Source organism: Pogoniulus pusillus, chromosome 5 (genome assembly GCF_015220805.1).
Source record: "Pogoniulus pusillus isolate bPogPus1 chromosome 5, bPogPus1.pri, whole genome shotgun sequence".
Lineage (NCBI taxonomy): Eukaryota > Metazoa > Chordata > Aves > Piciformes > Lybiidae > Pogoniulus > Pogoniulus pusillus.
The window spans coordinates 37,346,222-37,490,400 of NC_087268.1; the positions used below are offsets into that span (position 1 = coordinate 37,346,222).

At 40.9% G+C, this 144,179-nt stretch overlaps 2 protein-coding genes and 1 long non-coding RNA gene across 4 annotated transcripts; 1 reads left to right on the forward strand and 2 right to left on the reverse strand.

Annotated features, from left to right (window-relative positions):
- Positions 1 to 25,116: 25,116 nt before the first annotated feature.
- On the forward strand, positions 25,117 to 31,808 carry METTL21C (methyltransferase 21C, AARS1 lysine; the record flags this gene model as incomplete). Its single annotated transcript, XM_064143800.1, has 5 exons — positions 25,117 to 25,220; positions 28,836 to 28,999; positions 29,565 to 29,707; positions 31,036 to 31,153; positions 31,414 to 31,808. Coding segments are annotated over 5 exons (924 nt in total), but the record flags the coding sequence as incomplete, so codon positions are not given.
- TPP2 (tripeptidyl peptidase 2) lies at positions 30,904 to 84,160 on the reverse strand. 2 transcript variants are annotated; one of them, XM_064143797.1, is made up of 30 exons: positions 83,894 to 84,160; positions 78,293 to 78,421; positions 77,134 to 77,229; positions 76,625 to 76,729; positions 75,878 to 76,002; positions 74,019 to 74,182; positions 71,854 to 72,008; positions 70,774 to 70,850; positions 70,152 to 70,279; positions 69,650 to 69,749; positions 66,789 to 66,937; positions 66,548 to 66,663; positions 64,720 to 64,888; positions 63,455 to 63,612; positions 62,092 to 62,168; positions 61,040 to 61,146; positions 60,132 to 60,286; positions 59,001 to 59,117; positions 57,392 to 57,492; positions 55,455 to 55,551; positions 55,062 to 55,199; positions 53,109 to 53,353; positions 52,857 to 52,935; positions 50,995 to 51,033; positions 44,507 to 44,658; positions 44,316 to 44,412; positions 43,458 to 43,588; positions 41,972 to 42,179; positions 33,811 to 33,930; positions 30,904 to 33,076 (listed from the first exon to the last, which is right to left on the reverse strand). In XM_064143797.1, the coding sequence occupies exons 1-30, from the start codon at positions 84,143 to 84,145 to the stop codon at positions 32,987 to 32,989; spliced, it is 3,876 nt and encodes a 1,291-aa protein (XP_063999867.1). In that variant the 5' UTR covers positions 84,146 to 84,160; the 3' UTR covers positions 30,904 to 32,986. The 2 variants fall into 2 exon arrangements, with proteins under 2 accessions (XP_063999867.1, XP_063999868.1); XM_064143798.1 differs by lacking the exon at positions 50,995 to 51,033.
- Positions 84,161 to 111,984: 27,824 nt separating this feature from the next.
- On the reverse strand, positions 111,985 to 131,939 carry LOC135175714 (uncharacterized). Its single transcript, XR_010302451.1, has 2 exons — positions 131,840 to 131,939; positions 111,985 to 113,016 (listed from the first exon to the last, which is right to left on the reverse strand). It is a non-coding gene; the product is annotated as an uncharacterized LOC135175714 (long non-coding RNA).
- Positions 131,940 to 144,179: the final 12,240 nt, after the last annotated feature.

Here is a 144,179-nt window from a genome sequence, read left to right on the forward strand (position 1 = left end):
CAACTGTGGAGAGATAGTGTTCTCAGCCCCATCACTAGCTGAAAAGTTTTTGCCTAGCACTTTCCCCTGAGCCCTTGTATTCATACTCTTCCATCTGAGCAGAAGCTCCCTACTTTCTGTATACTTTATTTTTTCCATTTCAGGTGTCCTACATTCACCCTTCCTCCACAGTATCTCTCCCAAGGAAAGATCAGCCAGAAAAAATATTGTTTAGGAGCTTCCAATCCTGATCAGATGTACTGTCCCCTCAGTTCTGACAAGTGTGCTTCACGTCTTCTACAGCTACCTGTAAAACAAGGGTGAAGTATGGTGGCAGTGATAACTACCTCACCCATTTGTGTTCTGCAGTCTTGGTGGTAAAATTTATGAAAGACATACAAAAAAAAAAAATTGGAAAATTGTGATTAAATTAAGAACACCCTTTGAGGAACCAGCTCTGGCTGTATTGTTTCTTTCTTGTGCTGGGGTCAGTCAGCTGGAACCTGACCAAAATTAGTCAATCAAAGCCATCAAAAAGTGATATAGGAATGGCTCTTTGCAGCAATTGCAAAGACTTCGATGGGCTGGAAGAGAGTACTTGGGAATGATGCAGGCAGTAACATCCACATTGGACATGCAATTAATTTAAAATCCTTATTTTAAATAAAGCTGAGCCTCTTAAGAGCTCATCTTGTATACCACTAAATGTGTCCTGAGCTGCTACTTCTCTTAGCTTCTTGCTATGTGAAGTTAAGGCTGAAGTTATGGGTTACATGTCACAAAATCTGCCGTCCTTATACAAGGACTCCTTTATTGCTGAGTGGAAAATCATATGTAAGATGCTGCAAGGACAATCAATTATTGCAGTTCACATGACAGATTTTAGCCCTAGACGTGTTTGGCACTTATTTTCCTCAACACTTGTAAATCAATAGATTGTATGACATGAATAAGTTTAGAAGAAAGATGAAGCACAAGACTTCATCCATGGTGAGTACTTCAAAGATGCTATAGCATTACACAACTTTTATTTATGTGGGACTGGTCGTCTCAGTTTTAGCCTTTGAACTTTAGGACATAACAGCCTTGCCTGGATCACCTGGCTACTTCAATGAGCAAAGCTGAATCATTTACTTTGGAGACTGGATCTAAAATCACAGGTCTCTCACGTGTCTGTTCTGCAATTAATCCCATTAGTTGAAAAACAACCACACAAAAAAAACCTCGTTGCACTTTACCCTTCTGGGAAAACACTAAGGATAGTAACATTACACTTAAAAGTTGGAGGACTTCTTTCTGTAAGGAATTTGTAGGTCTTTGCCAATTGCAACAACTCAGGCTGAGGATATCTGAGCAATGACATCAGGCACACTGCCCCTGGAGTCAAGAGGCAAGTTGGTGATAAAGTCAGAAGGAGGCAGGCTCAACAAACTGCATCGTGCCTATGCCAGCTTCTGCTGGTGCATAGTGAAGTTTTGGCCTTGCACTTTATAGTGTGATAGATGAGGGCAGAGCTAATGAAAGGAGTGGTGAAAAGGGGACCTAGGGAAAGATCATCTGTGGGACTGAATTTATGGTGCTATTTGTTTTGTGGTTTAATTGCTGCTTTCAGTCCTTCCAATTCTGTGGTTTGCCTTTTGATATCGGTTTTATGGGTTGCTGCTTTGCTTTATTTTCTCCAAAGGAGGTTCTGGGCAGCGAGTTTAGAATTTTAACCCTTAAGAAAATGAATCACAGTATCACAGTATCATCAGGGTTGGAAGAGACCTCACAGATCATCAAGTCCAACCCTTTACCACAGAGCTCAAGGCTAGACCATAGCACCAAGTGCCACGTCCAATCCTGCCTTGAACAGCTCCAGGGACGGCGACTCCACTACCTCCCCGGGCAGCCCATTCCAGTGTCCAATGACTCTCTCAGTGAAGAACTTTCTCCTCACCTCCAGCCTAAATTTCCCCTGGCACAGCCTGAGGCTGTGTCCTCTTGTTCTGGTGCTGGCCACCTGAGAGAAGAGAGCAACCTCCTCCTGGCCACAACCACCCTTCAGGTAGTTGTAGACAGCAATAAGGTCTCCCCTGAGCCTCCTCTTCTCCAGGCTAACCAATCCCAGCTCCCTCAGCCTCTCCTCATAGGGCTGTGCTCAAGGCCTCTCCCCAGCCTCGTCGCCCTTCTCTGGACACGCTCAAGCATCTCAATGTCCCTCCTAAACTGGGGGGCCCAGAACTGAACACAGTACTCAAGGTGTTCCACATTAAGGGAGATATATCAGCCCTCAGTTTGGATCAAGATCATATTTAACCCATTGTTGTGCTGTGGCCAAATCAGACTTAGGACCCAGTGGTGGCAAGCTGCGTTTAAAAACTTGTAATTCTCTTGGATGCTCTGTTCGCTTCGAGCTCTTGACCTTGTCCAAATGCTGAGGTGAGATTACAGGCCTTTATATGGTCTACATCCTATCTAAACCAAAAGTCAGGTATGAATTTGCATCAGCAAAGAAAGAGGTCAAATCTGTTGACCAGTGAGATCAAGTTGATTTGTGAAAGAAGATTTGGAAGAAACAAATGTGTTTGCATAAATTTGGCATCAACAAATTGACCTATTAAAACTCTTAAAATGCTTCTTTCCATATATACTAGTAAGATCCCATGGAATCTAGTCCTGTCCCTGCCAGTGCAGTGTTGTGTGACAGTCACTGTGGTAGCTGTCAGGAACTTTTAAGAGCACATTATGGCAGCAGTCCTTGTGTTTGCAGTAACACAGCCCCAAATAGGGGAAGAGGCTGTGACAGTATGGAACCACGACATAATCTGTTTAGTCCCTTGAGCCTTATCACTCCCTGTAAGCTTATACTCACACCAAAGAACAGCATAAACATCAGATGTTTGTCCTTTGCCCCTCTGCCTAGGGAAGCTGTGCAACCAACCAGAAACAGATTGCTTGTTTTCTCCTTGCACACGCAGTGCAGGTCACTGCATGTTTATTTTAATGGTTTTCTTGTGTTGTACTGAATACTGTTTCATAATGTTTAATGCTGAACTGCACTTACAGTTTCATGTTATCTTTATTCAGCTTTCAAGAACATTTCTCCTTTCTTTTGGCAGGGGAGGCAAATTTTCTGCAGACTGGGCCGCCCAAATAGCTTGGCCTGAGCAGGTTGTGCTGATTTATGACCAGGCAGGAGTTTTGGGTAACCAGAGGTGAACCTACCAAGAAGAAACTGGAGGATGTGACATGCCATTTTGGAGCATTCTCTTTTCTAGACTGACCTATTTCTGTCCATTTTCCTGTCCTCTTTTTTATTTGGTTTGATGGAGAATTTGGTAAAGAAGAGTTTGGTTTCTGCAACCCTGACATTCTTTGACTCTTACAGACCCTCCTCCACATTTTGGGGTAACAGAGTGGTCATCAATGACACACTGTCATCTCTCAGGTATATCCAAACATTGTTTGTTACCAAAGTGGTGAAACTTCTGGTCAAACACCCTGCAGCCAAGTGTCTCTTCTGCCAGCCCATTTTACTGGATACACTCATAAGTGTGTGAAACCAAGTGGTGACTTGCTGAGAGGTCTCATCACCAGCCCACTGGCCAAACACCCAGAGACCCTGAGGAACCTGAAATGGAGACTTCACAGCAGATCCAGTACTTACATACATTTCATTACCTTTCCAAGGATGTTCTCCTCAAATTTCCTTCTTTCCTTTTCTCCATTCCTCTCAAGAAGCCTTAAATCCTTCAGTGGCAGTTGCTTTATTTTTTAATATCAGCTTGAGGAAGGTTTAGTTGTGTGTTGTTTGTGCTAACAGTTTCTCTCTCTACATACAGGCAGCTTGGCCTGTGCTGTACCTGCACATACCACAGGATGTTTGTTCAGCAGCAGGAGCACTGAAGCAACTGAAGTGGTAGCTGTGTGCTTAAAGCTAATACATACTGCAAGTTGACTGTTCATCTGTACGGCTGGCCTGTTGCTGGCTTTATGCACTGAAGTGCATGGTCCTGGAGCCTGATGAGGTCCTGGCTTAGCCAGGACTGCAGGAACGTAGTAAGTGTAGAATTCCTCCTTTTGTATCTTAAGAGATGGTGAGAAACTCTAGAGAAAAGCAAGGGGAAAAAAAATACAGGAATATTAATTGAAAAGTTGTTCTCTTCACCAGTTGTCACGGTTCAGACCCAGCTGGCAGCTGAGCCCCACACAGATGCTCACACAACTGCCCCACCGTGCCCACCACCTAGTGAGATGGGAAGTGGAATTGAGAAGAAGAAAGTCAAAGCTTTGAGGGTTGAGATAAGGAGAGTTTAATAGAACAGACCTGAGTCAGACACCTGCTCAAAGCACTGGCCCTTGCCCTGACAGCTCTTGCCTTATATAGTGGGCATGATGTCAGCGTGGTATTGGATACCCATTGGCTGATTCAGCTGGCCATCTTGGCTGTGGCATCTCTCAGCTTCTTGTGAAGGGAAAAAAACCCACAATACCCAAAATCCACAAACAAAAAACCCCAAAACCAACCAAACAAAAAAAAAAAAAAACAAAACAAACCAAGCCAACCAAAATACTTAACCCTATTGCAGCCAGTTTGCTTTTCCCAGTTCCAAAGCAGCTGTGAAAATAAGAGCACATCTTTGGAAGTCACATGTATGTTTACTATTTATGTGGCAGCAGGTCTTTTAACTAACCTGCAGGCAACTGTTTTTCCAAACCACAAGGACTGGTTAGAGGTTCTTGAGCCTCAGGGCACCTCAGGGATCACTGGTAATGCTTTCTATTCTGTGCAGTGTGGGTACAGATGGAGATATACAATATGGGCACACTGGTGGGCTTTGTTCACTGTCTTGGATATTCACACTTCATTTGCAGTGCTAATGTCATGCTTATTGTGGACAATAAAATAGAGCAGAAATTAAAACCAGCTCTTCTCTTATGCCACCTAAAGTGTAGCCAGAAACTTAATGGAGTCCATTTTCAAATACAAGTGCATAGAAATACCCACAAAAATATGCAGCTCTGCTTATACACATGTAAAGCAGCACTTTTTTCCCCCTACTTATACCACAGTTGCTTGTAAGTTCATGGGTATTAGTCTATCAGGATAAAATAAGCTTTCCTCTGGAAGGTCTAGCACAAACTCAGCATTTAAGCCTCATTAAAACCCTATTTTGAGAACTGAAATAGTATTAAATGTTGCCTCATGCCACGTTTCTGCAAGGGGAGCAATAGAGTTCATTCACTGTGAAGTAATGCTTGTGTTAATAGTGACTGGGAATCCATGCCTGGAAAACCTGTGATCTTGCTGATTTTGGTGCCCTCTCTGGCATCCTGTGAAAAGTCTCACATGACAGCTTTGAGGGCAGCTGGATCCCTGGCCGGTCAGCTGCTCCTTTCAGAAGTCTTCTCCAGATATTCACTGGATGGCAGAAATCCCCATCAAAACACCCATCAGAAGGGAAAGAGCAGTGGTGCTGTGTAAAGAGCTTGGGGTATGTCTGTAGTGCCCTCATATCAGGTAAGTACACCAAAACAGCATTAGGTCAGTAACACCACACCCATAAAAAAACATTGATTGCAGCATGGACCTCAGCTCGAGCCATTTTCTTCATTCATGTGGCAGGATATGAAGCTTGAAGGCACATCCATGGAGCACACCCAGGTAATGCATGTGTCCCTGACATCCTGGGGTGTTTTTGTCAATCTGTCAGCAATATATATAAGTTTCTTGTGCAAGGAGCACTATGATTCCAAGAGGCATCTGATGTGCAGCTTGGGCAAAATATGTGTGGCTAATGTCACAGAGGTGAGAGCAGCACCTCCTTGTCTGGGATGGCAATGCCTGGGTTTATCTTTGTTTCAGGCACTGGAGAAGGATGCTCTGCCTGCATATTTCTAGGGATCAGGAGCCATGAGCAGGGCTGAACTCCTGCTGCTGAAGCAAGTCTTTGAAGGTTCATCTTTCCTCCTTCACAAGTCATGAGAATGTGGTTCAGGTCCTGCAATGAGACAAGATGTCCAATTAAGAGGTGGACACGTGGGGTTGTACTCCCTTTAACTTTTCTCCTTCCTCTGTCAAGGTCTGCCCATCCCTCCTCCCACTTTCTCCTGTATTCTTTCAGCTTTGCAAGTCTCACTGCATTCCTCCTGAGGTGAGGGAAGGAATTGAAGCTTGCTAAGGCAGGGATACCGCAAAGATGTTTGAGAGAATGAAGAGGGCAGCTACGCCTCCGTGTATACATGGCACATTTTCTTTCATCGCTGCTTATTATGGAAGGTTGGGAAATTAACTGTCCCCAGAGTATTTTTGATCATGAAGGCCTTCTTTGCTCACCAGTAACCTAAACCCACAGAGGCAGGGAGATTTTAAATACTAATGTGCAGTGGGTGAAGTCTGATGCCACTTTTCCCATCAGCCTTTAACTCGCATAACAGATTGCCACAGGCTCAAAAAACTGTGAGGAAAAAACCCATGCCAGTGGATGTGTAAAATGAACAGAAGTGGAGAAAGGTAAATTATGTTTCTGAAAATTAGGAAGTTCTCAGATGTTGATCAAGATGACTTTAGTCTTTGGTAGTGTAGAGACTGTAATTTGCCCACTCTCATATATGAGCAAAATACTTCTGTGTACAAAGGCCCTTGTTCTCTACATGAGAAGAAGCTTTCATTTTCAATTTAATGGAAACATATATCATCAGCGAATTTATTTATTTCATAACTGATCAAAATACCTCTCTCCTAGGAACAAAAGTCTCCCAGCCTAAGGAAAGACAGCATCAAGTTTTCCCTCGGTTGCAGAGCTCATTTCTCCCTGTAACTGATGTTAACACCTCTGACACTATGACAGACATCAGAGACAACGCTCTGGCACCATCCCGGTGGACTGGTAGTTGAGGCAAGGGCAGAGCTCTAATGTATGCATCTGACTTCAGGTTTCAGTTTCCCAGGGCAGGACTATGCCAGGGTATTTCCTCTTTCCTTAGAGGTGTGGGGAGCAGAATCAGTAACAGTGCTGGCCTGATGGTTCCTGCCATGTCAGGTGTCCAGCTTCAGAGTATTTCTCTGTACCACAGAGTTCAAGATCCAGGTAAGTTTGGGGATACTTGAAAGGAGTTCACCTGAGTTCAGAATGCTTACTGCTCATTTTTAAACAGATGTGTGTCAAAGGTGTTGTGGGGGCTTTTTAAAAAGAAATGTGTATGTGTGTAGAGTTTGTGTGCATGCACATACCTGCTTCAGCTGAAGATTTCTCTTAGCTGTATATATGGTCAGGAGCATTGAATGGGATAATAAGGCTATTTCCAGGGAGGGTTATACATCTTAAGTGCAATAAGGTAAGAGAACAGATTATTCCTAATACTTTGAAGATCTTTCTATACAGTAATGTCAAAGGATTTTAGGAAGAAGTTGCTGAGGGAAGCTAGGAAGCTCCAGGATGCAAAAATGATTACTTGTGAAGAGTTGTACCCTCTGATACAAAGAAACACTCCCAGGCTCTTTTAAAAGAAGTAATCTTTAAAGTGACGACCCTTAAGCGCACCTGCAGCTTATTCAACAGATTATTTCCAAGCCATATTTAACCAAAGAAGGGATTGATTACAGCTGCATCACATCCATATCAGATCCAAGGGAGTACACTGCTGGGGGCCATGGTTGCACATCCATTATTTGAGCATGCTGTGAGTTACTTGATACTTAGAGCTGCACATGCCCAAGTGATAGGCTGCATCTGTGCTACTGTGAGCTTTCGTGCAATCACACCGAGTGATAGCTGAAGATCATCTAATCCAATCCCTCTGCCAGAGCAGGGCACTCTACTTCTGTCAAGTTAGAATTTTGGGTGCTGGCTTAGTGAAATAAAGTCATTGAATTAGGAAGCCTAGTTTGTGGAGTGAACAAAGTTTTTTTGACAGGACTCTGTTGCCATTCCCACAGAAATATGTCACAGAATCATAGAATCAGTCAGGGTTGGAAGGAACCACAAGGATCATCTAATTCCAAACCCCCTGCCATGGGCAGGGACGCCCTACCTTAGATCAGGCTGGTCAGAGTCTCATCCAGCCTGGCCTTAAACACCTCCAGCCATGGGGCCTCAACCACCTCCCTGGGCAACCCATTCCGGGCTCTCACCACTCTCATGCTGAACAACTTCCTCCTCACTTCCAGTCTGAATCGCCCAACCTCCAGCTTTGCTCTATTTCCCCGAGTCCTGTCACTCCCTGATATCCTAAAAAGTCCCTCCCCAGCTTTTTTGTAGGCCCCCTTCAGATACTGGAAGGCCACATTGAAGCCTGCCATTCAAAGGATTCATATTCTCCCTCTTCTCCTTCCCTGGGTCTGAAGAATGAGATGAAATGCTTGTCCAGAAGGGACATTTGCAATGGTTTGAGAGGAAAGGACACAGTGTGTCCATGGAAAGTTAGCTATACTGAGTGCCTTACAGGTGAATAGGCATGGTCCCCACCCTGAAAGGCTCAGCACTGCTTCACTCAGTAAGAGAAAGTATTGGACAGTAGAAGGATGAAAGCAGCATAGTTGCTTAAGTACTATGCAACAGGCTTGGAAGGACCAGAGTCTGGTCTGATGGTGCCATGTTACGTTTTAAGTAGTGCACCTGAGGACTCTTCAGGTGTGTTTAAGTTACATTTTTGACTAATATTGGTCATGGCTTTCCATCAGGGAACCACAGTTCCCTTTTCTAGGGAGTCAATAATCCTGATACATGGATTCCTAAGGCACCTGACAGAGGTGCTTGGCTAAGGTGGTGTGACTGCTTCTCTCCATGGTACATCAGCCCAGAAGAAAAAGGCAGTGTTAATCATTTCCCACTTGAACTAGGAATGCCATAATAGCCACAACATCTAATTAGGCACCTGGTCAGAGGTCTAAGTGCAGGTCTTTAAAGCATGGAGGGGACAATATTAGTGAAGTTCTTATTTCTGTGGAAGGAGTCTTTGCACATATAGAACAGTGTCAGTGGACTTTTTTTAGTCAAGAAGTGAAAAGAATGTCTTGGAAACACAGCAGGGTAAGGGGGGAAAATAGGTGAGGTAGGAGAATTCTCAACATCTCTATTGCTGTCCATGTACAGTGCAAATGTGCTGGATCTGGATATCCCTGAGTCTGGCTGGAGAAGAGACTGCAGCACTCCTGCAGAGGACAGGCCCTCTAAATGCAATCTTCATTCCTGTAATGCAAGTACCCTACTGAGCTGGTTTAACCAAGTCACGTGCAGGACTCTTGGCAGGGTGGGGACACAGGACAGTGAATGAACACGAGAATGTCACTTTTCTTCTCCTTCACTTCTGTTCCTGTTCCTACTGCTTCTTGCCACACAGTACAAGTGTGGCAAGTGCCATTGTCTCCTTGCAATCACTTGGGTGTTGATTGGTCATTCTGGCACACACAAACTTTCTCTGGCAGAAAATCCTCTTCCTGTTGTGAGAGGGTTACAAAGTTCAGTGGTTTCACAGCCACAGAGCACCAGGCCACCCTAAAGGCTGGGATACGGCTGCAGAGGTAGACACAGTGACAAGGAGCAAAACCTCTTGCTTGCAGTGATGGGGAGCCACTGGCTGGTTCCATTGAGAGTGTCCACTTCTTGATGTGGACAGGTGAGCAGGTGGATGCTACTCTGCCATACTCCCCAAGTAACGACTTGCTGGTGCTCCCCACTTCTGAAGAACCTGCTGGGAACCAGCATGGGTGCCCATGCAGACTGTCCTCTCCTGCCCTGTGGAGAGCTGAGTAGGTCAGAGCTAGAACTGAGTGATCAGCATTGTGATGCTTGACTCAGTAGGGTGTCATGGCTCATTTGAAACTAAGCCTGACCTAATTAGGCCTTGAAGACAGCAGGCCTGGCTCGGCATATATGGAAGGAGACCAGGACCAGGAACACTTTCCTCTGAGCTTGGACAGCTCCTCACCTGGCACATGATTTGAGGTATGTGTTAGATGGCTTGATCTTTATCCCAGGTATCCTCCTGCCCAACCCTGCCCTGTCTGCCGAGGGGTGATGGAGGAAGGATTTCATGAATGCATTTTCCTGATTTATTTTGCCTTTGTTCCTTTGTGTTTGGCTCCCATCATTGCTCCTTTGGATTAATAACCACAGCAGGTTTTCCCTGCACATGTTGAGCATCATTCAGGTTAACCTCACATGCTCAGCCAAAGCCAGCTCTGGTTGCTAGGGCAGAGCCTGCAGTCATAGCCTCATCCTTTGTATCACCAACAGAGACACAAAGCAAGACAAAACCTGGCTGCCGCTTCTTTTCTATTCCATCTTTCAGCAATGATGCAGAGCCCAGATTACATCAAAGGGACATTTCTGAAGACAGGACATACCAACCATTTAAATATTTCTGATAAATTGGTACAAATCAGTAGTCACAATGGAAAAAAACCGACACCACATGTGTATTTAGAGACTGGCCCAATGTGAACATGCACAGAAACTTCTTATTAAACAGTTGTTAGCCCAATGTTATCTATTAGTATTATATATAATATATAAAACATTATATATATATATATATATATGTGTGTGTATTTATATTATATTATATTATATTATATTATATTATATTATATTATATTATATTATATTATTTCCCTCTTACATTTAAGAGTTCCTGATTTTTCCTCCTCTGGATGAGTCAGGCTGTTGCTATCACGCTGTTGTTATGGTTTCCAACTTGGCTTCTGCAATGAAATAAAAAACCAGTCCTCACTTTGCAAACATGTGGTCATGCTTCTTAAATGAAAGGGTGTGATGCTCAGAGTACCAAGGCTGTAATTCAAGTTGGTGATCAGAAACTGCCAAAGTAGTTTTTCTTTCAGGATATTGCCTTGCACCCAACCTAGAGATTGACTTACAGTTTGTCAGACCATGCAGGAGGGTATCTGTTACAGTTAGGAAGAGTGATTAGCCAACAGTGGTAAGGCATTCCCCTAAATAATATGTCACTATTACTCACTGGTGAATTTACTCAAACAGACAAATATTACACACAATAAGCTGAGCTGTATGCACGGTTTTCCTCTGATGCTTATTACATGTTTCTTAGAAGCAGAGATATGAATTTGGATGCTTTGTGAGCTGGATGGATTTTAAACCAAATAAACCCAAGATCCTTATTAAAGGAGCTTTTGAGCATAGGAGCAGATCTCCTTTTCAGAACAGCACATCCAGATGTTGATTTAGAAGTGTGGAATAAGCCTTTGGAACGCTTGGCTTAAGTAGTATGTTTGCAGAAATTGTTGCCATCAACTGAGGCTCTATTTGTTTTGTCAAACATTTAAAAATACATATGAAAATGGTGGTTTTTTCCAAGGGATTTCATGGTTTTTTGGAGACTCTCAGTTGACTCTGGTGGCTTTGGCTATTGCTGCCCTAGCCTCAGATAGCAGCTGGCTGAAAGGAGCGGTGCTGCAATGCTTGAGCTAGTCAAGCCGGTGTCATGTTTTGAAGATGCATTTTATGACCAAGGACTAAGGCAATGGCTAGCTGGTCCCAAACTCTCCCATCAGTACTGCAGCAGAGAAGGTTCTCAGAGATTTACTTTGTAGTCCAGCAACACACAAGGCAGTGATGTAGCTTTCTACAGAGTGAGAGCGGCAGATACCAGAGAGAATGCTCTTACAAAAGTTGCCTTGCTGTTACGGGTGTACTACAGCACACAAGGCCTGTTAGATGGTAGCATTTAGAAAAGAGTGCTTAGCAGTTTGGTGTTGAAGGGGAGGTTTGAAATGATGGAATGGCTTGAGTGTGCATAGGGGAGTTGACAAGAGGGAGTGGAGGCAGCCTTACCCTCATTAGCAACATTGTAAACCACGGAAAGAGAATGTCCTTTCTCATGTTTCCTGCACAGATGCTGGAGATAATTCTGACTCGATAAAGCTTTGCTGGATATAGCTTCATTTGCAGGAGCTCATTTCAGGTTTGAAGTGTGAGTACATTCTTATGAAGTCTTCAGACTGATGCAGTTTGGATAAAAAAACACAAAACAACAAAACCCAACAAGCAACCATACCAAAGCAAAGTTTCCTTCCATGTGGTCCTCTGCCAGCAAATGTGTCTGCACCGGTGGGTGACATGGCAAATTCTTCTACAAGCAATTGCCACACAGTTTTGTGAGACTTTGATGAAATTATGCTGCACAAGGGTGTAGCAAGGGTGTAGCATGGGTTCTAGCTAGTGGGCAAAATGAAAATTATATTCAATGTACAATTTTTTATGTAGCACTTAAACCTTTCTAAGTTTACTTAGCTATCTTCCCCAAGAAAGGAAGATTGGAAGAAAGGGAATATTCACCTATTGGGAAGATAATCCTTTTCAGTGTACTGACTGACAGGATATATTTTCTGTCACAATGTACCTGTTATTTGTCCTGAGGGCTGACACAGACAGAGAAAAAAAAAAAGTCTAAATCACAAATGGCAGTTGTGAGCCTCACTGTGGCAGCTAAATCCAAATTGTATATCCTAAGAATCCCACTCGAGCTGCTGGTTGTCTCTTCTGAAATCTGTACTGTAGCACTGTTTCTGTGGTTAAAATCTCCATCTCAGCAGTTCCAGGCCATGGTTACAATTAGTCAAATCCATGTGCTGCAGTCCAAATGGGTTCCCCAAAAAGATGCCTTCCCAACTATTTTACATTGCAAAGGGAAGGATGAAGTTCAAGTTTACCCCTTGCCTCATGGCACACTTCACTGCTGACTGCCTGGTTGAATGCATGCAATTCAGGTAGTAAGGGATGCCCAAGGTGCTTCATACAGTTAGAGCAGGAGGCACTGTGAAAATTGACTGAAAAACGACCTGTTTTTCAGTAAGCTGTAACTGTAAGCTGAACTGATGCTTTGGGGGGTAAGAGAAAGGTGGTACAGAGATACCCACAAATCATCCAAATGCAGCTAAAAAGAGACTTTCATTGTCCCAAATATTGTGATTTTATCAGTAAGATAGCTTTATTTTGAGGAGTCAGGCTTATATCTTAACATTTAGTATGTTGGCTCCTGCTATTATCAGCAAAGATATATCTGATGCAAAAGGGAGCCTGGAGGGTGATTTGGATGACCTACCAACACAGATAGTCTTCTGTTCACTTAACATTGGCTCCTCTTGCCACTTGATACTCCAGGGCAGATGAGACATTGGCATGGGGCTGGCAGACATCATGGAAGATGAAGGAAGCCCACATTCTTTTTGGTGCAGCAATGGGATGCCAACTGGAATACTCCACAGCACCTAAAATAGCATTAGACACCTGCTTTTAGGCAACTGAATCCTGGGTTTAGAGACAGTAATTATTTCTAGATTCATTGATTATACAGAATATATCTCCATGGATTGGAGTGAACAAAACTCCCACACTGATGGCTAAATGTAGGTATTGTCACCTGGAATGGAATCTCCTCTCTCAGCAGGATTAAGTGGTGTATATAGGGGTCTCTAGTACAATCTCAAGTGCACCATCTGGACTCCAGCTGCTGCTTCAGGTGGGTGGGGGTGTGTCTCAGCATTGCCATGTATTCTCTTGTCAGGCACACATATTAACTCTGGACACATGGAGGTGCCTCAGAAGTCTTTGAGCATCTGTATTTAGGCCACTGCATTCTGCCCATAGCGCCTCGAAGATGGCTGGCAGAATGTTTTCATGATGGTCAGTACTAGGGGCACTCTGATTCCTCTGGGAAGGGGAGAGCTAAAGCCTGCTAAAAGTCCTATTCACAGGACTTTTGTCTCATCTACTGGCTGTGGTGGCTTCGCCACTAACTCACAGGGGCATCACTGATTCACCCTGTGCTGATTTTGCACTACATAATGCCAGCTGCACTCTCACACACTAACAGTGACCATCCTGAAGGTTCCAGTATTTTCTTTCTAATTAGAGCTCCACTGCTAGGACTTTGTATTTTCTCTGCAAACCCAGTCTCTTCAAGAGAGATCTGGTGATTTTTACTTTAATATTCAATTTTTAAATTGTAGAGTGGCACCATGTGAGCTGAGACTGAATAATTCAAGCAACATTTATCACTGGGGTATACAGGCTTTGCTGGCCTTTTCAGGCAGAAACAGATTCAACTCTGCTTTTGTGCACGGTGGTAAAGAGGTATGGACAGCAGACAAATCTTGACTTGCACTGGAGCCATAAGAGCTGGGGCTGAACCAAAGAAATCAACGGGGATCCCCAGCAAAGGAGAATAGTGTGGATGTCTCTCATACTTAAGTGTTTATGGAGTCTTCTCGGACTGTACAAAGAGATTGATTCACTTGGCAAATATACACAGTTGTCTTTGCATGTAAGTACTCTTAAGTACTCTTGTATGTGAGAATGTCTTTCCCTCACAAGACAGCAATTCACATAGTTCTGAGCTCTTATTTCATCTCAATAAGCAGGTGTAAAGATAATAAACTCCTTTCCAATAAGCACTTCTCACCACATTGCTTATTGCTTTCATGCCATGCAACGAGTTACGGGGATGAAAGGAAATCTTGGTTCCAAGGTGATGGAGTTAAACTCTGTTGGCAGCTGGTCACAAGTGGTGTTGCCCAGGGCTCAGTACTGAGGCTAGGCTTGTTTAGTACCTAAGCAACAATTTGGATGAGAGGACTGAGTGCTTCGTCCGTAAGTTTGCAGATGACACCCAACTGGACAAGACTTTTTATCTGCTCAAAGTTAAGAAGGCTCTGCAGAGGGATCTGACCAGGCTGGACTGATGGGCTGAGGTTAATTGTATGAGGTTCTACAAGGCCAAGGACTGGGTCCTGCACTTGGGTCACAACCGCATGGAACACTACAGGCTAGGGACAGAGTGGCTGGAAAATTGCTGAGCAGAGATGGACCTGGGGGTACTGGCTGATAGCCAGCTGAATGTGAGCCAACAGTGGTATCCTGGTCTGTACCAGGAACAATGCGGCCAGCAGGAGTAGGGAAGTGATCATGCTCCTCTACTTGGTACTGGTGAGGCTACACCTCAAATACTATGTTCAGGTTTGGGCCCCTCAGTACAAGAGAGACACTGAGTTGCTGGAGCATGTCCACAGAAGAGCAATGAAGCTGGTGAAGGGTCTGGAGGACAAGTGTTACGAGAAGAGGCTGAGAGAACTAGGATTGTTTAATCTGGAGGGAGGCTGAGGGGACACCTCATTCCTCTCTACACCTCCCTGACAGGAGGTTGTAGTGAGGTGGGGTTTGCCTCTTCTCCCTAGTAACAAACAATATGAGAGGAAATGGCTTGAAATTGTGCCCGGGGAGGTTTAGAGTGGATATTAGGAAATAATTGTTAAGTGAAAGAGTGCTCAAGCGTTGGAATTGGCTTCCCAGGAAAGTAGTGGAGTCACCATCCCTGGAAGGGTGCAAGAAGCATGTGGACATGGCACTGTGAGACATGGTTTAATGGCTAGGGTGGTGTTAGGTTGACAGGTGGATGCTATGATCTTAAAGATGTTTTTCAACAAAAACAATTTGATGATTCTATGATTCTGTTGCCAGCTCCAGACAAAACCAAATGAGCAATACAGGAGAGCAAAGATGACACCCAAACTCAGTAACAGGCTTTGGGTAAACCTGCTATTTGAGATCCCTGAACACCACCCCAGCTCTTTCAAGAGAGGAAGCTCTAAATTAGCAGTTTGCACAAGGACAGACAATAAATGTCTAGAGCATTTTTTAAATTGGTGGGTGAATGGTAACTTACCTTCTCACTAAAATAACAATTTAACTTAAGGGGATAAATTCTGCTGCCCCCTTAGCCAGCTTTTGCATCCAACTGTTTATAAGCCAAGGGATTCCCTGGCATCAAACTTCAGAAGCATCATTTTAAAAACACCTAACCCAAATGGTTCTAGCGCAGATCAAAATGCTAAAGGCACAGAGACACCTTGCACATCTGCAGATGTTCTGGGACAGCAGATTGTCCTTTCTTAGTACTTGATTTAATTGAAGCAATTCACAGGCTATTGCAGGTTTGGAGTGAAAAAAGTAGCCACTCCTTTAGGCAAAATAAAAGTAAATCCTTCATTTGGTTTTCAGAAGCCTCTATAGCTACAGTGAGATTCTTGTAAAGGGCTCTCTCTTCCCTTCAAGTTGTAGAGAGGAGATAAGGAACAGCAGAGTTTATACATGGACAGCATAGGTGCATGGAAGCCTCCGGAGCCCTAGGCAAAAGTTCAGATCATCCTCATTCCCTAGCACTCTCTACTGCTCTCCAACACTAAACTATCTGCCTTCATCACCTACTTGACTTCCAGTAGGATTAGTTTGCTCACAACATTGATATATTGAATTTCTTTGTTGATGGTGCTTAAATATAGGTTTAAGAAATGAGAGCATCATGTATTGCTCTGAGGCTAATCAGGGTAGTCCCTGAAGAGCATCCAGTTCCTCCTGTGTGTCTTAGAAACAAATGTCTAAAAAAAAAAAGACCCTGCCAGGACAGTGGGAGGAAAGCATCTCCTCTTGTGCTAGTCTGTGAACCTGACACAGTCAGCAAAGTGCAAATGTCATTGTGCTTTTCTGTCCTCCCCAGAATCTGCATGGTGCTCCAGGATCGGGTCAGCAAAAAAATGTCACAAGCACCTCTGTGACATAAGTCAGTGAGCACACCGCAGGAGGACCGAGAGCTAGGTGAGAATGATGTCCATCACCAACAAGCAGGCACATCCATTTTCTTGCTGCCTCCTGAAACTTGCAGACACAGGAGGAAGTCTCAGCTTTCAGCACAGGAAGTGCTTTACTGATGGAGACATGCAGGGTCCAGCATCCAAATGACAAATCAGTGATGCCTCAAACACCACCAGCAAACACCTCACTCAGCATGAGAACAGTAGGGAATTACAGTGGAAGAGAGTACAGCTGCCTTAACTCATGCAGAGACGAGGATACCCACTGTAATGACTACTGCAGCAACAACGGCACCACAGAGGAGTTATGCAAACTACAACTACACAATTTGAAAACAGTTGAGCCATATTAATTAGAACAAGCCCTGCTTATAGTAGATGATGCCTCATCTCTGCCTCTTAGTCATTTCATAGAATCAGAGAATGTCAGGGGCTGGAATGGACCTCACAAGATCATCTGGTCCAGTCCCTCTGCCAGAGCAGGATCACCTAGAGTAGATGACACTGGAAAACATCCAGATGGTTCTTGAATATCTCCAGAGAGGGAGACTCCACAGCCTCCCTGGGCAGCTGGTTCCAGTGTCCTCCTGGAGATAGGTGAATAATAACTTCCTTGCAGAAAGCTGCCACTCGGAGCAGTGACACTAGAGCAGGTCACCTCCATTCCCACAGGCATGAGCCTCGCTCTCTACCGCCGAAGCATGCAGGGACAGACAAGCAGTGTGCCTGCCAGGAACAACAAGCTTGCAGACAGGCAGACTGGAGCTCTGGGGCAGAGGAGAGGGTGATTAAGGGACACAAAACCCGGTTTGTTAAGTCCAGATATAATTGCCTAGGATTGCTACTGCTGCAGTGCTGGATTAGGCCCAGCTCTGTGGCAGGATACTGTTACTCGTGGCACACAGTTCACTTGATGAGACTTTTCCTATACACTACGTCATCCAACCTCTGAGCTTCCATCTGAGTTGAAATGCTGCAATCATGATCCTTAAACAACCTAAAAAAATAATTGTCTTTTTACCCCAGGTAGGCTTAAATGCTGAGACCCCAGCTCTCCACTTGGGACTGTCTGTATCCTTGGAGGGAAGCAGGCCAACAGACTATTTGCAGGTCCACCACTGGTTTACAATGCTAAAGCGACAACTCTTCTTTTTGATGGTGCTGGTAGGGAATACTTTCAACTTTTGCCTTAATAGTCAGCCCAAAATAGACTTAAAGCTGCCAGGCAAATGGTTCATAGCTTTAAGTATTACTGGTATTTTCCAGATCACGTAATTCTGCTTTCCCTGGGTCATTCCTAATGCATTACATGCATAATGCATGACTGCCCAGGCAGCAGGACAGCAAAAGGTTTGCCAAGGCTGACTTCTTCCCTTCAAGTTCCTGAGACCTCTCACCTGCACAACACACACCGATATGGCAAGTGAAGCTGAGGAAATGTGCCAAGACTGAATTGTGCCTCTAATAAAATGAAGCCAAAACTCTTCCATCAAACAGTCATAATTTGCTTTACATCCTCAAAAGGCAGTTAATTTGTGCTCCTGCAGTTCAATCCAGGAGCTATTTTCGATGTCCTAAAGAAATCATGAGGGGTACATTGCTAGCAGCCTCCTCTTGAATGAGCTAGGAAGGGCTTAATGGTGACTTTTGACTAGCAGAAGGTGTTTGTTAAATAGTCAGATTGCTCCACAGAAGCCTAAAAGGAGTGCAAAGTCAACAATCTAGTTCTAATTAAGAGACAGCCAGCACATATTTGCCTGTGAAGCAGGTGCACAGCAAGATATGCAGGTTAAGTCACTACTGAATTTGCAGCCCATTTCTGTCTGTGGACAGCAGTTACAAAGATGTGATGGAAAATGCAAGAGCTTAGATTTTTTTTAAACAAATACTACTGGTGACTCAGGATTCAGCTCTTGCTTAGACAAACCTGCTGAGTTTTCAAAACCATTGCATACAGCAGCACACAGGTGTTTATTAGATCCAAGTGAAATTGGAGGCTTCAAACTATTCCTTTCACACCCAAATTAATTCTGTAAATAAAAAAAAAAAAGAGAGAAAAATATGGAAAAGCACAACATGAAGTGCACAGGAGCCCTCTTCTTACAGCTAAACCCGATGAAAGGATGAAATAATGCATTCCTCACAGTCCAAGGTAAAATCCCACTGACTCCAACAAACCAGAATTTTACCCTGTGGTCACCAACTGACATTTTTAACTATGGTTTCAAATAACATCATTGACAGTCTGTGGACTAATTCAGACACAGAAGTGCTCTCATTTATTATTATACTTTGTTATTTGCATGCACAACAGTTAAGGAAGCAGACTTTGTTTTGCCCTTTGCATTTGTACAGTTAAGCTCAGTACAAGGCCAAGTTAAACTCACATGGTTTTAGTGGTGGACTTGGCAGTGTTAGGTTAACAGTTGGACTCTACGATATTTTCTGATCAAAATGATTCTAAAGTGGCTGCCATGTCAACAGACTCCTCCAACTAATGTTTTTCAGTAAGGTCCTGTTATTTATAGTAAGTCTGCATAGACTAATTTCTAAATCCTTCATTCCTGTTGCAAAACCAAGTGCTTAATAGCAATATTACTCGAGCTACTCATTAGCCACTCATTTGAAATGACTTTAAATCCACTTTTACTTTCCTTCTAGAGAAACACCTAATATTTCACTACGGAAAAGAAACAAGGAGACTCTTCAGTGGGATACCATGGATCAGATCTTGCATGCTTACTCCCCAAACATATAATTATTCCACACCATGACAAAACTCTCTCTGGCATCAGAAGCTTTACTTGAGTAAGACTTTGCAGAATTTAATCCTAGGCAAATAATATTGAAGCAGGGGACAACTAAGTATCTCCCAAAACCTCAAATCTACTAAGAAAGTCCTCTCAGTTTTATCTCTGTATGGTGGCAACTGTAGTCAACCAAAACCTATAGCACAGAGAGTGGTGTGTTCATCCCTAACACAGCCATCTTAGGTTGGTTCCTCATTCACCTCTGTACTGACCAGCCCCAAACAGATTGAGTGAAGGCAGCCCTGCTGTAAAACTTCCAGTTCAGTAAATTACGACCATCACATTCTGTGCTCTATAAAAAGCCCCATGGAATTAGTTTGAGATCTCTTTCCTTGCCATAAGGAAAAAATAGCAGATGGCATTGAGTCCTTCTCTGAACAACTAGCTAGAAATGGCAGAGGGACCACAGGAGGTAAGACAACACTTTATGGCAGCACAGAGGGCTCCTTAACAGGGAGGTAAAATTCTTCCCAGGCTTTGAGAGTTCAGCTTTAATGACTTCTTTTCCCAGGCAGCAGGAGATGGAGAGTGTGTGTGGTTGTAAATGAGCAGATAAGAAAGAGGTGGCACCAAGGGAAAAAACTGCCCCTATTAAAAACAGTAGTGTCCCAATACAGAGGAGGCATAAGGAAGGACTAAGATTAACAAGAAAATTCAAATTTAAAATATCCCTTCAAGGCAAGTATCTTCAGACTTGAAAAATTAACTACAGAAGGCTTGGACTCGTTCCCAGAACTTGTTGCTGAGAGCAGCATGGCTTCAGAATAAAGCAGGAGTTAATGGGCTGAAAAACAGTCTGTGGGTGTCTTGCATTGCCTCTGCTTTTAGTATGTGACTACAAGGGCAAAATCTGGCTTGCCAGTGGCTTTGGATAGTCAGATGCATATTTCCACACTCAGTGCTGCCAGATGTTGTGTCTCCCTGTTGTCGCCACTGTCTTCCCTTTGTAACCAGCCTCCTCATGCAGGTGCATGGTATCTAAATGGCCCATGTTCAATTACATACTGAGCCTTGGAGCTGACAAGAGAGACAAGCAGAAACTAGGCAAAAAACCTCTATGGCAAAGAAATTACTAGGGAAAAAAAGAAAAATCACACTGAGTCCACTGTTTCATTGTTCACCATCCTGGCTCTTGCTGTGTGCCTGTGGTAGTTTGAGGGGTGCCAAGGTTCCCTTAAGAAAACTACAGAGACAAGATCCTGGGACAGGACTTTGTAATACTGTTGCTCTATCCTGCTTTCTGGCATGATAAGTTACAAGGCGGTGCCTGGCTGATATTGCTCTCTCCTCCTTCCTGCCTTTCCCCTTTTCTGCAGGCAGAGCTTGCCTCCCTGTTTACCTCATGGTTTGTGTGAGGGAGATGGCTTCCAGCTGGCAGGGAATTTTCAGCTGCATCACAGGGCCTGCTGAGGGTGGAAGAGGTGGAGGATTTCTGGAAGGTTTTAGCCTGATAGACTTAGAATCATAGAAGCAACCAGGTTGGAAAAGACCTCAAAGATCATCCAGGCCAACCTAGCACCCAGCCCTATCCCATCAACTAGCTTCTGGATGTATTCATTCTACCTGATTGCCTTTTGCATACATACACTAGCAAATAGAATCTCCCTTTAAACTTCCAACCACTCTGCAGTATCTTACTTCTTTTGAAGAAAAAGAATGAAGTGTCCTGTTTGCCCTTCAGTCCCAGATGCCTTCAGCAGCTAATCAGGAAGGCCACCACCATTTTCTTTGGGTATCAGAGACTTCAAGCTGAGGACTCACCCCACAGTCATAAGACACAGGAAAAAAAGCTGCAACTGAAGAAGCTAACCTGGAAATGATTTCATCTTGCAGTTGTTTGTACTTCAGCAACGGTGCAGGTCCTGTCAACACTGCTTTAGCCACTTAGTTAGATGCTGACAGCAGTTAAGAAGTCCTTGCTCTTTAGAAATGCAAACATGCTACCCACATCCACCAAAGTCCAGCAGGTGTGCCCCATAATAAGGACAGGACAGTGTTACAGCATTGTTTTCCCCATCAGCTTTGCTACCAAGCTGCAGTGGTTGCATCACCAGGGAAGGACAGGGCAGGTGTTTAACGCATGACCCATAGCTAACAAGCAGGCAAGAGCTGGTGGCAAAGCAGGCACAGCCTGGTGTCCACTTCTTTATTCTACCATGCTCTTGAACACAAAGCTTCACTATGTGGCAGCACCATTTAAAATAATGCCTTATCTGTCAACACTCTGCTTTGCTCCCTTTGAGATGTGTCATCTCACTGTACATGCAACTAAGGCTTACCCTGAATAAGCTGATGTGTGACATTAAATGAGTGAAAGGAAAAAGAAGAGAATGCTTTTCTCAAGCATTAGAACAGGCTGCTCAGGGAATTGGTTTGAATCACCATCCCTGAGCCATCCAGTTAGGTGAGCAACAGAAGACCTGGACAAAGAGAAAGGATTTATCATTTTAAAAATAAAAGCTAGTGAGTTTGGTTTGAAGATCATATTCTGTCTTGTTCTGTACCTTCAGCAGCTAAGCAGGAAGGCCACAATTTCTGCAAGGACCTCTAGTGAGCGATCTTATTAAAAGCTTGTAGAAATTCATACATGCAGAATTACCTGGACTATTAAAGACCTTGAACTACATGTTTGTAGACACTTTCAAAAGAACATGCAAACCCTTCTTTGTCCACACTATGCTTTATCAGCTAACACCATTCCTCTCAGTTTAGCTAGCACAGATGCCAGGAGTACTGACCCACTGTCTCCTAGATCCATTCAAGACCTCCATAGACATAAACCTCACATTTGTACAATCTCCGGCGTATCAAAGTCTACCTCCAGTAGCAGGCATCATGCTCTGGTTTGGAGGTTGGAATTTCACTATAGAGTTCTGGCTAATTACCATTTAATCTGGGTGATTTTCATAGAATCACAGAATCAACCAGGTTGGATGAGACCTCCAAGATCATCCAGTCCAACCTAGCACCCAGCCCTAGCCACTCAACTAGACCATGGCACCAAGTGCCTCATCCAGGCTTTTCTTGAAGACCTCCAGGGACGGTGACTCCACCACCTCCCTGGGCAGCCCATTCCAATGCAAATCACTCTCTCTGGGAACATCCAGCCTAGACTCCCCTGGCACAACTTGAGACTGTGTCCCTTTGTTCTGTTGCTGGTTGTCTGGCAGAAGAGACCAACCCCCACCTGGCTACAGCCTCCCTTCAGCTAGTTGTAGACAGCAATGAGGTCCCCCCTGAGCCTCCTCTTCTCCAGGCTGCACACCCACAGCTCCCTCAGCCTCTCCTCATAGGGTTTGTGTTCCAGGCCCTTCACCAGCTTTGTTGCCCTTCTCTGGACACATTCCAGCACCTCAACATTTCTCTTGAATTGAGGAGCCCTTTCATGGTTTAACTGCCTTTTTTTGGCACAAATCAGGCAGACTTCTTGCTCCTGATGAATTCAGAGAAGACCCTAATATTTTCATACATATTTCTCAAATTCTTTACATTAATCTTTTCACTATTTTACATCATTTTACACTGAGCTTGCTACTGTTAACAGCAGAGCAACCTTAAAACTTGCTTTAAATTTAAATCACTCCATAATCTAATAATAAGAATACAGTTCTACTCTGCCTATCTGCTGAAGACGATGCTACTGTAGAGTTCAGCAACCAGCAGCTGGGAGGCATACATTTCCCAGCTTTCCTGGCAGTTTGACAGTCCTAAAAAGTCCCACATCACCAGAGAGGTTTCACATGTAACCAGACTTAAAACACTCAAAGCTCAAGTCATGGAACTCACATGAAAACAAGAATGCATGCTTCATCACATTTGGCAGCCTGCTGTCTTTCACAAATAGCCTAGATGGCAAAATTCCACGAGTGGGAGAAAGAGAAAAAAACAACCAGAGCTTTGGGGAATTGCATTGTTGAGTTAGTGAAATTTTCCTTTTTACACATACAACTGAGCTGTACTCCCCTCAGCCTGCCTGTTCACAGAAGTATGGATAATTTTTAAGTCCATGGAGCTACATCTCCAGACCAACTTCCAACGTTAAATAAGTACTACTTGGGGATAAGACTACAGCACAAGAAGCATTTATACAATTTATGTAGTAAATATATGTCAACAACACCACCAATAATCTGAAATGTACTTAATTCCTGCATCAGTTATAAACAGGAAATGAAACTGTAGCTATATTATTTGTATATAAGCTGTAGAAGTCCCTACAGTTGCCATCATTTTTGCCCCTACAGTTGCCACCATTTCTACTTGCTTACTGCAAGAGGCACAATATAGAGTAAGACAGTTCCACTGATCTGATTAAAAACATTGAGGGACACTGTAGCCAGGTGGGGGGTGGCCTCTTCTCCCAGGCAAGCAGCAACAGAACAAGGGGACACAGTCTCAAGTTGTGCCGGGGAAAGTATAGGCTGGATGTTAGGAGGAAGTTCTCCACAGAGAGAGTGATTGGCATTGGAATGGGCTGCCCAGGGAGGTGGTGGAGGCACCGTCCCTGGAGGTCTTCAAGCAAAGCCTGGATGAGGCACTTAGTGCCATGGTCTAGTTGACTGGATAGGGCTGGGTGCTACCTTAGACTGGCTGATCTTGGAGATCTCGTCCAACCTGGTTGATTCTATGATTGTATGATAAGTCTGTGTGTGTATATATATTTAAAAGTGTCTTACCTATCAAATTTCAGAGGAAAGAAACCAGTGAGTGTTTGAATAAGCAGCCAAGTGTTTCCTGTATGTGGTGTGACTACTAGAGACACAGTGGCTAATGTGTGAAATACACAGCTGCAGTAACAGAAGAGGCTGATTTTCCCCTCTGCCACTCTCCAAGACCACAGAGCCTGAATTCAAAACCTGGTCATCCAGATGCAACTGCCTATAAACCCATAAATTGAGTTTAAGAAAAAAAAGCAATCTGCATTCCTCCAACCTCCTTATTCCTACTGCAAATCCCCAGTTGTTCATTAATTAGCTGAGGGCTGCTTTAAGACTCCCAAAGTTACTTTAAAACTTCTGCCGTTTAAGCCTAGATTTCTTTCTGCACAACTTCTTTTTCCAAGAAGGGCAGCAAAGTGGTAAATGCATATAAAACTCTCCAATTCTTGAAAAGTGTAACAAGTATATACTTGGATTATCTCCAACACCTATAATGCCCATCTGTTTCAAACCAAGCAACTGCAAGGCTTTCTGATGAGTGTGATTTTCATGTTTGCCCTCTCGGTAGATAGGAAATCTCCCATGGTTACAACTGGTACTAAGGATGATAGGAAAGCTGCTATTTTCTCAGGATTGTCAGCTCCCCACACTCTGTGACCCATGGCAGGGGAGGGTACCCAGAGCTTCCCCAGCCAGACACTCAGTAGGACAAGGAAGACTTGACCTTTTCCTGGCAGCAGGAGCTTGTTGAACTTCTCTCTGGTTTTGGGCTACTGCCAAGTGGCCAAACATTATTTATGCACTTGTTTGCCCACACTAAGCAGCTTGAGTCAGTGCTGTAGGTGGTAAGGCAAATACAAGGAACACTTGATCTACAAAAAAAGCAGAACAAAAGGTTGGAGTAAGCTGGGATTCGATTTCTGGAGGTTGGTAGGTTCAGAACTTCAAGAAACCTAAGTTTGTTTTTGTTTTGTACAGCAAAACAGTAAGGGTTTAGTGTAACATAGTAAGTTCTTTGAGTGGTGCCTGGTCATGTTACTCTAAATAGCCTGTGATCTGACTGGTCAGAACAGAAAGCTACTCCTTTCAGGTGCACGCCTGTATAAAAACATCCAGAGCATGCATCTGCCTGCAGGGAACTTCCAGTACCCTCTACTACAGCAGGTACCCAGTCATCCAGCTAACCTTGTCTGAAGTGCTTTTCTGTGCTCTGCTAACTAACAGGAAATAATGTGTGTCTGAATTTCAGCTCTGCTATGTTAGTCAGCACAATTCTGCCTATCCCAACCCCTACTATTTTGTGAGGAATGACTATTACTGCTACCTTTCAGTATTTGGATGCATTTACCTTGCGACCTCAAATATCATATTGGTTAAAAATAATAATACTTCTATCACTGACATTTATCTCCCAGCATTTATATTGATAGTGTAAAAAAAAAATCCAATCAAAACTTCAGTGCATGATAACTGAGAAACATACATGAGCTGCCACTGCATTTCCCACGTGAGCAAAAGGAATTGACTTTGCTTAAGTCTGCTAAGCCAGACAAAGCTATGCAACTCTGTGCAGGTGAAACACATTGCAGCAGAGTTGTGTTTACAGCTGAAGACCCAGTAACACAGCGCTACTCACTAACCTACTTCTTTTTTCAGCTGCGTAGCTGGATTTGAAAAGCTCTTCCCAAGCCATGGATTTTTAAAGTTTAAGACACACACACACAGTTTTTTCTTATAGAAGATAAACTGTTACCTTCAGGTTTATTATCTTATACTTCGTCCTTTTGAGTTTAATGACTTCATTTTCATGTGGCACTGTCAAATAGATATAATTTTGTGAATTATTCTTTTTTCTTTAGGTTCTGAAGAAATCAAATGTGATTTTGTAAGGTATTTTGTTCATTACCATTTAATACTATTAATGAAATCGATAGTGATTTAAAAGCCTTTGGAGAGCACAGAATTATTATTTCCCACCAGGATCACTTTGGAAAGCAATCGGCTGCTAGCATTCAGAAAGAGCCAACATTTTCTAAGCAAACAGGTTCTGGTTGCAATATTACATCAAAATTCTTCCAGAGACGTATCGTTTTCAGTAAAATATGGATCAGAGAAATGTCAAAATTGTGAGAAGTGTCATGTTTTGCAATTCTAGAAGCACAAGAGCAACTTGAGTTTCATGTGAATATGGTGATGTAATAATTTGAATGTGACCATTGACAAACAGCTTAATACTTGTGTCTGTAGTCTTCAGGGAGACTTTGTCATTTAAGATGGTAACATAAAGCTGTGCAATGTTAACATATGAATATACTTGGATTCCAGAAATTGTAAGACTTAATCTATCCCATAGTTTGCAGCTAAAGAAGTCTTAACTTCATTTTATGAAATACATATTTTAATAGTTAGGGCTGTTTAACAACAGCTGCCCCTATGAAAAGGGCACCTAAAAGCCCCAGCCATAAACCAGAACCTGGAGTGTATTTCCCCCAGTCCCTGCAATCTGCCATCCAAAAATTCAGGCAGCTGATGGACTTAAGGATCACACCAGTCACACCAGAGTACCAGTGTAACCCCTAGGTGCTTTTTAGACCCTCTGATCATTTAAGAAGGGATTTAATAAATCCAAAGTTTTAAAACAAATATTTAAGCAGACACCTATTTTAGAGAACTTTAAAGAATGAAACAGGAGAAAGCACAATTTTTCATTTGGAAATGTAACATGTCTAACTGAATTTAGAATTCAGTCTGTACCAGATGTGTGATAATCTCATGTTCTGAGATTAAATTATATTTACTGCAAGTACTTAGCAGATCAACAAATATATATATATTTACTAAGCATGTTGCCAATCTGTTATCTGGTATTATCTGCTGCCCACAGACAACTGAAATTCTGGACTTCATGCAGTAACTTGCCTAAGCAAGTTAAAAAATAGGCAAGTTTCTACCCCAGCTGACAATTAAACTATTCATTTATTTATTAAACAAGCTCTAATGTTTTTTAGAGTATTGGACAAAGTAAAGTCCCTCCTGCTTTGTAATTTCCAGATTGGACTTCCACTTAAATAGCACCAATTTCATGCTATAGCACCTAAACAAAGCAACCCCAAAATAAACAAACACCCCAAATAGCCTCAGATTCGAAAGTGTAGCATTTTGCACATTTAAATATGAAATGTTCCAAAGAGCAGGTCTTCAAGCCAGTGTCCACTGGCTGTAGCCATCACCAGTTCTGATAAAGTTTTCTCTTTTCAGTGCACAACTTCCCAATTACTCAAGTGTTAATACATTCCCCCAGATATTTCCTAAACATTAAAACATGAGCAGATTTTATTCTAGCTTAAGGCATGAAAAAGAAGCATTGCTGAAAATTCAAAACAATACTTACATGACAAACTGCTGCTGTTCTGAGGAGGCACAATTTCATGTGTGAAACATCAACATGGATGCATCCACTATTTTTCCAGTCTCCTCAATGTCTTGCCTACTATAATCTTGAATTACACAGAAAAGGTGCATAGCCAGTACTTGTTGCTAGCCACATAGAGGTCCTCCAAGGCAAAAAAACCCAACCCAAAACTAAAAAAAAAAACCAAACCCAAAAACCTCAACCAACCAGCACCAACCCAGAACAAATCCATAGAAAGCAATTTACTTTAAAACATTCTTTTCTGAAACAACACAAAAGATCACTGCTAGAACTAAAATGCAGTGTGTGAGGAGTCAGAATACACATCCTGTACTTGCAAACAAGCAGCAGCAATAAGGAACGTATCAGGTATCAGTAAAACGTGTGCAAATAAACTACTCACAAATCAGTAGTAACTCTGCTCCTTAAAAAAGACTACCTCCAAGTACTGCTGGACCTTCTGGCCACTGGCAAACCTCTCCCCCTTCCGGCCAGGATGTCAAGAACAACCTCCTGCAGTATGGTGCAACTGAAATTACACAACACTGTCCATAGTGCATATGGTGGAGAGAGCTTATGCACAGAGAAAAGCCAATCATGGACAAAAACTTAGCACGCTTTGGCCATCATGATCCATGGGAAGGGTAACCTTTTGGCCATCATGATCCATGGGAAGGGTAACCTTTTACAGCCAAAGCAAGTTACAAACCACTTTTATTTTCCTTGTTATATCTATATACGTCTGTGTATAAGAAGAACAGCATCCTAGCTTGCATTAGAAAGTGTGGCCAGCTAGATGGGGAAAGTGATTGTACCTCTGTACTTGACACTGGTGAGGCTGCACCACAAATACTGTGTTCAGTTTTGGACCCCACGCTACATAACAGACACTGAGGTGCTGGAAGATCCTTGCCTGGGGAAGTGCCAGTCACCATCTCTGAAGGTATTTAAAGGACGTGTAGAAGTGGTGCTTAGGCACCAATAAGCATCTATGGTTCACTATAGTTGAGTGGTTACTGGCAGTGATAGGTTAACAGATGGACTTGATCTTAAAGGTCTCTATTAATCAAAACTTCTCCATGGTTGTATATATCTACAGACACCCATGGATATGCACAGCTGCTATCACATAACATTAAGGTTTTACATAAATCATAAACATGATAAAAGACTAAATATTATAAACATGATACAGCAAAAACTGACAGTATAGATGACTCTTCTTCATGGTTTCCTGCCCCTTCAACCTGTTATTGATAAAATCTCTAAAGGCCACCCAAACTATTTACATAAAATATGGCTAGAAGACCACTGTAAAAAGAGTGCTTACAATTTTCTACAACATTACTTTTTCCCTTGCATTTCAGCTCTTTTGCCATGATCTCTGCACAGCAGCCACTGTTCTCCAACAAAATTCAAGGAGGCATGGACTGCCTAACTGAAGAAGAAGAAGAAATATTTGAAGAGCAGTATGACTCTGAAAACTGCCTCAGCAGCTCCACACACGCACCGACAGCCGAATCCAACTCAGGTTTAACTCACAAATGAGAACTGCAGCACAACCCCCTACTCATATTCTGAAATAGTACCAACTATAGTATACCCCAAAACACAAGCTAGCTTGGTCACCTTCTATGTGTCATTTCAGTTAGGCATTGGAATAGACTACCCAGGAATGTGGTCGAGTCATCATCCCTGAAGGTGTTTAAGACATGGCACTCTGGGATATGGCTTAAGAGCTATGACGGCCTTAGGTTGAACTCAAAGATCTTAAATGACTCTTCCAACCAAAACAACTCTATGATTAGTAAAATAATATATCTGAATCAGCAAATTCTTCTAAGAGGATCACTTCTATCTGCAAATTGCCCATGCTCATTAAAACTCAGAATGGCAGGAAATAAACATTGCTCCTTTCATTCTCTGGATGGCCAGATCATCCACTTGTGGATAGCAACTAGTCTCAAAGCCAATGGCCTGACAGCTTTTCTAGTCTATGTGCCTACATATGATATTCACAAAATCCTTTTCAACCTTAACAAGTTTCACATAAACACCTGCATATAAAAACACAAGTTTCATCTTTTCTCTCACAGATTCACCAGTAGTTCTTAGCATACTACAGAACTGGGTTCCTAGAGTCTCGCACTACTTTGATAAAGAACACTACACCTACGCTGGCCACCAGATCGTCATTCAGGAGTCCATAGAATACTTTGGAGCAGTGGTGTGGCCGGGGGTAAGTATGTGATACAACACCCATAAAGCTAACAAGGCAGAAGAGTGCTGTGACAGTGGCACACAAATATTAGGGAAGCTTTCTTAGACGACTATTCTGACAGCGAAGGTTTCCTGATACAGAGCGAAGTTGTGAAGTGCTTCAGCAAAAATCTCTGCCTTATGCTAATTTGCCAGTTCATGCTAGAAGAACTGTGGCAACTAAGGATTTATAAATTAGATACAAATGTTGGGGGAAAAAAAAAAATCTATGAAAGATAGCTTGGGGAAGAAGCATTCAGCTTTCTCCATAGTTCCAAGAGTCAGTGCTGGGATGTAAACAATAAGCAAAAAAAACCCAAAAACAACAAACAAAAAAAAAAAGGAGGTTGAAAAAGAAACTTGTCAAAGATTAAATAGAAGTAGGTTAAAACAAAGATACAATTTCAAAATTTTTCTGATCCACATTTATTGAAAAAGCTCACAGAAAATGGCCAACAATTTCAAAACAGAGAAAAAGAAAGCGTATGGGTAGGTGAAATAGTATCATGTCAGATCATCAGTTCTCATATTAATCAGGTATCAGAATGCAGACAGCAAAACTTTCCAAGAAAACTGAGAGGTTGCACAAATGGGACTGGTGATTCATTAGCTGTCAGCCTTCGCAGAGCATGCAGCCAGTATTGCATTATGAAAAGCAGAAGAGAGTTAAAACAGTAACACAATTCTAAAGAGGAGGAGCAAAAGGAGGAAGTTAAGTTTCTTTGGCATCAGTTTATGGTGGTTACAACAAACAAGTTATAGCGTATTGATAAGATCGTTATGAAGGTCTGATAAGTCATACTTCCATGTAGTGCTGGTGTTCTGTCTCTGGTTGTGTATATTTTATATTACTATCAATACACAAGTGTTGAGTTGGTAAATAACATGGTTTTAACACTTCCTTATTCACAAAAAGTAAATTAAAAAAATCAAACAAAATCAGTTTTCAAAAGAATCTACCCCATGATAGTGAATCATAGATTAATAAACCAGACCTTTTTTTTTTTACATATTAAACCTCTTGGTTGTTCTGACTGTATAGTTTACATCTAAACACTGCCTACCTTGATCTGTCAGAGGACTCACAGTGTATAGAAGTATGTAGCAAATCCAAACCCTAAAACTAAAAATCAGGTGTTTAATTTTTTTAAATATAAAAAACAGGACACATAACAATTCTTTCCATATTACATTTTTTATGTTACAGCCTTCATTGTGTATATAAAAAAAAAAGTCTGTATAAAAACATCTCATTAATTTTCCTGCAACTTACCTGTTACTCTTATGGATATGTGTTAACTGTTTTAGGCACTGGCTTTATCTCAGTATCTGGAATCAAATCAAGAACAATTCAACCTCAAAGACAAAAAAGTTTTGGAAATTGGTGCTGGCACAGGCTTGGTTTCCATTGTGGCCTGTATCTTAGGTTAGTAAACTTGTATTTCTTCTTGAATTACTTGTGAAAGGTGATCTGCATCTGTCACTGTTGCTTTAAGGCAATCAACAAGTGTTTGAGAACACTTCACCTCTCCCTTTCTTAAAGGGAAAATTATTGTAAGATACCATTTTAAGAATATAACCTACCTAGTTCTTGGCAAGGGGGAAGCTGGGGATGTAAAGACCATTTCAAGTTTGTATTTTTCTACTACATATCTATGTATTGAAATGAATTCCTGTTTTCTTTAGGAGCATACGTTACAGCTACTGATTTGCCTGAAGTTCTTGACAATCTCTCATATAATATTTCAAGAAATACACAAAACGTGAATATGCACAAACCTGAAGTGAGAAAACTGGTTTGGGGAGAGGGCCTCAATGAAGACTTTCCTGTATCAACTCACCATTATGATTTCATACTGGCAACTGATGTTGTATACCATCATGCAGCTTTGGACCCCCTGCTGGCAACAATGGAGTATTTTTGTAAGCCAGGAACAGTATTACTGTGGGCAAATAAATTCAGATTCAGTACAGACTATGAATTTTTGGAGAAACTCCGCAATATATTTAACATAACCATTCTAGCAGAATTTCCAGAATCAAATGTCAAGCTGCTTAAAGCCACAGTAAGAGAGAATTAAAGAGGAAACTATGACAGATTTTGATTTAGTGGCAGCATCTTACAGTTTGCAGCACTACGATGCACCTTCTGTGTATTTAAGTTTGTAGAGTTGCAGCTGTATCTGAGTTTTGCATTACAAGTTATGACAAAAGAATAGCAAGACAAATATACAGCAATGCATCTCCTGTTGATAGGTATAACCTGTTCAAACAGACTCGTTTCACTCCACTGAAGGAGCAACGGTAGCAACATTTGTTAGTAAAAAGGCTGTAATGGAAAGCATTGACCTTCTGGGCTGCACTGAACTTCTGATGTTTTTATGGGGTTTTCTTTCAGCAAGTTTTATTTACTCCTTCAAAAACCAATACAAGTTTTAGCTCCAATATTTGTTTTTATTAATTATAAAATAATCTTTTAAAGTCTCAAGAGTGCACATGGTGGTCTTTTGATCTTCAACTTTGCACATTTATTCTGCCACATTTTACAATTTTAGTATCATTAAACATATGTATAGCTTTACAATACCTGATTAAGATTTCACTGTCTGGCACTTGTATACATGTATCAATGTGTCCTGATACTCAGCTTCACATGGATTTTTGAATTTGCCTGAAATCACTCCAAAATGAAGATTTATAAAAGCACCTATGCATCAGCAATTCCAAGTAACATATTTTAACAGTTTGAGAGGTTGAATTTTTCTTTAAAAAAAAATTAAATGTAAACTCTTGTGAACAAAACAAGTAATGATGTCCCATTATTTTAGACTAATAAATAAAATTTTAGCTACTCCTGAAGTAGCTTTAAGGCCTTCATACAACTGAAATTAATATCAAACATGTTAAAATTCAGTTTACTGTAAAAAATACAGAGCTTTTACAGGTTTGCAGTTAAAGTAACATTTGAGAACCTAACATGCATGCAGTAAGCCTTTCCAGCCTAATTCCAAATCCTTGATGTTGGCAGTCCTGGCACATCCATTGCCAGCAATGGGATGCACAATAAGGAAACTCCCTGATGACAGAGTTAGGTTAACAGGTATTAAGCTGTACCCAGGTGCCTTTACTGATAAATACACACAATTTAATAGTCAGCATTCAGTAATGAAAACATGCGTTCCAAGAAAAAGGTCAAACTTATATTTTAATATCCAGCCCCATATAAAAAAATCACTTTAGGTTTACAACTGTCGTTTTTCTAGAATACACAATAATCAGGTGGGTACATGACAGGAAGCCAGTTTTCAGTAAAGGTTGCACAGTGAGTCCATCCAAGCAACTTCATAAGCTGAAGGGAAACAAAAAAAAAAGCAGCAAACATCAAAAAGAGAAGCCCTTGGGTTGTCACCTTTAAAAAACAGAAAGGCAAAACCCAACAACAACAGAACAACAAACAACTAAATCCTTCTAAATGCTGCACAGATCTCAGTATCTTACTGAAGATGTCTATTGTCAGAGAGGTAATACATTGGATAACTGGTGGCCTTTAAGTTTATTTAGTTCTGGAAAGGGAAAAAAAACCAGCCTTATATAGGATCTACAGTCTTTCAATTCAGTGCACAAAAATTGCATCTTAGGAGTTACAGTAATTCCCACTAATTCTCCACCCATGTACTACTACCAATAACTGTGATTAATAACAGTGAATAATAACAGTGGTTAAGAAGCAACGTGAGAGTTAAATTGGGCGATAAGCTTATTTGTCTATACTTTCTTTATGCCCTAAAGTAGGTTTGAGAAAGTAAGTCTGATTAAAAAAAACAATTATTCACAAAGTAGCTACTCTAAAGGGGGGGGGGGGGGGGGGGGTGGGGAATAAAAACTAAACCAAACAAACAAAAAACCCAACTCCACACTATTGAAAATGGAGACCAAGCCACAAAAGTCGGGATAAAGTCAAAATGTTAAGTTCAGCAAGTTCTACAATATAGAAAGCATCAAAACTTCCAAAAGACTTTTATATAACTTTCAAAAGGTTTCTTGGTGTGAATGTTGCCTGTTACTTCTCCGAATGCATCCTACCTGAATGCAGTTTTTCAAGTTGTCCTTCGTTGGCTTCTCTTCTGCAAGTTTTGTGGCAAACTTGAGACCTCTCCCATACATTTTATTTACCAATGCATGTTTGTAGGCAAAGGTCAAAACCTACAACGTGAAAACAAAGACAAATTAGACACTTTCATATTTTATCTTACAAGGCTTAACAAATAACAGCAGGTTCTGTTCAGGTAACAGAAGTGATCGAAAGGGAAACATTTACACAAGATAACTTGCATTTGTCTTTTCAGTAGAACACACGATACACAGTAGTAGTTATGAATTTCCTAGAGACTATTTTTGACTTCATGAACATATTTGACTTCAGAACATCTTATGCAACATGGATGTCACTATTCTGTTCTCTTTTATTAATCATATCTGTAACTTTTTTGGATTTTCATTCTTTAGAGTCAATTGTATGGTATATATAAACAAAACAAACAAAAAAATAAAGCAAGCAAGAACCAGGCAAGTGTATCTTGGACTTATAGAGACAAAGATCCAACTGAGAGTTAATTCCTAGGAAGTCAAAAACTTACTGCAGAAACACACATGAATGTACGTTGCGAATGATGTGTACACACACACACGGAGAAATGCACAATAATTATAAACAAGCAATGAAGACAAGTAAGCATGAAGACACACTTCAGGTTCTGGGCCAGGTCCTCACTATTTGTAATTTATTAAGAGATTCTCAAAACAAAACAAAACAAAAAATCCCTCTTCCTCTTGATAAAGATTCTGAAGACACAGCTTACAATGCTTGTCAAGGCTATAACTAACATATGCAAATCAGTGTGTACCTTTGGAGCTGATGTAAAATAAGCCAGGTTCCTCACAGCCAAATGCTGACAGTGTTCATTTGGAGTTCTTGCCAGCTAGGTCATACTATTTCACTACTTACAGCACTAGGATTTAGTGAAATCAAGACATTGTTTCATATATTCCTACTGGAATATCCACAGAAAACAGTCTGCTTTTATTTTTTCCCCAACAGTGACATAGCAGAACAGCTGTTGAATATGGTGGCATTGGCAAAGTTCATGAAATCTCACATTAGACTTTGCTATTCATTTCCCTTTGCTCATCAGTATAGTTTTCCTCCCTTTTCATTCCTTCAACAACTTTTGTTTTCCTAATGTTCACTTAAAACATCCTATTAAGAAAAGCTAACAAAACCACTTCAAGGATCTTTAGAAATAGATATGCTGCATCACAGCAAACCCCATTTAAAGTATTTTTTGAGAAGATAAGCATTAAGGAATCCAAGATACAAATACTTTAAGTACTGCATTTTAGCTGCCTAAACATTTCTATTGAACGTTTATCACATGTACAAGTCTGCAAGATCAGTACTTCAAAGATTGAGCTAAAAATGAAGTAACAAACCTAATTGAGAAGTAGAAGTGTAATTTTGAAGCATTAAAGCATACAACAAGCAATCATAGAACAGTTTGTGTCAGAAGCGACCTCCAAAGATCATCTAGTCCAACTCCCCTGCAGTGAGCATGGGCAGCTTCCACTACATCAGGTTTCTCAGCGTCTTGCCCAGCCTGACCACCTTGAAGATTTCCAGGGATGGGGCCTCAACTACTTCCCCAGGCAACCTATTCCAGTGTTCTACTTGAAGGCACAAGAAGACCTCTTTATCTCATTGTGTTGATTTACTCTGTTGTAGCTTCAAACACACACATATAGGCAACAATGAGCATACAGCACCATTCATGTTTAGATTTTCCAAATACTGCTATTGGAAAAATACTTCACATACTGCATTCTTAATCCAATTATTTTGGATATTTCCTTAAAGCAAAAACACACCAGCAAACACTTCTGAATCACTGCTCAACAGATCCATTAGCAGATTTAGTTGGGTTAAATTAAACTTGAAAAACAGAAACAAACAGCTCCCCCCACCAAAAAAAAAAAACAAACCACTGATACAAACACATAAAAAACCCAAGAAACAAACAAACCAACCTTTGAAAACTGTGAAAAAAAAAATCCCTTCTGTAGAAGATAAAACAATAAAACCCCAAACAAAAAACCGAATGGAAAATGCATTGGAGCTCTCAGCAAATATAACGTATTGGAGGCTAACCAGAAATAATGTCACTGCTCTATTAAGAAAGCTCTTACCTGACCCTGTAAGTTTTGAATGGTTATTGAACATCAGTGATAAAGGCAGGAGGAAAGCCACTTGACAGCATTTCTTTCGTACAGGGCTTCCTAGAGTTTTTGTGGCAAGAAAACAAAGCATTTTACGAAACACCCTTGGCTCTGGCCAGATAAAAAGTTTGGGTATTTCTAAATGAGAAAAAGTTGTCTCCTGGACCAAAAGGTTGAAAATAACGCTCAAAAATCTCTTGATAAAAGACAGTAATTTCTGCCTGAGTACATGGAAGAAAACCTCGACAAACTGCACACAAGTTAAGCAAAACTACTAAAAGTTCACCAGCACTTCGTAAGTTAAGATTAATGCATGAAATGCTTTAAAATCAGAGTAAGTTTACATGAAGAAAATGTTAAGAAAGAAATATTTTAGAAATAGTACACACATTGGTCAAATTAAGCCTTATAATTAAAATATTGCAAGCTTCATAAGAACACAGAAATGAAGACTATGATTCCTTAACACATGTAAACGAAATGTAAACTGAGCTGCTAAGCATATAACAATGACAAATAAACCAATTTGTAGCCTTTAAAAGCAGTTGCTAGACAAAAAAAAAAATTATTTAATAATTTCAATAAATATAATTACAGAACAAGAGATACAGCCCAGAAATTGTCCAAAAAGCAATAAAGAAAGGGTAGTAAGAAAAGGCAACGCATACTTCTAGGACACTTGCAGAGGGCGAGATATTTTATTCACCAAGCTAATGGCGTGTAATATTAAATGTATTAAAAGCAAGATCCTTAACAGTAGTTGGATGCCCATTTAATTAGCTGCCTAACTTACCACTGACTATATTAACATGCATACTTAGGACAGTAAAGAAAGCTGACATCATTTGTCTGAAGACATGTGCAAAGCTAATGATGAAAACACATCTACATTTACACATAATTAAAATACTAGGTTAAGTGATATAATCTACAGAGAACACACTGCAACTACTTGTAAGAACACTGAAGTTGCAGTGTTTATAAACGCCAAACAAGTTTTTCCATGTTCATAGATATCTACAGTAATAAACTAAGGTTTCTTAGTTACCTTTGTTGAACTCTCTCTGCTCTATCAACTGACCCATTACAAATACAAGGAGTATTCATTCAAAAAAAAGTTTAATTGACTCATTTTTAAGAAATATGAAAAACAATCCAGGGTAAAGATGTTTAAATGATAAGATGGAAAGTTCTATGCCTTTGGTTTTTTTTCCATCTTGTTTTCAAATGTGACTTTTTACATTTCCCCAACATCTGAGTTAAAGGTTGAGGAGCATTAAATTCTACAGATGAGTAGTAACAAATAGGCAAAATCTCACTGCTCTCCTGTAGCCATTTTGATTTGTTGTTTGATTTTGGCACAAATTTTAAAGCTACATTCTAGTGAAAAAGAAAAATTCCACAGTGTAAGCACCATTATCAAAACCCCCTAAAGACCTATCACAAATGGATTAGAATAAACAAGCAAATACTGCATGGAGCCATCTCAACTGGAGGTTGTTTTGAAATGCCTGTGTGTACACAGGGGACAAATATTTTCTTTCATGGTTCATTTAAAATAAACCTTCAGAGACAATTGATCAGGTAACTAAAACAGCTGAAATCATTAGCAAGGGTAATTATTATCAGAAATCAGCACCAGCTTCCCTACACACTTGCTACAATATGGGGACATGGGGATTCTTCAGTGGAAAACAGGTAATTCAAAAGAGACTAATAAACGCCCTGTGGGAATACTTGGCTCACTAGAGGGAAAGAAGTGCACAGAAAAATGGTTTGTCTTTGTTTTAACAATATTAGCCTTGTAATTACTGACATGTGGATGAATTTTAACTTATATGAAGCTTAGAAAGAAAAATACTTAAGAGAAAATTTCTCTCTAAAGCCATATGCATGTTTGAATGTTCAGTGCAGTATTCAAGTGTCTTATTTCCATCAGTTAATACTCAGTCGTTCCATTTTTCCAGTGCTAATAGCACAAAGCCACGTCCACACACAGCAAAAGCTCCACTTCTGCATTTCCAACATAGTGCTTTAGAGCAAGCTGACCACCTCTTGAGAACTCCCATTTGAAGAGCCTTCACACAAGGTCTATCCCTGATCCCAAATTGCTACTCCACTCTACTCTTCTTCCTTCCAAATTTCTTCTGTTCTTAAAAAGGTGAATAAGTCACGCAAGGTTAGGTGATTAATTTCCCCTCCATGACATTCACTCACAAAACTGATCAGACATAATAAATAAAAATGAATGCAGTTTGGCAGAGGTGGGTGGAACGAAGGAACTATGATGCATCCATTTTTGAAGAAAAGTTAGAACCCATGACACAAGGGTACAGCTATTCTCACAGTTACAATTACATTCCTACTGTCTTTGTTGTAAAAGCTTTCCCTTATACTTTTTTTGGTGTTGGGCCATATCATAACTATGTGACCCTCAAGAAAAGCTAAACGAAACATAATTGGATCATTATCTTATGTTTATGAATTTGAATGACTAAAGAATATTCCATCATTGGCTATAAAGTGTAGTGCTAACAACTGCAATGGCTGGTCTGAACAGAATAATTGCTAACTAGAGCCAGTTCCTAAGAAAATTTCTAGATAGACATGACACCTGTTAGCGAAGGAAATTAAAGAATACAAACAGCAGCAAGCATGAAACTTCTAGGAAGTATTTTTTTTCCTTAACTGAAAGTAATTCTTCTTTACCCTAGTTCTTTTTTCCAAATCTGTTACCATGGAAAAAACATTGGACTACTCTGCTATTTTATTTCAAAGCAAAATTCTCAATCCCATCAAAACCCAAATTGTGATTCTCACTCCTTACTCTTTCAGAGTTTCCAGAAAAAGAAAACCTCAATTTATAAAAGTGAACAACTGGATGTCTCGGTTCCAGTAAACATGTGAAAGCTTTTAAGTACCAGTATGTATTTCTTTCCCTTCAAACTTAGTATTTTTAACCTTATCTTAACCTTTAACCTTTACTGCTGGAATTATTGAACAGTATCATGTGGGAAGCTAAGAAGATACATTCATCATGTGATCTATAGACACATTAAGCTGATAGCTAGTATAACATACTACATTATTACTGACCAACAGACATGCTCCTAGATCACTGAAAATAGTGAATCTACATAACTAAGTTGTCAAGCAGGTGCTGAATCACAAAACGGTTCAGGGCAGAAGTGAGCTCTGGAGATTATCTAGTTCAATCAACTTCTCTGCTCAGTGGGGCCACCTATAGCAAGTTGCCCTGAATCACATCTAATTAAGTTCTGACTACAGCCAAGGACTGAGACTTGACCACCTTTGCAGGCAAATCCTTGCAGAATTTGATTGTCACACAGTATCACAGTATCATCAGGGTTGGAAGAGACCTCACAGATCATCAAGTCCAACCCTTTACCACAGAGTTCAAGGCTACACCATGGCACCAAGTGCCACGTCCAACCTTGCCTTGAACAGCCCCAGGTAAAAAAAAACCCAACACCACCAAACCAAAACATCACCACCATCCTCCCACAAAAAAAACCCAACGAACACAAAAAAAAAATATCAAGCCAAGACAAATCAAAAAACGAATCTTTTTTTTTGGAAGAAGTTCCTGTGTTTTAGCTTGTACCCACTGCCTCTCCTCCTGTCATAGGGATGTCCTGGGAAAAGTTGGGCTCAATTTTTACTCCTCCCATCATACATCTGCACACAGACAATATCTTGCTGAACTTTCTATACTCCAGGACAAACAGCCTCAGCCTCTCCTCATGCGACAGACACTCAAGTTCCTTAATTACCTTTGCGGCACTCATAATCCCACTTAGACTAGTAACTGTACTACTGGATGAATTGCCCTCTATCAGCAAGAGAACATAAGAGATAACCTGTATATGAGTGAGGCAGGGTTGAGTGAGTGAGGCTACATACAGGTACAGGACAGAAAGGCTGCAGAAAAGCACATAACAAAGATGTATCACTGAAGTCACTAAGATGTAGGACAGGCTCAATCTCCATTTTCAGAATCCATCCATTTAGAAGAGAGCACTCCAGATGGTTGTCTCTGGGCTAAAAGTATCCTCAATACGCTGGTTTTGAGTGAGACAGGAGTCAATTTTTTTCACCATAGCAGGTACAATTAAAACAGTGTTCACAACACAGGGATGTTTTGGCTGTATAAGCACTGCTTCAGCAACAGCATCAAGGGCTTTTGTTCTTCTCACATGATCCCACCAGCAAGCACGCTGCAGGTGCCTGAGGATTTGCAAGGGAAGGCAAGCAGAATAGCTGACCCTAATGACCAAAGGGCTATCCCATACCACAAGTCTTGTGCTCAGCAATAAATCTATGGAGAAGGAGGAGGAAGGGGATGTTCAGAGTTAAGATGTTTGCCTTACCAATTGCATGTAATGGAGCCCTGCTTTCCTGGAGACTGCTGAGCTCCTATCTGCTGATGGAAATCAGTGGACGAACTCCTTAATTTGCTTTGCTTACACACAAGATTATGTTTTATTTATTAAACTCTCTGTCTTAACTCATGAGCCATTCCATTTTTGTTTCAAAGCCTCCTCTCCATCCTGCTGTGCAGAGTCAGCAGCAGCTGGGTAGGGCTCAGGACAGTTAATTTAGATTTCAATTTTACTACTAAAAGCAAGAAGGAAAAGCAAATACACTGTGTGAACAGGATGGAAGTTAACAATCTAAATCTGTCAGCCTCTCAGTACCAATGCAATCATACCAAAGCATCAACTTTCAGAGCAAAACCTGAAAATGCACTTAGATAAATCCACAGTTAAGGCAGTCAAAGATGCAAGTTTTATCCCTCATCTGCAAGATTCAATTCAGCTACTCATTCTGGGCCCAGTCTACACACTCAAGAGTGCCCGGAATCATCACCTGTCTTGAAAATAACCTGTAGCAAAGGGCAATAAGCTCCCAACAAGCTGTCTATATTAGCAGGTTTTATTGAAATAATTTCCATCATCTTAAAGAAAACTGGAAGACAGCAGTAAAGCATGAAGTTCCTATACTGGAACACAGTACTGTATTTACACACAGACAGCAAGAAAACAACGTGCTTGCAGTACAAACTCACAAACTCTGCTACCACAGCCTCCTATTAAAGCACAAGTTTTTACTGGGAAGATTATTTACTGTCAAACAAATTCAGTAATTTTTTTAGTTACAAAACAAAACCTGTGAAATCGTCAGAAGTGCTTTGGCAATTGAAACAAATATATCCTCACTTCATCTCCCACTAAAACACAGCCATATGCAAGTGGTAACGACTGCAACTAATTCTCAATAGCTTAACGGTTAAAGACACGAAGTCATAAACTCTAAATTAAAGGTCATGTAACTAATTACCTACAACAGATGTATTTTTTTGTTTGAATTCTGGAAGAGCTGGCTTGAACAAAGCAGACAAAAACTTGAATCATGTAAACAGGAACCTTGAAATGACAGAAAAGTCTGTCCTAACAAAGATGTAGATTCCATTACTTCCAATGATTTCTTCCTTTACCTCTACAGACACTACTGACAGCAAGACATGGTATTTCTCTTGTCTATAGTGTAGAAGAGGCTAAACAATGCAGGACTGAACAGAGTAGAGGTGCTGCACACTTCTGTGTGTGTACAGCTAGAACAATGCAGAGATTACAAAAAATATTCCCTGAAAGTACAGAAAGAAGCAATTCAATAAAGCAAGCAGCTTTTTCATGGAAATATGGTATTGTTCTCATCCTTCCCTTAATACCTACAGTCACATGCAGACAGATTGCTTACCACGGATTTGACAGGCTCGTCAAAACCTCTGCAGAAAAAAAGGTCATTAAGGATGCACAACATATGGGGACAGCACGAAAAAGTAGAAGGGAAAAATGTATGAGGTTGTGCACATAAAGGTGGTGCAAAATTCCAAGAGAAAGTATCAAAAAAACATGCAAGAGACAAAACAGAATCTGCTCTGCTTTCTTACCTTGCTGTCAAACAAATCAGTCCATTTTGTTGTTTCCCAGAACGTCTCCGTCAAAGCTTCTGAACAGCTCTCGTTATCCTCATCTCTGCCTTCTGCATCACTGGAAGCAGCCCCTTCTTGAGTTTGCAGATGAAGAAGCTGGTCAGCCAGTGCACTTCCTTTTCGACAAAGTGCATCCACTAAAGTAGTCTTCTGTTTTTCCATTTCACTAGAAAAAAATAGCACAAAAATATTAAGGACATTAAAAATGGAATCAGTGCTGTATTGAGTTGACTGCAGTTAGTACACATAAAGTGAAAATAAGCACAGAGACAGTTTTTAAGGCATGGCTATTTACTATAAATTAATCTGTAGAAAAATTAGTTATAGATACTATGCAGCAAACAAGCTTAATGCTTCTGATGTCTTCTGCAACATCTTTGATGTCTTAAAGGAAGGGCAACTCAGGGTTCTAAAACTGAACAAGCCAGCATCTAGAAATACTGGTAGTATAAACAGAGGGAGTCAAAGCTATCTCTAACATAAGCAGATACAATTCTGCTGACTTCAAAGGAATCCCACCCATATAAAGCACCACTGAATTTGGTGTTCAGTTTCAGATGCTAGGTTCAACCACATGACCTAATGGGTCAACTTACCAAGAAATGTTTAGAATGAAGTTTATTATGACTTTATACATATATCTATAGCTTTGCTTTCATATTAGCAGTTCTAGAATTACACACAAGTATTTAGGATAGGTAGATGAGACACTCATTTTACAATCAGTATTTATCTACAATTATCAACAAATAAGCATCCCCCATTTAAAGGGCCTAATTTGCAACAGCAGCACCGTGCCACACACTACAAAATCCACTAGTTATTATCCAGTCTAGGGTGCCATTTTCAGAACACTGTCTTCCTAAGGATATATGCAATTCAGAGGAACATTTAAAGCTCAAAAAAAGCTACAAAAGGATTTATAAATACTCTAAACCACAAGTATGGTCAACATGTTTTTCATAAATCACAGTATCATCAGGGTTGGAAGAGACCTCACAGATCATCAAGTCCAACGCATTTACTTCTTAGACTGTTATCAACTTTATCTTCAAATACTGATCCAAAATGTTGCAAAGTATTATGAAAAGGTAGATAGCATTCAAAACACACACCCTTATATTGATATTCTGGTGGCCCCTCTGATTTGAGATTCAGCTTGACACAAACTTATGCACCATTTTCCTGATGCATTTAAATCCTGAAAACACCCATGTTTCTTTTATTTACTATTTCCAAGTAAAAATTTGCACATTTCAGTGTTCCTGCATTCTGGAGATACAGTAAGAGAACTAATTTTTCAGTCAAATTTGAAATCACCCATGGCCCAAAAATAATGGAAGTTATTCATAACATCAACAATAACTTCATTTTTTCAGAAGTAAAGATTAATTACATAAATTACAGAAATAGGATGCAAGAAAATTATTTACTGGGTAGGTACTTTTTTATAGTAGTTGCATCAGGCCTGGGATCAGTCTTCATGGCAAAGTATACTGCTAAAGCTGTCTGATCAATGTGAGAGATTACAATATTTGCAGCTTCAACAATTTCATCAAGTCTTTTCATTCTCTCCTAAAAAAAGGATAAGAAAAGGTCTTTAGCACTGTGAAATAATCAAGTAGTGTGATTAAGTCTACAATCACTAGGATAAAAGCAATAGTATGCAGAAAAAAACATAATATATGTAAAACACAAGGTGGATATATATAACATGCAGGATTTACAGAAAAACAACTTTTCAGTGCAAATTCTCTTAAATAATGGTAGCAAATATTGTTTCAAAAATGCAAAAATAAAAAACATTCAAGCTACTAACACATATATAAAGCTGTTTATCTTCAAGATAAACAAAAAAGCAGACATGTGTACATTTTTGTTTGTGGTTCTCATTTTTTAGGACAGGGACAAATGTGTCATTTCAAAGGGTTACTGTCCTCAGTTGTTTGAGCAGTTCTGCTGGAAAAAATGACCCACTCAGTTAGAGGAGCAAAATGGGGTGTGTGCTGTGCCAGCAACTACCATTTAGAACAATACTGTGGCCTATGCCAATAATGACACTTATAATGTGTTTAACTTAAGGAGTACATGATAAGCAAACGCAGTGTAAGTAGGCAGGCTTGCTTCCACTCTGATGTGGGAAGAAAGAAATCACAGTCAGTTTAAGGAAGCAAATGTTAATCTAATCAATAATTTCTGCTTTATAGTCACTTCAAGACCAAACATGGTATGATGAACGATTCCAATAATAGGTGCATGTAGCCTAACTACAGCAAATCAAGTTTAAAAAGTGTTGAGCAACCTTTTCAGAATCCAGCTGATGAAGTCTTGCAACGTACAATGGAAGATGATTAGGAAATGCTTCTTTCAATTCATTATACATGTCACTGGTATCTAGCCTAGAAGACAGGAAGACATAGTATAAAATTATAGATTCTGGATTTTTTTTTATACATCTGCTTTAATCTTGTGTAGTTATGACTGCAGACATACTTGGTCATCCACTGTATTTTGAGATCTCTTAATGCTTCAGCAAATTCTTCTTTTACATCTTTTTCCTTTTCCTGCTCTTTTTCTTTCTCTTTGCTGCCATTTTTACTCTTTGATGGTGATGGTATCAAATGATAGTGAACAGTAAGCACATCCTGGAGGTGGGAAAACAGACATGTACTGAGAGGGATACAGTACACCTTTCTGATGCTATACGAAAGCTAAATCATAGCGAGCAACTACTCTGAGCTATACGTAACACTGATTAAGGACTAAGAGCAAAGGTATTAGTCATTAAGAATTCAGGAACTGCTTTAACTTTTTATTTTAAGCAATACAAGAATGTCAATATTAAAATACCACAGTACACGTAAGACAAGAAAGCCTAAAATGTAGCAAGTTGGACACTTCTTGTAATAATTTACTTTGCATAGTGTTACTGAATCAGTAGAGTGGAGGTTTCTTTCTTGGTTTGTAAAGCAAATATGACTTGGTTAAAAGGCAAGGAAAAAAACTAATCAATTAGAGATCCTATATTACATATCTGGCAATAAACAAATAAATTAATATGACTGAGTTTTAAAAAAGTCACAATGTTATTAATCAGAAACATGAATCATGCCATAGGATAAACAAGTTTATTCCTCCAGAGACAGTACTTCTTCCATGTACTGCTACAGCCTTTTCATTTTTCACTTGTCTGTGCTCAAATTAACAACAGCAAGATTTTTCTTTTAAACCTTTTATGCTAACATACAAATATCACTGTAATTTCAGTTCAAGCTACACTAGTCAACAATCACCATTAAAAAAAAAAAAAATCAGGTAGGGCTATTTAAAAAGTGAAATGCTAACTGATTCTAGACCATGCTCTGAAGTCCATTCCCTAAGATGACATGCACATAAATGTGTAAATAAGCCAGTGCTGGATTTCAGTCATTGTTTCTAAGCACTACAATTGCTGAGGGAGGTAATTTGGTTTGACTGTAATATTACAATTTAAAAGAGTGAGGGTAGATATCCCATTGTTTTCTATGTAGACTATTCTGCAGAGACCACCGAAGTTTAAACTCTCTAGATACAATTACTATGTTGCAACACCGTGTGAGACATTGTTGCATTCTCCAGTGCTCTGGCAATTTTAGTTTTCATACTGATTATTCCAAAATACATTTGTGAGACTATCTTCCCAATGAAGTAGACGAAATCTTGTGCATAAGATGGAGTTATTTCAGGCTACTTAAATAGTAAAGAGAAAACTGACTCTCAGAAACTACTCCAAATAACCTCGAAATAGTGGACTGAATTCAATATTCCACCTGTGCCACTATTCAAGAACACACACGCAGAAAAAATTTGCACTGATAGTTGGAATGGACCAGCATCTTACTATGTATTACTGAAAACAACATTGGTTAAGAGATAGTAACATCAATATTCCCTTAGAACAATTTTTCCATATACTTAATATGCAACTGCAGGCAAATTGACATTTACATTTTTTTTTGAAACCTAGCTTAGATGATCAACACACACCTACATATGTCTTCAGCCAAGACTCTGGACAGAATATGACAAGTCAGGTCATGGAGGAAAGCACATATAGTGGAGGAACATAGTATGGGGTCGATCAAGGTAACTGGCACAGTAGACAGCAACAGCATAGTTCATTAAAGCAAATAAAACATTTTAGAATGCCTAAGTAGCTTGTTCAGTACAAAAATCTAAATCAGCAGCTACAGTTTTTCCAGAAGATGTCCTCTATTGAGAATACTACTTTCTTAAGAAATAAAACCTGCCTTTCTAGAAATATTCCTCTAATATTTCACAATTTCCTTCTTGATAGCTCTTTGATCTCACTTAGCAATGCTTGTTTGGAGTTACGTACCTAAACGACCTCTGCATTCTCATGATTTGTCTGTATGAGAAGGTTCTACTACTCTGGTTTAAGTTTCAAATCTATCATAATTAATAGAAGTCCCACTTCTGTGGATGAATACTCTCCTTGAAGAGTCCGATTCTGTGTAGCTAAATGAACAGTAAAACGCCATCTCCCCATTCTCTCACCTTGGTACTTTTGACCTCACAGGATTCTGCAAGTATTATAAGCTATGAACACTGAAATGAAAACAATAAGCTTAGGACCTGGGCACCTGCCTTTTTCAAAAGAGCTTACAGAAAGAGGCACAGCTCTTCTCTACAGACATCAAACTTATTTCACAGGATAAATAAAATTGAGTCGCTTCTCATATTAAACTAAACTATAACAAGACTTTAAGATGGACTGACAACTTCTTCCTTTTTTCTATCCTGTCTGTAAACATTAGCATCATTTACAAAACCTGGCAACTCCCTAGATACCAGAAAACCACAAAATTACACTGTCAATCAAAGAAACACTGATCATTAGAGATTAAGGGGAAAACAGACAACTCTCCACAATTCAGTGCTTCAATCTGTTTCCCTATTCAAACCTCACTCTATTATGCATCAACAGAATTGCTTGAGCAGTATTTGTACCTGTAGAAAGATAGTTATAAAAGCAGTGATAAAAGCAGTGATACAGTGAAAAAAAACAGCTTTTAAAAGAACTTTCAAACCAAAGCAAATTATCCTCTAAAAATTACACAATATTCAAAACTTTGCAAGTATACAATTTATGCACTTTGGTCAGTGTACATCATGCACAGTATAAGCTTCAGTTCACCTTTAACTAGAACTACAAACTGCATACATAAGCATAACGTTCTCAAAATGCTTGCCTCTTACAGAGCTTAATTAACAGTTCATTTGATTGATTGAGGATTTAAATCCTCAATCCACTATCCCTGATCAAACAGGGATAGTGTCTTAATGCTCAGAGGAAGTAATTAATTTGTTTGGCTTCACAAGGGTATTTACTAGTCTTCCATTAACACTTATCCATATCTGAATAATTAATTTCTTGCTCTGAATTGGAGAAAAAGACAGTGAAGTAGGGAGAATAAAAAAACACACAAACAAAAGACTACCTTACTATCTCTTAGCTAGTTCTTTCATATTGCTGTTCAAATGTTGCATTATGTAAAACAACACCAAAAAAATCATCTTACAGGCTAGATATATTTAAGACAAAACTTGGAGACAAGAGAAGAACAATCAGATTGTAACTGCATTTTAAAATTTGTTTTTCACACAGATGTTTAGCACATGCTTCCCCTTTAGAGACCAAGTGCACTTCTAAGGGTATATCAGCTTCCCAAGCCATGACAACAGGGTGCTTCACCTCAGTAGGGAGGTGTTCAAAGGAAAAACATCACTGATTTCTCAGTTTAATACCTATCACAGGTTCAGCTGTCACAAAGAAAGATTTGTTCTCCTCTTTTAAGCCCAGGCACACTGAAGACAGGAAGACATTAAGTAAAAGGGTTGTTGTTCTGGGTTTTGTTTCAGGTTTGGAGGGCAGGGCGTTAAGATAAAATTAAGTTCCCCAGAATAGCACATCAATCAGAAAATTATGGATTAGTCATACAATTCTGCTACACATGTCGAGTAAAACAAAAGACACCTGCTTATTCTGTGGTAAGAACCCACTGAAATTTTTATCCAGTAAATAAACTAACTAGCTTATTTGGAAAATTAGGCTGCTTGTTTCCTAGCATAACCTCAAACTGCTCTCACGCAAAAAAGAGAAGCTGTTGAAGCATGGGCTGGATGAGCAATCATGCAGTTTGAAACCTGCCCAATGGTCAGACCCACTGAGTGGTGATCGGCACCACACAGCTAGAGGCCAGTAACTGCTGGTGTACTCTAGAGCTCAATATGGGATTCAAACAGTATTCAGTATCTTCATTACAGATCTGGATATGGGGAAGAGTGCACTCTCAAGCCAGTCTGATACCAAACTAAGAGTGGCTGACACAGCAGAGGGTTCTGCTGCCACCCAAAGCAATCTTAACAGGCAGCACATTTCTGCAGTTAGGAACACATGAAGTTCAACAGGGAGAACTGTGAAGTGTTGCATGTAGAGAAGAATAAACCTGTTTACCAGTACATGGTGGGGGCCAGCTAGAAAGCAGCTTGGCAGGAAAGCACCTGAAGGTTCCAGTCAACACTAAATCAAACATAAGCTGTCAATGTGCACTTGGGGCTGATGATATCCTAAGCTGCATTGGACATACTACCAGAAGGCTGTGGGAGGTGATCCACCTCCTCCACTCTGCACTAGTGAGGCTGTATCAGGCACACTGTGTCCAGTTCTGGGCTCCACAGTACAAAAGAGACAAGGATGTACTGGTCAGAGTCCAGTGAAGGTCCACAAAAATAAGAGGTCAGAGCATGTCTCCTATGAGGAAAGGCTGAGAAAGCTGGGATTGCTCATCCCAGAGAACAGAGGGCATTTGAGGGGTGGAAGGGGAATTTTATCCACCTATGTAAGTAACAGTTGAGAGGGTGTAAAAATAAATCCAGACACTTGAGTGGCACACAGTGTCAGGACAGAAGACAAGGGCTACCAACAGAAACACGGGGTGATTGAACACTGGGCACAGGTTGACCAGAGAGGTTCAACTCTATGAATATGCCCACCCTTGGACATACTCAAAAACTGAGCATGGTCCTGGAAACCTGGCTCTACAAGACCATGTTGGAGCAGAGGAGTTAGACTAAATGACCCTTAGAGATCTGTTCCAGCCTCACCCATTCTGTGAAAATCAAAGTACTTTTAAAGAAGTAGAAATGCCCATCCAGGATTTCTGGTTTATAGTTTACATATAAACTTGTAATCTTGGAAATCCTCAGTTTTGCATTCTCAGAAAAACACATTCATTAATGGAGCTCTCATGGACCAGTGCTCTAAAATACACTGTGTTTTATTAATTTGCTGTTTGAATGATGATGCATCTTACAAATAGTAGGTGGAAGTGTCAAGAACAGTTTCTATTTTTGGCTTGAGTGTGTATAGTTCTCAGATGTGAAAATGAACCTCTGTCCTAAAACAAAAAAAATACAACATGCAGTCCCTTACATCTGTTTAATAGGTTTTGTTATACAAATTAAATTGTGATTAGAGTTTAACTCTCATTTTAGAGATTTGCTTAGTGAAGATTTCATATTGTATTCATCAGGAAGCCACACATTCACATGGGACTTTAAATCAACCTTGTAAGAGTGATCTGTGTATTTTCAGATGCAATATGAAAACAAAATTGCAGCAACATGCATTAAAATTCTTGTTGTAAAGTCTAACCACATTTCCATGCAGTTATTACACCAAGACTAGGTTAACTGGCAAGTTCAGTTACCAGCTCACTGTTAACCAAATAACAAGTTATGGCAGTAACCCACATAATTCATGATGCTCATGTCTTTTTTCTAAGGAGAATCCTGAGTAACCTGTATGCTATTCAAGAACAAAAAAAAAAAACAAACCAGAGAAGGGCACAAAGCTGGTGAAGGGCCTGGAACACAAACCCTATGAGGAGAGGCTGAGGAAGCTGGGGTTGTTTAGCCTGGAGAAGAGGAGGCTCAGGGGTGACCTCATTGCTGTCTACAACTACCTGAAGGGACATTGTAGCCAGGTGGGGGTTGGTGTTTCCTCCCAGGCAACCAGCAAAAGGACAAGGGGACACAGTCTCAAGTTGTGCTGGGGTAGGTATAGGCTGGATGTTAGGAGGAAGTTCTTCACAGAGAGAGTGATTTGCCATTGGAATGGGCTGCCCATGGAGGTGGTGGAGGCACCGTCCCTGGTGGTCTTCAAGAAAAGACTGGATGAGGCACTCGGTGCCATGGTCTAGTTGACTGGCTAGGGCTGGGTGCTAGGTTGGACTGGATGATCTTGGAGGTCTCTTCCAACTTTGTTGATTCTATGATTCTATAAAGGTAGCTCATTAAGATTTGTGTTTGTAGTCTCTGACTACTGGCAGAATATAATGTAAAACCAGGATGAAGTAGGATATTAAATGCTGCTATGCTAAAATTCACACACTCCCTTCCTGAATTCTTATACATGCTTCCAAAATTCCACTACCTGATACATCCCTTTATAAACTCTAGCCTTTAATGAGTTTCATTCAATTTGCATAGAATCATGAACTGAAAGACTTTTAATTCAAGTCCGTTCTTAAGGAAAAAAAAAGCTTGTCACAGTACGTTTTCTACAACTGTAATGAAGTCAGCTCTCAATTCAGTTCTCAGTTGGCAAAGAGTAGGGAGAAAGTGCCACAAGCACTGAAGATTCTCGAGTAGTCGACAAAAATCAAAATACAGGCTACTATCACCACATGCATTTTCACACTACTTATTGCTGAAGTATCCAGATGCTCATGCGCTCCTCAGCTTTGCATTGCAGTAGTGCTGTCATTCTACCAGAATATATAAGATGCTGAAGTAAATAACTCAGGACTAAGGAGATAGATGAGGGAGACAAATTAAAAACCAAGGCTGGTAGACAAATTCTTTAAGTCATATGCAGAGACTTAAGTATATCTTTTTCAAAAACTAACATTCAGTACCTTTTTAAATTTTCCTTGCCGCTTTGCTGCAGACTGCCCCTGGGAGTTAGAATAACACATGTAAGAAAACATGCACACACCACACAGGATGGAGACACCTTCTCTGTACAATTACAGTTATACTTTCAAACCTTTAGATTTTTTCAACTTTTAGAGTCACATCTGTGATCAAACATGCTCTTAAAGCATGCTCTTTCAAGTTCCCAAGATGAATAAAACAATGCATTACTGTGTATACAGTCCATTATTCCTTTAGGACAAGCAAGTGTTGTTAACCACTTAGCTTAAATCATTAAATTGCATAAAGTCAGCCTCAGAAGTGTAGATTTTAGATTTTGTTCTATTTCATAGAACAAGTACACATAGATTGTTTACATTCTGCCTCAAATTTCATTCATTTGCTGACCTGGAGACAACTTTGCTGCCTAATACTTCTTTTTATCTCCTGGTGCATACTGAGGTTCACTAAAGGCAGCTGAAAGTATCTGACGCTGTTTGATGCCATCCTTTTTCCAGTGAAACATGACCAAAACATTAATAGTTTAGACAATGACATAAGACGCTCCTCAGCTAGAATTTCTCCCCACATTGCATAAAATTTAACCTACCTATCTCCTACTTCTCATTCCAGAAATCATTGTATATAACCACTCAGACTAGTTTTAAATTAAGACATATGAGAGTTACAACCAATAGTTCAAGAAAGTGCAGAATTCAAGTCAGAGAAATTATACTATACTACTATAATGGATTTACCATGCATTTCATTGAAGTACACTTGCAACCTTGCAGGAAATCACCAAAAAATAGAAACCTAAGTATTTTAGAGATCTAAATTACTGAGTTTTAACTCGTTAATACATAAATTACCCTGACAGACACTACCTAATCTGCAGTTACATGGCATGTGGCCCAAAACTACTACCTACAACATAAAACTTTTCTATTCAACAAGATCTGGAGGTATGTGCCTACCCCTTCACAGAAAATATTTTCCTATGGAAGTGTACTCTAGTTTTATACATGTTGTCTGGTGATACATGGACATATATGAATTACCTCTAAACACTGGTGATTACCAGAATTGACTCAGATTTACTCCTAGCTTTTTCATTTATTTAAAAACAGCTAAGAGAATCTTCTAAATACCTTGCACCAGATACACACAAGTGATCTGTTTACTATAATCAGTGTTGCAGTATTGCTTCATACAAGCTAGGAAGCAGCTTTTACAAGATTATGAGCAAAACCACCCTACATCAGATTTCTAGAAGCACATACAAAGACCTTATGGCATTCTATTGCAGCACAGTCAGTTAGTGGTTGACAACAGCAGTGTGCAGCAGGTAAGAATACCTGCTCATACATTGAAGTCAGCAAAATTCCTCCTACTTTGCAACAACAAAATGTAGATGTTAAGAAAACGTGTTAAATGAAAACTGTACCCATGCAAGTAAGAGCATAGCTGTTTCAGATAACCCCACATTCACAAAGCAATATATGCACATATTTTTGCATTGAAAAAAATATACCAAGGTAAGCAATTACATAATATCACTTTTAAAGGCTGTACAGCAATAAAAAAGCAGTTGCTTCTAGAAAGACAGAGATTCAGAGCAAAAGAATCAAAATTAAAAATGTAGAAAATGTAACATCTTGAAATAAAATGAAAATAAAAATAGAACTACATAGAAGTTACTCTGACTTCATAATGAAACAACTGCTTCTACATGTGTTCTATTACTAAACTTAGTGCTCTCTGAAGTACTAAACCCATGAAATGCAGCACTTCATGGCATGCCATTTACTTGATTCAAAAGTTTCAGAAAAAAAGGAAGCTGTTATCCATGCCAAATACTCACAGCTTTCTTTCCAAGCTCTGTTTTAGACAGTGTAAGAGCTCCTGCCAGATAACATCCTGGTCCTGCTCCTTTAGGTATTCTGTTCAAAGAAAGACACTTCAATGTTAAAACCAGGTTCATTTTGAACATAATACAGAACCCAAACAGCAAAAAAAGCAACACAAGAGGAATTGGCAAGACCAAAAAGATGCTATCAAAACACCATTTCAGTTAGGTGCAGAGGCAGTTGATACAGACGAGAAAGTAACTTACTTGTCATCAGGCAGAGATGTAACAAAGAACGGCTGGCTGTGTTTTGGTGGTAAAGTCAAACTGTTTGATTTCTTCTTTCCTAAGAGAGCAAGGCTATGGTTTTCATAAATATCTAAACTCAAGGTACTAGACAACCTGTGAGAAACAATAAATGGAAGGTCTTTGATGCGATCCAGCTCACTGTTCTGTTCGTGACGAATTTGCAACCGAATAGTGTAATCTCCTTTTTCCAGTTTCACAGAATACTGAAAGAAAGAAGTTCTCATAAATATCAAGATTAACTATTTCACCATTCACAAAGAAACCTAGAAATAAGACTGTTGTGTTCTTGTTCCATAATAATTTACAATATTCCAGATAGCTTAGCTTTGGAATCTCCTGAAAACAGTGCTTTTAAGACTTGATAGCAGCTAAACCACATTTTGAACAGATTTTTTAATTCAGACCACAAAACAGGCCAGCATGGTTTGCTTCTCTGCCTACACTGTAATAAATGCTCAAATAGTGATTCTTGCTAAACTCTCAGCTCAAATCCGCCAGCAGTTTCAGTTTACTCTGTAGTTTGAAACATCTTCAATTATCTCAAACACTATAGCAGATTTCACAACAATGGGTGCAGTATTCCTGTGAGATTTAAGGCTACAGTTACAAGAGCTGAGAGTCTCTGCCCTAAGCTTTTTGTATATTGAGTTATGAATATGCAGATAACCGCTTCCATTTATTAAAAAAAGCCAAACAAAAAACTAGCCTCCCCAAATAAAGAGCACAACAACTGCCCAAAACAAAAAGTCACTTAGACTCTCAAATTCTTCATTTTGAAAATATTTATTCACTTCTATCAACCTGTAAGGGCATCATACAGGTATTTTGAGCACTAGCGTGCTATGTTTCCTTTCTTTTGCTGTAAATACAATAAGCAGCCCTAAAATAGAATGGCAGAAATACACTGCTCCCAGAATCTCCTTCTGGTTTAGGGAGTCATGCTTTCCGTTGATATTCCTTTCTGGATTAAGCAATTCTGAGTTGCTTTAGAATTATTCTATGATGCATAACACCAGGGATGCATGCTATTAGGTATGAGCAAAGGATTATTTTGGTAATTTTTGTACTTCATAGCATCTTAAAAACACAGGCTAAGAACAGAAGTTTCGATAATGCAATTTCTGAAGTTCATTTTTAAGATTCAAATAACATCCCTTAAAACTGATCTTTGATCATTCTTGAAGTATAGAATCTGTCAAAATAAACATTACATTGATGAAGTTCAATTGCAGTTTTGGATTGGCAAAAAAATCGTTTCAAAACCTAAAGCTATGGAAAATGGTTTTCTGCCCCCTTTTGTTTCTCCTCCCTCCCCATCCTTTCGCACATGATGCAGACAAATAGTTCCAGTAGAGAGTACAGTATCTGCAAGTCTTGTGCAGAAAATTCCCTTTTCACAGGCAATAACAGGAAGTAAACCAAGCTACAGCATTTAAAAGGCACTTTGAATACAAGTGTTCATGGATACAGCTTTTGATGTATCAGTGGACAAGGCAGACTATAGATGGATACTTTCTGCCATAAATAGAAATGTTCAAAGTATCACCTTTGAAAGAAACCCAAATATAAAGACAATGAGAACTTGAATTCACTCCTTAAGAAGCACCAATTAAAATCACACACACAAATAATCAAGAGTTAGTAGGTTTTTGTAGAAATAACACACAGCATAACTCTCTCTTCTCTTGGAAAAAAAACCCTGAACCCCTCCCCCAGTGTTTTATTTCATGGAAACCTGTCATTTTTTTTCCACACAAGTGCACCACCACTGAACCTGTGAAGACCTAAGAAGATTATCATCTATACATCAGTAAATGTTTGGAGTTAACAGTAGGCCTGGGAGGTGAAAAAGAACAAAAACTTTCACATTATGCAGAAAACAAAAGGTCAAATAAATACATTACTCTGTACCTGGTGTGGATAGGCATCTCCTGAACCCATTTGTCTTTTGTTCTGGTCAAAAATAATCCACAGTTGACTATCAAATTCAGATTCATACAACAACTCACAAAGAAGTGGACAGCTTGGAGTTACTTCTCCACTCTTCGGCTATTAGAAAGAAAGGTTTGAAATTTTTAATCCACTATTGATTAAAAGTAGTAAAATACATGCAGACATATTTAAATGGATACCTGAACTAAGTCTATTTTTAAGCTCTTAAAAATAAATGAGAATTTTGATTGTCTCAAGTGTAAAGCATGAATCTAGACCTTATTTCTCTAAGAAAGGTGAAGTTAAAATATGGTTTTAGAAAATGCTGCATTTATTAATGACTTTTAAAAAGCAAGCACCCATAGCTCTCACCTGATGGAAGTTGTAAGTCAAAATCATCTCATAGAGTTGACGATTGTTTGGTAAAACATCTCTGGAGCCCAAAGGTTTTATTTTTGCACTCACTGGTCTGCAGTTAAAAAAACAACCCAGAAGGTTCACTTAAAGATGCATCCTCTATCAAACTTTATTTTGCTTAAGCACAAGCATATTTTGAAATAAAACTGCATTCAGCACATGCAGTAAAATCTCTAAAAATACTCTCACTATCCAGGTATCATAAATCCCTCAGTTAAAATGAGCGTCAGTTCAAAAACAAGGTTTAGTGACATTATCGGCACTGACAAAGAATGAAGCCAATAGAACTTAGCAAGCACATCTCAATGCTAAAAATAAAAGACCATTGAAAAAAGGGAAAAAAATCAAGATACTTCAGAATTAGCACAGAATAATCAGGTTATTTTAGATCTCTAGTTAAGAGGCCTTACAGAAATCATAGTACTACATAATGTACCTTAATATTCTTCTGTACAGCATATGTTAATTCTGACAGAATTATGAAAAGCTACTGCTCAGAACAAGCACAAACACTGTACACATGAAGCATCAAAGAACATGGGCTAAGTGACAATGTGGGGAAATCAGAGCTTTGGAAATAAAGAACAGCAGACTAAGAGTGGTTCTAAATTACATGATAATTTTTCTTAAACATTCTGTCAGATTTCCATTGCCAAAAGCACAGCCTAGTCAGCCAGTAAAATATTTTGTATTTTGTGCTGGCTCAGATCACAACTTCATTTCACCCAAGTGGCAGACACTGGATAGACTGTTAACAGAAGACTTAAGAATCAATTAATACAACACATGACAGGCATCCCCAAGACTCATTCCATCTCCAGGCATTTGAAACTTAAGAGAACAAATGAGAAGTCACTCAGTAATTTTTTTCCCCTTTGTTATGACTCATTATTTCAAGAGACACTATTTATGCCTTAATTTACATATATGAATATTTATTAGTTAACTGCTGTTCTTTTACTGTTACACAAGTGCCTCCAATTATTATAGAGATAACAGCATCTCCATTTTATAAATCAAGAACAAGGCAAAGATACTTTAGGAGACTACTTCCTTGCTTAAGCCATATCAAATCAGGTATCTCAGCATGTAACACGGTAGCATGTTAATTAGACAAACTTCTGGCAACATAAATTCCAGTTACAAGTATCCAAAAGTATCAGACAGACCGCAAGGTCTCCAATGAGAGGCCCAAATAATGGAAAACTCTGTATTACTGACCACTGCAAAATTGTCAAGGCCAACTCTTAAAAGTACTGCTTGAACTGTATGCCATTTCCTTTTCCTCCTCAAGTGACCAACTTGAGTAATTGTTGCACTAGTTAGTAATTTGATAACAATTTTTTTCCTCCATATAAGCATGTGTTAAACTGATAAGAAGATAAATGTGACTTTCCACACAATTTTGCACCAGATCCTACAAAAGAAACTTCCAATCAAGAGAAGAGAGTCTTGCCAGATAAAAACTGGTCAGGATCTGCAGCAGCTACTAAAGAACCACCAACCTATTCAATCAGTAGTACCAAATAACTATGATTTGATTCTTCAAATATCAAAGTGCCTTTTAGCTCTAAGTGTCTCTCTTGGAAGTCATATCTTCTTTATTTGTTATATTTTTATTATGGGGGTTTTGCCCATTTTTTTGTTTGTTCCATTGTTTTATTTCAAGTAGGTTAAGGCAAATGGTTCATATGGAAAATGTACTGTAATTCTCAAATTCCATTGCAGTTAAATGGAACCAAGAAAGAGAATGCTAAGAAGTTTTATTGATATTTCCAAACCGTACTTAAATTTTGACAAGAACATAGTTACTGTTTGAAATTTCACTGCTAACTTGTTATTGTTTCAACTACACATGAATAAATTCCACCACAGTTCACCAGAAACTCTACCTGAGTGTTTGAACCCAGCTTTTCAGATTTATGCATGGAGCAATATCTTCATACTTCAACAGGGACTGGACATCAAATCGTACAATGCCTTCTGAAGCATGCTGAAGGAAGAGTACATAACAGTTATGCTTCTGTGCACTTACAGCACCGGATGTTGACCATCTGGTACATCCCTCAGAAATACAATGACATTGCAAGCTGCATTTATCTATAGGAAGCAATAGTGCTTGAGTCTGAAATCATCACAAGTTTATCTGTTTTACAACAACTGGGACATGCAAAACCAAAAATCAGAGCTAAAGTCTTATGCATACTTCCCTTCACCTTAAAGTACTTCATACAGAACTGTACCAGGCACAGAGTCAGTTTTTGTTTGTGAATTGGTGACAATTTCATTCAAACATGTAGTTCAATAAACACAAGTATTATTCATCTAGAATCTTAAACCAAGTATTTTACGATGCCTTTGCTTAGGATTATTACAGAATAATTTATCTTTATGATTAAAAAAACACTACATACATAGCCTAGTGATAGCCAAAATTATTTGAAATATGTTCTTTCCAGCTTTATCCTGTGATAAAGTCGCCAGCATATCAGCACTATTAATATTAATTTATAAGAAGTTAGAGGTGCTCAAGAAGGATGGGCAAAACCTCTTTGTATTCTCTCATTTTTAACTCTCCATTGTTAAGTTGATGTAATCCTGACAGATGAAAGGAGCTGCTCTGCACACCACCACCAGCTCTCTCTCTTTTTCTTCACCGGTTCAACACCTGGTGCCTTAGTATAGTGCACTTGTTTCTTTTTTCCAGCATTTAGGAGTCTAAAAACATCCACATTCACCCATGGGACAGCTATGATTTGCTCTGTCCTTTAGCTGAAAAAAAGAATGAAGGACCCAGGATAAACTAGTACGGCGCTAACTTCATGTAGGTATTGCTATCTTTGCCTCCTCCAGGAGAGGTCCCTGAGAGCTACGTCAAGACAAGCCAGGTTGCATAGGATAGCAAAGAACACAGAAGCAAGACAATGTATGGTAAATATTACTGTATTTTAAGCAACCATTTCAGTCCTCTAGCATTACAGAGCCATAGAAATCATTACACTGCTCACTCCTGTGCCTTCAACTGTCCTAAGCAACAAATCTAGAGCAAATCAGCACATCTCAATGAAATGCTGAATAGAATATTTTTAAGGACATTTGATTCTCAATATGGTATCCAGAGTATTGTCTTTTAGCAAGTGTAGTCTAGATATCCAAGTTCAAAAAATGTGGTCCCAGAAAAGTTTGTTCACATCAACACTTCCTAGTGTAAGTAGAGTTACAATTTCAGCCTTTAGCATGCTTTCTATAGGTGTTGGCCTTTCTCCCCCTGGTTTTTTTCCTACTGATTTATAACAAAGACACATGGAAAAAAAATCATATGGTAATAGGCATTTCTGTAGCACAACTCCTATTTACCTAAAGGAAACATGAACATCTTATGTATAAAGTTACTTTTAATCTAAGTACAGACAATATTGAAGAAAAGGTTTTTTTATTCTGAGATAACATAGGTATTCAGAGTAATTAAAAAAAACCAACAGCACACTTTGGGAAACTCACCATATTTAGTTGAGGAGTAGCACAAAGAACACCATGAAAAGAAATAGTGTAATTAATGCTAACATCGCTTAGGCTTGCCCACCACCGAGCAACACAAAATTCAATAGTTTTTCCAGCCTGTGTATAAAAGCACAAAGTTAGACTCAAGCTTCCATCTTCCTCTTATCTTCAACCCAGCCTCCCCCAAGACAATAAAAATGCAGTACAGATCAAAGGCAGAGCATTTTATTTCCTGTTAACTTATCATAGAATCAACCAGATGGGAAGAGGCCTCCAAGATCATCCAGTCCAACCTAGCACCCAGCCCTAGCCAGTCAACTAGACCATGGCACTAAGTGCCTCATCCAGGCTTTGCTTGAACACCTCCAGGGATGGTGACTCCACCACCTCCCTGGGAAGCCCATTCCAGTGGGAAATCACTCTCTCTGGGAAGAACTTCCTCCTAGCATTCAGCCTAAACCTGCACTGGCATAGTTTGGAGACTGCATCCCCTTGTTCTGTTGCTGGTTGCCTGGCAGAAGAGACCAACCCCCACATGGCTACAACTTCCCTTCAGGTAGTTGTAGACAGCAATGAGGTCCCCCCTAAGACTCCTCTTCTCCAAGCTAAACAACCCCAGCTCCCTCATCTCTCCTCATAGGTTTTGTGTTCCAGGCCTTTCACCAGCTTCGTCACCCTTCTCTGGACACGTTCCAGCACCCCAACATCTCTCTTGAATTGAAGGGCCCAGAACTGGACAAGTACTTCAACTGTGTAAGTTTAGACAGTACCAAATAAGACATCATATGTGGCACAGAAAACACAAGATAGCTCCAACAACACAAAGATGCCTTTAAAGAAAGAGTACCAGGGATATAGCTTATAGAGAAAGCTTTTAAATATTACATGGTCCTTTCCTCTCCTTCAAACAAGACAAACCAGGCACATACTAAACTCAGATTACTGAAGGAATTAAAAAACCCTAGCAAGTTGTAAGAGATCTTTTCAAAACTGTAAACTAAATGTATTCTGTGCTGTACCAACCATATGATTTCTTTTGGAGAAAAAGACAACAATGGAGTGAGTTCTCCTACACTACACTGATAAATCATTTTTCTCTCTCTTCTCTCACACCACTCCAACATGACTTACTAAGACAGGGAATGCTTCAGTCACTGATCCTTTTTCTGGTAAGGATGAAAATTTGTAGAACTCATGACTTCTATACGCCTTTTGTTTCACGAGCTGAACAGCATGAAGCACAAACTTGGCAGTCACATCAGCTGAACATGAACATACTGTCACTTCTATAATAAAGAAAAAAGAAAAGTAAATTTAGTTTCAAGATCCAAAAATTTTAGAAGCAAAGCAGAGGTTCACCTGAAGAAGTTTCACAGGTAATTTATAATTACTTGTTCAAGTGGCTCCATATATGAATAATGTTTGTATCTGTTATTTACAAAGACCCTTTCAGATTAAGGAAAATCAGAGAAACATGACTGAACTAAACAGTAAAAAATAATCCAGTAGTATAAATGTATAATTGGGACAGTTTGCTGCTTAATTTCAAATTAAAGAGTCATATCACTAACTTCAGTTTGAATGAAAGATTTCTGAAAGGACTTAGCAATCCTCCACATGAAGACAAGGAAAATAATCCATTTTTCTCCTCCTTGCAGAATTATGAAGTACTTGCCTGTTAAAATCACATTTTCTTCAGTCAAGACACCTTTCAATCCTACATTCACATATCTTAAAAACTAGGCAAACTTCACACAGTAATACTTTTCCATAAACACAGCATAATCCTCCAGTTATGGGCAAACACTTCAGATCACATTTTCTGGTTTCTAGGACTGGGAATCGGGATTCTATTATACCCGAGTCCATGGAATAACTCAAAATAACTCATCCAAGACCTTAAAAATCAAATAAGTATTTTACATATGAATGGGTCAAATCCTTCAGTTCTTATTCAGGCAGAACTCAAAAACTAATTCAAAACAATTTCATCAAGTATGACAGATGCAACTTTACTTAAATGTGGTCATTTTCATTACCAGCCCATGTAGCTCCCTGTGGAACATCAATAAAATGCCTTCGGATCTGACCAGGTTTGAAATGAACATCCGTGTATGTCAAGTCATAGCTTGACGATTCATCTACTCTGTATATCAAAGAGAAAACACAAGCAGAAATCAAATAATCTGTGAATCTTTCTTTTATTTCCAAAAAAGTATTTTAAAATTCAGATATGTACTCCTCAACATCAATTATCTAATTCCTACTGCTACAGAATCTGACAACACACTGTATCTAAAAGTATTAAAGCATCGGCATCACTGCATGATGCGGACACCTTCTCTGCCCCTCCAAAGTTACTGTTCTTTTAACATAAATATCAAAGAATTGTGGTTTCCAGTGGACCTGGTTTTGCTGGCAGAGCAACTTTTCACTGAAAAGGTAAGGTATTTAAGAAGTAACATTTCTACAAATGAGTTTTCTCCCCCTCAGGGCAGATTTGCTTGAGGATATGGTTTCAGGGTGAACTTTGTAGAGTAGGGATAATGGCTGGACTTGATGATGCTGGGGGTCTTTTCCAACTGGAATGTTTCTGTGATTATCCACTGAATAAGTTTAATCCTCTTTCCCATCAAGATCACTGAAGCTGGATCTTTAAATAAATGTTGGGCACAATAGAGCAACTTTAGAGAATTAGTATTCAAAGTCATGAGGGAAGCCTACCCCAATGTTTACCTGCCAAATAATGCCTCCTACCTTTATGTACTGTAGTCCATGAATGCAAATAAAAACAATAAGACTCACCAACACTGGGGTCAGCTAGCCAGAAGTCATTTGTGTCCACGAGGGACCAAGACATTGCTGCCACTGTGGCTAAGCCTAACACAACACTGTAGCTTTTGTCCTGGTAGCCAGGAAACAAAAAAAGGCACTGCTATAAGGTATGTATTTTCAGATGTCCATTCCCTTATCATAGTAACAAGTTCAAAAACTCCCAGGGCAAGAAGATGGTGAAATAATGACAAGATATTAGTAGAGAAAATTGAGCTGAAAGAACACCGATTAAAGCCTGTGGATAAAATTTACTGACCTTGTTGGTATAACAACAGTTATTGGAACTCTGAACAGAGGGCCTGCATTAGGCATTGCTATATCATATCCACACACCTAACAAAACAAAATACAGCCACTTAAAAATCTTTGGTTGAGATGACATTATAGAAGACTAAATTTAAACTAGTTGCAGAGTATTTTTATCTTTATAGTTATCACTGAAGAAGTAAAAAAACTGAAACACACAACCCACCCCCAACCACAATCTTTATTTGACCACTGTTACCCTAGATATAGTAAAGCAGCAACACCAACCAAGAAAAAACCCAAAGCAGTAATTTTTTTCACACTTAGGCTCATTACAGTCTTTCCCCAGAAGCTTTCAACTCACATCTGACAGGCCTTATATCAAAAGCTCAGCCTAGTATAGAATTTGGCTCAGAATTTCTCCCACACCATTATATTTTTTAATCCATTTTTGCTGTATTAAAACATTTTGATCCTTGTTTTCCAAGGCTGTTTGAGAAAATACAGTTCAATTTACCATGCTTTTGATGGCCAAGCTTTAAAAACTCCCTCTGAAAATTTGTTCCATCATCATTTTGCTAGCATGCTCTCAATGGTACCATAGAAGACTTGCAACTCTTAAGCAAGTCACTTCTAAAAAGCAAGCTGATACCACCTTCATTATGATCAACTACAGCACAATGGAAACATTTCCATGTTAATATAAGGTTTGAGATGAGGATTGAGAGGGATGAAGATGTTTTTATTGCATGAGCAAGAACAGATGGTCAAAAGAGTAAACAAGAAATTTAACAGCTCCTCTATTAAGCCTGCCTAAATTTTGACATAGCCACCCAAAATCAGAAAAATGCTTCTGACTTATGCAGCAACTACCACACGTTTTTCTCCTTTGCCTTCCAAAATGGGATGAGGTAGAGCTAAGTTCTATATACCCAAGCACCTCTTCACGGTAAAGCAAAATCTTGAGACTATGTAAGGCTGTATGGCAACACCGCAAAAGCTAGGCCACCATAAAAAACAGAAATGCCTCATTTATGACCTCATAAATGCACAAATCTCTGTCCTCAGTAATAATAATACAGGGCTGAGACAGATAGTTAAAAGTTACAATATATATAAAGAAAAAAAGCCCACTTTATTTATTTGGTTTCAAATTTCTAGATGCTTTTGAACAGATAATCAAAGTCCCACTGGCAAGTGCTATACAACAGCGTAAAGTGTAACTATAACTGAGCCTGTACAGCAAAATGGCATGGCATGTCTGTACAAGACAAAGCTTTTCGTTCCCCAATTTTACTTTTATGAATATTGACAGAGACCACATGAAAAGAAAAGAGTACACAGTCTTACATAGAACACTGAAACTTCAGTACCTCTGTATAATGCAGTCCTTCTCTCAGGCCACGTGGATCCACACGAATATTTATATGCCGACACTGGTTCATAAGCTCTAAATGACTAGGACACTGGACCCATGGAGCATTGGAAGTTAAAGCTAAGTGAAGCTGGAGAGAGATTCTTTCGGTGTTTTCTGTCAAGAAATAATTTGTTTTAAAACCCAAATCAACAACAAAAATGTGCTTACATTCCACTATGATAGAGTATTTGCTATTAAAACCACACTAAATCACAGAATTAACAAGGTTGGAAAAGACCTCTAAGATCATTGAGTCGAGTCCAACCTATCACCTAACCCTTCTAACTAACTAAACCATGGCACTACTTGCCTCATCCAGCCTCCTTTTAAACACCTCCAGGGATGATGACTCCACCTCCCTGGGCAGCCCATTCCAATGGGTAATCACTCTTTGCACGAAGACCTTCTTCCGAATGTCCAGCCTAAACCTGACCTGGTGCAGTTTGAGACTGTGTCCCCTTGTTCTGTCACTGGGTGCATGGGAGAAGAGACTAACCCCTGCCTGGCTACAACCTCCTTTCAGGTAGTTGTAGAGAGCAATGCGGTCTCCCCTGAGCCTCCTCTTCTCCAGGTTGAATAACCCCATCTCCCTCAGCTGTACACATCAATAAAATGTAAGCAGAACCAATTGGCTAGGGGCTCATTCATACTCTGTATTCCCCTTGATAAGCTCACCTCTGTCACATGACAAATGTTCTTGAAAACACTGATTTTATGAAAGGAGTTAATCACAGTAACAAGCTCTCACAGGGACCAATCCATACTTTTTAACTCAATTCATTTTCTCAGTGAGTTCGATTTTGTATTTAATAAAGCAGGGCAAAACAGTTAATGAAGAAAAAACATAAAACCTTATTTGATTTGCACAAGTTACCCTTAAAGTCTTACAATTTCATGAAACACTATAAATATTTGATTTTTTTTCTTCCACCTTTTTCCTTAGCCCCACAACTTCATTTTACATTTCTTCACAGCAAAGAGAGATCCTCTTTACAGTGAGAGGATACATGAAGCAACAAAATCCCACAACAGACAGAAGAGTTAGAGTTAAAAATCTTGAGGTTACAACTGAAAAAGTGGTTAGCTGCATGCAGTCATTCACTATGAAATCTAGTGCTTTTACAGTACATATTCCTATCAGTCTTAATTATTATAGCTTTTTCGTTTAAAGATCACAGCTTGTTTCCTTGCTCCCCACTGCAGGCTAAAGCTCTTTCCTACCTGTATTCTCAGGAAAGACAGGTTCTATGCCAACCCCATGATCAGAAGGTGCAGCTATCTGGACAGGATCTCTGAGGTAGATTCCACGGTTGCTGCCGACAGTAACTGTAAAGCCTATGTTACTTGTGAATGATGAATTCTGGATGAGGTAGTCATAGGCTTTATCAACCTGTTAGAAAGAGCACATTCTAAATTAACAAATTTCAACTTAATAGTAATTTGTTGGTATTATCTTCAATATGAAGCATTCAGCAAGTACAGCAACAAACTTATGGTATCTGAGCTACACCAATTGCACCTTTCGTGATAATTGGTACAGAAAATGAGGCAACTTTTTCTTTCCATCTGTAATAACCACACAGGGCACAGAAAGTCCCTTAAAATCCCCAAGCCTCCACTCTCCTTTGTAATAAATCTGTCAAAAACATGGAGAACAAAAATTTGGCTTCAAAGGCCTAGACCTAATACATTAACTTAAGTGTACTGTCACATGTGGACCAACACTATGTTAAGCATTGAAATATTTTATACAAATTTGAGCAATTCAAAAGAGACATAGCAACATCCAATACCTGTGCAAGTTTTATATAATGATGAAGTAAGAGAATGAGATCATGAACTCCGGATGTGAATTTAAATAAACGAGCTGTCATCATAAACTTCAGTGACGTGTTCTTTTTAAGGACACCCTTCTATCTCACTTTCTATTCTACTGACTCAAAATAGTCTTGCATTCTTTTCTATTTCAGTGAGCTACCTTCTCCAGCAGAGACTAGGCATTGTCCTTTGAAACAATGAGACATACAACAGACTCAGATCAGTCTTAATCACATTTAATGCATGCTTTTATTACAGATGACTAAATTGTAGGGTATGACTGATGCTTTGTACTTTTCAATAGCAATGTGCTTTTGAGGTTTTTGGGGGTGGGGGGGGGGGTGTTGTGTGTTTTGTTGTTGTTGGGTTTTTTGATAGGGCTGCTGCTGGAAAATGTCTACAGAATTTTAATTAGCTTGGGCAGCTCATGCCATCTCAGCAGTTTAACCTATCCTTATAGCCTGTAATCAGTTAAGCTTCTCTGTATATTAAACCCAGTGGTACAGATGTATTTAGCAGGTATTAACTACTAGAGCTAAGCATTTAATATCTGCCATCTTAAAGCATTAGAGCAAGATCTCAGTACCTCTATTTAGATAAGATGGGAGTGCACGTCGGTAAAAAAAAAAATCAACAGCTCTTTAAAAATCTAAGATTACACATAGGGAGACTGTTATTTGCCATCTTCATCACACAAAAGATCATGTCACACATTTCCAAAGTACTTAAAGGCTCAGAGACACAATGAACACTCAGAATTTCCATTGCAGGCCTAGAGCAAAGTCACCAGACAATTGCAGCTACACTGCTTTGTGAAGCAGCGTGGGTATCTCTGCATTATTGCTGCCCAGAACTTACAGCTCCAACTTCTGTCTGCACAGAACAAGTTCAGCTCTAACAATAGCATAAACACGTATTTAGACATTAGAACAAAGTTTAGGCATCCAAACCCACAAGAGTGATAAAATACCCACATTCCACTTATGTCCACATGCTTTTCAGATCAGTCTAAGAATGTGTCTATTTGACAAATACTCTACAGTAACTGCATGCAGAAACTGAAAGAACAGTCTCATTCCTCCTCCCCTCCCACTACCTTCCCTTCTCCCTCAACCAGACCAGAGAAGCAAGTAGCATGGGTGCAAACCAAGTGAGCTCATCTAGAAAGCTGCTTTTTCTGTGATTTAGTTTTCCACTTAGTTATTATGTTGGATTTTTCCCTAGTAAATACCTGAATAATACCATGTCCTTGTGCAAATACTTCTATGTTTTCAGCTTTCACTGCAGTATTTTCTAAAGCTCTTCTGACAGAATGAACAGTGTAATGAATATCATTAGCTTTGAGTCCTGAAATTAAAAATAAGGGTATTACTGGAGACAAAAATTTTGAAAGTTATAACACTTTTAAGAGGAAAAACTACCCCATCTCTTTTAAGCTGTGTGCATATATATTAAGCATTATAGCACATTACCTGACAATACTAATGCAATGCCTCCACATGCATTGGGAGAAGACATGGATGTGCCGTTCATGAGTTGTGTTCCTCTCAAAGTCCAGTTTGGAACAGAAGCAATAGCACCTCCTGGGGCACTTATACTTACTCCAAGGGCTCCATCAGTGCTACAGTTAAAACACAATGGTTGAAAGCTTTTTTTTTCCCCTGCTTTTCCATACATTTCAAAACATAATTTTAGCTTTAGTGAACATTCACTAGTATGAACAGTCACAGTAAATCCATTAAATCCAAGAAAACCCATGCCACTAAGTAGTAATTAAAAATATCAAAATCTCATTGGGTCATCCCTCAAAACTGTTCACCAGGCTTCAGTTTAGTCAGTATAATATCTTCTGGGATTTAAATTAGAAAACACACACAAACTTATTAAACATTTCAGTACATTAATTGATGCTCTACATGACCCTTTTTTTTTAAATTAGAAAAAAAAGAGTGAGATTTCCAATTTTGCCTATTGCCATTTCACTACCAGTTCAAATTCAGAATTACAATACAGAATCTGTGACAACAAGAGCACAGGGAAAAGACAGTAAAAAAGATCAATGTCAAGCAGTGGGTCAGGATCAGCTGGGCCTAAGTCACCTTTCTTTCTTGCCCAAGCATATTTAGTTAATGGAGTAACTATCACACAATTAAAGCAACTGGTTTTCAGCTGTATGGATCAGATAGACTCCATCTTCATTGCTCTGGACAAATATTGTACTGATTAAGTGTCCCTTAACCATTCCTTAATAGCTCTGTGTCTGAGCTACTAAGTTTTCTGGAGAAACGGAGTACTTCAGGATTTTATACTTCATGCTAACAGATTCGTGTGTCTAAAATCTGTCTCAAATCAGAGTACTCTCACTAAGATACTGTAGTGCAACATTTTGACATAATTTTATGACAGTCCTATATAAACAACAGGTTCTATATCATGACACCTCTGGCCAAACAGTGCATCATGTATCTGCCTGAAAGCCATCACTGCTCACTGAGACAGACTGCTCCTCTACTCCAACCTGGCTCGAGCAAAGCTTTAGGAATCCTTCAGTCAGCTGCACCTCACACCCTACGCAAAAAAAAACAACCCTCCTTTGGCCAGACTTGAGCCTTTCATCTGACAAATGCTCATTCTAACTATTTCACAATGCAAAGTGACAAAGCACTCAATGTAGCTCCTATATATTTGTGTAAGTGTACCAGTTTTAATTACAAACAAACCCTTCTCCCTTCCTCTGCTGAAGGCCTCAAAATATACCAACACCATGACAGCTTAACTTTAAAGACCAATGCTAACAAAGAAGCATTTGCTATGCAACCAACAAATTAACCAAGGACCACTCTCAAACCATTTGTTTTCCTTCACCCAGTACTATCATGAGCTAAAATACAGAAGACATCACACAGTAACTCCACAACTTACAAGAGCAATTCTGAAGACTAAACACAGGTAAGAATTAAGAGACTCTTTTTCTTCTTTTGCCTACTACATTACTGTCAAATGCTTCTGTGACATGAAACAAAAACCTGAAGCTTCCACTGTCCCTAAGTTATCTTTTAAGAGATCTTGGAAATAAAGTTTCTACAACGTTAGGCATTCACACCTCTACTGCACTCTGGCAAAACCCTTCAGTAAGTTGTGCCACCACAGCAACATTGCTGAACCAAGAAGTACCACCTCTGCAGCAGTATTATTTCTTTTAACCCTCAACACTGCCAAATGCAGTTAACTTCACCACACTAGCTGAAATTAATACTACAGAAAAAATCATCTTAAAAAAATACATTCCAGGAAAAACAAATATCCAAACAACTTCCTCATCTCTGAAGAGGTTTGCGCTCATCGGACACACTTTCTCAAAACACACAGATTTAACAAGGCCAAGTGCAGGGTTCTGCACTTTGCCCACAACAACCCCAAGCAGCACTACAGGCTGGGGACAGAGTGGCTGGAGAGCAGCCAGGAGGAAAGGGACCTGGGCGTACTGATAGATAGTAGGCTGAAGATGAGGCAGCAGTGTGCCCAGGTGGCCAAGAGAGCCAATGGCATCCTGGCCTGCATCAGGAACAGTGTGGCCAGTAGGACAAGGGAGGTTATTCTTCCCCTGTACTCAGCACTGGTCTGGCCACACCTTGAGTACTGTGTCCAGTTCTGGGCCACTCAACTCAAGAAAGGTGTTGAGGTGCTGGAGCGTGTCCAGAGAAGGGCAACAAAGCTGGTGAGGGGCCTGGAACACAAACCCTGTGAGGAGAGGCTGAGGGAGCTGGGGGTGTTTAGCCTGGAGGAGGCTCAGGGGTGATCTTATTACTGTCTACAACTACCTGAAAGGACATTGTAGCCAGGTTGGGGTTGGTCTCTTCTCCCAGGCAAGCAGCAATAGAACAAGGGGACACAGTCTCAAGTTGTGCCGGGGTAGGTCTAGGCTGGATGTCAGGAGGGAGTTCTTCACAGAGAGAGTGATTTCCCATTGGAATGGGCTGCCCAGGGAGGTGGTGGAGTCACCGTCCCTGGAGGTCTTCAAGAAAAGACTGGATGAGGCACTTGGTGCCATGGTCTAGTTGACTGGCTAGGGCTGGGTGCTAGGTTGGACTGGATGATCTTGGAGGTCTCTTCCAACCTGGTTCATTCTACGATTCCATGACTGTGCCAAGGTTCAGTGGTCTTCTCACAGGAGTTCCAGAGCCCAACATATAGATGCCTTCCAAGAACAGCAGGCTATCTATGCTCATTCCATGGCTAAGAAATACTTCTGCTATTAATGACCAATTTTTAGGTTTTTAATTACATATCCTGAACTCCACAGTAATGAGTTTGTTCTTTTAGAAGAACCTACCTAGGCCCTCTGGATGACCACGTATACTGATTTGCTGGCAGTTTCTCTCTTAATGAGTATTCAGCAACCATCATGTCAGGTGACACATAGGCACCAACACCTGCATAAAATGTACAAGCATTTTATATTTAGAGGTAATTTTTATTACAAGCCAAAATAAAACATTTCTGTGTCTAAAAATCAGAGAGATTCATTTTTACTTGACATTTAAAAATGGAAATTACCTTTTCCATCACATTACATCCAGATATTTTTACAAAGCAAGTGTAAAAGCAGCATGCTATACAGTAACAATGCTGATGGTCATATGTAAAATTCAAAGCTTCATTTTTATTGAATTGGAATAGAATTAATTCCCTTTTTATATTTACTGGATTTTGTTTAGCTTTAGTTTTGTGTTTTATTTAGTTTGGTAATCAGCTGGTGATCTCAAATATGAATCAAGTTTGAAAAAACAGACACTGAATACTGTAAAAATTCTTTTTCAAAGGAATTTTTTTACCTATTACACTAGATGTAGTTCCACCTGGACATCCTACTGTAGAAAGGCAAGGGCCATTATTTCCTGCACTCGAAACATAAATTACGTTGTGCTTCCATACTGCTTCGTTAATTACTTCACAAATTCTCCTGATGCAACAAAAAAAGAATAATTTAATCAACAATATTTATTTCTTCCCACAGGACAAAATTCCTATTTCTAGTAGAATCTCCATGACCAAACAGAAAGGAAGTCACAACTGCAGCCTACTTCCCACACGTTGAAGAGGCGGTTCCAGTACAGAAGCTAACCGCAAACAAAACCAGAAAGCTTTTAGTTGTAAAAGTAGTAACAGTTATGTATCAATATTAGGTCTTCACTGTGGGTGTTTTTTCTTTATCACTTCCATAACAAAAAAAATATTACAGAATATTATTTATACTATAAACCAGTATCACTTTGAAGTTTACTTAGCTTCTGAACTTTGGAAGTTGAAATTGTAAACTGCTCCAGTTCAACATATATGAACCATTTGGGCCTAAATAATTTATTCTTACCAACAGTTCCCTTACACAAAGTTCAACGAGTATAATTCCACTTCTGTGATATTAAAATATTTTATATTAACCACAGCAATACTCACCCAGAATTTGGCCAATGTGTTGCCTCTCCATAGCTATAGTTGACAAGATCACACTTGTATTTTATTGCTTCTATCATCTAATAAAGTAAAAATAAAAGCCAAAATACATACCAGGCACAGAACAAGTCACTTAAAGAATGGCAAAAAAGCATCTGCTTAAACTGATCTGCCACACATCTAAGAAAAAAAGGATAAATGTCTTCTGACTCTACAAAAGAAAGTAACTTACCAAAGTAAATGAAATTATTTTAGTGGTATTTTCCCAGTGAACAAACAGAATTGAAAAAAAAACCACTCCTTGAACAGTCTCATTACAAAGTGGAACACAGAAAGAAATTAAGACATTTCCCTAAGAGGAAACTGCAGACATCATTAACGTCGTCTCAAATATTTGTTCTCAGTAACAGAAGTATCCTTTCCTGAGCAGTTTGGTTTAATTCCAGAAAGTCAAAAATGTCATATGCCTTCATGGTGCTACAGCAAGATATTCTATGGACCACAAACATTTTTCTATTTTCAGTTCCTCCTCTTGGTAAATTTTTCCCTCATCAACTTAGTATATGAGAAAGGTTCCAGGCCTTTCATCTGATCATTACAAAGTATTTTCTTCTGTCTTAAGAAATACAGCTAAAACTAATTCAGTAACACAGGTAGATACTAATCTCCATTCTAAATTTATGTATTTTAGAGTTATCTAAGTGGCTATAAAAAAAGTTACAACACAGCATAATAAACTTTAAATACACATACAAATAACTTGACCTATGTGTTGATCCAGACTGACACATTGCAACTCCATCAGCCTGAAAAACACTGTGAGCTCTCTGTGCAACAGAGGTCTTGTTTTGTAGTAAAGCATTATTCTTAAGATGTATTTTAAAATAAATTGTATTTGGTTTTAGTTGAGTCACTTTTGGTTTGGACTTTTTTTTTTGAGGTGGTGGTATTAGGTTTTTTCCCCTTGGAAACATTGTAGAATCAGAAAAAACACAGCCTCTGAGTAAGTAGAGGAGAAAGGGTTCCACAGTAGTCTACAATTAAGTCATACTAATGAGATCGTTTATTCAGTGAAATACCTACAGCTCTTATCAGACCAGTGCCAGTTTCCATTGTACTTAATCTTGTATCACCAATCTTGATTGCAAGAATCTGAGCTCCAGGAGCCACACCATTTCGTTCCGGTTCTTCTGGAAAGTATCCAGCAGCAATGCTAGCCACATGTGTTCCATGAGCTCCTAAGCAAATGAAAAGATGTATCACTGTACATTTAGTGCATTTCATTTATACCAATTTAAAACACTATGGTTCAATTAACTTTCACATATTGATCTACAAGTATACACATCCAGTTGGTGGCCAGTCACAACTGGTGTTCCCCAGAGTACAGCACTGGGGCCAGTTCTGTTTAATACCTTTATCGATAATCTGGACAAGGGGATTGCATGTGCTGTTAGTAAGTTTGCAGATGACACCAAGTTGTGAGGGAACATTGATCTACCTGAAGGTAGGATGACTCTACAGAGGGTCGTGGACAGGCTGGATAAATGAGCAGAGGCAAACAGTATGAGGTTCAACAAGATCCAGTGCCAAGTCCTGCACTTTGGTCACAACCACCCTGTGCAATACTACAGGACTGGGAAAGAATGGCTGCAAGACTGCCTAGAGGACAAAGGACCTGGGAATGCTAGTTGACAGCCAGCCGAGTATGAGCTGGGAGCATGCTCAAGTGGCCAAGGAGGCCAACAGCACCCTGGCATTCCAGAGTTGTGTGGCCAGCAGGACTAAGGAAATTGTTTCCCTGCACTCAGCACCAATGAGGCTGCAGAACTGTTTTCAGTTCTGGATCCCTCACTACAAGAAGGATGTTGAGTTGACAAAAGGGCAACAAAGCTGCTGAAGGGTCGAGAGAGCAAGTCCTATGAGTATTAGATGAACAAACTGGAGTCTGGGGTATAGGAGGCTTGGGGAACACCTTATTGCTTTCTGAATAGAGATCAATACATATTGTTACCTGAAAGAAGGTTGTAGCAAAGTGGGTGCTTGTCTGTTCTCCCAAGCAAAAAGTGATACAAGCGGAAATGGCCTCAAGTTCCAAATGACATTTACATTGGATATTAGGAATAAAAATCTTCACCAGGTTTGTCCAGCACTTGGATGGGCTACTCAGGTAAGAGGTTGAGTCACTCTCCTTGGATGCATTTAAAAATATGTGGCATCTAGGGACATGGTTTAGTTGTGGACATGGCAGTGTGATGTTAATAGTTTGACTAGGATCTCAAAGTTTTTCTAATCTAAATGATTATTTGATTATATAAAATGAGCCCAGAGTTCAAACCACGTAATAAATGTTGAATTCTACTAAGTTAAAAGTCAGCAAACAGCAGCAATCTTCAAAATAAAAAAAAAAAAATCTTTGAGAGGAGAAAGAAGGCAGCAGACAGAAAGAAAGTATTAACTTAGTTCCACTTACAGAAGTTACTTAGGCTCAACACTTCCCAAAGCTATGAAAATTATACCTGAGATGACTCAGTGAGAAGATTAATAAAAAAGTTAGAAGTAAAGCAGCACAGAAGTACAAAGAAATAATCTCTCCAAAAAAATTACCATTGATTTAAAAATACAAACTGCTTCTTGAGTTCTACTGATATGGAATAGTTTCAGGAAAATATTAAGAACATTTTTCTAATCGAATGTATCTTTATCACCTTAACCACTCAGGACACTTCAGAAACAAGACATGATTATATAAAGAATACACATGATGGTGGAGCTGCAGCTACAGTGACACCTGCCATCACAACTAAGTTTGGATAAAACAAAAGGAAGATTAATATCTCTTTTGCTCATGGATGTTTAAGATTCTTAAATTATACTAGCAAAAAAGACAGCAACTAAAAATTAATCACCCCCCCACTTAAGAAACAAAAAAGTAATTTTTATTTTAGACTTTAAGATGCATGAATATCTGAAATAATATCATATATACACATTCTAAGTATAGATGCATATAAACACCAAGTTGACAGTACTTCAGACCAAAATGGAAGCAAGTTTGGTAACAAGATGTAATTACAGGTTCAGTTCGGGAAATCTAAATACCGATCTTGACTGTCATAGTAATGTACACTATTAAGACAGCTAACTTGAGCTATCTCAAGTATCAGAATCAAGACTCAGTACAAAAATTGTTGCTTTACATGTCATCTACTCAGCAGCAAAATTTTCTTAAGATTACTTTTACTTACCTCCACTTGTGACAATAGAAAGAAGGTTCCCATCATCATATATATTCACAGAATAATTCAACATCTCAGATGTTCCAAAAGATCCATATTCCTGAGCTTCTTTATAGGTTCTCAGCACTGTACAGCTAGTTAAGTCACCATTCTCACTTGTATCTATGCAGGCTCTGTTGACAAAAAAAGGCCAATGTTTGAGCAGCAGTAAACTTGCAGTTATCCCTCTAATCCCCCCTCCAGCAGAGCACCAAAAGTTTCCAGGAGTCTGATTCTGTCTTTATGGTTTTTCACTTAAGTTGGTATTTTAAGGCTTGGCTGTCTACACTTAGAGATCTTAGAATTTAGCACCATTGTTCCAGAGTACTCCAAATTCCTTTCTTTGCCCCCCACCCTGTGGATCTGAGTGGGGAGGAAACAGCAGTGGGAAAACTGCTTTCCCACCACCGCCCTGCAGGCTTGAAGGGGAAACAGCAAAATGCACCTTTCCACACATGTACTGACCTGTGTGGAAACCCATGCTGGGAATTGGGTTGCTGGCTGACTTTTCATGCCCAGTATAAAAAGGCAAATGGACACTTTGCCTAGAAAAGTATGAATAGAGCAAAGAGAGAAGGTGCAAGGTGGTTCCTCCCTTGAAAGAGGTCCCACTTTGATGGAGCTCTCAAAAGGACAGGTTCCTGACATGACAGAGTTCCTGTTTTGGACTGTCCTCCTTTTGGACAGCTCCTACCTTTTTACATGGCTCCCAGTTTTACACCACCTCTGCCTCTGGATGGTTCTCCCCGCTTTTGCACGATTCTGTGCAAATTTGCAAGCTTGGCAACTTCTAAGGGCAGCACCTGGACATGGCTACTCTTGGACCATAAAGCAGTCAACTTTCTGGCTGCTAGGGTCTGGGGAGACAAATCCCTGTCTTGTGGAAGCTGTGTGCCAAGCCATTTCTGAGTTTGGTGGCTCTTTCACTCACCCTGGGCTTCTGTTGTGTGGATCCAGACTACTGGATATTGTTTACAGCTTCAGAAGGCAGCCAAGCAGCAGAGTAATCCAGCAAGGAATCATCACCAAATATCTATTTCACCTTTGTGAGTAAAACCTGCTGTTTCCTTAATTCTCTGCTCAGCCTGACTGATAGTGGGGTAAAGCTGTGTTTATAGCTTAGCCCTTTTCATTTCCTGACTTCCTAAATCTCTGAATTTGTCCATAACATCCTCTGAAGAATTCCCCGTTGAATTAGAATCTGTAAATAAATCTAAACTTTTTTTGTATAGAATTTAGGGGTGGAGTTTTCAGGAAAATAAAATAATTCTATTTTTATAATTTCTGAATCAGCCACATTAATCCCCTGCCTCTGTGACACCATTATATTGAGAAATTACAAATAAATCTGTCTTTGGAAAGCAAGCATGTGGAAACTCAGGCAATTTCTTTAAGGAAGAAATATTACTAGAGCTAGTCATTTGGTGCTGGCACACAAACATTTCAAGTCTTACCTACTGTTTCCTATGATGCATATTATCAGCCAAGAAAGTGCCATATTACATTATGAAGTTTGTGCAAAGACTTCACTTTTATAGCGGGCTGTTTTTTTCCTTCCTATCACAGATACTTAAAGCAATTTTACTCTGCCTCAAAGGAAAATTTCACAGGTTTGCAATTTATATTAATTTATGTCTTCAACAAAAACTCATTTTATGTATCTTTATGACTGGATCTTTGTCAATAAACTCAAATAACACAGCAGGACTAAAGCAGACAATACTTAAGACCTACATAAAGATGGCACATTTAAAAGTTAACCCAGTCATCAATGCCAGCTGTTGCTTTATGCATCAGACAAGACATCTGAAACAAGTTTAGGCATTTACCTCCAGGTCTCACCGTCATTCCATACCAGACAATCATATACTGGGCCAGGATCACTGTATTTTTTCTCAAAAGAATTCAACAGCTCTACCTGATTCTGAAGCTCTTCCTTCATTAGCTTATTTACCTAATAATGCAATAAAAACACCGTTAGGAGTATATAAAAAATTATTAAAAGATAGGTAATCCTATATTCCTCTGTCATGTCACATGTGCTCCATTACTACTTAGATTATTGATGACTATGCTAGGACCCACAAACACCTGGAATTTTGTTTGTCTTTGAAAGCATATTATTAATTTTTCACCTATAATGTATAACAATTTCATAGAATCAACCAGGTTGGAAGAGACCTCCAAGATCACCGAGTCCAACCTATCACCCAGCCCTATGCAGTCAACTAGACCATGGCACTAAGTCTTTTCTTGAACACCTCCACAGATGGTGAATCCACCTCCCTGGGCAGCCCATTCCAATTTCTTCAAAAGATCATGTTAAATTAAAATTAAGACTTGCTAAAAACGTACCACAAACTATCTGAAGTAATACTCTTTTCATAGTTGACAACAGTGAGCAAAGCAAACAACCATCCATATAAAGACTTTAAATCATGAGAACATATGATAGGAAGTTATTTGCCAAAACAATCAATTTTTTCCTTCATCCATCTAATAGAACATTTTAATCCTCTCAACCGGTAACTAACTGCAGCAAACGAGTTTACAAATTTATTTAGACTTATACAAACCTGGGAGGGAGAGCTATGAGCAGCATCAAATTCTTCTTGTTTCCTACAGGCCTCTGCTAGAGCCAGTCTGTGAACTGGATCCCAGAGCTTTTCCTTGCGTTCTTTCTGTAAAATAAAACCAGGCACCTCAATATATTAACAAATATTTATGTTAAATTTTGAAGACTTAAACAATAATTTTAAAACTCCAACTTGAGAAAATGACTAAAAAAGTTAAATTGTTTTTTCCCTGTGTAACAATTGATAAATTACTATCAATAACTTCTAGATTTTATGCCTCGGCAGACCACTTTGAGAACCACCAGGTCACCTTCTGCTGTTCTGAAAAAAAAGTCACTGAGAAATTAATTATCTCAAAGCTAAACAAAATGCAGTTAAAGAATACTACTCAAGTACTGGACAGCAGCCTATATGTATTAGGAAATTACAGACTGTAGTTTCCTAAAAAAAAATTATTATTCTAACAGTGAAATAGGACCATACGCCAGAAGCAAAATGTAATTACTTACCTGAATCCTCTCCTTAAGAGCTTTAGGGTAGATATCATACCCATTTTTTATGCCAATGTGATATCTGCCTGAAGGATTTACCCAGTTTGATGGAATCTACAGAAAAGTAAATTTAGAAACAGGTGAACAGTGTAAAAAAAAATAAACTACCAACATCAGTACTGTGTAAGAGAGCTTAGTGGAACAGACTCACAAATATTGGTCATTTGATTTCCTGTCTCTATGACAGCAACTATTACAATGAGTTTCAACAACATGACATGACAATTTGAAGAGTTCCAATGGAATGAGAATCAATTCATGTGACTGTATAACTGAATACATTTAAGTATCAGTTGTCCTGATACTCTAATCTAAAAACATATAGCCCCACCAGTGACTTCACTGGGTAAAGATCTGTGAAAATGACAGCACTATGTATGAGAAGAAGTACTCTAGCATGAAGGGTTGCTAGGATTAAAGGTCATGACAAACATCTGAATATCTAATTTTCTATCTTGCTACAGTTTTACGCTCTCATCACATCCAATATTCATAGTAACAACAGCGAAACAAAGCAACAGGTTCACCTTTGCAATGATATTCAGTGCGAAATTCAGAAGCTGATAACATGTAAAGATCCAAGGATCACTATTATTACCCCATCAACCCAAGCACTCTATGAAGAACATATCAACAGCACCAGACGTTCTATAGCCAAGATCTCTACAATCATCTTTACTATTTGTAGTGAGAATGCAGCAAATCCACAATTAAGTCCTCCCAAATTTTTCAGTCTCTAGAATAATTTGCCACAAGTTCAATAAGATTCTTGTCCTTTACACAAATGTGGAAAGTACTAACACTTTTAATCAGAACTGTGTCTGCTATTTTAAAGCATGTTAGCATGTTTTCTTTATCTGACTTCCAGAAGTGTAACAGATACTCATTTGAGTAATAATTATTACAAAGCCACTGACAAAACCGTGCACAACCCCTTTCAGCTACAAAGAACATTCAATATAGACATATGAAAAGAAGAAATATCAAGCAACTCGTGTGGAGGTGAACAAATGTACTATTAGCTCCAGATAAGATCTGGCTAAAAGGAAACAAGTACTGCAGCAAAATAAATGAAATAAAGACAGATGTGCAGTGGTGCATCTGTACCACTAAATACCTTTAAAGTTCTTCCAGAAAGACCAGTAATTTCTCCATCTTTAGGTTCTACAATGGTACATGTAGTTACATCACCGCTGCCTGTTGTGTCAATTATATCAACTATCTTGGGTTTCCCATCAGTTGTAATCTGAAAATATGAGCACAGAAAACCTGAAAATGCAGTTGAGTATCTTTTAGCATAGAAACAAGTATGTTTCATTTTTATTAAAACATCAAATAACTCACTTAAACATCCAACTTTTAACTGAAAGACAAAGCCTGAAAACTAGTACGAGATCAGAGGGACAGATCACCTCTCCTATGAAGGCTAAGGAAGTTGAGGTTCTTCAACCTGAAGAAGAAAAGGCTGCAGAGGGACCTTACTGTGCCCTTTCAATACTTAAAGGGGGTTTCTAGGAAGGATGGGGGCATGTTTTTTAGCAGGGTCCATTGTGACAGGACAAGGAGAAATGGTTTTAAACTAAGAGACAGATTTATAACAGATGTAAGGAAGAATTTTTTTACATTGAGGGTGGTGAAACACCGGAACAGGCTGCCCACAGAAGTGGCAGAAATCCCATCCCTGGAAACATTTAAGGCCAGATAGGATGTGGCCCTGAGCAACCTGATCTAAAGATGTCCCCATAAAGTACAGGGTAGCTGGTCTATATGATCTATAAAAGTCTCTTCCAATCCAAACTATTCTATGAATTTTCCATATGCACCTATTTTCACAATCCTACATTAAAGATTGATTAAAAAAAAAAAAATCTTTCTAACATCTCCAACCTACTAACTACATTGAAAGTAAATAAAACTTCTTGTTCAGAAAAGCAGCAACATTTGCTGTTTTCCACCATTTAAATGTTTGGTATTGTTTCTTTCATTCTCAATCAATTTAATGATTGACATAACACATATGGCAGGTAGTTTTGCTCAAATATGCTCTGGAATTGTGAATTCACAGGTTGGAAGTTAACAACATGATCAAATGTTTCATAAAAGTCACTTGCTGTCAAACTGACAACAAACTTAGTCCACCTCAACAATTAAGGGTAAGTACTTCCAAGGTGAAACAGAACTTAAAACACTCCCCCACTGCCACCTTAGGCCCCAAGCAAACAATAAAACAACAAGCCATCTATTGCCAAATAAAAACAAGCTGAAACAGCAGGGAAAAAACCCCAAACAAACCACACTAAAAAAAAAACAAAACCCTGCACATGCACACCAAACCCCCAAATCCCAAACACATAGCAGGACATAAAATTTCCCAGAATGTAACAAATACAGTTTTGAAGCAGCTTACTAAGGAATAAGTTCCATCACAGAAACAAACACTGCTACTCTGTTCACAGAAATTCATGTTCAGTTCAGAAAATTGTTAAAGCATGCAAACCTGGTAAAACATCTACCAATCAACAGTTAAAAAGTTTACTTGGGAAATACAGTGTGCAGGTATGCAACCAACAGAATTTTCTCATGTTTGGCTTTTGAAAGCACTGATTACAGTCTCCACTCACCGAGAACTCAAAAATTACTTTGACAATAAAGAAACTGCAAACCAAACATAAGATTATGAGAATCAGACATTTTTCGGTATGTCTTTAATCAAAGTGAATTATTCAGTGATCAAAGCACAATAAAGTAAGAATGAGATATAATTCAAAGTGACTTGTTTGAACCACAGAAGTTATACTGCAACAAGTGGCCAGAACACAGATTTATGCCATAGCAAGCCTGAGTCGTTTTAAAAGTTGTTTCCTAGCCAGGAAGTTAACTTGCAACTCCTACATTGCATGGCGCTATTTCCTAGCTGAACTGCAGGTCCACACACACGCGAGTTTGCACAATTATAATCAACAAACCACTGTCATTTGATCAGACACAAGAAACTTTCAGGTGGAAAGGTCCGTGATTCAGTTCCTATTGGCAGTGATCCGGACAGGTTGATGATCATTTAGTCCAAGTAACTGATATGGTTTCTTCTGCTGACATGAACCATTTTTTGGCCTAGTGCCCACCAGTAGCAACACTAGAGTGAAACTTAAAAGTTCAGCTGGGTTTTCCTTTTCAAGTCTTTTAACTGAGGTTAAAAATGTCCATTAAAAATGCATATCTGTACTGGATTCATTACTTCAGTACTTTTCTGTTCATCAACAAGAACTGATAAAGTTTGTGGGTCTCTTAATCATTTACACCAGATTTTTTTCAATTAAGAGCTTCTACACAACAATAACAAATTTATAGTGTTTACAACAAACCCATCAATCCTATCTTTAATACCATGGTCTGTCTGCAACCACTTGAAAAAAAATAGTCTACTACTATATAACTGAAAATTATTTCATTGGTTTTGTCCTACTGTGAAAAAGTATTTTCATGTTAACTATTCATAAAACAAATAAATAACTGAATTGAGCATCATAAAGGTAAACTGGATAACCCTGGAAATTGGTCAGTATTATAGAAGTAGAGGAGCACTAATATCTGTGACAATTCCAAATTAAAAGGCAATGTCTGATGCATTTGAGCATCTTTTTGCCACACCACACAGAGTTACTAACTCCAGATAACAGCTACTGTAGCAACAAGAGTTCTTCTTTGGTCACAGAACAGCTGATTGTCATCAGAAATAAAATAATTTTCAAGCATTTTTTTTTAAACTCAGTGCTTAAAAGCAGGACAAACCAAAGTAGCTGCTACTGCTGAAAGGTCATCTCAAAGTACAAGCTAATTTTAGTAAATAATAATTCTAACAGGCACTTCACCAAATAAACAGAATTGCAAGAAGTGGGTGAACTGGTTTATGTATCATGAAATAAGAAGCAGCAACAGGATAGGGTTGGGTCGAACATATGTACACAACCACAACACTCCATGCATACCTTATGTGCCCACCTAAAACTTCATCAGTTGCCATGCCTTAATGAGGAATTACAATTCATTACCTGGTAGGTTAATAGAAGATTCTACTAAGAGGGTCAAGAGGGGAAAAAACTAACACAAACGAAGGAAATAAATGAACTGTCATCAACAAGTGGAGTATAAGGCTATGGAAGAGTGATGAACAGAATTGCTTTGAGGGCACTGGCAACAAGACATTCAGAAAGAAAAAGAAAGTTCAATATAAGTTAGCTTAACATTTTGTGTGGAAAAGCAAGCCAATCAATTTTTTTTTAAAAAGAAACTCTAAGAAGGTTTAAGTCCAGTAACTATTTTCTTTATAGCAGAGAGTGCCCATGGAGGAAGGTAAACATAATGGTACTTCCCTGCTATACTCAGTCTCCAAATCTTTCTGTCCCTCAGCAGGTAATTGTATGCCATACTTCTACTTTGGTTTGTAAATACTGATACCATATAGCTGCAACAAAGGAATCCTACCCAAGAATTAGACACTATGGAGAAGCAAAACACAAGCAGTTTTGTTTTGACCCCACTATAGTCAGAGCAGAGTAAATCACTTGGACTTGTAATTGTTATTGGCGTTAACCTGAACACAAATTTGTAATATCTATTAACCTTGCTACATATAATGGTTTCTTGTTCCTCTAAGCAACTGAGTCATAGCTGCAGAGACTCTAACTCCATGCCAGGCCAAGACCTGACAAGACTCACAATTATTTTAAAACGGCATCAGGGAAAACAAGGGGATAAAAACGACTGTCCCCAGGTTGCATGCTACTTGTTACAGTACAACTATCTTGCTGTCTGTGCCTACGACACTGTCCTCTTCCAGGAGTGCTCAATGCTCTACAGAGCAAGGACATCCTCCTGCCCAAAAAAGTCCAAAACAATTTACAAAGCTCTTCTACAGACTGTGAACTGACTGTCTCTATTACAGCTCCCTGAATCCTGTGCAATAAGCCTCCCTGTTCTGTATTTTAACAAGTAGCCTAAGTCAAGTGTATTAAGTGAGCAGCATGGAAAGAGTATAGCCTTCTTTACAAGTTTCTCTAACATCCCTGTGAACTCACTCCCTCATCCATAGCAAGATGAATCCCACTCCCTACCACACTTCAAAGTTCCCTACAAATTTTTATTTCCCTAGCTGAATTTTTATGCTGTACATAAAGAAAATAAGTTGAAGAAAACTGGTATGGTCAAGATTAGGATCATGAGGGTTCATAATACCCCTTATTACCCTTTATGAATCTTGAATTACCTATCATAGAACAAAACTCACTTGCCCACAAACTCATACTTTCTTGGTCTTGGGATGACCACTCCACAGTTATAACTGCTACAGATTCAGGGTTTTTTGCTTTCTTAAGTGAAACTTCAAATTTATGTACATTCGTTTATATTCATATCTTCTGGTTGTCTTTTACTACTTTTTAGTCTGCTTATGATATTATCTGGTTTGCATTTTGAGTAGCTTTCTTTAAGCTTCGTAAGTGCCATTCCACTTACCCACAGCTTTTGCCAAAAGCATCAGTTTCATTCCAAACTAAATCAACTGAAATTACAGCTATCGAGTCCCTATTTCTGCCCTACCAGCCTCCTTCGCTTTCAGCTACCTGAACCCCACTAAGGAGTCATTCAGAACAGAACTAACGATCTGCCAAGGTTAGGCCCCTGAACTAGGTCACTTAGTAAAAATCTTGTGTCAGTGCCAAAGAAAGGGCAGAAACCAACACAGGCACTGATTAGGTGACAAAACCAAACCAAGCCCAAAACAAACAAACAAACTCATACCAAAATAAAACAACACCAATAAAAAATTCCCCACAACTGTATCCAAGCCAGCTGCACACAACTCTCAAGGCTTCCTTTGGCACATGAGAGAAAACACGTTGATGAGAAACTGGAAGCTGTAGTGACATAAAATGCGACGTACAAAAGCAGGCAACTAACTAGGAGGCAAGAGTTGAAATAAATACAGAAGTAGTGAGACACCTCAAAACCAAAAATCACATACACAGACATTTACAAAACTGAGATCGAGAGCATAACGGCACTGTGCAGTCTGAGCTACAGATCTAGCAGACAAAAAAAGGAAGATGGCAGAACCAGATTTGATAGATTGCTACTGCAATAAAACACGCTGAGACGCATGCAAATTTTGTCAGAAATACACTTTTCATGTAAAATACCTAAGCCGCTGCTTGTAGCCTCAAGCTAACTACTGCTGGAGTAATGCTAAGGATTAACAAAGTATTCTTTTATGATGACTTCTAGGCGAAAGGAAACAGCCAGAGATTTAAGTACCGTAAGACGACTTTAAAAGATCCTTTGCACAAACATACCAAGTGATCAGTGGGGAGCCCATGACAGGATCCCTCCACCCTTCCGTACGAGCCCACGCTCACGCGAATACACGCTTAATGGCAACTGCAAGCAAACAAACAACTCCCCAGGACGGCCCTTCAGGGCCTCCCCTGCTTTCGCTGACGTCTCGGGCCGGCCGGGGGCAATGGCCGCGTCCGGACGAAGGCTCCGTCCCCGCACTCGTCTCAGTCCTCCCAGGGGGGCAGCTGCCACCCGCCACAGCTCCACAGGGACGGTCCGGCAGGGCCCGCATGCTCCCCCCGGCGCCGCTTCCCGCCGTCTCCCGAGGCCCGCCCGCCGCCGTGACTCAGGGCCGCCACCGGGGCGGCTCTTCCTCACTGCCTGTTACCTGCATACCCGGCGCCCCCGGGTCCACGCCGGTGTCCAGCACAGCCAGCAGCACTCCCCGCCCATCGAAGTCTGGGAAGCGGGCAAGGAACGCGGCGGCGCCAGTCTCCTTCTTGGGCAGAAGGCCATGAAACGGGAAGGGCTCCTCCACGGCAGCCGCCATAGCGGCAAACAGGGGCCCACGCGAGACCCAAGCACGGCCCACACCAGCGGCAGCGGCGAGGGGCAGATGGGCGAGGCCAAGCAGGCGCATGCGCCGTGCCGGCTCGCCAGCCTGCGGGGGATACGCCCTCTCGCGGCACGAGCGCGTTCAGACTAAGCTGACCAGTCCGGACGCGCGGTGGGCTGGCCCTCGGGCCGGAGGGGGCCGGGCCCACGGTGAAGGCAGCCAATCAGAGAGGAGACGTGTCTCACGCGGTGGGAGCCGCGCCAGGCTGCCGGGCCCGAGGGGTGGCAGAGGGAGCGGAGTTCGCTGTGATGCGCTTTGTGGAGCGGGGCGAAGCGAGGGGAACGGGGCCGAGCTGCAGCGGCCACCTACTGCAGCGGTGGCGGAGCCCATTGGAAGGGGAGAGAGTCGGCTCTCCGCCTTGCTTGCCCAGGCCAGCGGGTGCTGAGGGGATCATCGAGTTCCGCTTCCTGGCGGGCAGGACGGCTTGCGGCGGCGGCGGGCGGCCTTTCTTTCGGGCACTTGCAAAGGGGACTTGCCAGTACTGCACCACGACGGAGCGCGACATCTCCCTGAATCGGGAACAGAACCGATGTGCAAACATTTAGTTACGATCTTGTAAATCTGCTGGTTTGTTTTTGTTGATGCATTGTCCGTGATAAAAACACATTAAGTGGTTGCAGTGCCTGCAGGAGCGCTGCTGTCTCCGTTGTTGTGGGTTGACGACGGCTTTTACTTCGCTGTTGCCCGAGAGTTTGATGCTTCTGCTACTCTTTAGTAGAGAGAAAAACGTGTAATAAGGAAGCAAGTGGGTTAGTTACTTGAGTAAAACTTGCCTCAGGCAAGTTCCGAGAGTTGCACTGGGGGGAAAAAGTGAAGTGTGTCTAGGTACAAGAACACATTCGGTGTAAATAAAGGGATTTGGGCTTTTGAGTTTTGGGTTTGTTTGGTTGGTTTTGGTAATGGTGGTGGTGTTTGTTTATTCTTTATTGATCTAATAAGATTACTACTGAATGTTTGTCACGCATTAAACTTCAATGAGCTAGACCAGGCGTTCATTCTTGGCGGTAATGTGGAGGAGGGGTTTGCTGGCAAATAGTGGTTCATTATGCTGTGCTAGTTTGAAGCAGGCTAGAATGTTTTGGTGAGAAGAACTAGATCATAGGCTGTGAAAGGAAAACAATGGTGATGTCTACTTCCCTCAGAAGTCTTGCTGAGGAGTTTGAGAAGAACAAATTAAAACATTACATAACACCATTTTCTCTCACTCTCGCTTGGGCTGCTGACTGAGCTGCATCTCTCTAACACACCCTCCACTCACCTTTGCTTCTTAACCTCTTGGCTGAACCTCTGTTCTTCCTTGGGACTGGGGTAAGGTTGAGAGGGGCAGGGGGAAGGTGCAGGGATGGGTGAGAGCCCCTCCTGGGGACTCAGATTTCTGGGAGGGGACTTGTGTTTCTGTATTACCTTTTAGCTTGTATATTTCTGTCTATAACTGTATATACTGTAAATATCTGCTTGTATATTGTGCTAGCTGTAAATAAATAGCTTCATTCATATTTCCAGAGCCGACTGAGCCTAGTCTGGGTAACTTCTAAAGTGGTGGGGGAGGGGGGGCGAAGAACACCCAAACCATCACAATGCATTTTACTCAATTTGTGGACTACTATTGGCAAAGTCTTCAATGGCCTTAGAGATCTACAGGATTTGTATGCAAGTAAAGTACTGAAATAAATCAGGGGATCATTACTTTAAATAAGCATGTTCTAGAAAAAAAAACAGAAAGGCAAAGCTGTACCATATGTGCTTACCATGTAACTCAATCTGCTTCCCTTTTCATCTTTCACTTTGAAGTCAGAATTTTACATTTTGATGTCTATATACCATGTTCTTGACTTTCTGAGAATAGTGCTGACAGTCACAGAATCGCAGAATGTCAGGCACTGAAAGGGACCTCAAAAGATCATCTATTCCAACCTCCCTGCCAGAGCAAGATCAGCTACACCAGATCATACAGGAATGCATCCAGACCATATTCAGATTTTTTAGAATTATGTAAAACTTTGATCTTACTTTAATGGAAATAATTTTTCTGACAAAGTGTTTATTCACTTGTTTAACTCATTGCCCATTTCAGTTTAGTTTTCCTTCTATGTATGATTGCTAAAACATGCCAGTGGGAGAGGCTTGTATCTCTGACAACATGTTCAGAAGAACAGAAGTCTAATAGATCCTGTTCCTAGTATATTTTGAAGCATTAAACAATGAAAAAATTCTCAAAATGTGCATTAATTGTATGGGTTATGTATAACTCAGTGATGTGCACTGCTAAGCAGCAGGGCAAGTTCTGAAAGAAAACTCGAGATCTGAGGCAGATGTGCCAAACATCTTTTAAAAGACTTTAAAGCAATACAATGAGAGAAGACACAAAACATTATTTTTGTTATGGTCTTTAAAGCATAACTGTATTGTATTAATCATATGAGTACAATGACTGTGCTAGGACACAGGACTGAGACAGCATTTTACTGGACCTTTGCAAATCTAAATATAGTGTCATAGGTTGGGAACTATAGGGTTAAAAATCCTCTAGGGACTAGAGGAATCTAGAGGTGGACACAGGAAAGTGTAGAATGATTATTCAATCCCATAGTTCTATCTCTTTATAAGATGGCAGCAAGGCCAGGTGATCCTCCTTTCCTCTTCCTCCTGCCTGCTGTGTCTGGCAGGAGCTACTTATCGAGATAAACATGTAAAGAGTAGGCCTGTTTGGGGCCTCTAAAGGCTTTCTTTGCACCTAGGGATAGCAGAGGTGGTGGTGGTGAGGACTGGAGCGCTGGGGATTGTAGATTAGTTTTGGGTTGGGGGAAAATTCAAGGGTGTTGCTATGTAACTTGTATATGCTCTATTTTTTTTTTTCTGTATCTTTCAATTCTGCATTTCTCTCCAGTTCATTTGAAAGAGTCTCCTTTTGTCAGCTCTTTAAAAACCATGGCAGAAAGATACAGGAAATTTTGTATTCAATTCCAAGATTCTCAAGCTTCTGATGTTTAGTTTTCTTACAGAGCTTGTTACAGTAATTCAGCAATATATTTATTTCCTAATGTTAATGCACCCACTCAACATCTCTTTATCTTTGTATCTAAGTTTCTAAAATGTAATAAACAGAGCTTTACTTTGAGTGATAAATAGATTTATAAAATCATATGATACTGTTGCTGGTCCATGAAAGTGAGGTCACCATATCAAAAACTCAGAAGAAGACTTCATTGCAGAAGTTCTTCAGACAGATTGGTTTGGTCATTACAGTAATGATTTAGCCTCTTTTGGAATTAATCTTGTGCAGCAGCTCATCTGTGTTTGCTGTGTTAAATAGGTTCGCATCTCTATTAGGATCCATTTCAGCTGTTTGTACCCAAATCAAGACTGAGCCAAAGTGAAAGAATAAGCAACTGTTGCCACATCCTAGGACTCTGATTCTCAAAGGTGCACATGATTTACAGATGCCTTTGAAGGCATAGGAAACCAGGGCTGGTTATTTTCCCTAAGCATCATTCCTCTGCTGTGAAATGAGTTTTATACCTGGCAACATTTAGATGTCTACAGGTGGCTGGATTTCCACAGGCATGTGATGCTCTATCCAGATTCAGCTCTGAACACTCCAAATATGGATGCGCTTCTAGGTCTGCTTCTGAGAATAAGCAGACCTGCTTCAGTCTTGGCAGCCCTGAAGAATTCCACACCTTGCTCATGTGTTAGGCCTGTCAGAATGCAGAGCAGAGCCAATGATCTCCTTTGGTTTCACTTGCAGCTCTAACACACTTCAGGTAAGAAGGCTGAGTATAATTGCTGTATAATTTGGCTGATGCTACACCCAGTAGTCAGGATACTGGGCTTCAAAACTTTTCTGTTTGAGTTTATATCTTTCTGCAAACTAAATGCTGTAGCTGCTGCAGAGTTCTCTCTGCATAAGGCCTTTCTGTTCTGCATGGAAGCATCTCAAATTGAACAGGAGACAACACAATTTAGTACCTTACTAGTGCAGGCATTGACCTGGATGAGGAAGTACTGGCATTTTCATTAATTCTCTAATTAAAACTGAATTATTACCTGCAAAGTACCAATTGAAGTTGAGCACAAGAACTCTTTAAGTTGCAAACAATTATCTTAGTCAACATATTATAGTTTTAAGCTGCCTCAGTTGCAGCATGTTGAAAGAAGGAATGAGCCTACCAGTTAGGTTAGGAGATGTTGAATCAAATCACATTGGGCAAGTGAGGCACTTCAGTATTCTGAGCAAGTAAATTACTGTGGTGTTCAGTAAAGGCAGCTCCTCATTCCCACTTTATGAGAGAAGGTTGGCTTTGCTATTTTGCTTCTGGGTTATGATGGGGATAGATGATCTTTGAACAAGGTAGATGTTAAACACTTAAATTGTACTAGTGCTTCTTTGCCTTCCTTTCCTTCACACTGGCTCTCATTATTACTAAATAAGGGTAAAGCAACGTAAGTCCTCCAGAAGGAACAGTTCCCACTCCTTCGCAGCCTGATTCTTGGCCATTCACTCTCCTACTTCCCCAGACTCTTATGTGTGTGTGGCTTCATGGTGGAGCATATCAATAAATAAATCTGGCTGAAAACTATCCCACAAAACCGTCTGGAAGCATTTTTCTGAGATGGATTCCTGTGCCACTTCTGTCATGCTTGTGCTGATGCTCAGTGAAGGTAGTCCTTCATGGCATAGCAGTCTTTTGTTAAAATGAGCCATAGGATTATGGTGCTGCACAGGGAGCCCTGGCCATGGCACATGGTCAGCAGCACACTTTGGCAGGGAAGCCAAATTTACAGAACTTAGATTGTTGTTTACCAAGCCCTGTACTGAGATTTCAGCAGTGGCTGAGTAAGGTTTTTTAACAAACCTGTGTAAGGGTTCTTTTGGGTGGATCTGTTTCATAAAGATTTTAAGAAAAGGTTTAATCTTAATACTTTTTAGTTTGATTAGTACAGAACAGGTGTTCAAGAAGAGACTGGATGAGGCACTTGATGCCATGGTCTAGTTGACTGGATAGGGCTGGGTGATAGTTTGGACTGGATGATCTTGGAGGTCTCTTCCAACCTGGCTGATTCTATGATTCTATGAACAGTTCAGCATGGACAAAAGTGTGTCAGATCTACACAGCGAGCACTTTGGCACTCTTTCTTCGCAGAAAGAAAAACACATACCCAACTTCTAGTTTCAACAACAAATCTTCTCTCCTGGGCAATGTGTCCTCAGCTTTGTCTGTGTGAAGTTACTGACCTGATTGGGTCAGTTTAAGGTGTTTGTCCTTTGATCAATATAAAATAAGAAGATCATTGTATATGTATAAAATGATGAGATCACTAATCAGTAACAGCTGGCTGTTGCTCTTCGACATAATACACCTATCAGAGTTAGCAGAAGCTAAAATTGGTGAATTCTTATTGTTCTCTGTCACAGACCCTTGAGGCCTAGATAATGGGTTTAGCCTATATGATCACACACAAAATTGTTAAAAATTGAAATTATAACCATATGGAGAGTTTTTTGTGTATTGCTTTTAACACTTCTGCAATAATGGTCAAAGAACTGATTAGTCCTGAAAGTTTAAGGATGTAAGGTTCATTTGACATGACACTGGCCTCAGCGAAAAGCTGCAGTTGGCTTTCCAATAACTAGTGGCCTTCGGTGGCAAAATTATTAGTAGAGTTGTTTTTTATAAACATCTTTTTTTTTTTTTTTGAGAACAGAGACACAAATGCAAATGCCAGACTGACTTTTTATCCTCAATGTACTAACAAATGTTTTTCAAGTTTGTTTTTTTCATGTAAAAAGGAAAAAAAAAAAGAAGAATCACACCCTGTGACACCAAATGCCTACAGTGAAAGAAGACTCCTCTGAGATGGGCAAGTATGATGAGCTCAGGGAAGAACATAAGGAATGGCCAGCTATTATTATAAGGAAAGCAGCACAGAGTGTTGCGTTTCACCTTTGGTTTAGATATCCAGCTATACCAGTGGAGTTTTGAGTTGTGTAAAAAGCCACACCTGACATAATTAGGGAAACAGCATGGGTGGAGAAGCATGAAAGCAACTCAGCCAAACATAAAAGTATAAAAGCTGAACAACCAAAAAGAACTTGGAGAAGAGCAGCTGACTTGAGATGGTTTTATCTGATTTATTCCTCCCTGGAAACTGAGATGTCCAGTGTTGTAATGGCAGTTGGGTTTGTATTACGATAACTGTGTATTGCTGCAGAGACGAGCAAAGAAATAGCTGGATGTAAATATATACTCATTATTTCTTGAGCTGAGCATGCAGACCAATTTTTCAGACTTCTCTGAAGCTTGAAAGTGAGTTGAGTCATTTTCCCAGACTTGGCCTTGTATAACATGCAGAGATTTGTCACAGAAATGCAAAGATGAGTAAAATGAATTACAGATGGAAACAAATGTTTGTAATAGCACCCAAAGAAACAATCCTAATCAAAGTTTGAAGAATATCATATACCAATAATCAAAGACATGGTTAACATCAGTCAAAGGGTTGAACACTAAAGAATGCATTGTTTATAGCAAGTCCAGAAAGCCTGAGCTCTGATGGGAGCTCAATGTGAGGGCACATAAGAAGAACTGAACTCTTATAACAGAAGAATGGCAGCAAAATTGTAGCCACAAAGATGCCCAAAGCAACCTTTGCAAATGTTTATGGAAGAGAAATCTTCAAGTATGTAAATGACTGAAACTGATTTTGTTTAATATAGGTATCACCTTCTTTCTCTAAGCAGTTGCACATTGATTTTTATTGTATTGAATTTCTGGAATCACAACAGTGCTGTATTGGGTGAATGTTGAAGTGGTTGGCATTGCAACAGCGTTTATTCTGTTACATGAAAGTCACTTTGGGGTTTTTAGGCTTTTAATTAGTTGAGTTTTGTAATTTACCACAGCTTTGTTTCTTTTAAAATCCATGAATGCAAATATTCTTGTGAAAGTTACATGATGTTGTGGTTTAACCCCAGCTGGCAACTCAGTCAGCCACTTGCTCCCTTGCTAGCATGGAATGAGGGAGAGAATTGGAAGGGTAAAAACTCATGGGCTGAGATAAGGACAGTTTCATAAGTAAAGTGTAAGTTGGGCATGCAGGCAAAGCAAAACAAGAAATCCAATCACTACTTCCCATCAACCTTCTTCATGAAAGTAGGTCTCCATCCTGTCTAATGGTTATTTGAGAAGACAACTCTGAGCTTCCCCTCTTTCTTTCTTCTTCCTCCTCAGAATTTTTATTGATGAGGATAACTTCATATAGTATGAAATACCCCTTTGGTCATCTGGGGTCAGCTATCCAGCTGTGCCCCTTCCCAACTCCAGTGCCTAATCACTGGTGGGATGGTGTGAGAAGCAGAAAAAAACACGGACACTGTGCAAGCACTGCTCTGAAACAACTAAAGCATCCCCATGTCATCAACCCTGGTCTCAGTACAAATCCAAAACATAGTCCTATACCACCTACTATGAAGAAAATTATCCTAGCCCAAACCAGTACATATTACTGCATTTTAAAGTACAGTGATTTGTACTTATTTATGATGGAATGCAAATTGTACACCCTTGAAGATTTTCTGTATCTGCTTAAACTACAAAGCTCTGTTTTAGAAAGACTGATGAATGTATCACATACCTGTGTATATATATGAAATATATATATATATATATATATATATATATATATATATATTCCCTATAACAAAACTCAGGAGCCTCTGTCTGAGAAATGCTTTGTTCATTTAAAAGTAACTATGTGAGGTATTTCCAGATTTTCCTGTATTCACTTCTTTAGCAACATTTGGCAATGCATTTCATCATTTATGTTCCTGAACTAAAGTGGAGACATAATGGTTGCCTAGGAAGGTGGTGGAGGCCCCATCCAAGAAGGTTTTTAAGATCAGGCTTGATGGGGATCTGGGCAAGCCAGACTACTGTGAGGTGACCCTGCCCATGGCAAGGGGATTAGAACTGGATGATCTTTGAGGTCACTTCCAACCCTGACAAGTCTGTGATTTTGTGGGATAATCTGAATAAAAGTGATCACAGGAATGGAACACCTCTCCTGTGAGGAAAGGCTAAGATAGTTGGAGCTGTTCAGCCTAAAGAGAAGATTGCAGAGAGACCTTATGGCAACATTTCAGTACTTAGAAGATGGGGACAGTCTTTTTCGCAAGGCTTTCTGTGACAGGACAAGGGTTAATGGTTTTAAATGAAAAAAAGGGTAGATTTAGATTATATGTAAGGAGGACATTTTTTGCAAGGAGGATGGCAAAACTCTAGAACAGGTTGGGGTGAGAGGTAGTAGGAGCCTCATCCACGTAAATGTTCATGGTCAGGTTAGATGGGGCTCTGAGAACCTAGAATCCTAGAATCAGTCAGGGTTGGAAGGGACCACAAAGATCATCTAGATCCAACCCCCCTGCCATGGGCAGGGACACCCTACCCTAGAGCAGGCTGCCCACAGCCTCATCCAACTTGGCCTTAAACACCTCCAAGGATGGGCTCTCAAACACCTCCTTGGGCAACCCATTCCAGGCTCTCACCACTCTCATGCTCAACAACTTCCTCCTCATGTCCAGCCTGAACCTCCCCACCTCCAGCTTTGCTCCATTCCCCCTAGTCCTGTCACTCCCTGATATCCTAAAAAGTCCCTCCCCAGATTTTTTGTAGGCCCCCTTCAGATACTGAAAGGCCACAATAAGGTCATCTCAGAGCCTTCTCTTCTCCAGACTGAACAGCCCCAACTCTTTCATTCTCTCCTCATAGGAGAGCTGCTGCAGTCCTCTGATCATCCCAGTGGCCCTTCTCTGAACACACTCCAGCACATCCACATCCTTCTTGTAATGGGGGCTCCAGAACTGGATGCAGTACTCCAGATGAGATCTCACCAGAGAGTCCTGCTCTAGTTAAAGATAATCCTACTCACTGCAGCGAGCTTGGACTAGATGTCATAGAATCATAGAATCAACCAGGTTGGAAGAGACAACCTATCCCCCTATTGGAAATTGAGGCAAAGAAGGTGTTAAGTATGTCCTTTAAAGTTCCCTTTTGTCACAGATTGACTTGGACCTGCTGCTGTTATTCATACCATGCTGCAATCATGCCAGCTGCAAAAATGAAAGTGCTAAATGGACCAAAGATTATGGGGCTTGAAGTTCAGATTGTAGCATGGGAGGCTTCTTGTTCTGGTTGCTGCTCCCAGATTCTGGGGTTTTGGGTATTGTTTTTTTCCCACTGTGATGGCAGTGGGACAAAGAGGGAGATAGTTTCCTGGCTTGAGCTTTTGGCTTGCTTGCTTCTGCTTGCTGCTGCTTTGTGCTGTGCTTTTCCTGCAAATAGGCTAAGGTAATTATGCACTATGTTTATCTGGCTTTAATCAGTAAATTATTCTTATATCTCTCTCTTTTTTTCTTGTGTGTGTGTCTCAGTCTCAATTTTTTTGATTATTCCTTTCTCCTAAGTTCTGTGCTGGGGAAAATAGCCAGGTTAATGTGCTGCTTTAGTTTGACCCATTTTGTCCTGCTTCAAATGGTTACACCTTCTAACACAGAACATTCTATGATTCTACATTTGTGAGTAATCTCCTAAACATCTATTATTTTCAGCTCATGGGACTTTCTGAACCTCATGAGGCTTGTTATTTAGTAACCTTACGTGGATCTGTTTTCCAAATACATATTTATTCTCCATTTGAAATTATTTTGGCAATGGAGGGGTTACAGCTATCCAGTATTTGTGGTAGGGTTTTTTTTTTTGCAAAATAGGAATGACTCAAAGTCTTTCAGACTCTGCAAAGTCTTTAAAGGCATATTGAGGTGGAGATATAATGGCTGGAATGTGTTTTTGTTTTGAGAAACACAAAACCAAAGCTCCTCAGTTATTGCTTTTAATATTTTAAGTAATTGGATATTTGTTCATGTTCTCCTCTTGAGGGCAGCAAGCACTCAGGACTGAAAGTTGTTCATGTTTCTAAATGGTGTGATAACAAATATCCTGAATTTGAGATAGACCAGGGTTAACTTACTGTTGGCCCCCATGGTTCAGAGTACAACATTACTTACAGTTTTGCAGCTTATACTAAAGGATAAAGTCTGAAGGCTTAAATGAAAAAAACCAGCATATGAAACCAAAGCATCACTTAATAATCCAACTGAGAACAATCTCTCCACTGTTTGTAAAATCAGAAGAAAAAAAACGAGACATCCACTAAAAATTAAGTCGTTTTCTTTTTCTGTGCATGATTGAAACTAATGCCAGTCATATGTGATAACTTTTGAAATGGGCTTTTAAATATGACCTCGAAACAATAGAGTTCAACCAAAGGCTCTGTGCAAAGCTCAGGAGCCTTGGACAGCTCTGGTGATTCATGAGCTAATTCATACATGGCATCTTTGATTGTGCCCTGTCTGTTGTGTCTTTATCATGAATGTAGTGCTCTGCCTTCAGATGGAAAGAAGGAAACAACCCCATGCAGAGATACAGGCTGGGGTCGGAGTGGCTGGAGAGCAGCCAAACAGAAAGGGATCTGGGGGTGCTGATTGATACCCGCCTGAACATGAGCCAGCAGTGTGCCCAGGTGGCCAAGAGAGCCAGTGGCATCCTGGCCTGCATCAGGAATGGTGTGGTCAGCAGGAGCAGGGAGGTCATTCTGCCCCTGTACTCTGCACTGGTTAGACCACACCTTGAGTCCTGTGTTCAGTTCTGGGCTCCCCAGTTTAGGAGGGACATTGAGATGCTTGAGCGTGTCCAGAGAAGGGCGACGAGGCTGGTGCGAGGCCTTGAGCACAGCCCTACGAGGAGAGGCTGAGGGAGCTGGGATTGGTTAGCCTGGAGAGGAGGAGGCTCAGGGGTGACCTTATTGCTGTCTACAACTACCTGAGGGGTGGTTGTGGCCAGGAGGAGGTTGCTCTCTTCTCTCAGGTGGCCAGCACCAGAACAAGAGGACACAGCCTCAGGCTGCACCAGGGGAGATTTAGGTTTGAGGTGAGGAGAAATTTCTTCACTGAGAGAGTCATTGGACACTGGAATGGGCTGCCCGGGGAGGTGGTGGAGTCGCCGTCCCTGGAGCTGTTCAAGGCAAGGTTGGACATAGCACTTGGTGCCATGGTCTAGCCTTGAGCTCTGTGGTAAAGGGTTGGACTTGATGATCTGTGAGGTCTCTTCCAACCTTGGTGATACTGTGATACTGTGTAACTACAAAAGAGACAGCAAGAACTGCTAACATTTGTGCTGGGTCTCCCTATATATAGTGCTGGTTTCTCTTCAGTGTGTTCTCATGTTGCGGAACAAGTAAGTGCAAAAGGTTTCAGTAAGTGTTCCAGCACTTAAATACCTGCAGTTGTTGCTTCTTGTATTGGTGCAACATGCTGTACCAATGATGGGTCAAACCTCTTAACTGTCATTGTCAAATTCAGTGCAAGCTTAGATGTAACAGTCTTTCTAATTAATGAATTAAAAGAGGAGCTATCAAGAAGAGTTTGAAGTACTGCTATATTAACTACTGAAGAGAACTGCAACTGCTATGTGTAACCTGTGAATGAAGTTAGATAAAAGGGTAAACTAGACCAGACTAAGTGTAACCTTTCATCTTGTCAATGCTGCCAATGCACACTGGCAAGTCTCATTTTATTGTTACATTGTTCTTATAAATTGAAACTCTGTGCTTCAGAACTTTTCTGTTTGCCTTTGCCACAGAAAGCATGCCTGACCTAGGAATGACCTGCTTCCCCTGAATTTGTACCTGAAAACATAATGCCCTCAAACTTAGAGAGTGACACAGAGTTTCTGGGAATAATGGAAGGAGTTTGATTGTCCTCTGCTTGTTCTGTGGCTTATTTCTATCACCCAGAAAAGCTTGATGCCTTTCTCAGTGTAATGTAGCTGGTTTCTATCAACAGTCTTGCAGCAAGAACACCCACTCTGGATGTGTTTTCCAAATTCCATTTGTCAACCCCCCAAGAAGCTTACACATTCTTAGGTTCTTCACTCATTGATCAATTCACCATAAGGCAGAGGAAATTTGGAGAAGGGATCTCAAGGAGTATCACATAGATCAAAAGGATGAAACTCATGTTGGTGTGAAAGGCATTGAATGTTGCATGCCTATGCAGGCTTACGAAGGAGACCTGACCATGCAGGATTGCTCTGTATGGTGTGCAGGGTGAACTACATCCAGGTTGCATTGCTATGGCTGGACTTACTCCTGTCACTTTCTGGGATGATTGATTTGTCAGCTCTTTCAGCTTGTTTCTTGCCCATTTGTAGGACTCTGTTGTTGGGTCATGCGGAGCACCCTCCTGCCTTTGTCATCGCTTGAAGAGAGGCCATAGGGGAAGATCAGCATTGGACGAAGCATCAGTTCATGCAACACGGGACTGGGCTGGGGAGCAGAGTTATCTCTTCCACACACAGTGTCATAGCCTCTGTTTTGGTCAGGGAACTTGGGGGCTGGATGCCTCTAATCAGGCCTGTGATAGTTTGGGCTCTTACCCGCCCCTCCCACACTTTGTATTTGCCCCAGCTAACTCAGACGGCCTCTGGGAATATAGATGAAGCAATTTATTTACAGCTAGCAGAATTTACAAGCAGCTATTTACAATATATACAGTTATATACAATTATATACAGAAATATACAAAGGATAAACAATACAAAAGCACAACTCCCCTCCCAGAAACCTGAGTCCCCAGGAGGGGCTCTCAAACCACCCCAATACCTCCCCCCGGCCCTCTCAACCTTACCCCAGTTCTCAGGAAGAAAAGAGGTGCAGCCAAGAGGTTAGGGAGCAAGGTTAGTAGGAGCAGGGTTAATGAGATGTGACCAGGTCTAAGGCAAAAGCAAGAGTGAGAGACAAAATGGAGAAAAAGTCTTTCTTCTTCCCAGAGCTCTCAGCGAGACTGTGAGAGAAGTTGACATCAATTGTTTTTCATTTCACTTCCCGTTATCTAGTTCTTTTACCAAAACATTCTAGCTTGCTTCAAACTAGCACACTATCACATAGATCAAAAGGATGAAACTCATGATGGTGTGAAAGGCATTGAATGTTGCATGCCTATGCAGGCTTATGAAGGAGACCTGACCATGCAGGATTGCTCTGTATGGTGTGCAGGGTGAACTACATCCAGGTTGCATTGCTATGGCTGGACTTACTCCTGTCACTTTCTGGGATGATTGATTTGTCAGCTCTTTCAGCTTGTTTCTTGCCCATTTGTAGGACTCTGTTGTTGGGTCATGCGGAGCACCCTCCTGCCTTTGTCATTGCTTGAAGAGAGGCCATAGGGGAAGATCAGCATTGGACGAAGCATCAGTTCATGCAACACGGGACTGGGCTGGGGAGCAGAGTTATCTCTTCCACACACAGTGTCATAGCCTCTGTTTTGGTCGGGGAACTCGAGGGCTGGATGCCTCTAATCAGGCCTCATTGGAAATGAAGGTACCATTAGCTCTGCTTGGAGCAGTTAGGAAGGTCAGGTGTTGTGGTAAGTGGCTCTGCTGGGGAAGCCAGGAAAATTCTTACAGCTTCTGTGAAGTCCTTCAGAGTGGTAGCTTTGGAGTTCTCATTTAATCTCTGGGAAGGTTTTGCTTTCTTTCCCAGGCAGATGTCTGTGCCACAAAACAAGCAGCTTATCTGGGCTAGCCAAGAGAGGAAAGGTTTTTGCCCATATGTTCTAACGTGCCCTGAAGGATTAGTTTAAAAAAAAACAAACCCAAACATTGTACATGTCTGCTTGCTGTCATACATATGGCAAGAGTCAGGATGATCCTTTAGCTTTCAAGGTTATAAACCCATCAAATCCTTGATAATTCTGGCTATATTAACCATTTTACATGTTACATTTGACTGGATTCATAAGTGACATTAGCCACTGCCAAAATCAAAAGCTTTATTTACCTATAGAGTATTGAAAAAAAAAATAATTTCAATGTCTTCTTCTTCCCTTTGTTAGTGTTAGTAGTGTTAGTTTTGCTCTAGCAGAGTTCAGAATTATGAAACATATATTTGTACAGAGGTGTAAGTGTCTTCTTTACATAGGTATTTCAAATTGTATTAAGATGCATACAATGTAAATAAAAAAAATGCTGGCACATAATATGCAATATTAAGAAAACCTTTCAGTTTAACCATTATATATATAACTATATATAATAATATAGTTTATATATATATATATATATATAAAATCATAGAATCATAGAATCAACCAGGTTGGAAGAGACTTCCAAGATCATCCAGTCCAACCTAGCACCCAGCCCTAGCCAGTCAACTAGACCATGGCACCAAGTGCCTCATCCAGGCTTTTCTTGAAGACCTACAGGGACAGTGACTCCACCACCTCCCTGGGCAGCCCATTCCAATGCCAATCACTCTCTCTGGCAACAACTTCCTCCTAACATCCAGCCTATACCTACCCTGGCACAACTTGAGACTGTGTCCCCTTGTTCTGTTGCTGGTTGCCTGGCAGAAGAGACCCAACCCCCACCTGGCTACAGCCTCCCTTCAGGTAGTTGTAGACAGCAATGAGGTCCCCCTGAGCCTCCTCCTCTCCAGGATAAACAACCCCAGCTCCCTCAGCCTCTCCTCATAGGGTTTGTGTTCCAGGCCCCTCACCAGCCTTGTTGCCCTTCTCTGGACACTTTCCAGCACCTCAAGCCCTCTCTTGAATTGAGGGGCCCAGAACTGGACACAGTACTCAAAGTGTGGCCTGACCAGTGCTGAGTACAGGGGAAGAATAACCTCCCTTGTCCTACTGGCCACACTGTTCCTGATGCAGGCCAGGAAGTAGATATAACAGTTTATGGCCACTAGATGTGACTATTGCTCTATGCAAACACAGCTGAATCATCATCCATTGCTCTAAGTTGTCCTTTAAAAGATATTGTCAGATAATTCTATAGCTATCAAGCGGTGTGTTCTTAAATCTATACATTGAATAGTCATCATTTATGTTAAAAACTACACCTTCAAAGTTGTGTTGTAATGAAAATGCAGTATTTCATTATTGTGAAGCCTTGACAATTAGCTCTTTGTATTAGAAGAAAAGCATTTGTTCTAACAAAACTAATTGGCAATAAATGAATTAGTAGGTCTTTGCATGGAAGTTCTGCTAGATTCTCTTTGATTGTTTCATTCGATGAGATGCTCAAAATACTTTACAGATAGAACACAAAAACTGGAAAACATGCCTTTTTAATTGATAACTTACTTCCTTCAACTCCAAAATAACCCTTAAACCTAATAAATAATTCAATATCTTTTTGTTTGGTTTGGTTTTTCCTCCCACGTCACACCAATGGGATGCCTAAGGCCTAATTGTTTTGTCTGGTTAACTATCTGTTGCAGAGCTGCAACAGACACTAGAGTTACTCATAAAAGTAATGGAGCCTCTACATGTCCATTCATCAGGGATGAGAGGCAGAGCTTCTTGATATTTGGGGCCTAGGTGTCAGTGAGTATAAGCATGGTGATGGGTGGTACCTGGTGATTTAACAGCAGTTTACAACAGGACTGCAGAAGAGGAATGCTTGCTTTTTTGTCATGAGGTTTGTGATGCTTTGGGACTTCTCTGCCCCCCCACACTTTGAAAATCACCCAGACTAGACTCAGATGGCTCTGGAAATACGAATGAAGCTTATATTTACAGCTATCACAATATACAAGCAGATATTTACAGTATATACAGTTATATACAGAAATATACCAGGTAAAAGGTAATACAGAAACACAACTCCCCTCCCAGAAACCTGAGTCCCCAGGAGGGGCTCTCAACCACCCCTGCACCTTCCCCCTGCCCCTCTCAACCTTACCCCAGTCCCAAGGAAGAATGGAGGTTCAGCCAAGAGGTTAGGAAGCAAAGTGGATTAGTCCAAAATGGAGGGTGAGGTTAGAGAGTGAGATGTAGCTCAGCCAGCAGCCCCAGCGAGAGTGATGCTGAGCATGTTATCTATGTTTTGACTTATGTTTTTATACACCTCAGTAAGGCTATGAGGGAAGTAGACATCACTTTAGTTTTGATTTCACAGCCTATGATCTAGTCCTTCTCACCAAAACATTCTAGCCTGCTTCAAACTAGCACAAGGTTAGGAAAGCATTTCTGCAGACTTTAAAAAGTCTTGGGTTTCCTAAGCTGGTGCTAGAGTAGGTTTGCCAGCTGCCTTCTCCCTGCATACCTTTCCCAAACAATGTCCTGTTGAGGTAAACCCTTTCGTTTAAACCCTTTCAAGTTGTGAGCCAGGTGACACAGTTTGCTCTGATAGGATTCTGGCTGGCAGCTTGAGCTGCTGTTATGTTAATATTCTTAGACATCCAACACCAAACCTTGAAGGTTCATAGGCTTAAACAGTGTGCTGTGGGAGAGAAAGTAGTTAAATCACAACAGCCATACCCAAAAGGAGCAGAAGTCACTCCTTGCCATGTCGTGTAGGCTCCCCCATTCACTGCCATTTTTCACAGTATCACAGTATCACAGTATCACAGTATCATCAGGGTTGGAAGAGACCTCACAGATCATCAAGTCCAACCCTTTACCACAGAGCTCAAGGCTAGACCATGGCACCAAGTGCCACGTCCAATCTTGCCTTGAACAGCTCCAGGGACGGCGACTCCACCACCTCCCCGGGCAGCCCATTCCAGTGTCCAATGACTCTCTCAGTGAAGAACTTTCTCCTCACCTCCAGCCTAAATTTCCCCTGGCACAGCCTGAGGCTGTGTCCTCTCATTCTGGTGCTGGCCACCTGAGAGAAGAGAGCAACCTCCTCCTGGCCACAACCACCCCTCAGGTAGTTGTAGACAGCAATAAGGTCTCCCCTGAGCCTCCTCTTCTCCAGGCTAACCAATCCCAGCTCCCCCAGCCTCTCCTCATAGAGGGAGGTAAAGTGGAGGTAAAAAGAGCTGCTGCTATTTACCATTTGATAAAATCAAGAGTTACTCTATTCCTTTTGTGCTTACTTTAAAACTATTTTTCCCCAAAGTGTCCCATTGTGGATCCTCCAACCTTGTGTGTTCTGAAATCTGCTCTGTCACTGGGATGGGATTTTTTCCCTTTCCTTCCAGCAAGAGCAATAGCTGTAATCCCAGCACTTCCCATGGTATTTCTCCCTTTGAAGTCCTACTGGAGCTGAAGTGATTCACCACCCAGGGAACCTTTCCATCTGTGAACAGTATTAAAAGATCTGAATGAAGCACTACTGGACAGTTAAAGTATCCAGGGCTCATCACCTGGAGCAGAGAAAAGAGCAGAGGGTCAGAGTAGCTCAGGAACAAAAGCAAGGCTCTGACCAACTGCATTGCAGAAACAAAACCCCACAATCTTCTTGTACAAACACACCCAGATTTCAACCTTTGAACTTCACGGCCCCACAGAATCATAGGATCACAGAATGTTAGTAGTCATAAGGGAACCTTGAAAAATCATCTAGTTCAACCCCCCCTGCCAGAGCAGGACTGGCTAGAGTAGGTCATGGAGAAACACAAAACCAGGCAGGTTTTGAATGTCTCCAGTGAAGGAGAATCCACAGCCTCTCTGGGTGGCCTCTTCCAGTGCTCTGTCACCCTCTGGTTGAAGCTGAATCATGAGTATGTGGCAACTGTCCAGTTTGCCACATGCAAGCATGATGCCTCATAGTCTGCCAGGGATCAGTGTGGGCATTCTGCTTACCCACTCCCTAGGGGAAAAAAAAAAGTACAATTAATTAATAGATGGTAAATGCATGTTTCTGATCCCTCAGACCTCAGGTATAATTCCTTTCTAGTCACTCCGGCATATGTAATAGTCAATCATAGAATCAACCAGGTTGGAAGAGACCTCCAAGATCATCCAGGCCAACCTAGCATCCAGCCCTAGCCAGTCAACTAGACCATGGCACCAAGTGCCTCAGCCAGGCTTTGCTTGAACACCTCAAGGGACAGTGCCTCCACCACCTCCCTGGGCAGCCCATTCCAATGCCAATCACTCTCTCTGGCAACAACTTCCTCCTAACATCCAGCCTATACCTACCCCGGCACAACTTGAGACTGTGTCCCCTTGTTCTGTTGCTGGTTGCCTGGCAGAAGAGTCCAAACCCCACCTGGCTACAATGTCCCTTCAGGTAGTTGTAGACAGCAATGAGGTCACCCCTGAGCCTCCTCTTCTCCAGGCTAAACAACCCCAGCTCTCTCAGCCTCTCCTCATAGGGTTTGTGTTCCAGGCCCCTCACCAGCCTTGTTGCCCTTCTCTGGACACGTTCCAGCACCTCAACATCTCTCTTGAATTGAGGGGCCCAGAACTGGACACAGTACTCAAGGTGTGGCCTGACCAGTGTGGAGTACAGGGGAAGAATAACCTCCCTTGTCCTACTGGCCACACTGTTCCTGATGCAGGCCAGGATGCCATTGGCTCTCTTGGCCACCTGGGCACACTGCTGGCTCAATATTCTTGGCTCTTAAAATTAACCATGGTGATTTTGGCAATGCTCACCAAGAGACTAGGCAATTTCATGTACCATTAAAACCATTTGTAATTGTCCTGATATTAACAGTGTTCAGAGCCCTTCTCATCACAATCATCTGGTCTCATTCTTTATGTAAAATATATGCTTGCCTCTAATTTAATGTGCTTTAAGAGAAGCTTATTTTCTTTTTTTTTTTTCCCCTTATTATCTCTTTCTTCTCATTTGAATTTTCACAAAATTACTGACTGCAGCAATGCCAGAGGGTAAGAAAGTCTAGAAAACTACATGCTGTGGACTAAAATGGATTTCTAAGTACTTTGATTTGGTACCTAAATTTATGTTCATTGAATATAAAAGACCTAATTAAAACAAACAAACAAAACCAAAACCAAAAACTAAACAATCAAACCTCCCATGGGTCTTGAGACCATTGTGCATACAGGGTGACACACTCGTGCAGGCTGGTGGCAGATACCAGTCACAGATTTCACAGTGTACTCTCTGTGAACGAAGAATCCATCCCATGAGGATCGTTATGGTTCTCTTTAAGAGTAAAAGTAAGTGCAATGGCTTCTCTGCCTCTCAGTGGATACAAGAAATTACACAAATCAACTGGTTTTCAACATTTTATGTTGTAGGTCACAGATGTCTGGTCCAGATCATAGCAGGCTGGAGGGATTTCAAAGGAACCAGATGTTTTGGGAACAGTGAATAGCAAAAGAGCAGCAGATTGCTATAAGAAAATGCTTTGTCCCTGGCCTCATATTCTGCTCCCTCAAGCTTAGTTAGCCTGTCCTAGCTGAATTACGGGGGAGGAATAATTCTGGAAGTGTATCTACTTAGAAGACTTACAGGTTCTTCCACTCAGCAGCAGCCTATTGCTGTGTTTTAGTCACATGGTGATGGGAATTTACAAAAAAAAACCCAAACCATCAAAATGATCACAGAATTCTCATCACCTTAGTCTTGTGCTCATAGACAGGTGAGATGACAAAATCTGAAAAGCTCAGCTCAGGGGGAGCCCCAAGAGGAGCTGTTTCCTTTGGGCTGGGGATGTGAGAGGTATATTGGAGTCAAAATGAAAACGGTCAAGCATCAAAAGACCTGACTTCTTCATCCTCTATTTGAAAAGGGACTGGAACAGTGTGGTAAAGAGGAAGGTGATGGTTGTTTTCCCTATCTAGGAGCTGGTAACTACTAATTTTATGCTGCAGTGATTACTGTTTAGGAATCTGTAACAAAGGAGAACCACAGCTGAGAACCATTCTGGAAACTGCTGGTCTAGCATGCCTAGGATAGGCAGTTCCTCATGATCCTACTTACCTGCCTTAGGTGAATTTTCAGTACATCTCTGAAGCTCTTTTCTCTCCATCCATCTATCTCCCTTAGTCTCTAAGCCAGCCTGGCACCACTGCCTGCTTGATGCTGTTGTAATCTAAACTTCCTAAGTCATTTGGATCGTAGTTAATAATACCTTAGTACTTACACAGCACTCGAATATTCAAAGCACTTTACAAATATTCTCTAATTAACTTTGAAGTGTTTCCGGGCAGCATTTTAGAAAGTAGAGATGAAAAATGCTTAGAGATAGAACAGCAATCTACCCATCACAATTTTCAAAGTATTTAAAGAGAGGGGCAACAGCCACTTCCTCTGGAGACTATTAGGAAAAATCATCACCATTAGTAGTGCCCCCCCTTCTTGTACTCCCTACCCCCATTCCACCAAAACCTCACAGATTTCACAAGATGTCAATTAATTAGATATTGGCATGTGTCTGGGCCAGCCTCTGTAATTCCTTTCTTCCTTCTGGCTGATGGAGTATCATCTGTGCTGTAATTTGCCTAACTGATAGTATTCTGTCTGATTAAACAGCATTAAAGAAAAGGATGGGGGGAAAGAGGGCATGACCGAAGCAAAGATGAGGTATCTCTCATAGAAATATGCCTAGAGGTAGTTTTAGGAGCAGGTAAAATCCATTGAGTGAAATTACATCTTCCAGGTGATAAACAGGATGGATAAAACTATTCTTTCAACGGTAAAAATAAGTGTCAAAAGTCTCCATTCTGCAGAAATGAGATTTAGAGAGTATTCCTCATGTGGAGGTGTTTAGCCACTGACAAAGCAACCCTAGACCATTAATGTACTGCACCTAGAGCAATCTCTGTAAGTGTGTCTTTGCAGTAAGCTTTTTAAATTAACATAGCAAGTTAAATTGCCTTGGACTGCAGTTAGGTAAAATCCATTTTAAAGTCACTAGGCTAGAAGCCATTCATTGCTCTACACACATAATGGAGTTTTCACAGGATGGAATGAACATATTTGAGATTCACCACTGCCAGCTGAGAGGTCTTGCTTCCTCTTCAGTCTGCCTTGCTGCATTCTCCCAAATGCCTACTCCTGCAGAGCTTTTGGAAAGGAATTTCATTTGCTACACAAGAACAAATCAAAACAAATCAAAACAAATTTTTAAAATACATTTTGGGTTTATTGTGGGAAGAGAGTGGCCAGTAGGACAAGGGAGGTTATTCTTCCCCTGTACTCAGCACTGGTCAGGCCACACCTTGAGTCCTGTGTCCAGTTCTGGACCCCTCAATTCAAGAAAGATGTTGAGGTGCTGGAACGTGTCCAGAGAAGGGCAACAAGGCTGGTGAGGGGCCTGGAACACAAAGCCTATGAGGAGAGGTTGAGGGAGCTGGGCCTGTTTAGCCTGGAGAAGAGGAGGCTCAGGGGTGATCTTATTACTGTCTACAACTACCTGAAGGGGCATTGTAGCCAGGTGGGGGGTGGCCTCTTCTCCCAGGCAACCAGCAATAGAACAAGGGGACATGGTCTCAAGTTGTGCCAGGGTAGGTATAGGCTGGATATTAGGAAGAAGTTCTTCACAGAGAGAGTGATTTCCCATTGGAATGGGCTGCCCAGGGAGGTGGTGGAGGCACCGTCCCTGGGGGTCTTCAAGAAAAGCCTGGATGAGGCACTTAGTGCCATGGTCTAGTTGATTGGTTAGGGCTGGGTGCTAGGTTGGACTGGATGATCTTGGAGGTCTCTTCCAACCTGGTTGATTCTATGATTCTATGATTCTATGATCTTCTCTTCTTCGGTGGTGATAAGCTATTATATTAGGACAACTCTCTGTGAGATCACAGGGGATGAACCCTTGAAGGCAAGTGAAATGTAGCTGTCTACCAACTACCTGAAGGGAGGTTGTAGCCAGGTGGGGGTTGGCCTCTTCTCCCAGGAAATCAGTGACAGAAGAAGAGGACACATCCCCAAGCTGCACCAAGGCAGGTGTATGCTGGATGTTAGCAGGAAGTTCTTCACAGAAAGAGTGATTTGCCATTGGAATGGGCTGCCTGGGTAGGTGGTGGAGTCACCATCCCTGGAGGTATTTAAAATGAGACTGGATGAGGCACTTCGTGCCATGGTTTATTTAATTAGAAGAGGTTAGGTGGTAGGTTGGATTTGGTGATCTCAAAAGTCTTATCTGACCTGCTTAATTCTGTGATTCTGTTATAGTAACTTGTTCCACAGAACATAGGCTATTTCAGAACATAGAAATCTCTTCTTCAGACCGAGTGAGATGAATTTATCTTTATTATAATGTGAACTCTGAGGACTCCCCTCTCAAACTCTCTGAAAACTCTAGAAAAAATTCTGCTTACAGCTAAATTTAGTTTCAATCTGCAGCACAGCCCAACACAACTTGAAGGCTCAAGGTTTTGATGATCTTTGGGGCAAGTTAAGGGGGAAAGTCCAGGCCTCTGTTTCCCCTTAGCATGGTCTTTGCCTTTCCTGTAATGCAAAGGGAATGGGCTTGATGGGGTTAGCTGGGTTCCTCTCACCTGCCCTGGAGGAGATGTCACAGATGAGCATGGGGCAGGCAAGTCAGCACAGGGCTCCTGGTGAAGAGCTCAGGACACCTTCTATCTTGTGGCAGCAGAATGAAAAGTGGAGCACCATGGGCAGCTCAGACTTAATCAAAGAGGACAGAGCAAAATGGTAGTCTGGTTTGCATGCAGAGGAAGAGGGTGACTGCTTGTCAGACCTCCTGACATTGGTAGGAAAACGGCAGAGGCATGCTGTTTAACCCTTTCCCTGGATCTTTACACACCTTTAGTTAATATGGCTTTTTATGAAAATGATTTCTTGGTCACATGGCTCATGGAGACAGATTTTTCAGTGCCTGTACCATGAAGTTTGTGTCAGACTCCCACCCTGCAAGTGGCTCTGTCTTTTAGGGAAGATATATAGCAGGTGAGATGGGCTTATTAGGTCAGACAGAGGAGGCAAACTGCAGTTCACCTTGTGAGTGACAGCAGCACTTACTGAACTTCTTCCTTGCCTGCTCTCTTCTGCCACACAGCATTGATCCCTGTGACCTGGCAGGTCTGCCTCATCTTCTGGACCAGGGCCTAGAGTGGAACATTGTCTTTGTGTTTCTGGACCTCACTAAACCACTGCTATCTAAGTCAGAGCTGACCTTGGCTCCAAGTCTATGACAGGTGCTAACGGCTAATTTTTATACTCTATAAGGACTAAATATGGAACATCTTGAATTGATTAAACTCTTACTTACCACTAATGGGTTAATCCAAGAGACATGGCAAGGGCAGACAAAGAAAACTAAAGTATTAGCAGCAGTTTCAGTACCTACCGAGAGAGGGGTACTCTTGCTCCTCTCGGTGATGCCCAGTGACAGGACAAGGGGCCATGGTTGGAAGTTGAGGCATAGGAAGTTCCATGGAAACATGAGGAAAAATGTTTTCACTGTGAGGGTCACAGAGCACTGGAACAGGCTGACCAGAGTGGAGTCTCCCCGTCTGGAGATATTCAAAACCTGTCTGGATGCATTCCTGTGTGATCTGGTACAGGTGATCCTGCTCTGCCAGAGGGCTTGGACTAGATGATCTTTCAAGGTTCCTTCCAACTCCTGACATTCTGTGATTCTACCATTGTGTGATTTAGCCACTATGGATGCTGAAGTCATTTCAGACCCCAGCCCTTTGAGAGGTGTGAAGCTGTAATTGTGAGCTTCAGGAAATGCAGTATATGCTGTCTCTGAACGGAAATTAGGAGAATTCTTATAACATGCTTCTACTGGAACCAGGGGCAAAATAAACAACTGAATGAACGTAGTCTCTTTATGTCAGTGGAGAACAAATTATCTAACAAATTAACAATAAATACCTTGCTAAATTAAATCTCATTTTCTTCAAATAGCCACAAGGAGTACGAATGCTCAGCAGCAAGCTGATTGCTTAAAAACAAAGACATCTTAGGCAAATGCCAAATATTACAAACAGGGTATTGTTTGACATCCTGATACTCAGATAAAAGTTTGTGAATGTTATTCAGACCTTACATAAGCATTCTTGCCTCTCTTCAAAGGAAATCAAAGGGAAGACTTAAGGCAAAACAATGCTTCAAGTAAAAATTATGCTACTGAAACAAGATTTTATAATGACAGCTGATTGTATCTTTCTCTAGAAATACCTGCTTCCTTTCAGGAAGATGCAACTTACTCCTCACAACATTACATTATTTGTACTTATTTTCTCTCTTCCCCTACATATACACATATATATATGTGTAGGTATGCATGTATTCCTTATTTGACATACATAGAGACACTCACACACACCACTTTGACACATCCTCAAGGGCTTTTTTGACTAATGGACCACTCCAGCATCCTTAGGCTGAGATGAAATATTCAGCATCTCTCAGAGATGGCAACATCTCACAGAGGTTATGCAATCCTTTTTCATGTGTAATTAAACTACCCAGGTTTACATGAATTAAAAAATTCATAAACACTTCAGTCATTTTGGTTAAAGCTTTTGCTAGTACAATGAAGTTGCTGCCTGCAAATATGCTGTACTAACTTTCTCTTGGTGCCAGGAAGCATTTTATTCTTTTCCTCCAGAATAGCTAACATGAAGAGACTGACATGAAAATTAGAAGCCTTTTGTAATTTTTTTTCATTATTACAGTAGTGCCTACTCTTAGTCCATATCTGGGTCTAAGCTATAGTTGCTTTGTCACCTGACGACCCCTTTCCAGCAGAGAAGGGGAACCAGGAAAAGGAGAAGCCCTATGAGCTGAAATCAAAAGGAATTTAATGAAAGAACAAAACTGATACTAGTGCAAATATACAGTATATAAAGTAATGCTCAGCACAGCAAGGTCAGAGCAGTCTAACTGTGGATGACTCAAATACACCAGTTTAGGCGATAGCCTGGATGCCATCCTGCACACAGAGAGCTTATTGCTGCCACTGGCAAATGTGCATTGAGGGTTAAAATGCTGGGCATACTGGGAGAAAGCAGATGAGGGGACAAAGGATATGGTCAATCGGTTGGATTACTTTTTACAAACAACTTGCTTCAGAGACTGTTCCTTGTTCTGGTTTCACCGGGACAGAATCCTAGCCTAGCCCAGCCCTGGGCTGCAGGCCTCTAGTAGATGTTGAGTCATCCACAGTTAGACTGCTCTGACCTTGCTGTGCTGGGCACCAAGAGAAAGTTAGTACTTCCAGAACCACCAATTTTCACATAGTTTACCACAGACTTAATTTTTTCAGGTTTTACTAAAACAAACAAACAAACAAACAAATATTTTTTTGGGGGCACGTGAGAGACATCTGGACACGCAAACAGGCAGGACAGAACAATTGTGTGAGTTCCTTTCACCTTCAGAAAGCCAAACTGCAAAAGAGAAGGGATATAAAATGTCACATTTAGGCCAAGTTACAGCTGTTAACTGAGCGTGCATAGAAATGGGGGTCCCATGTGGATGGGAAATTCTGTACTTGTAAAAATCACAGAAAGACAGAATCATTTTGGTTGAAGGTCATCAAGTCCAACCATTCCCTTACTTTACCAAGGCTGGTGCTAAACCATGTCTCTCAGCACCACACCTCTACCTCTTCTAAACACCTTCAGCAATGAGGATTCAATCACCTCTTTTGACAGCCTGGTCCAGTATGTGAGAACCTTTTCAGTGAAGAATTTTCTTCTCATGTCCCACCTAAACCTCTGCTAGGGCAACTTGAGTCCATTTCCTCTTGTCCTATCACCAGATAGGACACCTTCTCCTGGGGATTGATGAGTCTGAGAAATCACCACCTTTCCTTTCACGGTGCTGCTCAGCTGAGACTCTTTTCTACCCAGCCACTGACTTGCCTCATGCCTGATCATAGAATCATAGAATCAACCAGGTTGGAAGAGACCTCCAAGATCATCCAGTCCAACCTAGCACCCAGCCCTAGCCAGTCAAGAAGACCATGGCACCAAGTGCCTCATCCAGGCTTTTCTTGAACACCTCCAGGGACGGTGACTCCACCACCTCCCTGGGCAGCCCATTCCAATGCCAATCACTCTCTCTGTGAAGAACTTCCTCCTAACATCCAGCCTATACTTTCCCTGGCACAACTTGAGACTGTGTCCCCTTGTTCTATTGCCGGTTGCCTGGCAGAAGAGACCAACCCCCACCTGGCTACAGCCTCCCTTCAGGTAGTTGTAGACAGCAATGAGGTCCCCCCTGAGCCTCCTCTTCTCTAGGCTAAACAACCCCAGCACCCTCAGCCTCAAGCAGTCTTTCATATTTGATTGAAATTACCTGGTAGGTTAAAAAATTGTTAGACAGCAAAGAACTGGAGAGGTGGCTAGGAAAGATAAAAATACCTCTCTTCTTGAATCTATACCTAATCAATGTTTAATTAAAGTTTGTCAGCAAAGTCACCTGTATGAGAATCCTGATTTATGCTCCCATGATTTAATCTTATAATTATCTGACTTTCTGCCTGAGAAATCTAAGTTTTACTCTGAGCTTATAGATGACACACCACATATTTTGCCTAGGGATTGGAAGTCCTCAGAGTGGCAGTTTTGCAAACTTAAGGTAGTATTTTAGCAAGAAATATACCGTGAATTTTATTTCCTCTCTTCTGTTGCTTTGCCTCCTGTTCCTAAGCTATATGAATTAAAATTCTTTTATAGACAGTGACCACAGAAAGCTATGCATAATTCAAAGAGGTCCTGCTGGGAGATGCTTTACTCGCCTAAATATTTTTCTGCTGGCTTTCATTAACTGCCTTTAAAAATCAGTTTAGTGCTTGTTTAAGAGCCTTGGTGACTTTGAACACTGTGAATGCAGCAAGGGTATTGATGGGGAGATTGTCCTGGGGAAGGTTGAGAGGGAGCGAGCCAATTCAGGGCTATTACTGGATCTCGATATGAAAAGGTTAACAACAAAAAAATGTAATAAGTAGTGGCTTTAATGAGGCAAAACAGGAAGAGGAATATTGATAGTGAGCAAATGTTATGCCTCTTCAGATGATGGGTACTCATTTAATGGATTTTCCCTCACCACACTGCACAGAGCAGATCCTGTCTGTGGAGAGAAGCTCTCATTTCTTGATTATCCAAGATACTTTGTAGTACAAGAATTGTATTGTATACAGGAAAATAACACTATGCCTAAAGGATGCTCACATGAGAACTTCTTGCTACCCTTTTAGATGAAGTCAAGGCCAAGCAGGTATTGTGCTCGCCGGTACTGAGTGGGAGCTGCTTGCAGGCTCTCGTGATCCAACAAGCTGGCTAAGCTCACCCTGCTGCCCAGGGGCGTGTGTAGCACAACTTGCTCTGAGGGCACGAAGGATGTACAGCCCAGCATAGAACTGATTTGTGCCTGCTCAGGTTAACCACGGTCCACTTTCTTTTGAATACGCAGCATTCTCTTGGTCAGGCTCAACACGTAGCACATCTTGATTCTTGATTTTACCCTTCCCAAAGCTCTATTATGAGTTGCAGTTTACCTAGACCTAAGTATGCAGTTAGACCTAAGTATGTGCCTTAACAGAGCAGATGTGGCCACTCCAAGATCACCAACTCCTTGAATGCAGTGCCTTCAGCAATGCTTCCAGCACAGATCTGTGCCTGTTAAGATTTTCCTCTGTACCTTCCATTTAGAAAGAAGCTAGTACATATCAAATGTGTATGCATAATTTTTAAATGTCACCAGAGAGTTACATTAATTATAGTTGTAGCAGCAATTACAAACACACAAAAGGAAACAAGAAGATTCGTGAATCTTCTGGCTGTATCTCTGAACCTGATTAGTATAGCCTTCAACCATGTCAAAATGCTTCATTAATAAACCTCTGAATCATTTGTACTCCTCTGTGACTGATAATCATGACTCAGTATTAAAAACTACAGGAGTGAGCTGGGTTGGTGGTAAAGGCATGAAATTGCTTGCTGTCTCCAGGTTGTGCCATGGACTTGCACACACAGGCTGCCATCTGTGCCACTCAGTTCTTCACTGAAAGGCAATGTTCCTCAATACTGTGACATTTATGTTAGTTGTTGCTGTATGTATTTATTGGTGACGGACAAAACAGTGACACAACAGACAAAGCTGAAGCTGAAAGTCAAGGGCAAAAAGCCCCAAAGCCCGAAAGTAATTTATTGCTGTATCCACAGTCTCTTGTATGCCATTCTGTAAGGTGTGGTAGTTCTGCAAGTTATAGAACACAGTGATCAGATAAAATATTGTTCCAAACATTCTTATTGGATAACAGGGAGGTAATAGAGAGATGTTAGCTATTGTAACACAGACCTCTTTCAGTTTTTTGTTCTAAGTTATCTCACTTCCATGCAAATGTTACACAAGGTGAGAATACCAATTTACTGTGTTTCTACCCTCAATCTTACTGCATCAAGGACACACAAGGATGGCCCCCAAAGATACATCATTCATCATGTTTAGCTAACTCCTTTTTTTTGGTTCCCACGGTTAGTCATAGAATAGGTTGTGTGTTGCAATGATCTGTGAGCCCAACAGAGTCTTCTAGGTAGTTTGGAAGTGCTTGAGAAAGCAAAGAAAGTGTTCACAGCTGGACATCCTCAAATGAAGGACAACTTAACTTCCAAATGCTTCACAAGGTGGAAATAGCTAGGTTGTAGCACTTGGCAATGGGAGGGCATAGTTTTGAGGAAACAGCAATCAAGACTTCATAGGAGAAGGACAGATAAAGAAAAAGAGAAGAAACATTGAACAGAGCTAAGTTTAAATGAACAGAGGAAATACAGGGATAATTCTGGGAAAGGAAATGAAAAACAGTGTATTTGGAGAGAGGTTGATGAGAAAAGTGAATACAGAAATGTTGGTAGGAAATCAGAGAAGCCTTTAATGAATGGGAAAAAGAACTACATCAGACAGTTAATTAAAAGAGTGCTGGTCTCTTAAGATCCTAGGTAAAACTAGTATCCATATTTGCCATCATATTCAGATTGATTCTGATGACGAAGACATGTTTTTGCTGCTGCTTCTCTTGCAGGGACACATCAATAATGCATGCCTTAATTACCTTGTACTACAGAACCTATGTATTAGAGTGGTGCCGCTTTGGTGATGAATAGAGAGGTCTGTCAGTTTGTCATGTTGCAAAGCCCAGGTTGCCTGTGTAAAGTTAAAAGGACTGCTCTGTAAGAGAAGACTAAAAAAATATGTATTACAAAATACATCATACTGAACAGTAGCTAGGTCTCTAGCATCAACAGTGTGCTGAATTCTGGACTCCTAATTATGTCTCAGATATATTATCGGACATACCTGAAGTATAAAGAGTCCAAAGAATGACAACAAAAGAGAACAGAGATAAGGCTTGCATGACAAAAACATTACAAAATTGTTAGATTGAAAATCACAACAACAACAACAACAACAACAAAACTTTCAGGAAAAAAAAAAACACCAAAAATTAATATAGTTTAATGAATGTAGACACTGGAAATATGTTTATCTGGTATTTATAATATTTTCTTAAATCCATTACAGAAAGAAAAGCTGAAGCTGTCTTTACATCACCTATTTTCAAGTAGCTTAAAAATAAATCTGAACCAGTTCTGTTGCATATTGTCATATGTAGCACTTATTATGTGATCCCACTAACATATTTTCACAATACAAGGATGGTAAGATGCTCTCCTTGAGATGTCAGTCAAAATCTCGCTTACTCCAGCAGATCATAAAATCCAAGTATAACAAACTGGCTGGTGAAGGGCCTGGAACACAAACCTTATGAGAAGAGGCTGAGGGAGCTGGGGGTGTTTAGCCTGGAGAAGAAGAGGCTCAGGGCTGACCTCATTGCTGTCTACAACTACCTGAAGGGAGGTTGTAGCCAGGTGGGGGTTGGCCTCTTCTCCCAGGCAACCAGCAATAGAACAAGGGGACACAGTCTCAAGTTGTGCCGGGGTAGGTATAGGCTGGATGTTAGGAGGAAGTTCTTCCCAGAGAGTGATTTCCCATTGGAATGGGCTGCCCAGGGAGGTGGTGGAGTCACTGTCCCTGTAGGTCTTCAAGCAAAGCCTGGATGAGGCACTTGGTGCCATGGTCTAGTTGACTGGCTAGGGCTGGGTGCTAGGTTGGACTGGCTGATCTTGGAGGTCTCTTCCAACCTGGTTGATTCTATGATTCTATGATTCTTTATGTTTTGATTAGAGCTAGATGTGACATTGGTTCCCTATAGAAAAATTTGGACTGCCAGGTTTTTTATTACAAAATTTACTTGCTTAGAAGCAAAACTTGTGCAGGAATGTTGCCTTTTTAATTTCTTACAGTTGTAAAATCTAAGGCTGAAACGTGGTCAGCCCACAGATACTCTAACTGGAAAGTGGTAACTGATCACTGGTTGACATCTGCAATGACCCTACATGAGAAGAAGTAAGGTTGCTTATTGCCTTTTTTCTTCTTCCTTGCTTGATTTTAGACAAAGATACACATTTCCTCAGAGAGAAGCAAGAGCATCTTCTTCTGGAAATTGATCTGTAGGTATGGAAAATGTATTCAGACAGTTATACTGACACATCATCAACACATCATATGGACTTCACGGCTATGTTTATGACATCTTTATTATTAGCAGGGATGATTACAGAATTAACCAGGTTGGAAAAGACTTCTAGTATCATCAAGTCCAGCCTATCATCTAACCCTTCTAATTAACTAAACCATAGCACTAAGTGCCTGATGCAGCCTCATCTTAAACACCTCCAGGGATGGTGACTCCACCACCTCCCTGGGCAGCCCATTCCAATGCCAATCACTTTTGCTGTGAAGAACTTCTTCCTAACACCCAGCCTAAACCTCTTGTAGGAGAATTTCCAAGAGAATCTTCAGGTCATGGTGATATGCAGGCTGTGTTGTCCTTGAGGGTCTCTTGCAGACATGTAGGAGCGGCTGGTTTTGTGTAGTTGGGCATCTGATCTATGAGGTTCTCTCAACAATGTCATATCATGGAAGCCATCAGACCCACAGGATGTTCCCATGTTCTTTTGAGGTGTGACATTTTATCTTGAGGCCCATGCTCTCATGCACAGCACTCCTTTTGATAGGTCCAAAGCACAAGATGCAATTTTTCCATTTCTAGGTGCCAGTGATGCTTATCAGAGAGGTAATTTCTAGGAAGGACTCTTCTCCTTACCTGCTGTACATAAAAGTTTGATGCTTGACAAACCCACATCTCTACTGAATCCAAAGACTAAATCATGATGCCTGGAGAGCCCTGCTCTCCACAAGGGGAAAGTCAATATCACTGAATAAATACTACAACAAACACTCTAAGCAAGCCAAATATACCTGAGCCAATACAGACCCAGGGGCTGGGTTCAGTTGCTCACACAAAAATACATATTGCCACTTCTGGCACCCTGGGATGCCTGAAACTTCAATACAAGGGAGGCAGATGCGAAGTAGCAACTGAGAGGGATCCATACCCTTCTTAGGGTGTTAACTAGAGGCCAAGTGGGTACTCCAAGGCATCAGGAATAGTGCTAGAGGCATATGTGTGTACAACTGAATTAAGTTCCATGTGACAACGACACTATGTTGAGCACTGCCAAATGTATCAGAAATGCTGTTCATAGCAGTCTGGATGACACAGAATGGCCCCACTAGGGACAGACAGATCATGATACTTTCAGTCCCACTTCTACCATGCAGTAACCCCTTGGCAACCCTCATTATATACAGATCTCTGTCAGAGCCATAGACTCCTCTAATCCCACAGTCCAGCTTCCATACATGCCTTAAGCCATACAAAGTCCAAGTCACAGGAGGCAACCTAGCTGGCATTCTCTTAATGTGGAGAAGGATCCATGGGGGTTAGGTGCTTCATATGGTATCAGAGGGATGCCAAAACTGAATGGCACAGTGAAGCAGAGCATCTACTTCCTGACTACCAAAGGTTTTCCCTCTCACCTTCCAGGATGTTGTCAAAGTCTTCCCCAGATCCTTACTCACAACTGAGCGAAACCTTTCCAGGAGTTGTAGAGTTAAGCACAGTCCTGTCAGAGCTAGTAGTGGCACCTATTCAAGGAAACGTTTCTTGAACCTCACTGGGGTATTCATATGCCTCTGTGTCTGTAAGTAAATAGAGCCTGTGCCAAATTCCAGTTCCTGTTAGGCACAAGCTGTGTCTAGGAAACTTCCATGTACAAAGAGATGGCTGGAGAAAGAATTGCTTCTGACTGTTAGCTCTCAGGCTGCTTTTTAGGGCACAGTTTCCTGGCTCCAGCATCCTACAGTCTTCCCACTTTTGTTGCTCTATTTCTGAGAGATACTTCTAGGCTATCACCCAAAGCAAGTGTGGAAAAACTGCAGAAAACTGAAACAGATTTAGTAGTTAGGTCCTTTCCACCACTGAGATGACCCAAACCAGCAGGAGATGCAGAAGAAATCACAGGAAACATTGAAAATCTTAGGGTCAGTTTCCTGGCTGTAAGGCCAAGACCCATGACAGACGATCTTTGGAACTAGATGATCATTGAGGTCCCATTCACTCTAAACCATTCTATGATTCTGTGATCACAAACGAAGCCTGTTCATTCAGACAAAAAAACTTTTGTAGGTCAAAGAAAATTACTACCTAAAGGTGAAAGAATTAAGTAGAGATAAATGAATTAAGTAGAGAATAAGACTCCCTCCCTAATTTAAATGTTTGTTTTGAAAAGCCTGAAGTGTAAAAGCATCTGCATCTCTCCCCTCACTAAAGCCTTACGTGCTAAGAGCTTGCAATTCATGCTCTTTGTAGAGTGTCAGCTGATTCCAGACACTGTGCCTGATTACCTTGGAAATAGTTAAACAAAATAACAGACTTAAGGAGATAAATTACAAGAGGAGATTCAGTACATTCATTATATATATATATATACATATATATATATATATATATGTATAAAGGTAGCTGTGTTTTCCATATTTTGTATATATACTTCCTAGTACTTGCCATGAAGTTGAGTCATTGGTGGTGGAAGAGTGTCCTTCTCTGGAGACTTTCTAAGCCTTCCCAGATGCATTCCTGTGCAAAGTACCCTAGGTGATCCTGCCTTGACAGGGAAGTTGGACTCGATGTTCTCTGGAGGTCCCTTCCAACCTCTAAAGTTCTATGATTCTGTTCTGTGACAATAGCTGTAGATGTGGATGTCATAAACTCAGTGGAGCCGACAAAGAAAATCTCGACTTGAATCTATCGGTGTAAAGGAAACCTCAAATGCAGACGAGAACTTGAGGATCTGGCTTATATTGGTCTTGATAGTATCTGTGTCAGGGATCTGAATATCTGATGTTTAGTTTTACTTCAACTCATTCCTCAAATAAAATTATCTTGTAGTCATGTTTCTTCTTCTTTCATTCCAAAACTGTAAGGACCACTGGTCAGGCACCACAGGATCACAGGATATTAGGGGTTGGAAGGCACCCAAGCAGATCATCAAGTCCAACCCTCCTGCCAGAGCAGGATATAAATGACATAGATGAGTTTTTGTTCTATCTATCAGAATGCTGTACCATCTTACTTCAAACATCAACCCTCATCTTGCTGTTGGAAGTTCATTCATATTGGCTTTTGTTTTTCTGGAATTCCTCAGCCTCTCCTTTCCACAAATCTGAGCTCAGAGCACTTCCATCATTTATCTTCCTGAGAGATTGCACTGGAGTGATGTGAGGTGTTATCTATGAATAATTTTTCATTTTAAGTAATCCATCACACAAAGTCAGACAAGGCAGGCATTGTGAAATTGCTGTGGCAGAAATACAGTTCTGCAGTGGCAGAAGCTGAAAGCGTTGTCTAGCAAGTCACACTGCCCATTTGTTACCGTCTTTAACGTTAAATACAAACACTGCATTCACCTCTCTCTCCAGACTGCTGACAAAGAGAAAATGGGAACTTTTATGAATGGAAAGGAAAGCTCAGGTAACTGAAGTCTTCTGCTGACTCTTCCTGTCAATAGTATTCTAGACAGGATACAAAATAGGCAAGGCCTCAGCCTTTGGTCAGTCAGCCACGGCAGACTGAAGGACTTGGGGCTGTTCAGTCTGGAGAAGGTGACCTTATTGTGGCCTTTCAGGATCTGAAGGGGGCCTACAAAAAAGCTGGGGAGGGACTTTTCAGGATATCAGGGAGTGACAGGACTAGGGGGAATTGAGCAAAGCTGGAGGTGGGGAGGTTCAGGCTGAACATGAGGAGGAAGTTGTTGAGCATGAGAGTGGTGAGAGCCTGGAATGGGTTGCCCAGGGAGGTGGTTGAGGCCCCATGCCTGAAGGTATCACACACAGTATCACACAGTATCACACACACACACAGTATCACCAGGGTTGGAAGAGACCTCACAGATCATCAAGTCCAACCCTTTACCACAGAGCTCGAGGCTAGACCATGGCACCAAGTGCCACGTCCAACCTTGTCTTGAAGTGCCCCAGGGACGGCGTGTTTAAGTCCAGGCTGGATGAGGCTGTGAGCAGCCTGCTCTAGGGTAAAGTGTCCCTGCCCATGGCAGGGGGGTTGGAACTAGCTGATCCTTGTGGTCCCTTCCAACCCTGACTAATTCAGTGACTCTATGATTCTATGAGTAGATACTTGGGACTGCATTTGATTTCTATAGGAAAATAACTGATCAGCTCATGTTCTTTTATATGGACCAGAAATCCACTAAAGCTGACACACTCTGGAATGAATGGGTGATTTTTGTCCTGTCTGGCACTCTCCTAGGAACTCAAAGTACAGTTAGGAAAATTTTTCAGTTCACAGTCACATACCATATTCATTCACTGTTCAAGTGAGCAGGAGAAAACATGTATTTTATAAAGATTGTTTCATTCCCTGTAGTTCATGTGGTACTGAATCTCTTCTTGATATCTGCTTTGTCATTCAAGCCTAAGACAAATATTTTAATCAAAATATTACTCTCACTGCAATTTAAACGTAAACCCAAGGAGGGTTAAAAACCATCAGCTGTCATGAATGCTTCGATATTAAAAATAATCTTACTTGTAGAAATTATAGCTATGTGGAAAATACAATCTAAAGAAAGTGCTCCCTGCTCCTGAGAACATCTTGTCCAAGTGCCATGATTGCAAATATCCTTCACCTTTAAAAGGATAAACTGCTCTGCTCTCCATAGCAATTTGACCCGAGGATGCAATTGTTTTTAGCCACTCAGCAATGACCCAAGGCATTACTGTTGTGCTGGGAGGCTGAAGATAGAGAAATAAGCTTTGTATAGAAGGACTCATACTTCAAAATGTTCCTTAACACACTACAAGAAAAAACACTAAATAGAAGGAAGACCCACAAAGGCTTGCTGGTTATGTCTCCTTTCATAGTTAATAGAGAGAGGAAGATGGTCCTGCCAGGCCAGCTGAGAACAGGAACATGTATTCTGCATTGCTCCCACCTCTGCCACCTGAAGTTATAGGTGCATGTAAAAACCTCAAATAAGGAAGAAAAGGCAATAAGGAAATAAAATAGGAATATAGATGGAGTGTGAGGGCAGAAGACCATTCAAATGAGGAAAAGAACCAGTTACACATCAACTTAGCATGGATCTTCTCAACAGGAGAGAGCAGAGTTAATGATTTATCTTTCAGAAGATAAGGACCCAGGTGAGGATTAAAGAATTCATGTCAATTGTGGTTTAGAGCAGAAATGAATTAATCAAGTAATTGTAAGAAGGATATGTTCAGCAGGAGGGAATGGAGTAAGAGAAAGTTGCTGTAAACTTGGAAAAATCAAATAAGATTTGCTGGTGAAGACATAAAGAAAACAATGGACTTTGGAGGATGTTAGAAAAATAAAGTCAGCCATGAGAAGCACAAGACAGGTCACAGAACCGCACAACTGGAAATCACAGAATCATGGAATCATAAAATCATCCCGGTTGGAAGAGACCTCCAAGATCATCCACTCCAACCTAGCACCCACCCCTAGCCAGTCCATGGCACTAAGTGCCTCATCCAGGCTTTCCTTGAACACCTCCAGGGACGGTGCCTCCACCACCTCCCTGGGCAGCCCATTCCAATGCCAATCACTCTCTCTGTCAAGAACTTCCTCCTAACATCCAGCCTAGACCTCCCCCAGCACAACTTGAGACTGTGTCCCCTTGTTCTATTGCTGGTTGCCTGGGAGAAGAGACCAACCTCCACCTGGCTACAGCCTCCCTTCAGGGAGTTGTAGAGAGCAATGAGGTCACCCCTGAGCCTCCTCTGGTACAAGAGGTACAAGAGCTTGTCGTTACACAGCAAAGCTGGTTTGAAGCAATGCATATTAGATGTCTATTGCACCAGAGGTGATTACTGTGGAGGTGCAGTTTGGTCAAAATAAAATCTTTAATGTAGCCACTCATGTTTTCTATGTAATCATTCAATATTCGCTGCTGTTACAGCAAACTGTGAAGTAGCAGTGCATAATCACCCGCAGTTTCTTCTTTAAAATAACAATTTTCATATTACCTTCTTGCCAGCACAGTATTTTAGGCAATACTGCATAGCCTGGATCTCCATACTATGATCTGTATGATCTCAACTATAAAGTATACATTTTGTAATTCATTACTCGACTCTAAAATCTTGACCTCCATAGGGATACTGGCAGAGGAAATTGCATATGGTAACTCTGAAACAGTGATTTACCAGTGGCAGCTCTTTTAGATGCAGCCCAAAGGAAATATCTCAGATGAACACATCTTTAGAAAATCCTTCAGCCTATTCCATTTGTGCTCACATTAAAATCAGTGGGAAGTAGCTACACGACACATTAATTTTTAATCAAAAATATTTTTACAAAGATATATTTGTTTGGGAAGCTACAACAAAACAAATTACACAGCTCCTTCACTGTACAGCTTAAAAGAGAAAACTTAATAACACCATGCAGCACTAAATTGTGCTTACATAGTGATTTTCACAGAGTGTCTTAAGGAAAATTACACATAAAGATTACAAACCCACAAATTTAGTTCATTCAGTGAAAGCCAAGGAGCACAAAGAATATTTAGGTCTGGATTTATATTCAGAAATTGAATCAACAATGCAGACCTCAGTGGGCAATACACTGCAGATGTGAGAAATAGTACCCCAACAAAATCTCTAGCTTCCAGCAAATGTTAGCATACCATTTAAACAGCTAAAAAAACAGCACAGTTACTTCTTGTGGTAGGCCTGAGAGGCCCAAAATAGGCTTATACATGTCCTGCCTTGCCTAGGCATGTTTTTCTGCTCCATCAGAGAGGCAAGCACGGGAAAAGGACATAAAAGAACCTGTAGCCACTGAGCCTGGCATGCCCAGGGTCCTGTGGTAAACAAGATACAGACAATAAGCTTGTGCCTGCCTAGTGCAGGACCTGTGTGTCATGGAGGGTAGCAGAAGCCCTTAGCAGGCCTCCCTGTTGTGAAAGTTACAGTGTCTCACATTAATGCCAAGAGCCTCGCAAAACCAAAACAATCCTTCAGCCCCATGAGAAAGTCTCTCCCTGGTCGAGATAAAAGGTAAACAGTGGCCACTGTTTGGGCTAGGGGGAATGGCAGTTCTCATGCCTGCTCAACACCTCGTGTGGGCCAAGCTTGGGGTGGTCTTAGAAGTTGTTTTGGTAAAAATTCTCCAATTGTATGAATTGATTATAATTTTGTGCCAATCTGTAAGAATAACGTAAAATAGCCTGGACTGGAGGGTTACACCTCTTTGAACATTATAAAAATGGTGTGCCGGCCTGGAGCGGGGGCTTGCTGGCTTGAGCTTGCTGGTGCCTGCTCCCACCTGCTCGCTCGCCTGCCTGCCTGCCTGCCTCGCTCCTGCCCCGGTGACCTCTCGTTCCTGATCAGCCCTGCCCGACGAGGGGCCCGCAGAGGCCTGAAACCCGCTTGGGCCCGATCCTGACGAACAAAGGGACACCGCCCAAAAACTTCGAACCCTGCTGATTTGAACCGCTGAATCGTGAGTAACCCAAAGAAAGAACTCCTCACCTAAAGACTGAGTAACTTTAAAGACTCGAAAGAACTCTAAAGAAATCACAGACTCTCCTTTATCTGCTATTTTCTGAAATGTTATTCTACAACCTCAATCCTAAAAGAACTCACGTGGGGAATTTAGTTCAGGAGGGGGATCTCCGTGTTTCAGCAATAAATCATTTGAAATCCACAAGTGAGCCTTTGCGTGTTTCCCCCACAACCTCCCAAACTACCTTCTGTGACACTGTGCTTTTCCCAAATTTGGGTAAAAGTGAGCCTGTGGCTTTGCCTAATGTGGTAAGGTTTGGCTAACTGCCATCCTGGTTGGCTGTTCTGTGTTCAAAGGGCAATTAATCTTGGCCCACATTGATAAAAGGGGATGTGCAGGTTGACAACGTGCTTTTGCTCCCCTGTGCTCAGCTGTGCTGTGCTGTGCTCCGATGTCTGCTGCTCTTGCACGCTGCCTCATTGTTTGCTGGTAAACTCCACTGTCTGAGTCACCAGGAGCAGACCCTGGATGCCTGTAGGTGGTGGGCCTGTGTGGTCAGTGTGACATTGTGCTGAGACTACATCACACAACTTCCTGCCTCTACAGAGGCAGAGTCCTGCTTAGCAGTCCTGGACATGCAGAGTGTCCAGAAGAGCCAGGAGAACAAAGTCAGAGATTGTCTACCTCTTTCCCCAGAAAATATCCTGGGAAGAATTAAGTCTCGATATTTGACAAGACAGAGTCCCCTGAAAGCATGTGGACACTGTCTGGACTGTGGCTACCCCCACTCCCCACGAGTTGGGTAATAATAATCATCTGTGAGTAAATGCTTCAAAGCCTCTTTGTAATTCTCCACTGCCTGCTGCCATAAGCAGAAAGACCTCCTTGAGTCCATCTACTGGGCAAGTGGGATTTGACCACAGGAATCTTCTCTTCCAGTTCAATTAATGTTTGTATATTTTTCTGGTTATTACTAGACCTAGATATTATCCATAGAATGTTTCCATGGCCATGTAAGAACTGAAATATCATTAAAATGAGTGGTCAGGGGTGGCAAGAGTCCTGAATAGCAAAATTAATGAACCAGATTAATTTTGGAAAATACCATCTCTCATTAATTGATTTCCCCTCCGCAACATCATTGCCATAGTGGCATTTTGCCACATGTATGAACAACTGGCAGTGGGTTATATGTCAGGTTAAAATAGAAGAGAAGATTAAAAGTAATGTATCTATGTTCATAACATGCCTACTCGTTAACAAACAAAAGGATGAGTAAGAAGATACTAAACGGTGGTAATTTGTTTTCATTAACATCTGTGTTGAGATACTCAGACTAGAAACTGAATAACAACAGAAATCCATAACTGAGTAAAATTTCTGGATCTGTTGGTGTTTATATATCATATAATTTTACAAGGCTGAATTTTAGCGTCAGCAAGCTTCTGAGACAGTGACTTCTCAAATGGATTCATATAATATTCCATGTGTGCTAGTTTGAAGCAGGGTAGGATGTTTTGGTGAGAAGAACTAGATCATAGGCTGTGAAAGGAAAACAATGCTGATGTCTACTTCCCTCAGAGTCTTGCTGAAGAAGAAAGGAAAACATTAGATAACACTTGCCATTTTGTCTCACTCTCTGTCTGGGCTTTGAGCTGCATCTCCCTAACCTCACCTTCCACCCACCGTTGCTTCATAACCTCTTGGCTGAACCTCCATTCTTCTTTAGGACTGAGGTAAGGTTGAGAGGGGCAGGGGGAAGGTGCAGGGGTGGTTGAGAGCCCCTCCTGGGGACTCAGGTTTCTGGGAGGGGAGTTGTGTTTCTGTATTACCTTTTACCTTGTGTATTTCTGTCTATAACTGTATATACTGTAAATATCTGCTTGTATATTGTGCTAGCTGTAAATAAATAGCTTCATTTATATTCCCAGAGCCGACTGAGACTAGTCTGGGTGATTTCTAGAGTGTGGGGGGGTGGGGAACACCCAAACCATCACACCATGGTTTTATAACTAACTTGTATACTGTTATATAAATTTGACGTTATCTCTAACTCGTAATTGTGCAGTCTGCCCTGAGCAAAGCAGTTGTCACCCAGAGAATATTTAATGCTAGTAGTAATTTAAGTAAAATACTAGATCTTTTAAGCCTTTGGCCACATTTTGTAACACGTGCCTCAGGAGCCACATGTGGTATGACAAACACCTACAAAAATACTGCAAACACATTGTGGCTACAACAAAATACTCTCCCTTTCTTCTCTGCTCACAGTGGACAAGCTTTTCTACATTATCACTTTCTTCACTACTTTCTTCACTAGGTTCAGAGACATGAACAGATTGCAGCAGGGTAAAATATTAGTGCCCATCCTGTGAGAAGCAGGAGCTATCAGTGGAAGTGTTCCTAAAATGTGACAAATGTATGAGAAGCAACTTGCTGCCACCTTTCTTCACAGTGGGCTAAGTTAAATCATAGTGCCTCACACTAGTTGTGAGCTGGGGCATATTTTTGACAGTGTCCAGGGCTCAGCCATCAGGCAGTTAGAATCATAGAATCAACCAGGTTGGAAGAGACCTCCAAGATCATCCACTCCAACCTAGCACCCAGCCCTATCCAATCAACTAGACCATGGCACTAAGTGCCTCATCCAGTCTTTTCTTGAAGACCCCCAGGGACGGTGCCTCCACCACCTCCCTGGGCAGCCCATTCCAATGCCAATCACTCTCTCTGTGAACAACTTCTTCCTCACATCCAGCCTATACCTACCCTGGCACAACTTGAGACTGTGTCCCCTTGTTCTATTGCTGGTTACCTGGGAGAAGAGGCCAGAGTTATGGTGGTTGTGTGAGTCTGAGCTTAGAGACTAACAATTCAGTGTTTGCTTCTGCTCTGAGCTGTCTGCATTGGCTTCCCAAGTTGTGTCACAAAGCAGTCTGAACTTCAGTCATTGTATCTCCTGCCTTCTCTTGCATAGTAAGAGAAATCACCAATATTAAAGTTGAGGAAACTGATCACTAACCTAGTCTGTCACTCTTCAGTTGACAAGAGGTGCATTTAGGGAAAAGCCTAACTCAATCCACAAAATTATGGAAACAGCTACATAAGGAAAGGTCATAAGGAAAGATCATAACATTTTGAGGCTGGCTGAGACTGGAAAGCTAAAGGGACAGGAGTTATGTATTATTTTATAATTCATTTGGTGGGCAATGCTTCTGCTTCTTTAATATCTGGTAAGTGATGTGGTGTGATCGAATAAAGGTAGGATAGTCTAGTTGACTGGATAGAGCTGGGTGCTAGGTTGGACTGGATCTTGGAGGTCTCTTCCAGCCTGGTTGATTCTGTGATTCTATTGAATAATTTTATAACTTTAACCTTGCACCTCTCCTGCACAGAGAAGTTTATTTTTAAAACAAAGTATGGTGCCTAATAGTCTAAATTTGTCATCAAATATGAAAATTATGAGAAGTATGTGATTTGATGTGCCTCAGTGAGAATATATGTTGTGTGTTATTGTGATGGTTTGGGTGTTCCCTGACTCCCCACTCTTTAGAGATCACCCAGACTAGTCTCAGCCAGCTCTGGAAATATGAATGAAGCTTATATTTACAGCTCAGCACAATATACAAGCAGATATTTACAGTATATGCAGTTATATACAGAAATACACAAGGTAGAAAAAAGTAATACAGAAACACAACAGCCCTCCCAGAAACCTGAGTCCCCAGGAGGGGCTCTCAGCTGCCCTTCCACCTTCTCCCACCCCTCTCAACCTTACCGCAGCCCCAAGGAAGAATGGAGGTTTGGCCAGAGGGTCAGGAAGCAAAGTGGATTAATCAGAGAGGTGGCAGAGAGGCTAGAGAAAGAAATGCAGCTCGGAGCTCCCCAGCAGAAGATGCAGACTCCCTTTTCTATGCTTACATTCTTGTTCTTATACCTCTCAACAAGCCTATGAGTGAATTAGCCACCAGCACTGTTTTTCTTCCATAGCCTGTGATCTAATCCTTCTCACCAAAACATTCTAGCTAGCTTCAAAGTAGCACACACAGTATTATATTAAGTCAAAAACCAAAATAGTGCTGTTTTGGGACATACAGCTTGTTTCAGATCAAACCAGTCTACTGTGGTGTGTGCAACGTGTGGTAATGCACAGGTAATGTGTGCTCCCTTAGGAAATACAGGATATAAATTCCATTTCCCCAGAGCTGACACTTCAGCAGATGATACAACATATGTTAATTAATCAGCAGTGATTTCTGTGGGGTTTTTAAATGAAAGAACACTGGCTATCATGGCTATGCCCACATGTTGCATAAGCATGAATGAATAAAAACCCCAATGTCAACAGAATCAGCTACAGAGATTTTTGGTTAAATGTTTCTCTATTTGAAATGTGAATACTGGGGTTTTTTTGGGGGTGAAATTAGAAAAAAGAATTGCAGCTTTCCCTATGGACTTATAATAAAACTCTAACAATTCACCTACAGCTACATATACAAATGTAATATTAAGAGATATTGCTGACTAATAACAGTCAATTTATTGCACAGTGAAAGAAAGTAATTCTTTCACCATGGAAATGCATTTATAGAATAGAAAAGTGATCATGAAAGGAAGAACAGATAGACCTTTTAAGCATAGCACTGACAGATCAGGAGAAACCAAAAAGTGTAAGACACTTGTTTCTTGTGCAGTATCTTTATTGATTTACTTGTGGATGTATAAAGCACAGCAGTGACACTTCAGGAATCTGATTTGTTCTCTCATTGAAGGGTGAAAGGCCTGGAGCACAAACCCTATGAAGAGAGGCTTAGGGAGCTGGGGGTTGTTTAGCTTAGAGAAGAGGAGGCTCAGGGGTGACCTCATTGCTCTCTACAACTACCTGAAGGGAGGTTGTAGCCAGGTGGGAGTTGGTCTCTTCTCCCAGGCAACCAGCAATAGAACAAGGGGACACAGTCTCAAGTTGTGCCAGGGGAGGTATAGGCTGGATGTGAGGAAGAAGTTGTTCACAGAGAGAGTGATTTGCATTGGAATGGGCTGCCCAGGGAGGTGGTGGAGTTGCCATCCCTGGAGGTGTTCAAGAAAAGACTGGATGAGGCACTTAGTGCCATGGTCTAGTTGACTGGATAGGGCTGGGTGGTAGGTTGGAGTGGATGATCTTGGAGGTCTCTCCCAACCTGGTTGATTCTATGATTCTAAGAGTGCTGGGAGATGGAATGCCTGGGTTTTTTTGGGAAATTTCTTCATCTTTCAAAGTCCTGATCCCATCCATTTTCTCAGTAGTCTTTGGAAAGTGCTGAGTAACACTGACAAAAATACTGTTCTTTAAAAAAAAATCCTTATGTCTGATACTTACATGGTTGGTTCACCATTAACCAGGGCTTAAGAAAAAAAACAAATGACTTTCTGCTGCATCACTTTTCTTCCAGTCTTCCTCTTTCCCCTCACACATTTAACAAATGTTACACTAGCAAGATTTTTATAAGTTCATTAACACTTGGGTTAATTGTGTCTTCATTATAAATAGCAAGAGAAGCTACTGGAAAAGTCTGGCCAACAGTACCACAGCATAACTGCAGTTATGATATTAAAGCACATAGGTTACATGAGCTTCAACATTTTATTAAATGTTATCAACATTATTAAGGCGAAAACTGCAACTCAAGTCAGTATCTTCTACATTCCTCTCCATATTAAGGATTATATCAGATCTTTATTAACTCACAGCAGTGTTACAAGCCTCCAATAGTTTGTAAAATGCTTTGAAAGCCTCAGAAGTTTAACATTAGATTAATTATAACAGTCCTTATTGCAATAATTATTAACTGTTTACAGTTGTAATCAGGGTGTTGAATGCCCTGCTTATTACAAGGAGGCTCAAAAAAGTTCAATTTGTTGCATAATCAGCTATCTGCTCTTCAGAACACAAGCTAAATATAGTAGAAGATGTCAGTTGCTAAATATGTCAAACTTGACGAAACAGCTCCTTTTCAACCTCAATTCTTCCAAACGAGTGCTATCAAATTTTAGCTTTATTTAACTATCAGTATGGAAATAAACAGGCTTGAGGCTGTGTGGTTTAGATGAAAACCCTATGAGTAAGAAGCAAGGATGACTGGAGGAATGCTGCCTTCCTTGCCTTTACAGAGAAATAACTGCCAGTGCTGCTGCTTCTCCTTCCAGCTTTGCCAAGCATTATGTTTGGGTGAGGTCTTCAGCACTTGTATCTATCTTAGGTTTTTATTTTATGATAAGATAAATCAGCGAACATTGCTGTGGACAGTAGTAATGCTGGGAACACTAGGGACAGCAGAGTGACTGACAGAACTTTAGGTCAGAGTCATTCTCCATAAGCTTTGAGAAGCTTTGGTGAAGAGTCACAGTGACAGTCTGGAACTATTTACAGCAGCAAGAGATACAAAATAGGATGAGAGAAAGACAAGCTGTGACTTCTTGCTGAAAATGAGATAGTTTAGCATTTCCAAAATCAAAGGTGGGAGAAGCAGGAAGAGAATGCTCCATCTGGCTTGAAGCAATTGGAAGGTCTGACAGGAAAAGGCTTTCTGTTATTTACCAGACTTACTTCTTGAAGAATGCAAGTGGAGGGTTTCTTCAGGAGGGACAAAAATGAACAGCTTTATAAGAATGCCTCTGTTGCATGCTGAGATGAGGAGAGCTGATAGTCTCTCTAAGTCCTGAGCTATTTTGTGGTAGAGCTGTTTTCTATGAAGTGATAAAACTAAAAAAAAATGGACTGAATTATAGGGAAATTGCAACTTTAACTTTTACTGAGTCCAAATAAAAATTGTCCATGTTGTGATTAAGGAAGGTTTACATATGCTTTGTCCTTTAGACTGTTAAGTCCTCAGACAATGACACATTTTTAAGACTTGGTTAATCATTAGAGCTGGCAGATATGAGCAGTCTATTAACCTTCTGTTTGTCTGATTGCATGTTCGAATCTACTTTGTGTTCAGTTTCAGACCAGTATTCTCATTGCTCCTACAGAATGACATTAAAATATCAGAAAAATAGAATCATAGAATCAACCAGGTTGGAAGAGACCTCCAAGATCATCCAGGCCAACCTATAACTCAGCCCTGCCCAATCAACTAGACCATGGAACTAAGTGTCTCATCCAGGCTTTTCTTGAACAGCTCCAGGGACAGCAACTCCACCACCTCCTTGGGCAGCCCATTCCAATGGCAAATCACTCTCTTTGTGAACAACTTCCTCCTAACATCCAGCCTATCCCTCTCCTAGCACACCATGTCCCCTTGTTCTGTTGCTGATTGCATGTGAGAAGAGACCAATCCCCACCTGGCTACAGCCTCCTTTCAGGTAGTTGTAGACAGCAATGAGGTCATCCCTGAGCCTCCTCTTCTCCAGACTAAGCAGCCCCAGCTCCCTCAGCCTCTTCTCATAGAGCTGTGTTCCAAGCCTCTCACCAGCTTCATTGCCCTTCTCTGGACATGTTCCAGTATCTCAACATCTGAAAAAGAAGGGGGCAACTTTGGAACTGCTCAGATTTCTTGGACCTTCATCTGATAGTGAGGAGGGTAATAATTAATAAATCCAATTGGGATGGGATTAATTTTATCTGACTTCAGACATTTTAAAGTGCGGAAGTGTCAGTCAGCTACTGGCAAAGTATCTCATATTGCACTTATTCAACTATTTAGTTCAAGACATCTATGTTATCTGCATGTCCCAAGAGGCCAAAATCAAGGAGTAAAGTATTTGTAGACCTTAAGGCAAGTCACAGTATAAAGATCTGTTACTTGATGTAAAGCTGCAAAGAAAGCAAACCAGTGAAAAAAAGTAGGTATGATTAACTGCAGTAAGGGTGATGTAATGGGCAATTATCAGGCTCAAATAAGGAAAACTATTAGGAAGGATGCAGTGCTCATGCTAATCTTAAGGGTTTTATATAGTGATATCTCCAGTAGAAGATGACTACAAGAAATCGTAGGCATTGCTGACATCCCTCCTACAGTTCAATTTGCCTGACACATTCCATTAGAAGCTTCTGTTTTCAGTTATTTAAAATATTGTCAAAGATCAACCAAAGTCCTGGTCTAATTTTTTCCCAGGCTAGGAATTTGTTGCTTCTTAGAATATTTTAGTCAAAATGAGACCTAGGACAAGCTCTTTGTCTTTCTGCTATTACAACTATTTTTGTGAAGAACATTAACACTCCCACGCTATTGAAAAAGAACTCCAAGCTTATTGGTAGGGTGGATGTGTTCTCTCCCATAAAGGTCTGCACAAATTCAAATCATTTAGAAAATCACCAAACATGCTAAGTTTGTCAGTAAAGGCAACAGAGTTCAATCATCACAGGAGCTGAAGATGTTCTCTGTGTTAAGCACTGGTTTAATAGACCTGTAGGGCTCTTCGTGCCACTCAGAATGAATATAGTGGCTTTACTCTAGAAATGGTTAGGTGTTGGACTGAGATTGCAAAACAAGCACTGTAATGTTATTACAAAAAGTAGTTCCTGGCTAGCACTCCAAACTCTTTCCAATAGCCTCACACATAAAGTCTTGCAAAGCTGGCACTGACACCAGTGTGTCATGGGCTGTGAAACACGAACAGCTTGGAAATACCAAGATCTGGTTGTCTTAGGCTGAACACCAAAAGTTAGTGGGCACTTAGACTACTTTTCTCCTTGGTACCTATGCCTAAACAATAAAGATAATCTTCCAGCTCCTGGATACAGGTCTCTGTCTCATTCACACCCGGACTGCACATTAAGAGGTCTGTCTGCTTTCCATAGAATCACCTTCAGATCATTGAGTCCAATCATAACCCAGCCTCTCCATGTACACTACTGTTAGACAATGCCCCTAAGATCCTCATCCAAATTTTTTTTAAACAATTCCAGGGATGGCAACTTCACCACTTTCCTGTTCCAGTGCCCAATGACCCTATTGATGAATAATTTTTTCTTCATATCCTATTTGAACCTCCGCCCTGGAGTAATTTGAGGCTATTTCCTCTATTTCCTCCTACCAATTGTTACCTGGGAGAGCAGGCTGGTCTCCACCTCAATACAACTTCCTTTCAGGTAGTTGTAGAGAGAGATGAGCCTCCTCTTCTCCTGACTGAACATCTCCCAGCTCCCTCAGCTGCTCCTCTTATGACTTGTGTTCAAGCCTCCCCTGCACCAGTTTCATTGTTCTGAATGTTTCTTCCACTCCCTGCCCATAGGCTAGTTTCTACTGGAAGAAAAGGCAGGGCAGAAATTATGGGATACCACAGTAGCTTCCTTGATTTAGATGACTGGGAATAAGGGTCATGAGCTTCTCATCTGCATAATAGTCCTACACGCACAAACAGGCTCTTCAACCCCTTCCACCTCCTCACCTCCCTTTGATTTGGCTGTCCATGATCAAGCAAGTTTTAGTATGGCTCAGCTCTGTCACCTGGGAAGGAGCTGGGTCATGAAGAGTGTCCCACTCATCCCTTAACTTTATATCTGCTTTAAAACCCAGGCTTAAGCTACGCATTAAACCTGGGCCACGTAACAGAAAAGGCAGCATTCAGTCCTATACCACATTAAGCCTGGCCTTCCTGTGCTAACCTGGATTCCCAGCTTGGCCTTGGCCCTGCTGTGAACTGCCCTGGTCACCTAGCCTTTTGTCTGGTCCAGGTGACCATTTCTGGACCAGCTCTGCTCCTCTTGCTTGGCTGCTGTGGTTCTGTACTGGGTGGCTAAGGGTCTGCCCTACTATCACCTTCTCCTCCTGTCTTTTGTGCTTGTATGGGCAGTACCTACCCTGCTTGTTCCCTGACACAAATCATGCTCAAATGTAAATAACAGCACATAATGAAGTTTTCATTGGAGGGACAGTTCTCACACCGAAATAAGGCTGTGCCACTCTGCAACAAATTCTGGCACCTGCATATTCCTGAGCTGTGAGCTGCACTTGAGAGTGACTGAACTTTGGCTGCCTGATAACCTCCACACAATGTGAAAAAAGAGACACTTAGAAATTTTATGGAGCTACTTACATGCTTATCTCTCTCAAAAGGCTTCACTCTCCAAGTCAGGCAGTAGAAGAAGTCAATCCAAGCCTGCCACTGACACTATTCTTGTAGAAAAGTGTGTGCTAATGCATCTGGAAGCAAAAATAAAGTAATGTCACACTCCAGTGTGTGCTAGCTAAAAAGCAATCCAAACAGAGAAAGGAGCTGTTGGCAGTTTTCCTTTTACTTGATATTTTCCTGTTTATTTTTCTAAAGCAGTGGTCTACAAGTAGAAAATGAGAGTAATCTCTCATTCTCTCTCCTCCAAGGCAAAGAATAATCCTGAACATGCCTCAAGACCTGACACTTTGAAGAAAAGTCAACACACATTTTACTGAGCACAAATTTATCAGTGTAGCTCAGTGTCCTCCCCTACTGCTCTGTCTCTTTCCTCCTGTTAGCCGACAACTGTTTACTTTGAACTGTGATAATCCACACTCAAAGCCAACATAGAGCTGGATTTTACTCGCCCATGTCTGCTGTTTCTTCCTTTCTCTCTTACTGGGCTGCTAACATTTCCTTCTCTGTTTATTAAACATGTTCTAATTAGAGACCAAAGTGCATTTGGCCCCTTCAGACCCACAGAAAAAGGCTCTCTCTCACCCACACACTCACTCTCTGATATAAGCAGAGCATACAGCATGTCTCTTTATTGATTCCCAGATATATACCAGCCTGGATGTAATTATAGAAGTGAGGGCCCAGGTGCTGCTGATTTTCCTCATTGCAGCTGCATTTGGTTGGAGGCCAGCAGGTGTGATTTGTCACCAGCATCTCCGTGAGGGCCAGATGTGCCTCCATCACAGCTGCTCAAGCTCCTGGGGAGCAAAAGGAAGAAAATAAGACATAAATTCAATATAGATCATAAATTGATCTGAGCATAAATAGATAATCAATAGTTAAATAATTAAAGATACAACAATGAAAATATTTTACCTGCAGCTATGCAGTAGCATTCTCTAAAACATCTCATTTAAGAGAAGATTTTTTTTTTTTTTCATTTTCTCAGGTCCCTTTCACACTCAAGTTACTCATCCCTCTTAAATCATAGAATCATAGAATCAACCAGGTTGGAGGAGACCTCCAAGATCATCCAGTCCAACCTATCCCCCAGCCCTAGCCAGTCAACTAGACCATGGCACTAAGTGCCTCAGCCAGTCTTTTCTTGAACACCTCCAGGGACAGCAGCTCCACCACCTTCCTGGGCAGCCCATTCCAATGCCAATCACTCTCTCTGGCAAGAACTTCCTCCTAACATCCAGTCTATACTTCCCCTGGCACAACTTGAGACTGTGTCCCCTTGTTCTGTTGCTGGTTGTCTGGGAGAAGAGGCCACCCCCTACCTGGCTACAATGTCCCTTCAGATAGTTGTAGATAGCAATGTCTGCATAGGTCCCTTGCATGACAGAACTCCGCTCTGCTTGAGCAGTAAAATAAACCATTTAAATGATTATGCATTCACAACTCTATGAAAAAGTAAAATCATCTGAAAAGCAGCAATTTACACTAGTGCATTTGTAATTTGTGTTTTACATCACTACTGGAAGTGAACACGGTGAGGATGAAACAGTGACTCCTATCCTGAAAAAAAAACAAACCCATCATTGCTATTCTTCATTCAGAATCTTAATGAGGGATAGAAAGGGAACAGCCTCAATTGAGCAAAACATTTTCCATCACATGCTGCTTCACCAAACAGGCTTTTGACACAGTCATATTTTGTGTTCCACAAAATAGCACTTCAGCGTGCTTCAGCTTTTTAACTCCTTTGAATTTAATTAGGCTATTCATCAGCTTAGTAAATGTAAAGAACCTTTTAAAAAAAGGGAACAGTGATTGATTTTTAAAGTGCTATAATCACTCCATCTAGCTGATAAAAAAATATTTTCCAGTTACATATTTGAAAGGATATTAATATTCTTTTAAAAATGAAACATTCTCTGTCCTTATGTTAATATATAGCCATATATAGCTGCCATAGTGTCACTGGGTAAAGTCCTTAACTCAGCAAAGATCCTGTATAAAGGTGCTACTAACATTTATACTTTATGTGAATCTTGTTGGCATATGAGGAAATCTTGGGAGCCACAGAATCAAAGAAACATTCAGATTTGAAAAGACCCTCAGGGTCATCAAGTCCAACTGATAACCCTACCCTATGAATTTGAAAGTCAAAGAAAGCTTGTTCTGAACACTCTGGATTCATGTCTGAATGGACATTCATGTCTGAAGGAGTGGGGTTGTTTAGCCTGAAGGAGACTCAAGGGGGACCTTAACACACTCTACAACTACCTGCAGGGAGCTTGTGGCAAAATGGGAGTTCGGCTTTTCTCTCAGGCAACTAAAACTGCCCCAGGGGAGGTTTTGGTTGGATGTTAGGAAACACTTCCTCACAGAATGGGTAATTAGACAATGGAATGGACTTCCCAGGGAAGCAGTCAACACAAGACAGGTGTCTTGTGTCTCTAGTGGGCCAGCTCCACAGCAGTAGGCAATTAAACCTCCCTGTAGTGTAAAAGCTGGTTGCACTTTTTAGTGTTGTGTTCAGGGTACTGTTATCCTTTCTCTAGCCATACATAAAATAAGGGAATACTACAGGAAGATCCTGAGCAGCTTGCTTAAGCCAAGAGCTCTTTGATTTATATTTGTTGGCCTGTTTGCCTTCTATAATCAGAGAATGTCTTTCTCTGATTTTTTCCCCCTTATGCTTTTGTTCTTGTTTATTTGCAGAATGTCTTCAAGTTCACAAAGAAATCCACCGTTCCTGGAGGTGGTTAAGGCAAGATTGGATGTGGCACTTGGTGACATGGTCTAGTTGACATGGTGATGTTAGGTCATCAGTTGGACTTGATGTTCTCAAAGGTTTGTTCCAGACTCGGTAACTCTCTGATTCTGTGACTCATATGTAAACCAAGCTGTACATCCATACCAGCTCTGGTAGTGTGAACTACCATTTTTTGCAACCAAATAACAGTACTGAGAAGAATCCCAAGCATATGTGTGTGTCATTGTTCTGGGCAATGTTTAAAAACTGCAGAAGAAGGGAAGCCCATGTATGAGTCTTTTGCCAGCAACCCGAAGGAACCAGGTCCAATTCAAGTCCCCCGGTTTGCAGAGTCTTGCACCGAGTTACTTCAGAACAGCAGATTAGAGACTACAGCATTTATAACTTAAGCAGTCAGTTAGCTCCAGGACAGGAATTCACTCCTGAAAGGTGTTTCTCCTAGACTTTTTCAGTCTTAGACGGTGTTGCTGACATGTTCCTGCTGTAGAAAATGAGGTTATTCCCTACATGGCAAGGAGTTCCACTTCAGACAATCAGTGTGGCAACTTGCAAGTCTTGCTTTCTTAGCAGACACCAAAAGCAACAGCTCAATCATCACAAGCATCTCCAGTGCTACAAGGCTGACTGACCCCTGATTGTGCTGTCATCATCATACATTTGGCTGCTGAGACCTCTCATAAAGACAACGAATATTGTTGTGCTGTGAAATAACCTGTAGGTCTGTCTGTGGCTGTCCAGTGTGAGGACTGTTGCCTGCATCTTCTGTGAAGCTATGCTTCTGCACCCAGCAATTGCTCCAATATAGTGAAAGGGAAGGCAGCAGGACACCATCGGCCTCTCATTTCCGTACAGCACCTGCTTTCTAACGCTCCATCATCCCTCCTCTGGACTAGCCCAAGTAGTTTACTCCACTGTCTCTCACTTTTTCAGTCTATCCTTCTAGTTTATCCTTCGACTCAGGATTCCCTCTTTTCCAGATATCCATTGAGTACTGTCCTGCACTTTGCCTTTACTATTTTTCACTTGCCTTGTAATGAATAAAATTTCCTCTCCATTGCTTTCATGTTGTTTATTGTGCTGCTGGTTCTCTTTCTTTACCTCCCCCTCTTTGACATCTTTGCTTGAGTGACACACAGGCAGACTTGATCCTGCTCCAGCCACAGCCTACAACCCACTGAAATCCTATGTGAGCCACGGGGAGAGTGCAGCATTGTGGCACATACTGGTAAGCTACCATACCTTTCCAAAACAAGCATATGTTCTGCCCAGACCATGGAGATCAAAAATTACACAATGTGTGTGGGAGCATAATTGCCATTCTTGTCATTTTACTCTTGGGTTTAAAACGTGTTAAATTGACCACTGGAAAAGTATTCCAATTATCCCATTAACAGCACAGAGAATGCTAGTCATGAGTCACACCAGTAAATTTTAGGTAAGGGAGACAGACTCATACTGTGTACACACAGTCCTCTTCTATTGATATAATTCTTCATAATCCCCAAATGCCTGCCTGGTACTGCACACAGAGAGCCCTGCAAGCAGCTCAGGAGCTTGACAGAGCTCAGGGATACCCTCACATTTTCTCCAGACGTGGATCAGCTCCCAGTGAGAAGCCTGCAAGAAGTAGAGCACAAGGTAATGTCCTTCTTCGCTTGCTGGGGAGGAGGGAGAAGAGCACCAGAGTGTGCATGGTGCTTTGGAAGAAAATCGCTTGCTGCATGGATTCAGGCCATGCAAGATGAAATAGGCTTATAAAACAGAGAACTGTAGCCCAAACCTTTTTGTTTCAGGACAAAGCAGCATGCAAATGGGCACATAACTGCAGCATTTGCTGAGCTTTACACTCCTCTGTCACACACCCACAAAAGGACTACAATTTCTTTTTGGGAGGGAGTTTCAACTGCCTTTGATGGAGAGCACTAAACAGCAAATGAACCCTCTTTGCTCTCCTCCATTTTATCTAACAGATTTAAATAATTAATGCAACAGCTACTGAAAAATCCCAGAAAGCAAAAGTGTTTTAAAATCTGCTTCTATTTGTGTACTTCAGGCTTCAGTGAAATGTTAAAAGATGTAGGCCCACTCAAGCTGAAACAGTACAGTTTGGGGGTCTCTTGCACAAGATACTCAGACTGCTCTGAGTGAACCTTTTCTTCCTCGATTTTGTTGTTACAAACAGCAAAACCTCCTACCTCCAAGCTGCATCACCTTGATAGAAAGAATGTTTCTTACAGGACTCAGAGAGCAATAGATGCCATCAAAACATTACAATGCATTTCAAGTCTGGAGACAGCACCATAAAAATATGCTCCAAGAATGCCAGAGGTGATGAAAGACTGATGAATAGAACATGAGACAGAGAAACCTTGCTTCTTTCTTCCATCCATCCATCTATCTATCTATCTATTTGGTTTCCCTCTGGGAGAGCTGATAGCTTTTCTTTCTCACAAAGAATAAGCTATTTTTGTTTATTACAGTTCAATCACCTTTTATGTCTACCCTGCCCCTAATGGCTATAAGATGTGTATGTGCTTAAAACATATTAACAAATTCTGGCTGCAAAATTAATTCCTGCTTTTATTTAGGTTACAGGAAGCTTTAGCTACATATTTTTGCAAATGAGTGATGCATATACCTTGATTAATTTACTATAATTATTTGATTATCTTCTTATATAATTAAAAAAAATAAAGATGCTTTGTACTTTTTTTGCTCTAAACTATTTCCATTCATTAAAGAAATTAGTAAGTAATAGGCCAAATACACTTTCAACACAAGAAATGAAAAGGAGGATTGTATCAAGCCTGCCTAATTTAATAATTTTCTTGGACATTGTGCTAGTTTGAAGCAGGCTAGAATGTTTTGGTGAAAAGAACTAGATTACAGGCTGTGAAAGGAAAACAATGGTGATGTCTACTTCGCTCACAGCCTTGCTGAGATGTATAAAAACATAAGTCAAAACATAGATAAGACACTTGGCATCACTCTCACTTGGGCTGCTGGCTGAGCTGCATCTCTCTAACCTCACCCTCCATTTTGGGCTAATCCACTTTGCTTCCTAACCTCCCTGGCCAAACCTTACCCCCCTGGGGTAAGGTTGAGAGGGGTAGGGAGAAGGTGCAGGGGTGGTTGGGAGCCCCTCCTGGGGACTCAGGTTTCTGGGAGGGGAGTTGTGTTTCTGTATTACCTTTTACCTTGTATATTTCTGTCTATAACTGTATATACTGTAAATATCTGTTTGTATATAGTGCCAGCTGTAAATAATAAGCTTCATTCATATTTCCAGAGCTGGCTCAGTCTAGTCTGGGTGATTTCTAAAGTGTGGGAAGGCAGGGAACACCCAAACCATCACATACATGCATTTTAGATGTCTAACAAAGCATTCTTTCAGAAGCAAGGGGCAAATTTCCATGTGTAGACAAATAGGTGTCATTGACTTTGAAGGTTTTCAGAGGGAGAGAGATCCTGTCTCTCAAAGCTGAATGGCCTAAGTGATAAGAAGCCGAAGGAGACTCCTATTGTCTGAGATCCTATTATATTTCTGCTTGCAACTGTAACTAGTTAATTGTGGAAAGAGTTAGCAAGGGTGAAAATCTTCATGCTTTTGCACACTTTGTTGCCTTTATACACTGGAGAGTTAACAGAAGACGCTCTTTCTTCATACTACACTTTGCAGAAAGGTACTGCATGCCAGTGGCTCATCCCTGACAACCTACATTGTCCTTCATGACATCCAATTATACCAGGCTTGTATTCCATCCCATGCCCTGGTATAACGAGGTGTGTGGCTGGTGTGCCAGGATTTGGTGTATTGCAATGTGGCATTATCTGCCTTGGGAAATGTCTGCCTTGAAGACGTTGTCTGGAAAAATGTAATTAAGGAAAAGATTTCTTAGCCCTTAATAGCAAAGCATGAACAGTAGTGAGACTACTGCTCTTTTCTCAAAAGAAAGAGAATAACTAATGCCAAATGGAAATGGTTTTGTTCTTATTTCTATCATTGGAAGAAGCATTCTGGAGAATACATGGGCGTAAGAAATGAAGCGAAGCAACTGAAATCAAGGCTATGTAGTGCTCCTGAAAACTTAACTGAGGCTTTGTGTTTTCATAATCTATTATATTTTCACATCACCTGTGCCCCATTAAAAGGAGCTATTAAATGAAAATAAGTATTCAGAGAATTCATACCCTCACAAAGGATATGTCATGGGAATCAAAAGCAAAAGGTTTGCTGGATGATCAGGACTCTGGGGTGAATTTGCTCTTGTACTTCCTGCTCATGAGATCAGCCTACACCGCTGCTGAAATCACAGGACTTTCTTCATAGGAAAAACAAAAACCACCACCACAGTTGAATAGTTCACAGATAATAAAAAAAAAAATAAGCACTAATCAGATGTTCTTATGACTATTGCTAATATTATTATTCACTGCAGCACATACGAGAAGCCCTAATATGGATCTGGGATCCATTGAGCTGGGCACACTGGAGTAGATGTTATACAGGCACAAAAGATGGCATGAGTGCTTGCAAGAACTTACATCTTAACTAGACATAACAAATCAATGAACCTCATTGGTACAAATTTGGACATGGAGAGAAAGAATAAAATATGCAGAATATGTGAGCAGGAATGTCCATTACTTTCTCAAATACTTCTAAGAAGGGCAAAACTAGATTTGGGTAAGACCTCAAGGCTCATTGTACATGAGGATGTGAGAGATGGGCTTGTGTTGAGCAGCCTCAACAACGTAGTCCTAGCAGGAATGCTGTACTTATAGAATCACAGAATGGTTTAGGTTGGAAGGGACCTCAAGGATCATCCAGTTCTAACCTTCCACCACAGGCAGGGACACCTCCCACTAGGCCTCATCCAGCCTGGCCTTGAACACCTCCAGGGAGGGAGCATCCACAACCTCCCTGAACAACCTGTTCCAGTGTCTCACCACCCTCACTGTAAAGAACTCTTTCCTAACATCTAGTTTGAATCTCCCCTCTGCCAATTTAAACCCATTACCCCTCGTCCTGTCATTACAAGACCTTGTATGAGAAATCATTTTGTTGCTAACCCTAAAAAGAAACTGGTATACAAGATGAGAAATGCAACAGAACAGATGAAGTAAAATGTCCCAAAACAAGAAAATGTTGGTGAAATCAAGGCCTTAGATTTTCATCTTCTACAGAGTCCTTCACGTTGAGTTCCATGGAATTAAAACCCCATTATTTCTCTTTGTTCGTGTGATAAAACTGTGCAGAGGTGTGTTGTGAAGGGGTTTTGTCTGTGTTTGGGGTAAGATAAGAGGCTGAATTTAAAAGGGTTTAAAATAATTTAATAATATATACAAAGAGAATCCCCCCCCCCAAACTTATATACAGTTAACCTCCACAAGTCTTTTGTATGCAGTTTGTGAGACTATTTTACAGGATGTCTATTTACAGCAGGAATCAGGAATTTGGCAGAGGTTTGGAAAGGTTTGGATAGAGAGAGTCTTGTGGCATGAAAGTGTCACTGGTAAAGTCACTGGAATGTCTAAGCTGCTCGAATCGAGATTGTTCAGTGACTCACTTGTTGGAGTCACAGTCTCGGTGGTCCCAAATATGTGTAGCAAAAGCCATGCTGCTGATCCTCGTGGACCTGAATAGTTCAGTTTGGGTGTCATTGGGGCGCGCTGTCTGGGAAGGCTCCATGGGCCCGACTGGGCTGGGAATGACGAGCTGGAGAGGTGGCTGGCTGGGAGCACCTTGATCAGTTGTTCCCTGGGTCGGTACAAAGTGCCCTGGGATGAAACCATAGAGCAGTAGCGGCCCCAGGCGACAAGGAGGCTAGGAGTGGTGGCTGGAGGAGGGTGGCAGGAACACTGAATTGCCCTTTTTATGAGATGTGGGCCGAGATTGATGGTCCTTGGCCACAATTCTGTCCAATAAGGGTCTGGCAGCAGGCCAAAATATGCTGAATAAAGTAGGGCCCACAGGTCTGGTACCCCCAAATATGGAGGGGGCTCAGGTGGGCCCACACCCCAGGTGCATGAGCTTACACAACCTGCCTACCTCAACCTTACAAGCAGGGCAGGCCAGACTTGAAGGCACCAGGCTTGTTGTGCTCCTTTGTCCACTTGATTTGTTTTCCCCTGGTTTGGACAGAAAAACACCTTTCGGGGGAAAAACATGTCCAGGGAAGCACAGACTTGCAAACAAGGCCATGTGGGCCCATGTGGCCCTCCACCACAAGGTGATGAGGATAGGCACACAAATGAGATAAACATTATTTGGCCTCATTGGCCCCTCCAGGCAAGGATCTGGAAATTCCATTTCCATGGTGTGACAGAGAAAAACTTTTCTGTACCTTCATCATGCTCTAGAGCCCCTGGATGTACAGCTAGGTCAGAGTGAGAGGGACTTACTGTAAATGAAAATTAGGCTGTGAGCATCTATGTTCTTCTCCAGTTCTTTCCTTAAGGAGATGAAACAGGCACACACCTCCACAGGACGTCTTTAGGCTTCACGCTGCTCGAAGACAGGCTAGCCCACTTCTGCTTGATGCGGTCAGAAATAAATTCTTGTGCATGCAGACATAAGTGGAGTTACCCTGCCCTAATATATCACTCAAGAGTGTATTACAGAATCACAGAATCAGTCAGGGTTGGAAGGGACCACAAGGATCATCTGGTTCCAACTCTCCTGCCATGGGCCCTGCTGAGCAGGCTGCCCACAGCCTCATCCAGCCTGGACTTAAACATCTCCAGGGATGGGGCCTCAACCCATTCCAGGCTCTCACCACTCTCATGCTGAAAAACTTCCTCCTCATGTCCAGTCTGAATCTACCCATCTCCAGCTTTGCTCCATCCCCCCTAGTCCTGTCAGTACCTGATAGCCAAAAAATTCCTTCCCCAGCTTTTATTGTAGCCCCCCTTCAGATACTGGAAGGCCACAATAAGGTCACCTCAGAGCCTCCTCTTCTCCAGACTGAACAGCCCCAACTCTTTCAGTCTGTCCTCAGAGTAGAGGTATTGATAAAACTTCAGCAAGGTCCTCATTTCTACAACTACCTGAAGGGAGGCTGTAGCCAGGTGGGGGTTGGTCTCTTCTCCCAGGCAACCAGCAGCAGAATGAAGGAACACAGTCTCAAGTTGTGCTGGGGGACATCTAGGCTGGGAGGAAGTTGTTCACAGAGAGAGTGACTGGCATTGGAATGGGCTGCCCAGGGAGGTGGTGGAGTCCCTGTCCCTGGAGATATTCAAGAAAAGCCTGAATGAGGCACTTAGTTCCATGGTCTAGTTGACTGGACAGGGCCGGGTGCTAGGTTGGACTGGATGATCTTGGAGGTCTCTTCCAACATGACTGATTCTCTGATTCTATGTTTGCTATGTGTTTCATCATTCTTTTAGGTTTAAAATGTGCAGCTTTGTCTTTATGAAGACATTAAAATACAAGGAGCAAACAAGCCACAGTGTCCCATTACATCAAGTGCTGAATGTTGATGACAGTGCATTTGCAAAAAAGAATGTTGTATCCAAAAGAAGTGCCAGTTCTAATTTTGTCCTCTTTTTGTCCTGAATGTGTTGGACATCCCATAGTTGCCAAAGCAGCCCAATGACAAAATCCAGTAAAGTGAAATTTCTTTTTTTCAGTTGTTACCAAATAATAATTGCCAGACATTGGGTAAAAATAGTGACATGAATACCCCCACTCAATCACATGCTCCAAAACAGTTACTGATGTGTAAAATGGAAGATTCCTGAAGGTACTATGCTTTGTTGCCTGCTGCCATGCTCAAAAGATGTCTGTTGTCCAAGACAGGAAATGTTGAATAAATTGGCTTTGCTGCAGGATGTAATTACATACTTTAATAACAGTAATGAAAAAAGTCCCAAGCTCCTTCTGAAATATTTCCATCTGTTGAATTTGCATTTTTTGGGGTTGTATAAGGAAATGTAACCAATAATATTGAATTCATACTGAACTTCTTCTTCTCACAGATGGGGTCTTTTACACAAAGAGGAAATGAAAATTTAGGAAGTTGTCAAGGTTTTCATGATAAATATTTATGTCACTTTATCACAATATCACAGTATCACCAAGATCGGAAGAGACCTCATAGATCATCAAGTCCAACCCTTTACCACAGAGCTCAAGGCTAGACCATGGCACCAAGTGCCACATCCAATCCTGCCTTCAACAGCTCTAGGGACGGCGACTCCACCACCTCCCCGGGCAGCCCAGTCCAGTGTCCATTGACTCTCTCTGTGAAGAACTTTCTCCTCACCTCCAGCCTAAATCTCCCCTGGCGCAGATTGAGGCTGTGTTCTCTTGTTCTGGCGCTGGCCACCTGAGAGAAGAGAGCAACCTCCTTCTGGCCACAATCTCCTCTCAGGTAGTTGTAGACAGAAATAAGGTCCCTCTGAGCCTCCTCTTCTCCAGGCCAAACAATCCCAGCTCCCTCAGCCTCTCCTCGTAGGGCTGTGCTCCAGGCCTCTCACCATCTTTGTTGCCCTTCTCTGGACACGTTCCAGCACCTCAACATCTCTCTTGAATTGAGGAGCCCAGAACTGGACACAGTACTCAAGGTGTGGCCTGACCCGTGCTGAGTACAGGGGCAGAATAACCTCCCTTGTCCTACTGGCCACACTGTTCCTGATGCAGGCCAGGATGCCATTGGCTCTCTTGGCCACCTGGGCACACTGCTGGCTCATCTTCAGCGACTATCTGTCAGTACCCCCAGGTCCCTTTCTTCCTGGCTGCTCTCCAGCCACTCTGTTCCCACCCTGTATCTCTGCTTGGGGTTGTTGTGGCCAAAGTGCAGAACCCTGCACTTGGCCTTGTTAAATCTCATCCCATTGGCCTCTGTCCACCCATCCAGCCTGTCAAGGTCCCTCTGCAGGGCTCTCCTACCCTCCAACAGATCCATACCTGTTCCTAGTTTGGTGTCATCTGCAAACTTACTGATGCTGGACTCAACTCCCCTGGTCCAGATGATCATTAAAGATATTTAACATGACTGGGCCCAGCCCTGATCCCTGGGAAACACCACTAGTGACTGGGTGCCAACTGGTTGTGGCACCATTCACCACCACTCTCTCTTTGGATCACCTTTTAGAGGTGAACTGCAGATCCTGTAGGTATATCCATTACAGTGTACTGGGCTTCCCCAGAGGGACCACTAAGAACAAAGAACCACATTTAGCTCTCGGTTTGGCACCTGCACAAGTGTTTCATGCTACAGCCTAAAGCTGCGTTAAAAGTTTTAGAGGGCAAACAGGGATGGATTGAAGGAGATTGACTGAAAATGTTCCCTCTGCTGTTTTCACAGGAAGTCACAGAATACGTGTAAGATGTTTTTAAAAGTCTTTTTACCACTTCCATTCTTTCCCTGGTGGTTCACTTTTCAGCTGACAAAGTGATTTATTAACCGTCTTTTAAAAGTTCCGTTTCACCCACAAATGATAAATATCAAAACCTGGAGCCTGACCCAACATCAATATCAAACTGCCTCAAACATTTGCAGGCTTAGTTTATTTTTCAAAGAATAAACAAAAGTA

What these genes read in the sequence shown, in the direction of transcription:
- TPP2 (XM_064143797.1), bottom strand. Translation starts at nt 84,145, where the DNA reads ATGCGCCTGCTTGGCCTCGCCCATCTGCCCCTCGCCGCTGCCGCTGGT. An exon ending in TGTCTTTCCTGAGAATACAG is followed by an intron (nt 63,613 to 64,719) that starts GTAGGAAAGAGC and finishes ATTTCTTGACAG; the next exon opens with AAAACACCGAAAGAATCTCT. An exon ending in GATGCAACTACTATAAAAAA is followed by an intron (nt 42,180 to 43,457) that starts GTACCTACCCAG and finishes ATTTTTTTCTAG; the next exon opens with TGAAATGGAAAAACAGAAGA.